Here is a 143,252-nt window from a genome sequence, read left to right on the forward strand (position 1 = left end):
CAGCAACAAAGTAAGGAGAATTAAGGACAAAATTGGAATATTGCAAATTTTACTTAATAAAGTTAGGACCAAAGTGGAATTATCTAGATTTCTCTTTATTTTTCTGCATTCTCATCAGCAAAAACACCATATAAGGGTTTCCTTAAGCTGGTTCTTCCAATTTTTACTGCATGTAAGTTCAATTCTTGATTATTTCTTGAAATTTTGGTGTTTTTGTGACTTTTACAACTAGGCCCACTTGTTGAATTCATTAGTTTTTGATTCTATGAAAGAAGTTGAAAGTTGCTATGAATATGTGCTGGAAGTATTTGATGATTTAGATTGGAATTAGAGCTTTAAATTGTTCATATACTGATTTTATTGAAAGAATTGAATAGAAACTGAATGTTTGGGACCTAATAGTAAAAGAGTTTGAAGATAGAGTTATATGTGAAAATTCTGAATTTCAATAGTTGTGAAACAACTTATAATGTCTAGGTAAAGTATTAATTGAGAAAATTAGATTAATTGAGGGGTTAATTGAGAAAGGACCGAATTGTATAAACTGTGAAATTTGGGGCAAAATGGAAATCAACATTTTGCACTAAAGCAGTTTTGGACAGCAGCAGTAGTATAACTTTGAAAAATCACCAAAAATTGTGGGAATTTAATTATAGGGTGAATAAAATATGAAATTAAATATTATTGAGTCTAGTTTCTCATGGAAGAAACGGTGTAAGCAATGGAATTGTAAATCATGAGATATAATAAATTTTGTGAGACAATGTCAGAATGATTTGGGGTTCCCCTGTTCTGACTTTGGAAAATCATCAAAAATTGAATAAAAATAATTATGAGTTATAATTTATATGATTAGAATCCTTAATGAGTCTATTTTCAAAGGAAATAAATGGAAACATCATCCAAATTCTGTACAATTAGATAATTCATTTTTAGTGAAGAGTGGTCGGAACTATCAGACAACGAAACAGGGGAAAATTTAAAGAATAAACTGTACTATTTGGCTTAACCAAAAATTATGAAAATTTTATGGTAAGAAGGTATGTGAGTCTAGTTTCAGGGAAAATTAACGGATCTTAATTTTGAGCTCTGTAGCTCCGGATAAAAATAATTTAGTGACTCTGACTTGGATAAACAGCTTTGAATATACATGTGAGTGAATAGTGAAATTATAGCTAATGTTGTTTAAGTGTGTTATACACATTAAGGATGTGGAATGGAGAGGAGGAGGAGGGAAATTTGGAAATATATAAATGATTTGTGTATAATTGGTCGTATGCTTGATTATAATTGATAAACGATGAAACAGAAATGATGCTTATATTTGTGCATTATTGGTCATGGTTTAAGCTCATGTGTGAAAATAAAGTTTCATAGTATGTGTGTATGGTATATTCGGTATATGATTTGACATGAAATAATGTCATGAATGGTTTATGAATTAACACATGTTGGTAAGCCTGATACATGAATAAATGTTGTGCTCATCCATGCTTATAATGCTTATGCTATATGTGTATTTGACTAACATATTTGGTGTATATGCTTAGGCTTTGGCCAAGTAGTGGCTAGATTATGTCACGTTAAATTTATAAGTTATACATTGAAATGGTTTATCGTGTGGTTAGTTCCAAAAAGAGTTATGTTTAAATACACTAGCTTGCAACTATGGTTGAATGATATGCTTATATCTTGTGTGATGTGCATAGAAGCAAGTGTGGAAAGATAATGAAATAGTAAGTTCATATGGCTGAAATTTAATGGTTAAATGTTAATTTCATGAATTATATAATGTATGATGAAATGTATTTAGTGTTGAAATGAGAGTAAAATAAAAATGCGAAAATCGAACAAATGATCAAATTAAGCGGAACGCCGGATTTGAGTACTTCTGATCAAGAGATAAAGTGATAAGTGGTAGCTTTAGCTACACTTATCTGATCAAGTGACAAAGTGATAAGTGCTACACTTATCTGATCAAGAGACAAAGTGATAAGTGGTAGCTTTAGCTACACTTATCTGATCAAGTGACAAAGTGATAAGTACTACACTTATCTGATCAAGAGACAAAGTGATAAGTGGTAGCTTTAGCTACACTTATCTGATCAAGTGACAAAGTGATAAGTACTACACTTATCTGATCAAGAGACAAAGTGATAAGTGGTAGCTTTAGCTACACTTATCTGATCAAGTGACAAAGTGATAAGTGTTAGCTTTAGCTACACTTATCAAGTGACAAAGTGATAAGTGTTAACTTTAGCTACACTTATCTGATCAAGTGACAAAGTGATAACTGGTAGCCTTAGCTACACTTATCTGATCAAGTGACAAAGTGATAAGTGGTAGCCTTAGTTACACTTATCTGATCAAGTGACAAAGTGATAAGTGGCAGCCTTAGCTACACTTATCTGATCAGGGACAAGTGATAAGTGATCATACGTAAGACCATAGTTATACTATGGCAAAGTCAAAGTGAAGTACTCAATTTTCCGTAACCGTTCCCTAATTTGATTAAGGATGGTAAGTGACAAATGGGCCTAAAAGAATTAAAGTAAATGGATAAGTGGTAGTGTATTTATACCAGGATGATGTTACTTTAAAGTGATGTTTTCATTGCAAAATTGAGAATTTCATAAATGTGTTAATGAATGGTATAATCAATAAATGTTGATTTAAATGGTAAATACATATTAGTGTTAAACTTAGTGACATTGAATTGTACTTGAATTAAATGGGCATTGGTAGTGATATGATTTAAATTGTGAGCATGAGAAATTGCGAATTGAATGAAATGGAAATGAAACATTGAATTGCATGAGTATGTATCGGATCTCGTAGGCCCTAATTATTATGATTATAATATTTTGAGGATATATTGTGAAAAGTTATAGAAGCATGTTAATTATTTTGAAAGTTTTAATTTAGATGAAATTTTATAACTCGGTTAAATACGTTTACAAGTGTATGTATTTTAGTAATGCCTCGTACCCTATTCCGGTGTTGGATACGGGTAAGGGGTGTTACAGTGGATATTGCAATACCACTGAAGGGTGGTCTCTAATCTTGAGTCTGTTGGAGGTATCGTGATTCCAAGGTTTGGATATCGCAATGCCCTCTCCTTTAGTGCTGTTCTCGCTCGTTTTCAGCCTCCAACACGTCCCTACATCCCTCAACCATATGTTAGGACCTCTAAATGACACTATTGGCCAATTTGGGTCTCAAAATGAGTAAAAGCGGAGCATTTACACTTATTAACTGAAAATTTAAAAATTACAAAAAACTACAGAAAAGATGTTACTTTACTTGAGAATAAGCTCCTTAACTATACCGAGAAAGCCTAATTTGCCATATCAAACTACGACAAATCACTGATATTTGTCCCACATTCGAGGTTTGCTTACCCTCAACCCTATTGAATAGACAAGCTTCTCACAAATGGTCATACCGACCATAACTATAGTAGATCATCAGAAGAGATTTGTATTTAACCCGTTGAATAAAATTTTCCACATTCACTTTCGAAACCAACAATTGGCTGAGATCAACCACCACTGTTAATATAGCAAAACAACCCCTAGATGCAAACATAGTATTCATATCAATCTTAATTAGCTTACCTACCAAAAAACCAATCATTGTTAAGAGGCTCATCAGGTAATAGATACTTGGCAGCCCAGGTAAACAGATCCATGCCGTCATATGTTGGGATAACACTCATCTGTTGAAAATCTCGTATTCCAAGGCTACACAACTAGATAATGGCAAAAAAACAACCAATGGACCTTTCGTTAACACATTCTAGAAGTCATCGCTCAACTTAAACCTCACAATAAAGTAGTAATTATCCAAGTCCATAAGTTGAAACAGCTAAATCAATCTCCAAATTTCTAACCCCTTGTTAAACAGAATGTTAAACCCAATCTTCCTTCCCAAGAACTTGACAACGACTATGTTCTTCATACTATCCTCCAACAGTTTGTGCACTTGCTTAAAAAATTTGATTGATGGCATACTATAATTGGCTCCCATCTGCACATCTTCAGCCTCTAACAAGACATCCTCCGCTACAAAATCATCACCATTTATACCACCTTTCTCACCAGACACGACCACCTTATCTAAAAAAGACACCCCTGACCAGGAAATGCCCTCGTCGTCGGGCGTCACTTGAAAACCAGGCGTAGCCTCCTCCAGAAAACATACCTTCTTACTTGCACAATTGACAACCTCACCACTATTCAGCCTCGCCCCCTTTGAAGCCCCATCCATCTCCACATCTAAGAAGTTTAATATTTACTTTTTTTTATTAACCATATGTTTAGTTTTTTTAATTTAAGTTATTTTTTTTGTTTTATTTAGTTTTTCTCATAATGTTATATTATTCACGTGGACTTAATGGTTTAGAAAAGAAAAATTCTACGTGTCAAATTTTTATTGGCTGATTTAGCAATTTACTAATGGTGTTAACACCAATTACCATAATAAAACACATATTAATAGTTTAGGTATCAAATTGAGCATTTCCAAAGTACAAGTACCACATTCAACATATTATGAAAATATATGTATTTAAGAGTGAGCAAAACTCGATTCGATTTGAAAAAATAGAAAAAAAATTGAATTTTGAGTTAATCGAATCAAGTTATTTGAGTTATTCAAATTATTCGAGTCAACTCGAATAAGTAATTCGAGTTTCGAGTTGAATTTTATAATTCAAGGAACTCAAATAATTCAAATAACAGATTGGTGTAAATACCATTTTGGTCCTTATCAAGTTTGAAAACGAGCAAATTGGTCACTCTCTCAACAAAAAATTACAAAAAAAATTCAAAAATTCAAAAAAAAATTAAATTCAGAATATTTATAAAAATTTTAAAATTTATATATATAAAAAATTCTAAATATTCCAAAAAAATTCTAAAAAATATAAAGAAAGTTAAAAATTAAAATTTTATAGAATAATAATTTTGGGACCTAAATAAGTTAATTAATTATTCAAGTTTGTCATACTAAAATAAATTTTTATTGTTTTGCTTTGAAAAAGTTTTCAAATATATATATGGTTTCAAATTTATGTGCTCCAACATGGGATTATTTATACTGTAACAAGATTTTAATTTGACACTTTTAATTTTTTAATTTAACTCAAACGTTTCGCTTGATTCGACTCGAATCAAATTTTATTTAACTCGACTCGATTCGAAAAAAATTTCAAATCGAGTTAGGATGATAAAGTAGGACTCGTCAACTCAAAATTTTTTCACTCGATTAAATTGAACGCTCACCCTTACAGGTGCTATAATAAAATACATATTAATAGTTAAAATATCACATTAGACATTTTCAAAATATAAATATGATATTAAACATTTTATGAAATTACAAGTATAAAATGTGATATTATCCCAACTTTCAATTAACAATCTCATCATCCTCTATGGTAGGTTCAGAGGTGGAAAATGGACTTTGGGCTTTTTCCCAAAACCCAAGGAGATTACCCATGAATTTGCAGTAATGGGTCTCGCAAGTTCCAGATGCCACAAGATTTTGAGTCTTGCTGGATGACTGTATTTTTCCTTATAATTTTTATCATATTTAATTATTTTATAGCATTAGGACTAAAATTAAAAAAAAATTAAACTCACGGATGCAACTAATTTAACTAAAGCAACTCAAAATTGGAAAATAAAAATGAAAAATAAATTAGTTGTGTAATTAACACAAATTCTGTAAAGGTGAATGTCCAATTCCTACGACTAGACAAAGATTTCAATATTGGGTTCCAATATTGTAAATGGAAATTCTTCTAATGGCTGAGGGTGGGGCACGTATATTTTAGTGAGAAGCAGTAAAGCAAGTTGAGAAAGCCAAAAAAAAAAAAGGAAAAAAAGAAAGAAAGAAAGAAACTTTTTGTTATTGAAATTGGATTAAGTATGGTTTTTATTGGAAAATCCCTTATTTGCTGGAGAAAAGAAAAAAGAAAGAAAAGAAGAAGCAAGAAAACAAAACCCAAAAGATGGTGGAAATTGAAATATCAAGATCTGAGTGTGTTGATGTGAAAATTAACTAGATCAACGATGGTGAAAATAAATATTTTGAATTTACTTTTGTTATACCTATTTAGAAGGGACATGTGACACCATGAGATGGCACTTGAGAGACTTCTGTAATGGCTATTTGCTTACCTCTCGGCATACAACACTTGGCATATTCTTCACCTAAGCATTTTGATAGTCTCCTACTCCTTGGTCACTAGATGACCAGTCACCCGGAGATCTTATCCTCCAAGCCATTCGCTTTTAGCGGGTGCACATCTACCTTCAAAGAGGGGACTACTAAGCATAACAACTTCGTACTACCTCAGCCAATGGAATGTCATAATAATACCGTGCATGAGGACCACTCACGTACAACGATCTTGCAACCTAGCCGACTGTATGATCACCATATCCTAGATTTGCCGATGACATGACCTCATTGAACACGAGCCCTCCTTCCTTATAAATATCTTGTGGGATGATAAATAAGGGAACAAACCTCTCCAACCTTTCAGAAACCTTAAGCACTACTCAACAATCTGTCTCCTCTACTACCTCCTCCTCCTCCTTACTTACCTCCTTTCTCTAGCTTGCTGCTTGCTTATGTGAACTAGCCTTCCTTGCACCACCACATCCACCTTCTTATCTCCTCTCTTGTTGACATTTGTATCAACAATTTTTATTAATTTGAAAATGAATTTTTAATGTTTTTCATTCAATGAAAATTAGAACTAGGTGAGTGGATAAATTTTTATAACTGTTTTATTTTTATATTAATTTTATATGTATATTTTGAAAAGAGAAGAATCCACTTATAGTGGTATAAAATTGCATTAGTTTTACATTATTTTGTATTTTTTGTACTATCAATATTTAAATGATCCAATCATCGTATTTCATATTTCATTTACGTAAACCATGCATGTTAAATTTGAAGTAAATTAAAAAATTTAACTATTTATTATATGTAAAAGAACTTTTAACTATTTGATAAATATTATATACATAGTATTTTGGAACGATGTGATAGAGATATCAAATTGATTTAGAAATTTACATGCATGAAAAATATAATTATATCTATAAATTTAACGGTTAAATTGTTAAAATGTTAATAGTACAAAATGTGTTTAGATTTTTAATATATATATATATATATTATTTTATAAAAATTCAAGTGATGATATAACACGATCTTATAATATCTATAAATTTAACGGTTAAATTGTTAAAATGTTAATAGTACAAAATGTGTTTAGATGAACAAACACGTTTAATGAAACACAAATTTAAAGAACAATTTAAATAAAAGAATTTAGATATCAAATTGAAAAAAAAAAATCAAATTCAATTTAAATGCACCCCAATGAGTTAAAATCTAAAATCCTTTCTTTTTCTACTGAAACACAATGGTAAGTGTAGGTGTTTGGCAAGACATCAGTCCAGCGGTATAATCTCACTAGATATTAAAAATGAAACTGGGTCAATCCAGTGGTATAATCGGTGAAGTTAAAAATAATGATGGTTGTAAGATTAATTATTGTAGTAATGAGATTAGATACTATAATAATAAAATTAAAACTAATGATGAGATGTGTGTTTGGATTTAAACGCAATTGTAACGATGAGATAAAAATAATCACATTAAATCAAATTGTGTATGTGTAAAATAAATGATAAAAATATTAAAATTCTATTTATGGTAATAAAATAATATATAAACCAAATTATATTTATGTAAATAATAATTTATTGATCCATGATGTCAATGGAAATGGAGAATTAGAGGGGGTGGCCACTTCACCCATTCTAGGGATAAGAGTTGAAAAAGTAGAAGGATTTAGGTAGAAGTAATTGAGAGCTTAGTATATTAGGGTTTTTGAGTGGGGAGGAGTCTCTTTTCTATGTGATATCTTAAAATATTTATAAAAAATAAAAAATGTTAATTAAAAATTATATAATATATAATGCCAAAAAGAATTATAATTTTTTATGATTTTTAAAATTTTTAATTAACAACGTTTTTACCATTTTTTAAGAATTTTTACAAATTTAAATTTCCAATAGGACTTTGAATAATTGGTAGAAAATTGTATTTTTCATTAAAAATTTGAGTACATAATTAATGTTTTTAGTAATTATTAGAAATTTACGGAAATAACCAGTCATCTTTCATGAAAAGGGCAATGAGGTTATCAGCCACAAGTGAGTTGAGTGGTAGAACATATTCTTCAAGATTCCATCTTACCATATAATGCTAAAATAGGATCCAAGGGAGCACTCTATTATTATTATTATTATTATTACTATTATATTTTTAATAATTTATTATGTATTAATATATTCATTTTAAGGTCTTTTAATAATATTCATTTGAATTTAAATATAACTAATTTTAATTTCACTACTACATAGGAGAGTAATCGATTTAATTGGTCAGTCTTTTTTAAACTAACTTAATTGATTTTAATATGAAAAAATTAATCTGGTCAACTTTAATTGAAAAAAAAACAGATCAAACTGAACCGACATTAATTCGATCAATTTAGCCGATTTTTGGTTAGCCGGTGTAAATTTTTTGAGTTGAGTTTATATAATAATATATTTATTATATATTATAAAAAATAAATATATTTTAAATAATTAAAAATAATATAAAAATCAAAAACTAATTGATTAAACCGAGGTTAAGACCGAACAACACATCTCACCCAACTAAAAAGAAACCAAAATAATTAATTGTACCAATTTTTTTCGATTAAAACAGAATATTACTCTCCCCTCAATCTCACCACACTAATAATTAATCTCATCATCATTCTTAAACTCGAAGGAGTGATACAAAACAAAGATCCTACAGCTTATGATTGCATTAACAATGCCTCCCCAACTGAGTCTTTTTAACCCTTTATTTTGTTTGTTTAATACGAATTGACGGTTGGCTTGCATGTAGTTGTCCGTTACAAAAACAAAGGATTATACGTTTGTGGTTGGTTTGAACTTTGAAAGAAAAATGAGTCTTTTTGGGGGAGTGGATACAAGGTTTACACATTGCTTTCCCTTTCCCACTGTTCATCATCCATGAACTTAAAAGGGTAGATAAATCGGTGTGGACCCTTTGAACCCTGTTTGGTACCTAGCTAATGCCAAATTGGCCATCTCAGCATTGTCACCTGGAAAATCTTCCAGGGAAGGCTGACAACATAGAATAACCAAAGAAAAACAAAAAACGATAGCTCTCAGACATCCCAGATGGGCTTTTCAATAGTTGAATCCCCATGCGAGTACTGTTGCTGGAAAGGGTTCATCATTGGCAGTCTTTGTTGGCTTATTGCTTCCAATTCCAACCTTTGTTGCAGATGCTGCTGTTCGTGCAAATTGGTCGGCCTTAACCCTCCGATTCCCATGAAATCAAGGGTCGTCATGTTACCTCCTCCACTGCTGGTTCCATATATTGATGGCCCCGTTGGCTTCCTTCCTTGGAACAAGTTATAAGAACTACCACTACCTTCATGTTCCATGTTCTTCATCAAGCCTTGGTTTCGGTCAACTCCATTGAGGAGCATGTTAGTCAACATTCCCATCTCGTTCATTGCTGAGCTTCCTTGAAAAAGTTGGGCGAATTCATTGGGGCTTTTTTGCATGAGTTGGTTGGAGAATCCCTCGCTGATTCCAACCATGCTTGACTGGTCAGTTTGTGATGGGAATTGATCATAAGATGTGTTTTGCTGCTGAATACCGCCAAAAGTTGGCGGTCTAATGGCCTGGTCAGGACCTGCCATGCTACTAGCAAAGCTTGTTTGCATGATGGGTGAGTTTATACTATTACTTGCAGTTGCACCCATTTGGGCTGCTTTCTGCAGCAAGGCTGTTGCAGACATGTGGGGCGACCCGGCAATTTGGCAACCTTTTTTGGTATCCTGCAAATAATTGAAGCCAGATGAACCGTTTGAACTGAGTTGTAGACTAGACGAAGCTGAAGAAATGCTTCTCGTGGTGCCAAATAGAGTGCCCGAGCTGCTTGAAAACGTGCCTCCTCCTATGTTCATGGACTTAAATGGCATTGGCACTAGCTCTTGGGGAAGGGATTTGAGTGGGGTACTTTTTGAGTCAAAGTTGTTGAAATCAGATATTCCCATAGATGTGTTGCCATTGCACATTGGCATTGATGACATGAGAAGATCTGGCATTTGGTTTTGTAAGTTTGATCCCGCGTTATTCATTAGCCCTTGGTTCACCTTGATGTTTTCTTCAGCGCCTATTGCATCGCAGAATGCTCTATGGGTGATGAAGCTGTCTCTCCTGCAGCAGTGGGGTCAAATTAGGGCTATTATTAGATTCAAATCTTGCTCAAAGAAAGAAACAGTACTTTTAAAAAAGAGAGAGCTATTTAGACGCATGATTTACTGCAAAAAGGCGTCAAAAAGAGCCTATCAATTGTCGGCCATTGTCTAAGTGATAACTAACGCATATGTATATTATAATCTAAATCATCATATGCAGGACAACAAACATCCAACATGGTAACTGCACTGCACCCGATTGTACCTTTTTAAAGGAAAACATATCTTTTGACTTCTCCATGCAAAATCATTTATATAAAGTATGTAGAGATAGATAAAAAAAAAACCTTGAAAAAATGGTTCCACAATCACATTTGTATTCCTTAGTACCACAGGTCTTCTGATGAGCTTTCCAATCCGATTGCACAGCGTATTTTTTGGAGCACTTGTCGCATTTCCATTTCTTTTCGCCATGCTTACGGCTGAAATGCTTCTTTATTCCAGTGAGATCCCCCAGTGCACGAGCAGGGTTGTGGTGGACACAAGTGGGCTCGGGGCATATGTAGACTCGTTTCTTGACTTCAGTGGTGGTCCTTTGCCTTAGCTTCCACGGAAGGTTGTGGCCTCTCCGGTGCAATTGTAGGTTCTGGTCCCTTTGAAATCCTTTGTTGCATATCTCGCATACGAACCGATTTGTCGCCATAAGCGTCGTCGGTGATAGAGCTATAACTTCAGCATTTGGATCTGGTTTCATAGAAAGTACAACAATTATATACTTAATATAAAAAAACAGTCGGAAACAAAAAGAGAAGTGAAAAGTGCAATCAAGCAAACAGTTGTTGGCAATTATTGTAATCTCATATACATATATATAGCAATAATTGAACCCGTTATATAACAGCTTAATCTTTTCTTAAAAATAACTGTAGCAAATGGTTCAAATCTACATATAAATTTAGCATAGAAATAGAAAGCAAAATCGAGAATGATGGTGGGTAAATGGAATTGCCTGGAGTTCCTGGTAAATTTCTCTTCCTCTTGACCGGTGGCTGTGGCTGTGGCTGTGGGTGTTGAGAGGAAGAACTATTGGTGTTGGAAACTAAGGCCGGTGGGGAGTTATTTTTGAGGAGCAGCTGGTGGACTTCCTCTCCAGTGTTACCAGAAGAGAGGCTTCCATCATCGCCTGAGATTTTTGACATTTGAAACTGAGAGGAAACCAAGAAATATAGTGATAATGTGGAAAGCTTGTCTGTTTCTTTAATTTTCATCCATGGCTCCAAATTCAAGTGTTAGTTTCTTGTTTTCGGTGCGGTAACGAAAGGTGGGGGCTTGTTTTTTTCGGTAAACATAAAATCAGGAACCTGCTATCTGTAAAGGAAGACAAAAACCAGGGAATTCTCCTTCATTTCTGGTGAAACGAGAGGGCTCTATCTGCCACAGTAGTACCATTGGAACCTGTTCTTCTTTGGCTTTATATAAATATGATATTTATGTTACAGTGTCAAAGCTTGATGAGGACAACGGCATGGGAATTGGCCCCTTAATTTCCTGATTATTAATTAATTGCCATTCCCTTCCTTCTATTTAAAAATATATATAAATTAATCTTGTTGATTTTCCAAGATGCTTTTCTTGTATAGAACTAATAATGTGATCATGATGATGATAATTAAAAAATATTGTTACCTAGTTTCCAACAGGTATATAGAGAAGTGGATGCATAAGTGGCAAGCTCTCGCTACTTGGAATAATAACATACATTATATTTTTAAAAAAGAAATAAGTTTAAACATTGAGAGGGACAATTACAAACCCCGAACATAAATCGCAAAATAGATATAAAGAATAAAAAATAAAAAAAATTCTTTTAAAAATTAATAATTTCATTTAGAATTTTTTCAAAAATTTAGAGTTTAATATTGGGAGAAAATATATATAATTACGAGGAATAATATATAGTAAGAATAAATGGTAACAGATTGAAAGAAGCTTATCAAACAAGCTAATGTACATAGAAAACGGTTGCTTGTTGGCTGCTACTAGAGGTGTCCATGGGAGGGTTCGGGTAAAAATATAGGCTCGAAATATGGGTTTGGGTAAAAAAATGAGGCCTGTTTTTGGGTAAAAAAATGAGGCCCGTTTAGAAAACGGGCCGGGCCTCGGGCACCACTTTTTTGACCCCGAGCCCAGCCCAGCCCGAATTTAATAAAAATATTTTTTTATTTTTTATTTTTAAAATACTTTTATTTTTATTTTTTTATTTTTAAAATTATTTTTTAGTGTTTATTAAAAATGGGCCGGGCAAGGCCGGGCTCGGACTTAGAATTTTATTCCCGGGCTGGGCCTGGATAAAATTTTAGGCCCATATTTCGGGCCGGGCTGAGCCCGAGCCTAGGAGGCGGGCCAAAAAAAATTTTTGGGCCTGACCTGAACCCAGCCCGACCCGTGGACACCTCTAGCTGCTACCTTGTTTTCTAGGTACATTATATAATTATATTATTTTTAGAGTAACAACGACAAGTAAATCTACTTACTAAAATAATAATTTATAATTTTCTTTGCCTTGTTTCAATACATTTTTGGTCAGAAAAAATAAAAATATTTCTCATATAACATTGTATAAGCCTATAAATTCCCATGATTCTTGATAAATGCCTTTTTGAAATTATCCCAATGGTTTTTTTTGTGTGTCTTTTATTGCTCCAAATTGAGGGTAAAAGACAAAGATAAATAATAAAAAGTGCATTAATTTTTTGGTAAATTACCTAGCTGGTCGCCTCTTAGGGTGTTATCATTTGGTCACTAAAAAAATTATTTTTTAATATTATCGGGATAAAAAAAATATTAATGATTAAGTAAAAATGCGATAAAAACTGAAATAATATTTAAAATTATTTGCTGAAAAATTTGGTAACCAAGTAATTTATTATAATTTTTTTTGGGGGGGGGGGGGGGGTTAGTAATAAAAAGTGCGTTAGCTCTTTACCTAACTGACAAGATGATAATCCTGAATTAATGGAAGAACAAAACAAAGTCTCCTTCATTTGCTCAATACTAGAAGTTAAATAGAAATGTACACTGTCCGAATTTTCAGTTGACAATATCATTAGTGAAATACTATTGCATATAAAAATACCATTATATCACTTAACTCCTACTTTTTATTCATTCTGGAGGCTCAAATTTGCTCTGTAAGTTCATATTTTTTGTACTTCAATGACCTGTAGAAGAAATTTCATGTAAAAAACACCAATCAAGAAATATTTTTTGTACTTCATGTTAATTATTAGCAGGGATTTCAGGGTAACAAGCATTACTTAAGTAAATATGAAAAATTCAGTATAATGGTGAATACAAATAGAAGTGCTTAGTTATGATCGAAGGAAGGGGGATCGGTATGATTTAGGAAGAAGCAAACATCAAACACCAACAGTGTGAAGACAAAGCAATGTTCCAACTTTACACTTAGAAATATATTATGGCAAAGATGGAATATACAGGAGGACCCCAAGCAGAGCATTTCAAGATGATGAATAATTTAGACGGAACTAGGTTGCTAATTGACATAGGCTAATTAACCCCATGGAAAAAAACAACGGAAAAGACGGCCACGGCCCTTATATTCTTTCCCTTCTCTCTCTCTCTCTCTATGTTTTTTCTTGGTAATGAAAATGATGTTTGATCGAGGTAAAAAAAATAACACTAATGAATATTCTATTGGTGAGAAAAGAAAAGAAAAAACTGTTTTTTTAACATTATTGTAAAGCGATAGATTTGAAAGATTTAATAAGTTGAAATTTTATTTTCTATTCAAACCCATTTTCTTCGAAATACTAGTCCTAATCTGACCTGGGAGCTAAGTAGGTAAGGGTGGACTGAGCTTAGAATGTGTAAGGCATCAATTGCAACCATTCAACATCATATGAAACTGGGGTAGATGTCAATCAATTTCAATGAATTTTTTAGGTGCCACTTTCCAATCCTAGCCTAGAATGCACATGCTTTTCATAGGGATTTAAGAGGAAAGTAAGTTCCCAAGGATGCTTGCTTTTCCTTTTTTTTTCACCTCTTTCTTCCTTTTTTTCTCTGTTGGGTAACATGCAAGCTAAGATAATTTTGACATTGTATTATGCTTTGATTAAACCTTTGCTTTCTGTGTTTTTTACTGGATGCAATTCAATTGCTCATTTTTCTTTTGCCTGTCATATAACTCTGATCTTTCAACTACTTGTATCCAGAAAAAAAGAACTCATATATCCTGCAATGGCAATGCCATCTTGTTCCCCATTTTGACCAGCACACATCAGTTAAGCTTCAATTTCGCTTTCAGAATAGCACATCTGCAACTAAAAATTAACACTGCTAATAGTAGGACAACTTTGTTAAATTGTAAATTGACCCTTTTATGAGGACATGTTTACATAGAGATAAATTAACAGTCACCTTCATTGGGATCAGATTTTTCAGCATTCAAACCATTTGCAAGCCAATAATATAGAAGACAGCAACAACCACCTGTGTCAATTGTTCCTATACTGAAAAGTCTCCAGTAAAGCTTTCGTTTCCAAGCCTCTCCTTTCTGAGATTATTACTCTGTACAAGACTGGCTTCATCTAACTTTGATTTTTCACTGGAGTCTCAAATCTGCAGCTGGTTTGGTCAACGGGGTCTTGGTATTTTACTAGTACAAAAAAAGGGAAATATTTGGCTTCCAATTATTGACCAGAAAAATCGAAGCCACCCAGAACACAACTGTTGTGTAGGACATCAGGGGGAAATGTGGTTTTTTCATGAGCAGCTTTGTAATAGTCCACACCTGTGTATCAGATGATTCAGATTCAGATTTGAGACTAACTGGGTATCTTTTTTGGCACTGTGCAAACTATCCTAACTCTCCTCCATGTTGGGGTTATTAGCACCATTTCTAAAAAGGGAACTAACAACAGGCCTCCCACGAACTCTTCGCAAGTTATTCTGTGGAGCCCCTGCAGCCTTTCTCTTCCTCACAGGACTGAAGAACCCACATTCAAGAGCTTCTAATGCTTTTGTGGTTAACGGTCGGTTCCTAGTGCTCTGCCTCCGATTGTGCATTGTAGTATGCTGATTGATCTCCGCAACTTTATCAGGACGCCTCAACAGCTCAGGCTGCACCATTATTTCAGATTGAAAGAACAATACATGTGGACACGAATTGTCACTATTTTGCACTGTCTCTGTAATTAATGGTCCATCAGATTCAAAACCTATTGAAACTTGAGGAACGTTTAAATCTATCAATGTATGTGACTGAGTTTTTGTTGAATATTCATCTCTATGCAGGCAGCTTTCAGTGACAATGCCTTCCTTTCCTTCATCGGCATCGCCTTTAGACAAAGAAGTCGCAGGTAACAAGTTCACGGATCCTGTTTGAAAAACCACATCTTGACAAGCATCAGGCTGGTTGAACCTACAGTGTGAATATTCTTCATTTGACATCCTATAAGAAGAAATGTTTCCAACACCACAGCTTGATTGTCCATCAGTTGAACTCTGCTGTCTAGTAAGAGGAGTCGTATATTTTGAACTGCTAGATGGCACCTTTTGTCTGGAATTATACTTCATAACATTTTCTTCATCATCAACAAGCAGACCTGTGTCATGGCTTCCATGGTTTTCCAGTGATATAATGCTGTCAGAGGCGCGGGGAATGCCAATATTTGAATTACTATTTACACAATCTGAGAAGTCCACACATTCTCCACCATCAACTATGGCCTCCGCAACATTTGAAGTACTAGTTTCTTCTGCTTCATCTTCTGAGTCATCAGATGTGTCCTCTTCTGAACCACTGGATGTATCAGTGGGGTGGGACAAGCTAGTAGCTTCAAGAGGTAAGCTTCTCAGCTCTCGAACCTTGGATTGTTCATCCCTTTGGACCAAACTAGTATCTACAATCATAAATTTCATTACATCCCGATTGCAACCAGAATTTCGTGGCTTGAGGTAACGATTGTGTTTATTTACCACAAAATCAGGAGCTTGATTAATTACTGGCTCCCACTTATTCTCTTTGTTCTCTCTGCTGGCTTCAGGCACTTTGATTTCAAGCTCAAGAAGCCCCGGTTCTGAAGCAACTTTATTAAGAACGTCAGTAACAGAATCAAAATAATGGTTCCCTTTCACTAGTCTCCTCCTTGAAAACTTCTTTACACCGGGTATAAGGAACACAAGAGAGTTCTTCAAACCAGCAAAAACCTGATCCTTTGGCTGTTCAGAGTGCCAACCTCTGGCTAACAGGCGAGGCCAAACAGCTTCCCAGAAAAGATCGCTGGATCTAGCTTTGCTCAACCTAAAATTTCCTGTTAAAAACTTGATAATATCTGCTGAGGTAAGAGCAGAACATGCTTTGCCAATTGGTATTTCGGGACGCAAGGAAACTACATGATTGGCTTTTACTGGCTCCATGGTAGTCAGGTCTCTCTTTCCTTTGCCAATACCTATAGCTTCTATGAGCATACCAAGGCCAACTGCATTCTTTATAATAAACACGTATTCCTCGAAGGAAACTTTTCCCTCACCAAATGTCTTAGAAACCTGCAATAACCAGAACTCGTAAACCATCATGATGAAATATTTTTGTCAAATCATAGACCAAAATTGCTGCAAAATTAGGTTCAATGGTTCAGTGTAACAAGAAACTTCAACATTCTTCAATAATCTGTTTCAACTTTTCTCCATCTCAAACCCTAAATAGCATCTATACTATTTTTTGGTTTACAACTTTATACTCCACGAAATCATCACTAATTACCAGTCTCTAGTATGCTTCTTTCCAAAGTGATCTGACTTCAATCACCCTGAAAAGTTGCACAATCATCGAAATACGCATACATGCAGTTGAAACTAAATTTGCAATTCTGCATGATGCAAATTTACACAAGCAACACTGAAATAAAATTCAGAAGATGACAAACCATGCTAATTAACAAAACTAAGGTCCCCATGAACATAATGTAGTGTTCCATATCATGTTTAAAGGAAACAAGGGAGAACCAAATAGACTAGGAAGCATATATGTGTGCACTTTACAGCACTCAAATTATATATAAGGACTAACTAACGAATTAAATATATGCCTAATTATTTAGAAAGATCAAATGAGTTGGGTTAGAAAAATACCTCAGACAACATGTCTTGACATTCTTTTGAAAGATAAGAAAATAATCTCGATAACAACTCCTGCTGCCGCCATCCTGTGAACAACTTTTGTCCATGAATGCACCTTTTGCTTCTTAACTTTCGGCATTCTGACCATCTACGGTATCCATCAGACCCGTAAAATTTTCCATAGTAGAAAGACAATATCTCTCCCATCTCTTTACTCCCAACAAAATCTTTCACAAGGATAAGATTTTTTCCAAAGATGTATAACCCAAGAAGAAAACTGTCACATTCGATATCCTTCCATACTTCATTTGAACTGTCCGGAAGAGGACAGAAACCTCTATCCAGCCGTTTCAACTTAGAATTTGGTTCCTGCAGAAAGAGTAAATCAACGTCCATCCTCGATCTGGTTGTAGGATGAAGTTCCATATACCCTTCCTTGTCTTTCTGATCACCTAGTGCAGAATACAGACTTTCAACTTTGTATTCTGCACATCCATGGCATGATGTAAAGCATCTCTCTTTGCTGTTTTCAAATTCGAATGCACCGTTTAATCTTTCAACCTCGGTCTTTGTCCAGAAAATAGGGATAGGCAATCCCATTGGAATAGGGTTTGGCACATTCACTATGTCTTTTGAATCAAGTGATTCCTTTACAACCTGTAAACCACGCCAATCTTCAACTAATGGTGGAACTTGTGCTTGGTATTGATATCCAACACGAGGAACCACCTCTGGATCTCCAAAAATTTCGTTTAAAAACGAACATGACGCAGGTAATTGTTCAGCAGACCCCTCTTCATTGCCCTCCATGTCTTTATCCAAAAGAGTGGTATCCATCTGCTCAAGAATTGAGTAAAAAGAACTAAACTCACCAAAAGAAAAGAGAAAAACACTGCATAAAAACAGCTCTGGAGTTGAAATTTACTTCAGAGGGTCCTGAATGCAAACATAGGGATTTTATATGGATGGAAAAATTATCATGGCAATTTTTCAACATTTTGAGATCGAAAAGAAAGAAAGCTTGTTCAGTCTAAGTTCATCAGCCAAAAATCATAAATTCTATAATCTTGAAATGCAAATACAACCAAAAGCTCCACAAATATTAAACCAAGCATAGTGAATAAATTTACTAACATACATCTCCAAGCAGAAAAAAGAAACGGGAGCCCTTAACTCAAGTATGAAGCTCAAGTCATTACTGACATTTATATTTTCTAGTAATCATGTGGATGCCGACATTCGAATTCCAGGCACAAATTGTTGACAAGCCCATTGAGCAGACAAAGAACAACATTAAACCAAAATCCAAAACTAATCCCAATTACATATAGCCGTCAATACATCAACATCAATCAATCTCATTGAAACTGTAGTATCCATTAAAATGAAATCAATCAAGAAAACATGTCACTCCATTTCATTAAAGTTATTACAAACTAAAAAAAGAGCTAGAAAACAGTGAGAAAAAACTACATTAACTAAGAAACTGTTGATAAGAAACGCATATAAAAATGCAAAAGAACAGATTTTAAAAAAGAAAAAGAAAAACACATGTCTAACCTTCATAGAAGAACTCGAACGTTAAAACCCACGTGCCAAAACCAACCTGGAAAAATGGATTTTCATTGTTATAAATCTTTGAACTTTGATTGTCAACTTTTTTTTCCAATATTTCTTTTTTCCTCTTCGCTCTTTTCTTGTTGCAAATAAATACAGGCAGAGCAAGAAAAAAAAACTGTGAAAAAAATAAAATTAAAAAAGAACAAATAAGACAAAGTAAAGAAAACTTTAGTTACCTTGAAAGAGAGAACTTAGCTTTCATGGATACGAAAAAGTTGAACTCTCGAGTACTTAACAGAGAGAGTTAACAATAAGAGAAAAGTTTTTTTTTTTTTTTTTGGTATTAAGAAGAAAAAAATGGAAAACCCAGAGAGAGAAGATGAAGGTTTGTGTTCGGTTTGATTTATGAGAGTTGAGACCACACGCGTTCGTAGGTGGGTTTTGATGCATGGGTCATTAAATGACCAAAAACACATGTCTATCTTCCTTTTACGTTGGCTTTCCACAGTCCTATTTTCGGTATTTCAGGGCTTCTTTTCTGGATTTCGTTTTTCAACGATTACATATATTTTTTATTGAAGAAATTTTCAATTTTATAATGAAAATTATTTAAATAACACATCATACATCATATTAACAGTATTTATAATTTCATTATAAATACTCAATTATAAGGTGAAAATAATTATTCTACTAAATATAGAGAAAATATTTAATACATTGTCAACAATTTTAAGCTCCATAAATAGAGTTAGAGGTTAACAAAGATTCTATAAAAATATAATAAAATATTTAAAAAAGCATGTGGCAATTTTTAATATTGCTTGTAGAATAAAAAATACAATATTAGTGACCAAATACTAACTTATAAATATAATTATTAAAATTTATATGAAAAATCATATAAAATTTTAGTTAATATAATAAAACTAAAATCTTAAAATTTATTATATGTTATGTTTAAATATTTTTAAATGATTTTTATACAAATATAAAAGAAAAAATCTAATAATATCATCTAATTTTATATAAAATAATTTTTATATCCGTTTAATAGTCTATGTTTGAGATTTTTGGTTGTCCTACCAATAATATCATCTTCAATATTCAATTTAGATTCTCCTTAAAAATGCAATGTGCATTACCATTACATTCAACTACTTATTACTAATATTTTATTAATCTTTTAATTAAATTTAATGTCAACTTCCTTACCACATCAACTAATAAATAGTTACAAAATCTAAAATAAGAAGTAAGAAATAATTACAATAGATTATGTAAAAGGGTTATTAAGCGAAGTAGAAGGTTATGTAAATTAGCTTAGAAAATGTACGTGATTGGAAAAGGAAATTATATGGGAAAAAATTAACAGAGTATTCGTCATTATTTGTTTATAATTTAAAATAATTATCGATTAAATTTTAATTTGATTGACTTGAGTATTACCGTAAATATATAGGAGAATGTGAACGTATTATCCTCTTATTTATAAGTTGAGAAAGAAGTATGAATAATTTTAAATATTGTATAAAAATAACAATATAATAAAATTGTTAAAAATAACATTTCATTGGTTACGTTAAATTGAATGGGTGTAGATATGATTTTCATATCATGAAAATGTTTAATATAAAGAAAATATTATCTCTCTCTCAAGTGTGAGATTTGATGTCCCACATTTACCAACTTTTACCATTTGAGTTTCCTTTTATTGAATAAAATAATATTTTTACACACACTAACCCATAGTTCTTTTCTTTTTCTTTTTTGGCAACCAATGGATTTTTAAAATAAGCGAAAAAGAAAAAGTTATATTATTCCGCCTTGGCTTGGCTTGGCTTGGCTTATGGTCTTTCTTTGCTACAAGTTTAAAATAAATAACGACTTTTGTACCAAAAAAAAAATATGACTTAAGATTCCACATAAATCTCATTTAACTAAATTTTGAGTCCCTACTTTACATCTTTACCTTGTTTTTACCCTTAAAAAAATGTTTTGACCTGTTTTACCATTTACTGACTGTTTTGATATTTTTATTTTTATAACTAAATTTAAAACCCATATTTTATTATTAAATAATCATTTAACTTCAACCGAATATATACATTTAAAATGAATATTTTAAGAAAATAAAATTTTATTAATAAAAACCATAACGGCCATTTTGTTTTGTTAAGAAAAATATTTCCTCTTATTATACTAATCATAAACAACAATAATACATAGTATAGATGATAAATAAAAACACTATCAATTGTATTGTTAAAACTATAGTTTGCAAAAAAAAAAACTTAAAATGTCTATAATTGCATCTTAGCTCTATTATTATCAACTCAACTCAACTCAACAACAAACTCTGGTCAACCAATTATCCACTACAATAAATCTTATCTTAGTGATGTACAAAAAATCAAGTCTCAAATGACTTATCTTCCTTATCATCTTTAATCCAATCTTACCATCATAATGCTTTATTCTGACAAAGTCCTTCGATAACGAATTCAAATAAATCTAAGGATGTCTTTGCCTTGGTAAATCACATATATACGTTAAAATACAATTAGAAACTAAAAAAAAAAAACTAAAATTAAAAGAAGAGAAAATTAGAACCATCATAACCATCAATTTTTCAAAAGATTTATCAGACTTTGGAGTGAATGATTTGATTAATTAATGACTATTCTATTCGATTCTTTCTTCAACTTGGAATCAATCTGACACAGCAACACAATTTCAAATAGTATATCGACATGAAGTGCTAGATAATTTCTTTCTTCTTCTTGCTTGTTGATGTATAACCAGGTATCATGCAATAGAAAATTCCTCAAATTCTTGGAGGTATTGGCTTGGGCCAAGAAACGGAAGATCGGGTAACTCATGAATCCAACGAGTTGGTTTATAATAATTCATGAAGGAAATTATCATATTTCCGCAAGTCAATTAGATGCAAAATATTAAAAATTGACTTTTTTTTGTAGTTGCACAAGAGGTTTTGTTTTATGTTGGAAGCCCTCTTTTTTTATTTTAAGGAATTGCTTAGTTATCTAGTAACAAGTATTATTTATTAGGAAGCTTTCGGTGCCCAATAAATATAAGGGCCCTTTGGATGGGCAGTGTGTTCACCTGTAATTAGTGTAAAAACAATGATGATAGTGAGATTATATATTGTAATGATACTGTAACATGAGATAGAAAAAAGAATTAAACGCATTGCACTAGAGATAAACACCCATCCAAAAAGGCACTAAATCGCCAGGAAAAGCACCACAAAAATGATCAAAAACTAGACTTGTGAAGAAACCAAAGAAAAGAATTAAAGATGCATATCTTTGATTAACGGTTAATAATAACATCTTAGCTTGTTATTGTCAAACTACTTAAATGACAAACATAGATAAATTAATTAGCCACTAGCAAGAGGTCTTAAGAAATCCCATCATGTTGGTGATGCACAAAAATTAAGTCTCAAATGATTTATTGTTCTTCTCATCATATCTAAGTCCAATATAGCGTTTATTATCACTTTGCTCTATCTTAACAAAATTCTCTATAATAGTTACTACCAAATATCAATAATGCATTTATCTTAATAAATATTGTACATGAACCAAAAACACAATTAAAAATAAAATTAAACCAAAACCCTAATTAAAAAAATAGGTTGAAACAAAAATTAAACTAAAAGAACTATAAACTAATTTCTACTGAATTCAACTCTTAACCTATAAAATACACTCAAATAACCTCTTTAACCATTATTGTATCCATTGATCTCTTTTGTTTTTATCACTTTTGTAATGTGTCACGCCACGGTGATTACCACGACATTTCTTCAAAATTTTTAAGATTTTATTTATTTATTTTAATTATTGAAGTTTATTATAAAAAGAATTCTAAAAATAAAAATAATTATTTAAAAAACTATAAAAATGTTCCCTCACATCAATATCAACGATTCAGTCCCTCCCTTTTCTCTCTCAATCGATACAACACTTTCTTTCACCTTAGGTTCCCTCGTATCATGTTCGTTTTTTCTTCTTCAAATTTTCATTTCCAGCTCTTAGCTAAACTTATTTTGGCATTTGATCTTCATTTTGTTATATTTTTTTCATTGTTTTAAGCTAACAAATTATCAATTCAAACACCAGTACACTACTAATTTCGGTTTCTTTTTTTGCTTAGGAAATGGGCGATGTCGGACGATTCTTGCTTCTCCGTCGAAATTGTATCCAGTAACATCATGAAGCACTTCGCTTTTTGTTGTTTCTTAGAAATGTTTGTGTTTTGTATTTTTTTTAAATAAATTTAAAATCTATATTACAATTATTTTATTTTATTTTTAAAAATTATTAATTTTACATATATTTTCAAAAAATTATTGAAACATGTGCCGTATTATTGGTTATCAATGTCACCTAATCAAATTCTAATAGCATTACTCAAGAGATATCTAACTGCAACAAAATCCAAATTTAGGTATGAATTAAAGTGAGCAAGTTAAGGTAAACCGAAAAACATAGTAGGATTATCATTTTCTCAAGCGTAGTTTATTCAATACGAGCTTCTAATATTTAAGACGTGGGCTCCATCTTAAGTTGACGACCCTGATCGACTATTAATATATATATATATATATATATAAAATATTAATTTAAAATTAATGATAATAAATTTTCTTTTAGTATTTTCTTTTAAATAAGTATGCGTAACAAACCATTAATAATATCATAAAAATATAATAAAAATTAAAATTTGTTCTACTTTGATAAAAATATAAAATTAAAACTATAACGCATCGTTTAAAATATAACTTTCATTTTCAAGTAAGGTTTAGGATGAATAAATTAATATTTAATTCAAAGTTGGGTGAAGGTTAAATTAATTTAAATAGTATATAGAATTTAGAGTTTGTTTGGATAAATTTTTTTAAATTTTGAGATTTTGAAAATACTAACATTTTAGAATTTATCAACTCAAAGTGCTTAGATTCGAAGTTGTTTTGTTAAGATAAATAATTTATTTTAAAAAATAGGTTCATGAAATTTTACAAATTAAAAATAATTATATTAAAATAAACAATATAAAAATATTTAATATGGATATCATTATATTTGTAAAATTTATAAATATTTTAATAAAATAAAATTTAAAATATATATTATAATTAACTAAAAATATTTTTTTAAGTTTAAGTTTAAGTTTAAGTTTAAGTTTCTTTATCTTATAGTGAGATCATGTGTATTAAATCAAATAAAATTACGTGAAAAAACACCTATTTAGGTGGAATTTGGAAAAAAAATTTAAGCCATTAAAATTCTCTTTAATTACTCACAATTTTGAAACTCTCAAATATATTTACCCAAGCAAGTAAATTCATTCTTAGAATTTTTAAACCCTTGATATTAATGATCTCTCTCTTACAAATTCCTCACTCAAACACACCATTAGAAGCAAATACTCAATGACTCCAAGATTTTGGTGAAGCTCAACAATGTGATCTTATGAGAAAAACATCTTATCTAAACATCATGTCATAGCAGGTAGATCCACACAATTTTTAGAAAAGATATGAGAAAGAATTCTTGACCGTACTTGTCAATCTATCAAGTCCTCAACCTAATGAACGCTTTGCCTAGTCTCTTCAACTCGACTCCAACAAAATTCTTGATTGGCATCCATCACTCTGCCATATGTACTAAAACCATTATACCACCTACACTTGAAAGGTAATGAACTCCTTGTCTAATCTCTTCAACTCGACTCCAACAAAATTCTTGATTGACATCCATCACTCTATCACATGTACTGCGACTTACACTTAAAAGGTAGAAAACTCAATAGCTGAGACCCTTATCAATCTAGCCTCCGTTTATAAATACTCCATTCCAACATCAAGGCACGCATATAGAAAACACACTCAACCTACCATACGATGTAAATCACTTTCCCTATATTAACTCTCCAAAATTTCTACAATATGAATTGTCATCATCATATCATTTTATATTTCGTACAACAATTTTTTAATAAGATTTATTTCACCTATAATATAATTGCAGCAGATACAAATTTAAATAGTTGGATTTACAAAGTCATAATCTATCTATTCAAGGATCAATGCTCGCTTATGTGTGTGTTTTTTTCTTTGAATCATCAATCCACAAGAGAAGTGAGGAATAAGAGTAAAATCATAGTAAAAAAGAGCCCAATAAAAACAGCATGGGCTCTTCATGTAAGCTAACACCCAATATATTTGGACCAACAAGAATTGCTGGATTCGCTATTGTAGTTATTAGATTCCCCCCCCCCCCCAACGTTACTATACGCCATTATGGTAGTGCTACTCCCATATATTTGGCGGAGGAAGAAAGAAAGTTTTAAATTAAGGGCATAATGATTATTTGGCCCTCCAACTTTCCATAAAAATTCATTTTAGTCCTTATTTAATTTTTCACTTCTTTTAACTCTTGAACTTACATTTTTGTCAAATCACCCTCAAATGAATGGAAAAGTTAACATTTGTCAATTTTGCTAATGTGGCATATACGTGGATTGCCACATGGATGGCATGCCAACATTTAATTAATTTTTAACATTTTAAAAGTATTAAAAATATTTTTTAATATTTTTAAAATAATTTTAATGATTTTTAAAAATATTTTTATATTTTTCTGAATTTTTAAAATTTCTTTTAAAAATAATTAAATGTTGACGTATCATCCACGTGTATGCCACGTTAGCAATGTGAAAAAAATGCTCATCTTTTCATACATTTTGGATGATTTGATAAAAACGAATTTAAGAGCTAAAAAACAAAAAAATTAAATAAATGGCTAAAATTATTTTTTTAAAGTTGAAAAGTTAAATAAATCATTATGTCTAAATTAAAACTAGATATAAAATTTATATTTGTAAAAGTTAATAGTTTACCCAAATAAAATTTTGATTGAAAATGCAGCGTTGAGGTTTCTTTTTTCAAAAAAAATTCTATTTATTCAAATTCAATCTTATATATGTTTTATGATTTATTAATTTTAAAAAAGTTTGTCATGTTAGTTGCCACATTATTATTTTTTCACGTTTGTTTTTAATGGCCTGTCAAAGGCTTTGACAAAAAAAATTAAAGGGTTCAATTAGGTACAAATCATAATTCAAATGGTTCAATTTTAATTGATTTGACAAAGAAAATTGACTTAATCGAAGGAGTCGGTTAAGTCAATTTTAATGAACTTAAGGCTCAGTGCATTTACCTGTGATTAATATAAAAGCAGTGGTGGCGGTGAGATTAGATACTATAGTGATAATGTAACGTGAGACAAAAAGAAAATTAAAACGCCCATCCAAAGGGGCCTTAGTCTCTTTCCCCTAATCACACTTACTCATGGGTGAGAAAATATTTTGAGAGAATAAATTAAAACTGAAATTTTTTTGTTGAAGTTACAAAAATATAAATGGAGTCAAACTAATTTACAAAGTATATGATTCGAACTTTAAAAATGAGAACCTCAACCTTGCTGACTCTTCTAGGGCCCTGTTGACTGAAATTTTAAATGTGTTGAGTACGTTTAATTAAATTTTTTAATTATAATTTTGGTAACCATTATATATATATAACAAAGAATCCTGGTCCTCCTACCACTGAGAAAAGTGTAACCTCTATTCATATACCAACACCTTGCCCAACTGTTGGCTGATCCCTTTGCATCTTCATAAACATTACTACAGGGCACAGGCTCTCCACACCACTACCGTGTAAAGCAGTCATTATCTCCACTACCAATTTACTCTCTCGTTAGCTTTTCTACTCTATTATTTGAATTTTCTGAATTTGCTTGCATACTGTCTTAACTAATTAATTATCTGTATTTTATTGTATCATAATATAATATTTTTTTTATTTTCTAGAATATAATAAAGCTCAAGCATCCCGTAAAGCTTTTATTTATTTATTTATTTAAAAAAGCAGTTCCTGCCAGTGCGGCACTGAAAGAATACAGACAACAATAAAATCAAGAGACGTAGAGTTGAAACTGAAATTTAAACAAAATCTATTACAAAAGCTTCATACTCAAATCTGCGGCTAAGATGCCCACTAGACTAGACAACAAATCCTAGAAAAATGCACAATGGTTATTAAGCATCCTCAAAAATCATGAAACACCATGGTTGCTGTGGCTGTCTTCGCTCTCTAATCCCGATTTCTCTTTTCATCTTCTCTCAATATTTTTAAATCGGATCAGTGATTGACACTATTAATTCGATTGATTTAATTAAAATATTATTAAAACTTTTTAAAATATATAAAAAATTAAAAATTCTAATTTAACCGTTGACTCAATCAATTTGATCCAATTTAAATAACATTCTTTTCTCCGCCTTTCACACCAACAGCTGCTAAGGTGACTTTGCAATTAGGGTTCCGTCAGGGGTTGGGTCTGGGCTCTTTTCTTTCCTAATACATTTTCATGGATGCTTTCACTAAATTTAATAAAATAATATCAAACACTTAATTTTGGGTATATTTCATTTTATTTTAAGCAATTTTTGGGTATATTTTAGTTTCTATGTTTTAGAGGTTGATTCAATATCACGGTTAAAATATGTTTTGCTCTTTACAAATTTGAAATTTAGTCTCTATTTTTAGATTTTAAAATTCAAGCTTAATTATTAGTATTATTTTTTGTTAGCGTAACATTTTGAAGTAAAAAATACTTATCTAATTGCCATGCAGTGTTAACTGTTAAAATTTAAAATTTAAAAATCTAAATTTCAAATTTGTGAACATATTTTAAACAAATAGCAGCCATCAGTTAATATAAAATGAGAATATAAATGGAAACAATTATAAGTAAAGTAGTGTTTTAAAATTAAAAGTGAGTCTAAGATGACCAAATAAAGTATGTTGTTTTTACTTTTGATTTCCTTTCCCCCTGCTTTTGTTCAACTTTGTAAGCATCCGAGTACTTTTCTTTTTTTTAATTACTACTAAATAATCATGGACCACCAAAATCATGTTCTCTTAACAGTAGTTTCAGGTTGGGAAGTACAGTTTGATGCAGAAGATTGGCTATGGGTAACCAGCAAATTCCATTTAAATATATATGAAATTGGGGAAAGGATATATTCTTTGACAACACATACACCTATTTGCTCTGAATATAGATAAAGTTGTGCCACAATATACATTTATTCAACCTCTTGCTTCACATTCTTCGCCACTATTCATTTTCAAACTTCTAATCTCGAAAATCTTTAATATATAAATTAATTATAATATTAATTCTTCAGTTAACACTAATCTCTTTTCTTTATTATTAAAAAACCTAATCAAAATTAAATTGATAATTCAAAGCATCTCTAATAATTGTCTTAATTTAATTAAGCAAATTTCGTTCGTCAATCGTTGAATTAGAACTTAGGCTCAATTTATTTTATTGAAAATGGTTTTCGGAAAATATTTTCTGCATTTTCCTATATTTGTTTCATGGAAAACAACTTAATCAACGGAAAATGACTTACGGGTCAATGGAAAATAAACCATTTTTCTTATAAAATGACCTACCTTCTTGAAGAGCGCAAGTCATCTTCCAAAAAAATTCTTTTATGGGTGATTTTATTTTTATATAAAAATTAATTAAGTCAAGTTTAACATTATTATATTATTAATAATTTTTATTTTAAAATATATAAAATTAATAAAATATTAATATAAAATATTCAACATTATTAAACATAAATATTTAATTATCTATAATTATTTTAATAAATTATTTAATATTTAATTTTATTTTAATATAAATTTTAAAAATAATTTTAAATAATCTTATTCATATATTAGTGAAAATATTTAATATCAATATTTGAATAACAAATATTTGTACAATTATAAATATATTAATAATAATGTTTTGTAGTATCTGATTAAAATATGCCATGAGTCTATGTACTCTTCACAAATTGAAATTTAGCCTTTGTACTTTTATTTTCAAGAATTTAGTCTTTGTATTTTCAAATTTAAAATTAAGTCTAATTGTTAACATTCTTAAATTCTTTTGTCAATTTCGTTGTTGTCACATTTTAAATAAAAATACTCGATATTATTGTAATTAAAAATGATGTTATAATGAACATGAATTTAACAAAATATTTTTAATAGCGCTAACAATTTGAACACGAATTTTGATATCTAAAAAGTTGGACTAACCCAAAAATAAAAATACATTGACTAAATTTCAAATTTATGAAGAGCACTAGGACTTATGACATATTTTAACCTAGTATAAAATATGAATGTTTTAATTATATAAGTATGAGTATTTGATTAAATAATGCTTAGCTTCATTTGTCCCTTACAACTTTAATGTGTCAATATGTACTCTCGATATGTAATATATGTAATTTAAATTAAGTTTTAATTATTAAGTTTATATATGGCATTATTATCAAATAAAAGTACATTGACTAAAAGGAAATTGCACTATAATATTCTATAACAAATATATTTATGTCATGTTTGTTTTACAAAGAACAATGTAAAGTATAAATTTATAGATATAACATAAACTCAATTAAATAATGAAAAGATAAAAAATCTCAAATGTATGTTTGTTTCATTGAAAACAATTGTTATGAAATATTTGAAGGAAATTAGTCAAATAATAAAAATATTTTACATAGATTCATTCGAATACAAAAAATAAATCATTTTTCAAAATTATTTTTCACGCTTATTACAGCAAGTTGCTTGAGTTAATAACTAAACTATAGAGTTGAGTTCTTGGTGTTGGGTTGGTGATATGGTTTAATAAAGCGTGATAAATAATGATGATTAACAGATAATGACTTCTTAATTATCAACTTAACATCAAATCATAATTTCTCCTGATTGTCTCTTGATCAAACCTTCCATCAGCTGCCACATGCAAACCCTATATTTTAAACCTTTAAGTGATCCTAGTGGGTTACGTGGCATTATGTACTAAATCCAGAATCTTAAGAGTACCCCCCACAAAATGATCTCACTAGAAAATATAATTATAAAAATATGTAAAACATATGATTTCTGTTGTCTTGTTGAGAACCAAATATAGTAATCTTATCATGCAAGTTAAAACCTAACTGGTAGGTAATCCAACTTTAATGTTATTGTTTATAATTAAATTGGGTCTCACTCTAGGCCATAGAGAGAGGTTGGTTTGCATCATCTTCAAGAAGCGTACAAGTGCATGTATTTAGTCCATAATTTTCAAATTCGCATAATTTTTTAAGGTTTCTCAATTGGAATTTGGAACTCTTTTGAGAGCACTAAAAGTAGCGAAGACCAAAGTGGGGGACCAATGTCTATAATTGACAATTCCGAAAGGCTTAAAAGGAAAATTATTTAAGGTTGACTGATTTATAATTTTATAGTTTGTCATGTTAAGTCGAATAAATTTTATTTTTATTGTTTATATACATTATATATAAATATTTATCTATATAATCGTGAGTTAGTAATCAGAAACGACGTGTCTGAACTTAAAAGGATATTTAATTTTCTGAAATGACGGATAAAATAGGGATTGATTCATATAGAGAAGGGCACAAGTACGACTTTGGTGGTGGTGGGGGTGGCTCAGGCGAGGATGGGTTCATTAAGGAACAAGATAGGTTGCTACCGATAGCCAACGTTGGACGAATCATGAAGCAGATACTACCTCCTAATGCAAAGGTGTCCAAAGAAGCTAAAGAAACCTTGCAAGAATGTGTGTCGGAGTTCATTAGCTTCGTCACGGGTGAAGCATCGGATAAGTGTCACAGGGAAAAGCGCAAGACTGTTAACGGGGATGACATTTGTTGGGCACTTGCAACGCTGGGGTTTGATAACTATGCTGAGCAATTAAAGAGGTATTTGCAAAGGTATAGGGAACAGGAAGGAGAAAGAGCTAACCAGCATAGCGCAGGGAACGTCCCTGAAGGAAAGGAAGAAACGTCAACTTACAGAGGCGAACTGCATAGCTCGCTCTCTCTAGGGCGTTTTGAAAGATGTAAAAGCATATGGTGATTATATTTCCCGACTTGAATTTACATTAACTATGTAGGATCATAAAGTAGCAGGGCTTGGGTTTGGGGCCTAAGCTAAAGCCTAAATGTGGTAGATGTTTTTTCAAAATTTCTGCTTCTGTGAGCTTAAAATCTGTGTGTTTGTTTTCTGATTGACTAATGTAAGCTTTAAGGATTATGAGAAGTGAAGCTAGCTCCCGTATGTTTCTTCCTTGAATTATTGAGTTTCTATTGCAGGTATTTTATTAGATCTCCAACAGCAGCCTAATTGGGAATTTTATATATGAAAATTTAAATGGTTTTGATTGCTAGTGGTACCCGTAGTAAACACTATTTCCAGTTGTAGTTAAAAAGATGAAATTGAAATTGAAATAATGAACACATAAATTATATCGAATAATTCATTACAATTCTTGTTATAGGCTTTTTCTCCCTTGCAAGCTTAGTTAGAAACAGTAAAACATAATTAGCGCTCTCTAAAACTTGTAGATAAAATAGTAAACAAGTATTGGATACTTGTGAATCCCAACTAGTATGATAGCCATAAACCGCTGACATTTTGCCACAGTTCGACTTCTTCATTTAAAGTGAATCGCATTAGAAGTCTTCAAAAATCTTTGGAATATTTTCACCAATTATGATAACGTAAATTACAATCCAATATCCTTAAAAAAATTGTAAAAACAGTTAAAGTGATGATATTAAAATATGGAAATAAGATATTTTAAGCATAATATGCAAAATTTTCAAGATGAAACTATGAAAACGAATCAACAAACCATGGACAAAATAAAGTTATCACAACATCGAAGTACAACCACCATATTAAGAACATATATGGTAAAGAAAATAGTTTGCATCGTCACAGCAAGAAGAACCAAGCCAAAGCAATCAACGCTCACCTCCCCCTCCACAACTAAACTTTATCAAAATTCAAAAGGTTTCACAGTACACAAGCAAGAATATCTGGAAATTTATAGCAGACTGCACAACTCTTTTGCCTCGTAAGAAGCTTAATATGCTTCTTCAAATAGTCAGGTTGCTTGCCAATGCATGCAATTTTAGCATTTATGTGTTCTACCAATTTAGCATGTGGGGGAGCCAAAAAGATGGGGTGCTGGAATTTCATCATTTTAATAGTCTATATATTTATAATTTATAAAGGATTAAATCAAATTTTTATCATTTTGAAAGAGTCAAAATACAATCTTATCATTACTAATTTAAAATTTTATAAATTATAAAGTGCTTAAATTAAAATATTACCACTAGCCACTGAATTTAGCCTATCAAATTGATTCGAATACATATCCTGGATATTTTTATCAATCATGATAAGTTAAATACCAGTTTAATATCCTTAAAATACATAAAAATAAGGAAATAGTAAATCCTGCCACATCTAATGAATAACATATATATTCCAATTTTTTCGTTAAAAGAAAAGTAAAGAACAAAAATATGAAGAGCATAGGGAGCGGAAGCAAAATTAGACTATTTAGATATTAAGGAAGCTATTAGCATATAATATATGCTGATGATATAGTTTCACACATCTTACGCTGTTTCAATCCCATAATACAATAATTATTGTTCTACATAGATGTTTTAAAGCTGGTAAGTCATGCCGACTTTAAGCATGCGCTTGTGAGGAATATCAAACACTGCCTCACTTTGTCTCAGGTTTCTCCTCAATAAATTATAAGCATAATCAACCAAAATCCTCTTCATCACATTGGATTCTTTGCTTGCAATTACCTCGTTCTGTCCAATTAAATGAACAATACCAACTTCTTCCCATGCTTTCTCTACTTGTTCTATTTCTTGTTCCATTATCTCTCGAAGCTTCTCTTCTTTTGCTTGCTTCGCTTTCGAAATCTCGTTGTGTTCGATTTCCCGATCTGATTCTCTACCGGATTCAGTCATTTTTCCACCGATGGATAATGTTTGAATTTGCATCCAAGTTTCTTCTTGGATGAACTCTTTCAACCTTGTAATTAATGTCTCCTCAAAGGCCACCTCCCGCACATCGTTGTACCCGTATCGAACGGCACACTGAAAGGCAAATAGCGTTCTCGGTTCAACTCTTCGAAAAAAGTATCTTTCTTCTGCTGGAACTTTATTAACGTGGAGCGATTTCATGGAAACAAAGACAATGATGGAATGCAACGCTGGTACATTCGAAACGTAGTGCTCGAATATGGGTGGTATACCTTGAACCAACTCCGAATAGAACATTGCAAGCCCAGGAATCCTAGACATGTTTTTGTTCGTAAATATCTCGGTTAATCTTGCTGGAGAAATCATGTGGTCTAGCTCATAATGGTACTTCCTCCGATATACATTGTTCCAAACATACATTACAGTCATTAGGAAGGCCGAGAATGCCAGCGGCAAATACCCTCCCAAAGTAAATTTATAGAGAGCTGAACTCAAATACATAAGCTCCACAAACCCAATAGTAACAACATACAAGATTATCAAGAATATGTTAGTTTTCCATATCATGATCATGATGAGAACCAGTAAGGCTGATGTGAGTGTCATTACAAACACCACCGCAATCCCTGTAACAAATGGGAAATTAAATTAATATTGAAGAGATTTAAAGCATTGAAAATGAAAGAAGTAAATTTGGTACCATATGCATTGCCAATCTTTACAGTGGTCTTGAAACCAGAGGTGACACCAACACAAGCCAACATCAAAAAGTAATTGATCTCTGGGATGTAAACTTGTCCTTCATGATTTGCAGATGTGTGGACAACTTTGACACGTGGGAAACAACCTAGGGAGAGTGATTGATGAACTACTGAGAAAGTTCCTGAAATCATTGCTTGACTTGCTATGACTGAAGCCAAAATGGACACTACAAACATTGGCCAATACATAGGACCTGCATATATGCACACATATAATAATCGTAAGAGGCTACTTTAGTATATAAGAAGAAAAAAGACAAGACAATTTAATGTCCATGTCCATGGACCTGGAACTGATTTAAAGAATGCATCAGAAGCCGAATCTGGATGTTGACGAAGGTAAGCGGATTGTCCGGTGTAAGCCAAAATCAAAGCCGGGTACACCATGGAGCACATGCTAACTTGAATGGATCGAACCGAGAAATGGCCAACATCAGCAAATAGTGCTTCGCCTCCTGAATGAAAGCATTGAGAAAAGCTATAAAAACTTGTATGACAAAACTAACAATGGAGGAAGTATGGGGATGAAAGCGAACCGGTGGTGCAAAGAACAACTCCACCAAGGGAAACCCAAGCATCTTTTTTGTTCCTGATGAAGTATTCAACAATGTAGATTGGGTTGATGGCTTTAAGCACTGTGGTATCATGTTTTATGATGTTGTAGAAACCGATTCCACCGATTAAAATAAACCAGAGGCTAAGAATAGGAGCGAAGGTGTAACCCACTTTAGAAGTTCCAAATCTTTGAATCATGAAGAGGAACACCAATATCACTATTGATATCCCAGCTATCATATCTGTTTTATTACACACCAAATTTAGTCTAGACTTCATACATAGTCGACATAAGACAAAAATAATGAAATATATATACCTTGTGTCAAGGCAGATGTTGCTTCCTTGACACCCCCCACGGCAGATAAAACTACAACATGAAATATTAATTAATAACAATGTAAAGAAATAAAAGAGAAAGTATAATTAATAAAGGGATTAGTGAATTACCGGAGATGGAAGGAGTGAGGATACTGTCGCCAATGACCATGGAAGTACCGAGCATGGTGATGAGCAATAAGAAAAGTTTGGCAAATTTGCTCTTCTCTAAGCTAGATTTGAGAACTGATGCTAGTTTCAGCCGCTTGCTTGGCAGTTCCAGTGTGTAATTCGATACTTGGCGGTCTTCAGCTTGTTGATTGGGGATCAAACTCACTTTCGCGTAACGACAAATTAACGAATAAAGTGCGAACGTTCCTCCTAATTTTAGATTACACGTCCATAAAATTTATCAAAACCATATATAACTCTTCGTTTTGGCATTTTGATTTCTTTTATCATAGTGATTTTGTTATATTAATTATCATAAAATAAAATGATTGATTTTTCTTCATTTTGTTAATGCAATTGGACCCCCGCTCCCTCGATTAACTTGCTTGCGCCATTGTCTCTAGTATTTCATGGTTTTCCATTTCATCTAAAACTACAAGTAACTAAATCTATTTCTTCCATAAAACCTTAACCCTCTGTAAAATTCTTTTATTCAATTTTTTTTATATTTACTATAACATATAGTATTTATAATATTTTAGATTTAATAGTATAGTTTATTCCGATATTTCGTATTTATATTCCAAGTCTTTTTAAAAGATAGTTTAATTTTTCAAAACTTAATTTCCTTTTATCATTTTACTATTTATGTTCAAAACCATGTGTGTCTCTTCCAACAATATCGTTTTCAAGAAACTTATAAAACAACACTTGGATTATTGTCTAGCTTTTCTAATAAATATATGAGTTTTGATTTGATATAACAAGAACAAATATCCTATTGTTTTTTGCTTTATGAATATGTCATAATTCAAGTATATTATAAATATATAATATTAATACTACTCAAAACATAAATGCTGTGAATTAATTGCAACAAATTTTGGTAGAAGAGCTTTACTGGAAACTCAAAAAAAAGAAATTAACGTATAGGTTGGACGTACCTTCGCCATTATCGGTAGCTCGTAAGACAATAAAAACGTACTTAATCATAGGAAGGAGGGTAAGAGTATAAAAGACTAAAGAAAGGACTCCCAATACGTCATCTTTGTGTTTTATTCCATTACTGAAGGTGCTAGAGTAAACATAGAGTGGTGACGTTCCAATATCTCCGTAAACGATGCCTATGCTTTGAAATGCTAGATTCAACACCACCCACCACTTCGTATCCTTCAATCCAATATATATTACATTTATGTGTACGTAGTATGTAAGTGGAAATTGTAAAGAGTAGGAAAAACAAGGGGTGGAGCGAATTACCTTAGAGTGTCTGCCATGGTGAGGTGGGGTTTTGGTGGAGATGAGGTCCATTGAACCATATGGTTTACGCAATGGAATTGAAGGGGTGTTGGCTTTGAGCTGGTCATCAGACATTGGAATGTCGAGCCGTGTTTGGACAACGACACTGGCCATTACTTCAAAAACAATCAAATAATTAAATACTTCCTTTTGAAAACCAAGACCTTAAGACCATATGCACCACAGAATTTTATATATGGTGAGTCTGTTTTTTTTTCAAATATTGGGTTATCATTATCATATATTCTCCTAATTTTCTTATGCTAAAATCAAACAAATTTATCTCAGTTTATTTTTAAAATGAAAATTATCTGAATTTTAAAAATTACTTTTAAAAGCAAAAGTTATCCCAAATTATTGTATAAATTATTGTTAAAATGAAAATTATCACAATTTATTTTAAAATTACTTTTAAAAATTATCCAAATTTTTAAAATAATTTTAGAACATAAAATAAGAAATTTTATTATTAAAAATATATGTTTTTATATGATCATTTATCTTTTATTTTTAAATATGAAAATCAAAACAGAAATGTTTAAAAATAGATAGAATACAGTTTATCTTATTTTTAAATTATTGGTTTATTTTATTTTAAAATTATTTGTAAAATCATATATATTTTTAAATGGGATAAGTTACAAATCTGTACATAAACTATAGTTTAATGTGCAATTGTATACACAAAATTTTGATTTTATCCAATATTGAAAATTATTAACATAATTATTGATATAACATCATTTTATGTTTATATATTGCATACATGAATAATTATAATCATTCAATATAAAATAATTTGATGAATTTATTCCTTTAAATATGTACGATTAAATCAAAATTAAAGTTTCAAGTATAGATTTGAACCGCAATTAGAGTTTCACGTGTATAATTACACCAAATTAAATTTCATGTATACAATTGCACATTAAATCAAAATTCATGTATAATTCTGAGATTTATCCCTTTTAAATTTATGGTTTATCTTATTTTATTAAAAATAATAAATTAATTTTGTTAATATAAAATAATAAAGAAGAAAATGTTATGTGTCATTAAATAAGGGATATCACGTGTCCACATTTACTAGGATAAACTTAATCTCAATTCTCAAAATAATTTTTATTTTTGAAAGTTAACAAAATTATTATTTTACCTTTATTTAAACTCATAATATATGTTGAAAATATTATGATACTAAACTACACTTTTATTATAATTTAAAGAGAAATGATTCATTTAAACCGTGTAAAACTTGGTTTTATAATCTTCCATCATTTTTATAGTATTAATATTTTAACAATGATTTGAGGACTCTTTTATTATACTCTTCTATAACTTTTATAACTTAAAAGGCTGTAAAAATTATAGAGAAACTTAATTTAATTGGTGGGATAAAATTTGAACATTTTTTGCATATTTATGGATTATCATTTGTTTGAAGTTACCCAAAAAAACATAACTACAACTCATATCCTTATCATATATTCTCCTAGTTTTTTATGGTGAAATCAAATAAGTTATCTTAATTTGTTTTAAATTAAAATTATAAAAAAATTAATTACTTTTAAAAAATATCCCATTTTATTTTTAAATTAGTTTTTAAAACAAAATTATCCAAATCCTTAAAAATTTTGAAAAGAAATTATTAAAATGATTTGTTTTTATATGATCATTTATCTTTTATTTTTAAAATTTTCTACCATCCTATATTTTAAATAAATATTTAAAACTATTTTAAATATGAAAATCAAAACATAAATTTTCGTTTAAAAGAATAGCTTAGAATACAGTTTATCTTATTTTTAAATTATTGATTTATCTTAGTGTCCATTTTACGGTTCATATTCGGGATTCGTGACTACTCTCTTAACGACACATTGCATCCAACTACTTATTAATTATTTTAAAATTAATTTTAACATCATATATATTTTAAATTTATGGTGTCTTACTTTATAACAAATTTTAACAATAATAATTTAATTCAGTTAATATAAAAAAAATAAGGAAGAAAATATCATGCGCCATTAAATAGGGATGTCATTTGTTGTTAAAAGAGACTGCTCGCATTAGCTAAGGTCTTAGACCTTATACTATATAATATATGATATGATTAAAATGTAATAAATGATAAAATAATCTCAATTCTCAAAATATTTTTTTGGAAGTTAGTCTTTAATCATATATTCTCATTAGAATTTAATACAATGATAAAAATAAGGTCACGTATGTTAAAACATAATTTCAATTATCAAAATATTTTTATTTTTATTTTTGGAAGTTAACTTAAGGTATTTACATAAATTTTAGACAAATTTATTCTTTTATCTATATTTATACTCATAATATATATTGAAATATTATGATCTTAAATTAGACTTTCATTATAATTTAAAAGGGAGGATACATTTAAAGTTAAACTGGTGTAAAATTTAAGTGGTTTTATGCTTTTGGTAACTTTGTATACTATTAATATTTTAAGATATTTGTACTTTTCAATTTTCATACATTTAAATTTTTTAATCAATTTGATATCTCTATCATACCAATCTAGAATATTGTCTACATTAATATGTATTTAATGGCTAAGAGTTTTGTTTTACATAAAAGAATTAGATGAAAATTTTAATTTATGTTAAACTTAGCATACATGATCTATGTGAATAGAGAATAAATTATAATGATTAGTTTGTTAAAATATTACTCTTATAAAAAGTTACGAAATTATATGAAATCACTTAAATTTTACACTAATATAAATAGATCTCTACCAAACTAATATTAATTCTATTGATGGACAACATAAAAAGGCGTACACAAAAATATAATATAAAAAATAAGTTACTATAAAAACACATGAATAATTTATTTTATAACTAAAAATATTATGATTTAATAGATTGATAATATAACTAATTAATTTACATCAATTTTGCCAAAAATATTAAATTATTGAATAGTACAAATCTAGCATAGTTTGTTCTTAAAACATTTTCTTTTATACTAAAACTTAAAATTTTTCATAACTCTTCTTAACCTTTAAATAAAATAAATAAATGCAAACACACCCAAACTCAAATTATTTTTCAAATATTATAAAATATACTTCTTAATTATGATTTAAAATTAATTTATTTTTAAATCGAATAGTTTAATTATTTTAATAATAATTACTTAAATCAACTATATAAAATAAAATCATTTTATTAAATAATAATAAAATTATAACCACATGTTCACATGCACCATACTTAACATTACAAACTAGCCTATTTCCAAATACATACAATATATAGAATGCAAGCATAGAAAACGATTTTTTTTTTTAAAAATTTTCAGAACATCATTCCACCATTAATAAGTGAAAAATTAAAAATGATAGTTTCAATTTTCTTCAAAATCAATACGCGCCAGCCGATATCATTATGTTACCTAGCTTCCATGCCAAACAGCCCAGGCCAAGTGGTACAAGAAAGCAAACTGTATGAAAACAGTACTAAGACTAATTTGAGCAAGTTTGATCCAAAAAAATCAAAGGAATCATGCCACTTATAGCACCTGCCTTGAACAGTTGACTTTACAAAATTTGCACCATTACTAGGACAAACTTAATTCGGTGCACATAGGTAGAGCAGGAGCTCACTTTAGTCAAAATGGTACTGCAAATCTTGACCACCTGGTCGCTTTCACCAAACTTTACAAAATGCGCACCAGTAAATTTGGTGCATAAGTTAAGCCACTTTCACAAAGTGCCCACAATTCGAAGCAGGATCCAGCTGATTGCAAGGTCTCACTACTACCACTCAACAGCCTTTCAAGCTAGCTACATCGACTCATATAATAAATATGCTCAGGCTTTTGTATTTTTCGAAGCCTTGTCAAAAATTGGATTTTCAACTAATTCCTTTGCGGAAGGACGCCGTACTGGATCATGATCCACCATGACCTGATAACAATTATAAGACCCATCAGATGAAAAAATCAACATGGACCAGCCGAGGATGAACCAAAGAGAAACTTGCTCATATATATGGTATGGAATCTGTATGTTTCATATGTGATAGAGTTACACATTTGGGATTTATATATACCAATCTGACAAATTAAGATGCATTACATGTAATAATCCTGTCAGACTCTATATTGTAGTATAGAGCTTCTCTGTTTGACAAGCTCTTCCTCACAACACCAGATCAGTTTTGCCTTGCATTTTTTTAATTTATAACCACTGACATATTAGACAGGAAAATCAGGACTAAGTATCTCCAATGATGCTTTATAGGCAGTTAGGAAACAACATAATTAGCTAATTATATCTAAAACTGAAGAACTTTGAGCAGAAAATAGGATACCTTGAGTAAATTTTGAAATTGTAGGGAATACCCAGCAAGCAGTGGCAGCTTTCCTTCTCTAAGAAACTGAGGTCCTGATTCTGGCAAAGGTGATCCCCTAATAAGCTCATAAATAGTAACTCCTAAAGAGAAGATATCAACCTTGTCAAGATGATCATAGTTCTCATTTAGGATTTCTTGAGGCATATAACGTGCATCACCCTCTTCAACTGGCAGATTCTTATTTAGGAGAGTTGCACATCCAAAATCACCAAGCTTATAAACACCATTCTTCACATATACATTATCAGGTTTTACATCCAAATGAACTATTCCTTTTTCATGTATAAACTGCAGTGCCTTTGCCATCTGCAAACCTTTTCACATCAGAGTGGAAGATAGAAAATAGGGAGGAATTAAACATAAACATAAAAACATAAACAAAGAAACCTATTGACTTAAACAATGTGACAAGAAAATGCATTAAAAAGTACTGTGTACTAAGTAGAAGGGAAAACCATGGAGGATTGTGAGCAGGAAACTATTGTTTTGATCCTAAATTCCAAATACAACCATGTAAGCATAAGTTTAAAGGTTGAAAGGTATTATTCTCATTCTTTGTAGAAAATGAAGATCAGGTATAGTCCCTTAATAACCATGAAAGGTGAAAAGGGAAGATATCTTTGGCAATAATTATGTGATGTTAAGTCATAAGAAGGTGATTCGAACCAAGCAAGCTAATAAATGGGAACGAGACCATTTCATTTTTCAAAACATTATCTATACTTATATTTCTGCCCTTTTTTCTCAGATAAGGGTAATTAAATCCCCAGCCATTTTTGTTTGTAGGGATGCTGTATTTCCTCTCATGCTAACCTGATGCATGGCTCTCAGGAATTCTCCTTCTGTGAACAGTTGAGTAGACGATTTTCTAGACAAGCTGTAATCACATAGCTCCATTTGAATATAAAGTTGCTCGTTTTCAAACCAAGAAGAGTAATATCCAACAGTGTTTTCATGAGATCCTGCAAAAGATTGCTTTACTATCAATGCCTGAGACTACAATTCAAATTTTTTTCTTAAATTGAACAACATGAAAAAACTAAGAAATAGAAAAAGAGAGTAAATACAGATTTATACCTAATGCTGCTAAAGCTTGAACTTCCATCAAGGCTTTTCTCCTGCAAAACATTAACGTTATTTTATAATAAAATTTTCTTAATAATTAGTAGCAGAGAAACCTGTGCAAAAGAAATTGAAAAAAAAAACTGAAAGCTACCTCTCAGTTTCTTGATGCAATGGCCGTGTACTATGTTTCACAGCATACAAGCAACCATCAATTCTCTTTAAAACTTTGAAAACTCGACTGAAATGCCCAGTACCAATTTGCTGGAAAACAAGGCAAAAAGAAAGAGAATATAATAGCCTGGAGGTTAGACATTAATACATATATTGAAACATATGATTCCAAATAAATTCGAAAACCTATGGAATATAAAATAGGGATGGACACCTCAATCTCATGAAAATCTGTGTGATAGCGCGAAAGCCCATCTCCACCAATGATTGCAGGGAAGAAACCTGTATATTGTATTGATATATTATTAAAATCTTTTGGATAAAGAATTTTAGGAAGCGAAGAGTTTCTTCAAATGGGTATCTTCTTTCTCAAATCTTTGATCTTTACAAACTAGAATTGTACCTGCACACTTTGATCTTTGATTTCCAAAAGGATCAGTGTCAACTTCTGAAGCATCCTTTAGATATGGGTTTTTAATACAAGGAGGTGGCATAACCCGACATCGTAGAGCAACAGCAGATTGAGAAACATAATTTTTAGTCTTCTGTACTCCAGGTATGATTGCTTTTTCTAGGTTGCCTTCATCTGCATCAAAGTTGTCACTGGCAAGTTCCACTATCTGTTGAGAGCCAGATAATGTAGGGCTGAGGGGATTTACCAGGATACCATCTGAGAGAAGAATGGATATCCAGTTGAAATTTGTTCACAAAAACCACTTGTGTTCTTAAATTTTTGTACATAAATATAAAGAAACGACAAAAAGAAAGTTCTTATGCCTAAACTTTTGACAGGAATATGTGCTAACAGATCAGATATTAAATCCAGTCAGAAACACAAAATTTTAGGAAGAAAAAGAAAACTGAAAATACGAAAACTAAAACTATGATCTCAACTATTCCGTTAATAATGTACTCCACATGAAAATGATGAATAATATGACTAGTTTCTATTACCACTATCCTGAATCATTTCTAGACCAGTAACAAAGTTCCCCATCAGTTAAACTTCATGTTATAGGCTGGGCCACATTTTTCTACTCTTTCACCATGTTATATCATCATATAAAGATTATGGTTTTGGTCATTAAACATGTTCAATGACCTTAAGCAGGAGGGTCCCTATTTTAAATCCTATGATCTTTACCCAGCCACCAAATTTCACAATGAATATGCAAAATATCGTGTGATGACTAAAGTTACTAACTTGCCCTCTGATAAACAGCAGGGGACTGCCACAGCTTATCTTTACTGGTCACTTTAACTTATGAAAGTCGGATCAAATATCTCTTTCAAATGGAGCTCCATGTTGTCATATGTTGCAAGTAGATGTGGAAAAGCGAACTTGTTTTCATCGTTTCGCAATGACGAAGCTCCAAGTTGTGTATATGTATAAGGTAAAGCATCAAAATAAAAGATCAGGACTTTTCAACAACTACAAATCCACAATCCATCCTTCTAAATATTCTAGCTTTCATCAATTACTTGCATATTACCTTGTCGAGGTCTCTTGCTTTTGAGAGTATTCAGCTTCTCCGGCGACTTAGGGCAAGGAATATTTTCCTGTGAAATTGATAAGTAAAACAAAAACAATTTCAAAACTCAAAACAGAAAAAATAACCAGATATTCCTCGACAAGTTATGAATGATAGTAATACCTTGTTGCAATCAAAGCCGTTCATCAGGTTCTGATTATCAGGGGTGATATAATCAGGAGTGCTGCATCCATCATCAAAAAAAAATATTTGAAGAAGCAAAATAAGAAATTTAGAATAATACCTATTCAAAGTGTAAGAAGATATACCAGAAGAAGTCTTGACTGAGAATGAAATCTTTGTCATCGGCGGCGTCGAGGTCGGGAACGGAAGTGGAAGGGTCATCCTGAGATCCGAAATCTAGAAGGTTCCGGGTGAAGATGGAGGATGAGGTGGCGGAAGATGATTGGTGGTGGTGGAACTGAACTTGAAAGTGCTTCCCCAATGTCCCTTTCATCTTATTACTTGGCCGCTTCGCTCCTCTTCTCTTCATCAACCAATCTCTCTTTCTCTCCTTGGCACGCTCGTGCGGGATATTATATAAAATGCATTTTTCACAGTATTTTTTTACTTCTACTTTTTTGGTGGGTGGGAGGAGGGAGAAAATGAATTTGAAATTGCGCGGGAAATTGTCATTATTTGTTGGCAGAGTAATCGAGGGTAGTGGGGACTACAGTAGGATCATCAAATCGTTTAATCTTAACCGTACATACGAGACCTGCCAGACCTGAGATGTCGATTCATTAGAATGTCACAAGTTATGTTACAAAGGCCAAGCAAAACTACTTTATTTAACATTTTTTTACATTCACAAATCACAAGATTCAATCGTTAAACTTAAATACAAATATAATGTTGATGCAACCAAATCAATAATTGAATGTATTATTTCATTGTTTACGAAAATGAGGTCCATTGAACCATTTGGTTTACACAGTGGAACTGAAGGAATGTTGGCTTCGAGTTGGCCATCGGACATTGGAATCTCGAGCCATGTTTGGACAGTGGCATTGGTCATTGCTTCAATAATAATCTAATAATCAAACACCTTTTTTCCAAAAACCAAAAGCTTGATCGTATGCAGCACAAGACTATGAGGATTGTAAAAATATTTAAATTAGTTGGTTGGGTGAGATTCAAGGACTTTTTTGTAAATTTGTTTATTTCCATTTGTTTGATTTATTGACTCTTTTGCAGGTATGTGGATTCCAAACATTACCCAAAAATACTTGCTTACTTTTATATATAGCAAGTCCAGCTCATGCCTGTGTAACAAGCCCAAGTCAAGTACTAAGCCTAATTTATGCATGTTTAATCCAAAAATATCAAAGGAACCATGCCACTTGTAGATTCTTCCACAATTTTAGTTTAATTGATTGGATGAGATGAGAATCCTTTCACAAATTTGTAGATTCTCATTGTTTGGAGTTAAAAAGACAACATATTTACTTTTTTATATAATAACTACAGCTCATATTTGTATTTGCTTATTAAATTATACCTATCTTAGTGTTATTTAAGTATACATCATTTTTAAAATTTATTTGTAATTTGTTAAAAAATATTTGTTTTGATATTTTTAGTATTTTTGATGTATTATATATATTTAAAAATTATATAAAAATTAATACGGGTGGGCCAGGCCCGAGTTTTAGTATTTTTATCCGGGTCAGGCTTGAGCTCTAAAGACCCGCCCGAAAAGTGGGAGGATTTGGGTAAAAACATAAGCCCGAAAAATGGGCCTAGGAAAAAAATAAGGCTCGTTTTAAAAATAAATTGGGCATCGGGTAAGACATTTTTGCCCGAACCCAACCCGGCCCGACCCGAATTCACTAAATGCCAAAAAAAAATCTACTATTTTTTTGTTATTTTAATTTTTTTTTGTTGTTTTCTCCCTATTTTACTACCATTTCACTATTATATTGCTACTATTTTGTTATTATTGTTTGGATATTGTATAACAGTTGTTTTATTGTTAATTTTGTTATTATTTTAGAGTCATTTTCTTGTTAAGTTGCATCTATCTTATTATTATATAAGTATACATATTTTTTAAAATTTATTTTCAATTTGTTCGGAAATATTTATTTTAATATTTTTAGTATTTTTGATGTATTATTATATTTAAAAATTATGTAAAAAATAATATAATATAAAAAATTTAATATGGGCGGGCTGAGTCAAGCCCGAGTTTTAACATTTTTATCCAAGTTGGACTTAGGCACATTTTTTGAATCGGGCCAGACTTGAGCCTAACAAATGGACTTTAATTTTTGCTTGGGCCCAACCCGACCCGACCCATGATCACCCCTGCTTGTATCACCTACCTTGAACAATGGGCATGTTTGGTTCGCTGTATTGGATTAGAGGTGTATTGGATTAGAGGTGTAATGGAATAGAGGTGTAATAGCAAATCAACTGTTTGGTTGAATGTAATGGAATAGAGGCGTAATAGTAATCTTGTGTTTGGTTAAATGGAATAGAGGTGTAATAGCATAATGGAAAAAAACTAAAATGACTAGAATACCCTTAGCATAAATTTGTTTAGGTAAATAATTATTGTTATTAAATTTTAATAAGATTATTAATATCAATAATAAATAATTTAATCATATTTTAACATAATTATTATTAAATATATTATAATTAAAATATATAATTTAATAAAATTCTTAATAATCAATATTCTTATATGAATTTATACACTCATTTCCTTTTATATATTAATATACCACATTAACCGGTTTATATTTATATCAATGGCAAAAAAAATTTGGGAGAAGATTTTTGAGGACTGCTTTTGTTTGCAAATAACATCATTCATTCTGTGGGGAAAAAATTATGAATGAGCCTGCTTATTAATTACCTTTTTTGTTTTGTACTGAAGTAGTTGTCACTGGTTCAAAAGTCGATATATATGTAATATTATTAAAATAATATTTTTATTTTAATTATTTAAAAATATTTTTAATTAATGCGGTATATGAATATACACATTTAATTAGTTTTATTTTTAATAAAATTTTCTAATTTATTCATTCAATTTTAATCACCTTACAATTTATTCATTGTATTATATCTACGATCCAATTTTAATATATTGAATATTTGTTTTTAATCAAGTTCTTTACTTGATTATATCTAATGTTCCAATTTTAAAAATTGAATATGTATGTGCATGCACATTTATACCGAATACATATTGAAAGAGAGAATGTGTGAAGGGCAAATGGCTTGATACATAATAGAAGGTCAAACCGAAGATAATTAAAATTTATTACACATCATACTCAATCAAATGCTTTTAAGAAAAAATTGATTTATAACACACATGGACATGCATAAATAAATAAGCAAGGAAAGAAAAGGGAATTACTTTCTATCACTCAAAAGGTCAAAGAGTTTTCCACCATATATCTCAAAATAGCTAAGCCACAATTTAAATCTCATTGTGATAAACTGGTGATGCAAGAATCTAATGAGGTCTTGTGCACTCGAGAGGTAATGGTCGCATTGTGAACGTCTTGCCACTACGAAATAAAAATATATTTCGTGAACTGAAATTAGCAACAATACCACGAACCATGAACTGCAAAAACAAGGAGATGTGAAACAAAAGACTATAAACCAAGGAAAATAAGAAAATGACTATCATGTCTTAGGCTAATGTGATTTCTTTAGTTTACAATGAGCTTTCTTCTCTTTTACGAAACTAGTTCTTTTAGCACTAATTCTCTCATCGGTCTCAAATTACAAACCCAATCATATGCATCAATCTACTAATAATTCTAAATCTTCCAAATAGTTTCCTCCATTCATTTAAAATATCATGTACATCAATTTACAAAAAATTATAGTTCCAACTAGAATCTAATTTCTTCATGACTCTTTAAATTTGGGGTCTGGCAATGTTTCTAAACCAAAGCAACCATTCCTGGTAAGGCATAAGGGCACAAGAGTAAATGTAAATTGATGGAATATAAAATAAGATTGACGCTAAAAGGAAGTTTACACATTTAACAGCCAAAACTAATTCACTATGAAGTTCTGAGGATTTACAATGATTCAAAAACTACCACTTTAATATTCACGAAAAAGCTATATTTAGAAGAAACTGAAAGGAATAGATGGCTATACACCATCCAAGATGCATGTAAGCTTTGAGATTCAAAAATAGTAGAACTGCATGATGTAAACAATATAAACTTTAAGCAATCAACCAATGTGGAATTCTCTGGCTAAGTTATGTTCAGTGCACAATATAACCATACCTCGAAAAGAAGCTCAGATCATCAATAGCATGAAGATCCAAAAGGCCACTCAAAATCCCCTTGAACTCGGAGAATGGAACCCATCGATGTAGCCCGCCTCCGAACTTTGGGCGGTTGGTGTGTATGGCTCCAAACCAAATTCACCATTAAATTTGAGGTTCCTCATTAATTTGAATAGTCATTGCTTCTCTTGAGCAGATTCGCCTCATACCCCTACATGTATGTAATAGTAACTTCCTCATTACCTTGTCAATACTAAAATGATTTTTCCCACCAACTTCATGCAAAAAGGGAAGAAATTATGCATTCCATAAACTCGAATTGAATATAAATCGCGAAAAGGAATAGAACATTTCCCTTGATTAAAAGGTGATGGCAACAATTAAAAGTACATTAACCTAAATCAAATTGCATAGAATTATAGAAACAATAGAAACATAAACAAATAAAATACATGTGGTAAATTAAAAGCGGAACAACAAGACTGCATGAGTAGATTAGGAAGGAGGCGTTGGTCGATGCACAGAGAAGTCAAGGAGAGGCGGATCTTGCAATCCAATGATTGCAAACACCGTGCCATAACAAAGATCACCAACATCTCACCGGCGGGACCAGCATTGTTGAAGGACCCGCCGCCTCCAACGTGATCGTGAAAGCTGTCAGCAGAACATTGCATTCTCATGATCGGCCACCGTGTGGTACTGCGATCGCTTTTATGAGCCAATTTTTAAAATTTGTTTATCAACGCTACCATAAGAAAAGAGATCAAATTTCGAAATAATAATAACAACAACATCAATACAAAGAAAATAAGAACATAACTAAAAATTACTTACGAGGTGGAGAAAATCCAAAATTCAAGAAGATGTAAATGTATTTCTTGAAAATGCAATTTCAATAATTCGTGAAAATTTCTTAAACCTATCCAAGAAAAAATTACTCAAATTCACGCATTAAAATTATATAAAAAATAGTAGAAAAACAAATAAAATTACCAGATAATGTTGAAAAAAAGACAAAAGGAAGACGACGATTGAAGATCTACGAACGATCGAGAGAGAAATCAAATTATAAAAGCGAAAATAGTGTTTGATTTTATTTAATTTATTTGCTTTTCTCGAGAAATTAAAAAAAATCGATGAGAACTGAAATCAAATAGAGGGAAAAATTAAGATTCTTTGTATATAAATACCAGTGCCATGCCATGCCCACCACACGTGAAAAAAACCTATATAAAAAAGAGAGGTAAAAAAGAGAAGGAGAAGAGGCGATGAGAGTGGAGAAGAAAGCTAGAAGGAAGAAACATGAGACGTTGATTTTGAGTAAAACAGAAGCAGGAATGGGGAGGGTAAAACAGGGACCAAAACTGAAGCAGCGCCTAAACTGAGCTCAAAAGAGGGATTAGAAATTGGTGGATTTCACCGATTAGATCAGTAATGGTTTAGCCCCGTAATAGCAATACATTAAACCAAACAACGGATTAGAGGCGTAATAAGTGGGGCCCACTGATTAGGGGTGTATTGGTAGCCAATACACCCAACCAAACATGGCATTAGATTTTAGAAAATTTGCACCATTACTGATATAAGTAGAGTAGGAGTTCACTTTATTCATAATAGTACTGCAAATCTTGACCGCATAATTGGTTTCACCAAACTTTACAAAATGCATATCGGTAAATTTGGTGCATAAGTTAAGCCACTTTCAACAAATGCCCACAATTCGAAACAGGATCAGCTGATTGCAAGGTCTCACCACTTCCACTCAACAGCCTTTCTAGCTTGCTGCATCGACACATATAATAAATATGCTCAGGCTTTTATATTTTTCGAAACCTTCCCAAAAATTAGATTTTCAACTAATTCTTTGCGGAAGGCCGCCGTATTGGATCATGATCCACCATGACCTGATAACAATTATTAGACCCATCAGATGAAAAAATCAACATGGACCAGCCAAGGATGAACCAAAGAGAAACTTGCTCCTATATATGGTATGGAATCTGTATGTTTCATACGTCATAGGGTTACACATTTGGGATTTATTTATACTAATCTCACGAATTAAGATTCATTACATGTAATAATCCGATCAGATTCTATATTGTAGTATAGAGCTTCTCTGTTTGACAAGCTCTTCCTCACAACACCAGATCGGTTTTGCCTTGCATTTTTTTAATTTATGACCACTTACATAATAGTAACCGCTAAAGAGAAGATATCAACCTTGTCAAGATGATCATAGTTCTCGTTAGGATTTCTTGAGGCATGTAATGTGCATCACCCTCTTCAACTGGCAGCTCTTATTTAGGAGAGTTGCACATCCAAAATCACCAAGCTTATAAACACCATTCTTCACATATGCATTATCAGGTTTTACATCCAAATGAACCATTCTTCTTACATGTACAAACTGTAGTGCCTTTGCCATCTGCAAACCTTTTCACATCAGAGTGGAAGATAGAAAATAGGGAGGAATAAAACATAAACATAAAAACCTATTGGCTTAAAAAGTGTGACAAGAAAATGCATTAAAAAGTACTGTGTACTAAGTAGAAGGGAAAACCATGGAGGACTGTGAGCAGGAAACTATTGTTTTGATCCTAAACTCCAAATACAACCATGTAAGCATAAGTTTAGAGGTTGAAAGATATTATTCTCATTCTTTGCAGAAAATGAAGGTCAGGTATAGTCCTTTAATAACCATGAAAGGTGCAAAGAGAAGATATATTTGGCAAAGATTATGTGATGTTAAGTCATAAGAAGGTGATTCGAACCAACCTTTTCATTTTCAAAACATTATCTATACTTATATTCTGCCTTTTTTTCTCAGATAAGGGTAATTGAAATCCCCAACCATTATTTTCAATTAAAATTGATAATTGATAATGAGGCGTAAAGTGACATGCAATAATTGTCACATGCCATTTAACTACTAGACCGACACCAAATCATTGACGATGCTAAAAGGCAAATCCCAATTTTAATAAACGAAATGAAATTTTAAATATAAAAAATAATATTCTGAAAGTTTAGGTACCACAATAAAAAAAAATTGCTAAAATACAAGAGTTATAAATGGTATTATACCATTATCCTAGCTTCCATGTGTAACGGCCCAGGTCTTAGTGGTACAAAGATCAAATTATATGAAGACAGTACTGAGACTAATTTGAGCAAGTTTGATCCAAAAATATCAAACCTTGCCACTTGTAGCACCTGCCTTGAAAAGTTGAATTTTACTAAATTTGCAACGTTACAAATATAAGTAGAGCAGGAGCTCACTTTAGTCAAAATAGTACTGCAAATCCTCACCGCCAGGTTGCTTTCACCAAACTTTATAAAATACGCACTAACAAATTGGGTGCATCAATGCAAACACACTCAAATTCACATTGTTTTTCAAATATTATATAATTTAAAACTATTTTATTTTTAAATATAATGGTTGAATTATGTTTACTGTATGGAGTAAATATGTTGGGTTGGCTTATTTTGTTTTGCTTTAATGAGTTTTGTTTTTCCAAAAGAAATATTTTTGAAATAATTTTCATTTTATTTGTTTATAATCTAATTTGTCTTTTCGTGATTGAGATAGACACATATACCAAGAATTTAATAAAGCAGACTATTAATACATTCAAAATAATATTAAAACAAAATGTCATTTGATATCTATATTAAAAAATTTAATTTTACACTTATTTTATAATACACATTTAAAGTGTTTCAATCCACTTTTGTTTTCTTTTTCTATTTATATATGATTATCTGAATTTGTAAAATGGTTAGAGAAAACAATGCATGTAATGTTTTGATTTTAAGGATTATTGTTGTTTACTTTTTGTTATGAATATTAAAATTTAAAGCCACAGAATTATCAATCCACTCTTTTGTCTCAATTATCAAATTTCTTTTAAAATACTAAATTATTAATTATAATTTTAAATTTATATTGTAGGTAAATCCTTTTATGTGTAAAAAATTTGGATAAATTAAATATATAAAAAAAGAAGTATAATGACATTACGAAGCTAATCAATGTTGAATGTAGAATTGATGGAATAAATCTTGGTTTTCATTAAGGAAGAAATGAGAATATTGGGATGGAAGCTGGCGTAGGGACAAAGCGAAACTCGGCCGCTTTTGTCGATTCGCCTTCTCTAAACTAACGAATGCTTCATTCAAAACCCAACCCAACCCAACCCAACATATATGTATTTGTATGTCTAAACTGTTTTCTTTTTTAACTGTTGCCCCCCAAATAAACCATAACCACCAATCCAAAACAAACAACTGTCCTCCTCCTCCGATTTCCAGCACGACACCATCGTGATTTGCTCTCCCCTTTCTCTCTCTACCCATCTGTTTCCGTCCTCTTCCTCTTAATCATCCATATTTCGTTACTAAATCCTTCCATGGCTACCCTTTCAGCTAGCCCTAGCCCTAACCCTAACCCTAACTTCCGTTCCCCAACAGACCAAACCGACCACGACCCGGAATCTCTACCTCACATGGAGCTTCACCCTTCTTCTGACCAGGACCCCACCCCCAACTCTAACCCTAATTTCCACGCCGTTCTTCCGACTCCACCCGAGGCGATTGCTCCTGCAGCGGCGGCAGCGCCCTCTCTTCTCCACATCTCCTTCAACCAGGACCACGGTTGCTTCGCCGCCGGGATTGATCATGGCTTCCGGATTTACAATTGCGATCCATTCCGCGAGATATTTCGCCGGGATTTCGATCGCGGGGGCGGTATTGGAGTCGTTGAGATGCTTTTCCGGTGCAATATTTTGGCTCTTGTTGGCGGTGGACCTGACCCGCAATACCCACCCAATAAGGTTATGATATGGGACGACCATCAGAGCCGATGCATCGGCGAACTTTCGTTCCGTTCCGAAGTAAGATCGGTTCGGCTTCGGAGGGATCGAATCGTAGTTGTTTTGGAACAAAAGATTTTCGTCTACAATTTCGCGGATTTGAAGCTGTTGCACCAGATTGAGACTATCGTAAATCCTAAGGGACTCTGCGCGGTTTCTCAGGGGGTTGGGTCCTTGGTTTTGGTTTGCCCTGGATTGCAAAAGGGGCAAGTTAGGGTGGAGCATTACGCCTCGAAGAGGACCAAGTTTATCATGGCTCATGATTCAAGAATTGTGTGCTTCGCGCTTTCGCAGGACGGGCAGTTGCTTGCTACCGCTAGCTCGAAAGGGACGCTGGTTCGAATTTTTAATACTGTTGATGGTAGCTTGCTGCAAGAGGTATACCGTTAAATACTATTTTGTTACTTCTTTCTCATTTATTTTGGAACTGAATTAGGCAGATTGGGTGGGTTTAAATTTCTGATAATGCGATGAATTGTTTCAAAATTCTTTTAGTTGACTCGTGATACGGTAATCTTTTAGTCAAATTAATACGAAGACACATAATTTGTAAGAGATTTCATTAGAATGTTCGCCCAATGATGCTCAAACTAGAATTTTGTATGTTTTGCTGCATCTGCTCTATTTCCATCTTATTATGTCAGCTTGAAAAAGGTTAATATATTTTTCCGAGTTACTTGCAAATGCTAGCAAGTTGAGTTATATGTGAGAAACTGGGACCAAGATTAGGGCATTCTAATCGAACAGATGGGGGATACTAACTAGTTCATAGTTAAGTATGTGTCTAAGTAATCCAGTTTTTTCATGGTTTTCTACTAAACTATCATGTCATGTGTTACGAGTGTTAGATATTGTTCTTTTGAATTTTCTAGATGCAGTGAGTGCAGCATATTCACAAAATCATTTTAGTGGCTTTAGTGATTCTTACGGTTCTGGGCTACATTGAGATTCCATAATAATTATCTTACTTACTATGATTCAAAACATTTGCTGACATTCTGGAAGTTTTCATGTGTATAAATATAGGTAAGAAGGGGGGCAGATAGAGCTGAAATTTATAGTTTGGCGTTCTCTTCAAATGCCCAGTGGTTAGCAGTTTCAAGTGACAAAGGCACAGTCCATGTTTTCAGCCTTAAGATTAATGGTGGATCTCCAGGTATTGACAGGTCACAAAGTGCTTCCGACCCTGTTACATCACCGCATTCCTCTCTTTCTTTTATCAAAGGTACGGTGCTCTCTTTAGCCCACTACTTTTTCTATTGCCATCTATTCGAACTTGTAATCTTGTCTTAAAGCAATTAATTTATTCGAACAGTTCTCTTATCGATAAGTTTTTGTGCAACAAAATAGAATCTATTATAGGAAAAAATTCAATGCCAATTGCCCCTTAAAACTTCCTATTCGTGATTTTCTGAGATTATTGTCACCTTTGCATGAGAAACAAAATTACAAGTGTTAGTTGGATGCTGCTGGGGAATCAGCATTCTAATAATGATGAGCTCCTAGTCAATTGGTGTTTAAAATAGGGTTAAATCACTATTTGGGACCTGAACTTGGCAACAAGTTGGGGCCCGAACTAGGTAATTTTTTCCATATTGGGGCTTAAACTTTTTGTTGTTCAAGTTAGTCCCTGAACTTGATAATTGTTCCCATGTTGGGGCTTGGACTTGGCAATTGTTCCCATATTGGGTCCCGAACTTTAGGGTTCTTAAGGAAATATCAGTGATTAACTTGGACGCAAAAAGTTCAGGCCCTAATTTGGAAACACTTGCGAAGTTTTGGGGCTAACTTGGACAAAAAATGTTCAGGCCCCAATGTTAGAACAACTGCCTAGTTCAAGACCTAACTTGAACTAAAAAGACGTTTAGGCCCCAAAAAGTGATTCAACCCATTAAATAATGTCTTCAAATTTTGTGAGTGATATGATGAGCATCTAAAATGGGCTTTCTGTTTATAGGAGAGTTGTCCAAGTACTTCATCTAGCAGAGAAAGTAACCCACTTGAATAGAATGTGACATCGAACAAGATTGTGTCAAATATATTTACTTGGAATTATGCATTTGATTTTCTTCTGTTTGGTTTTTTGGGGGCAGTAAACCAAGAAAAGCATCTAAAATCCTAAATTGATTTTCCATTTGCAGGTGTGTTACCCAAGTACTTCAGTTCAGAGTGGTCAGTGGCTCAATTCCGCCTGGTTGAAGGTTCTCAGTACATTGTTGCTTTTGGTCATCAAAAGAATACAGTGGTAATTCTTGGCATTGATGGAAGGTAAGAAAAATCAAATACTAGTAGATGTTATTTAAAATTGCTTAGAGCATCTATCCATGAGAATAAAGTTTTCCATTATTTCTGTTAAATTGAGTTTATAATGCTCTGGTAAATCAACAATCTAATATATAGGGCGGCTATAGTTAGGTATTTTGTGGTTAATCAGTAACCTTGGCATAGGAGTGGTTGATCCGCCACTTTCCTAGAGTTAAATGTTTTTAGAAGCACAATCTTTATGAAATTTCATTAGTACATACATAGGAAGTTTCGTCGAAGCATCTGTATGTTTTCAAGGTGGTTTCTCTTGATGGCCAAAGACCTTTGTCTTCTCCTGTGTGTGTGTGTGTGTGTGTGTGTTAGATTTGTTGTTTGCTGCTGCTACATGTTCCTTTTGTTTTAGTTTCTTATTACAAAGGCCACTGACTAAAGTGTAATGGGGTTTTATGGATGAAGCTTCTACCGATGCCAATTTGACCCGGTGAATGGTGGGGAAATGACCCAGCTGGAATATCACAACTTTCTGAAGCCTGAGGCAGCTTTCTAATGTGCTGCATTTATTTATAATATTTTTCTATTTATCGGGCATATAAATATATTGTATATTTTAAGGTTCTACCACCTTTTCCCCTAATTTGCCTGATGTATTCTTAATTTGTAAATATACAAAGCTATATAGATTTGTATAGTTTGGAACGGCGTACCCAAAAGATATTATATATATAAAAACCTGTTCATTTCATTGTTTAATTTCCTTTTCTTTTAAGGGTAGGTACGTAGAGGCGGCATAGCAAATTTACAATGCTAAATCCTACACTTTAATAATAGATAAATTTTTTGGATCCAGCGCGTAATTATCTTTGAAATCTGGTTGTTGCAAAATCAGAAATTGAAAAACTCGACCTAATGTTGAAATGGTTTTTGCTTAAATTTCAAGGATGTTTTTTAGATAGTAAAAAACTGTTTGTATGTTATAAGTTATGCACAAATCAATTCACAAAGGTGAATTTATTTTCCAATAAAAAACTTAATATGGTAAGGTTCCTTTGGAAATAATTGTTATTTAAAATAAAAGAAAGAGCTTACCTTATTTCAACACAATAAAACAAAGTATAAAATAAATTTAGACCAGTGTAGAAGTCATAACCGAAAGCTGTTGATTCTCCTCGTATGAATAAATGTCCGAATAACATAATCTAAAGAACAAATCTCAAGATGATGCTTTGGTTTGTTATTTGACCATTTTTTATGCAGGGCACTGAAAACTGTGGTTTGACCAGACTCTGTCATTATATATTGCCAATAAATTATATAAATCATCCACTTAACATTTATTATGTATAATCAACGCTAATACTTCATTTATGTTCTTAATACATGATTATTACTAAGAAACTTCATGAGAAAAAGTAGGAGAGTAGGTTCTTATTTTTTAACTTTCTTACAAATACTAAATTACACATATATAATATATTATTACTCTTTAGTAAATGTGACTTCTCATTGATAGAAGTTTGATACGAGTGAAAAATATATTTGTTAAAATATTTATATAAAAATTTTGATTATAAAATATTAAAAAATTATAATAATATAAATTATGAATTTTTGTTGTACCAATTGTTGACTCAAATATTGAAATAATACATGGTTTAAAGAGACATTTTAACACTTTGTTTCCCTTGTAATTTGAAAGAGAATGATAAGTAATAAGATAGTATTATGTTGTGTGTTCATGCTCAACCAAGTTTTGTTAGAATTTTTTGTCCAACCAAAAACTATTGGTGAATAAATAAGACAATAAATATTGGTCCCTACATATATAGCATGTGGTTCATTAGTTATGTCTAAACACACCAATGGGAAGGTTCACCATAACTTGTCCACTGAGACTTCACATGCTAACACTGTCCATGAAACTTACCTCTCAAAGGAAAGATATACTTGTAGAAGGGAGAGTTTTTAAAGCAACTAACATCTTGGAAGGATACCTTCAATTTTTATAAGACATTATCAATTAAAGAAATGATATTTGAGTCTTTGATTAAGTTTAGGAATTCTAATAACGATTACAAAACTCATAAAGTTAAAAAAAAAAAAATCATCTTTTTATGGGTAGAATACATATCATCAAATCAATTTTAAATTTGATTGAATTACACATTTTATTAAATATTTGTTATATTGATCCCACTCAATAATAATGTATTACCAATTTGGGTTTAGGTTCAATTTTTTATTTTTCAAAATAAGGGTAATCAAAAAGCTTTTCAAGGCACTATCCATACAGTAGTCATCTATTTCACATTTGCAGACCTAGTATTATATAAAGACAGTTGAAGCTCCCTTCCTTTCACTTGCGCTCTTTATCTCTTTCAGCTTCATTGCTTACTTCTTCTCCTTTATTTACTTTCACACTCAAATCTCAATAATAATAAAATGGCCCTCAAGTTGTACGGGGCAGCCATGTCCCCCTGCACCTCTCGTGTGATGACCTGTTTGCATGAAAAAGAAGCTGATTTCGAGCTCATTCCAATCGACCTTTTTGCCGGTGAACACAAGCAGCTTCCTTTCCTAGCCAAGAACGTAAACCCGCAGTTATTCTTTTATTTTAGTCACTATATATTACGAGCATTTGATAGTTGCTTAGAGTTTTCATGGCTTCTTTTTAATTTTGTGAAATATATTTTGCAGCCCTTTGGTCAGATTCCAGCGTTAGAAGATGGCGATCTCAGTCTTTTTGGTAGGCTGCTGTTATCACTTTGTGGTCCAAATATTTGATAGAAAAAAAAAATAAACACTTGTTTTGATCATTGTTTTTTGTAATGTTTATGTACATCAGAATCTAGAGCCATCTCAGCATACGTGGCTGAAAAGTATAAGGAAGCAGGCCATGATCTAATCAGGTGCCAAAGCCTAAAAGAAGCGGCTGAGGTGAAAGTGTGGATGGAGGTGGAATCCCAGCAATACCATCCCGCAATTTCCCCAATCATATTCCAGTTCTTTGCGGCACCTCTGCAGGGAAAAGTCCCCGATCAAGCAATCATCGATGAAAACTTGGAGAAGCTAGGCAAAGTGCTGGACGTATACGAGGAGAAACTGAGCCGCACCAAGTACCTTGCGGGTGATTTCTACAGCTTGGCCGATTTGTTCCACTTGTCTTTCACTTACTATTTCATGAAAACCCCTTGTGCTAACCTGATAAATGAGCGTCCACATGTTAAGGCTTGGTGGGAAGATATTTCCTCCAGGCCTGCTTTCCAGAAGGTGGCTTCAGCCATGACATTCGGCGAGAAGGGGAACTAAACTGATCATCAAAGGGTTAACTTTTTTTAATTATTATGAAATTTTAAACAAGTTTTGGCATTGTTGGGACTTAGGGGTTGGTTGTTTTCACTTGATTGTTATGAAAATTTATAATAATTTCAAAATGTGATGCTTGTGCGTTTCTCTCTGGCCCTGATTACTATACTACTATCAATGTGACAATATATGCAGAAGATTCTGAGCTCATTGACTGTATATTAAACTGCTAATTATAGAGAACTTTGTTTGATATATTATGGGAGATTGTGATGCAATTATATCGAGGTGATCTGGCGTAACCCATGATGTTATTCATACGCTTCAGGAATTTAAAAATGAAAAATCTATGTACATATCATAATGCATACACTTGTGAAAGTGAAACCACGTGTCTTGATTGTTCATCTGAATTTCTGCTATATGTAATCCATAAAATCTACTTTCACGTTCAACATGTTTATATATAGAGTTCCCATTGCAAATCTGCTGTTTTGTCTCCCATTCAGAAAGGTGTGGAGTTAATCCACTTTTCAATTATACATTACAGTTTGAACATAAGAAAATCTTTGCTTGAGGCTCTTCGGTGCTAGAAAATGGTGATCATGTGGGATTTTCTTTTGAGTTTTGACAACTTTGTACTCTTTCCTACCTTTTTTTAAAAAATTTCGTCGTCCAAATCGGCTGCTGTAAAAAGTTTTCTATGGGCACTAATAAATTTGAAGATGCAAAGCTCAGTTATTTTCATCCACAAAATTCAAAATTAACAACTTTTGTCTAATTATACATGCGTTTGTCATCATTCATATTTTCATTACATCAACATTTTTTTCTACCTTTTACTTAACTCGCTTTAATGGATATCCTGAAAAATATATATTTTTATTAGAGATAGTAAAGCAATGAATCAAAATGAGACAAGAAGTGTTATAAAAAATCATTTTGATGATTACATATCCCAAAAGTCACTAGTGTTGAGGTTCAACTTTAAGTTTTAAGAGGTAATTTATCCACAATATAATTTTTAAGTCACTTAAATATATCTTTCGGAAAGAAAATAAATGTGTTGATACACCAGTTCGACTTGGGAACAACTTTCACTTTAATTTGTCTACATCTTAATTTACTTTGGTTGTGTAAGACTCCCCTAGTAGCTTAATTTCTGTATTTGCTAATGATAAGCAGGATAATGCCTTGTATCGGACAATATTTTAATTTGATTTAATGGTAACCGATTAAAAAAAACCGAAGGAAAACAATGGGACTTTCGATCTCTTTATATAATATATGCACCAAAATCTAAAAGAAGCTTGCATTGTTAGGTCAAAGACAAAGACTCAAATGTGGATGGAGATTGAACCCAACAGCTTAACTCTGCAACCTTCACCTAAGTTTTTATTAAGTGGTGGTTGTCTTTTGAAATTAGTCGAGTGGACCACGTTCATAATGTCGAAAACTCAACCTGAAATGTGGTAAAATTGCTGTCACAATGCATGGGGTGGAGTTCAATGGCTGAGGCAGAGCTGGCTGATCATAAAATATTGAGTTTGAGCTAGTTCCCATTATTTGTCTAAGGCTGGAAAGCAGAAAAACGAAAGCATTATTGATTAGTTTCTAGGAAAATGAGCATTAATTTCATGACTGCTCTCACTTTCTCAGCATCATCCCATTTCCCCATCTCTGCATACAAATTGAACAACACAATAAAGTAAGCGTTGATAGCTGGCTCCAACCCCGCAAGTTTCTTAGCACCAATCTCACTGCATTCCAAATTCCCATATGCTCTACGAGCAGCAAGCAGCATTGTTGTAAGAATAGGATAGAATTTTCAGTTTAACTGATTTAATCGTTATAAAATAAAAAAAATTATATTAAAAAAGAAACTAGGAGAAAACAAGAATAAATAATAATAACATAAACATTCAATTTGTAAATTATAATAAATAAAATTAAATATTTAAAATAACTTAAATTGGGTTCAAAAGATTTTATAATAGTTTTTTTATCCGATTTGACCAATTTTTTATCGATTCAATTTTCTTTTGATTTTAAAATATCAAGTAAATCGATTGGACAGATTATCAATTTTTAATTCAACTGAAGCATTAATATTGATCTCGGATAGACCTCTATGCTCTAACAGGCATACCCGGATAAATCTAAACCACCCAACGTGCCAAGAGATCAATGTATTATGCATAATGTTTTTTAGACCAGGCAAGAATCCAAACTTCCCTTGAACTAAACAAGCATAAAGCAGCCCAGCTAAAGTTACATCATCATTCTTAAAGCCTTTTTCTTCCGTTCTATTAATCAAACCACCAGACCAAAACCGTTCCACTTATATTGAAGGTTCAGCACATTAGTGTGAATTTATTGGAAGAAACCACAGAAGTGGGTCAAGCAAAAAAGGGTAGGCTTTCAAAGGTAAAGGAAATAAGTTCTAACATCTTATGTTATTTAACAGTGGTTGTTGGGCTGAGAGCAAAAATTGAAAATTAAAGTGAAGAAAATTGCGCATCCGGGGAATCGAACCCCGGTCAGTACCGTGGGAGGGTACTATGATACCACTACACTAGATGCGCTGGACCATCCAATGTTACCATACTTATTTATATAACTATAAAACTTAGTCGTTCTTTAATAGAGAAGGTAACCAAACCTGCGTAGGAAACAAGAGGTTCATTCAAAGGTTGAAGAAGAAAGGAAAACTGTAGAGGGAAAATGATAATAGTAGGGTTAACCGGAGGGTCGCATTGGTGAAGTCTACAGTTTCTTCCCTATTATTTTATCCATAGTAATTAGTTTTGGTTTTGCAGGATGCGTTGAAGAGGGGCACAGGCGGGTACAAAAACGTGGTGGCTGAATTTGTGCCGGACATTTAACTAGGTGATAGTCAAGTTGATGGTTTGAAGTTGGGCCAAATTGTCTTCTCTGATGACTCCGAACGTCAACTCCTTAGTCGATAAATGTTCTGTAATTTTCTCGTTTTGACGAGCTGGCCAGCTTAACATTGGGAATAGCCTTTCCAAGCAATGCTTATCTACTATTATACTACTATTGTAGTCTACTAGTCTTGGAGGTGGAACGTTTACCATCAAAATGTTTAATCGACCTTTTAGTGTAAAGTTTGTTCTTATTTAGTTTACTTAAATACTTGGCATACTTAAGTCATCCCATATGACCATTATCACTTACCTTGTCATGAAACTGTGGATTCTTTTGATTTGGAAATGTGGGTAAAGTTTGTTCTGACATCGTTTTAGAAATTCTGAAGCTTTGGATAGAAGGGTATAAGGTAATCGTTCTTGATATTCCACTGTTGTTTGAGGCGAAGATGGATAAGTGGACGAAACCCATTGTTATTTTATGGGTTGATCCTACCGTGTTGAAAAATGGCCAACCATGCTGCTGTTATGTTTTTGTTAAAGTACATGCTACTATGATGATTTTGTTGAGTGCATACAGTTTGTATGCATGCTGCAGCAATTGTGCATGTTGCAGCAACATATTTTCTGTTTTAGTTGCAATGTAATTTAGTTTGGTTGAAAATGAACTTTGATGTTGATGTTTTGATGGGATGATTGAGGTGATAAGTCAGCTTATCCATGTGTACAGGCAATGTTTTAATAGTCCTAATGCTGACTAGTGGGGTTAGTTGAATATTTGGTGATGTATTTTGACTATAAATGTATTGTTTTTATATTGAATGAGCAAGCATATCAATTGTGTAAAGCGGATTGTTTCCTTGCTGCATGTTTGTGAATAAGGCTTAGTTTGGATGGGCGGTGTGTTTACCTCCGGTGAGGTTAAAAACAGCGGTGACGGTGAGATTAGTTACTGTAGCGGTGAGATTGGATACTGTAGCAGTGAGATTAGAAACAATGGTGGAGTGTGTGTTTGGATTCAAACGCAATTGTATGTGATGAGGTAAGAATAAAAATGACTATTAAGGACACAGATTAGAATTGATATTTAATAGAAGTTTTTAAATTATTTTTCTTTTATAAAATTATTAAAATATGTGAATTTATAAATTAATTTAATAAAATATTAAAATGTATCTTCCGATATTTTATTATAAATATTTTAATAAATTATATAATCAATTTAAATTATTTAATAGATAAAATGATAATTATTTTTAATTTTTTATAGTTAAATATTCTTTTATAACAATGATAAATATTATTTTCACAAATAGTAACATTATACTTGGATCAAATTTTGAAGTATCTAAACGGATGGTTTTTAATAAAAAAAAATAGTAACATAAGACATAACAAGTTTCAAGGATAAAATGGTAAAATAATAAATAAAAGTATGGGTATTTTTGTCAATTAAAAATACTAACTGCCCTAGTGAATTTTAATTGCTGCAGAAATCTCCAGCTGATTTTCAGCATATCAGTGTGGTGAAAATGCATTTTCACTGAACTGTCATGCTGAACCAAACAACATAGCAGTGAGGTCGGTAGCAGTTATTTACCCCAACTGCACCTCATTGGCATTAAAAGCGAAACCAAATGAGGCTTAAGTAAATTGTTCTTTGTTTCTTCCTCCTTTGCCTAAGTAAATTATTCTTTGTTTCTTCCTCCTTTGTTCTCTGTATTGTTCTTTTCTTTTGCTGCTGTCACAAACCCAACATACCACTTCGAAGACTCGTGGGAAGAGATAATTCAACAGAGGAGGATGCCAGGAATAGGATCAATGCTCAGATGTCTCTAGATTCAAAGAGGACACTAGCAGACATGGTGATAGATAACACTAAATCACTTCACGACTTGCAGGAAAGGTTTGCCCTTGACTTGGACTGAGTTGTGGCTTTCGAGGGACGGAGCTTTGTCAGCATCAAGATATTATTCATCAATCCATATGTACTACGATCACAACCAACTTGAGGATTAAAACTGTTTATATCCGTTGACTATTCTTGATGGCGGGAAGTGATATTTTCGAGGTTTTATACGAGTGAAGAGAAGATAGACGAGACTTATGCCTGTCCAATTTTGTAAATAAGAATTCCATACTGTACCTCTTACTTGAGGTTATAGAACTTTATTGGTTTTCTTTTGATTGTTGCTTATAAACAACGAAGTATCTATTTGTTTAACAAAATCTTACTAACAAATAGTCATGTGTGTGTGTTTGCGTCTATTTGTCTCTATCATTTTAAGACAAAATTTTGGCAGTTGCCTTATGTCCAGCAGCAGAGAGATAGAATCCTTTGTAAATTACTAGGTTCTATACACAAATCAGCTCAGGCCTGTAATGACCTAAGGCATCAAAGGGAGAAGGTAAAATGGCATAGAATTGTATGGTGCCATTTTAATATTCCTAGACATTCTATTATTTACTTGGCAGAAAACTCTAAATCGGTTTCCTACAAAAGATAGAATGAGATCAACAGGGTTTGACATGCCATGTTACATGTCATGAGGAAGTGGAGAGTATGACCACATTTTGTTCAATTGTATGTATTCTGGGCAACTGCGGCAAGAATTATTAATGCTTGTGGCATAAGTAAAGCTGTAGGGAGTTGACATAACCAACTCACTACATAGCCAAATTTGTGTTATTAAGTGATGACAATAGTTGTACTTGGTGGCTAATTCCACTTAACTGTATTGGTCGCTTGTTTTGTATGGATAATCATGATTGACTTATTTATTTTTTAAATTTTGGATAATCATGATTTATGTATGGCCATTACAGGTATATTCTTTTCATTCTTTATTGGAATGATAGTTTTTTCAATGAGGTACTTTGTTTTTCTTTTTTTGAAATAAATACTATAAAATTCATTAATTGCAAAGAGAAGTACAATCAAGACTAGCAATATTGTTGGAACAGTGGTAGCAGCAGCAAGCAAAAACATTAACAGCAAAGCAAGCAAAAACAGAATGAAAAACAAATGCCAAAATGTAACTAAAGGAAATCACACATTTTCATTCAAAATTTGAAAATATATTGTGCTTACAAAGTTAATTGAACAGTTACCTAAACACTTAACTGCTCCCACTACTTTGTCTAATAGCTAACTTATGAAATACATAAAAACAAAGTTGATAATGTCAGCTATTACATCCATCAGATTCAAATCCAAAAATCTACTAACTTTAGATATCAAGTTACAAGCCAAATTGATCAAGTTACAAAAGAACTAAAAGAAACAAAATGACTAGGCTGCTTTTGGTTCAGTCTCGATGCTGGCATACTAGCTGAGCTGCTACTGCTGGTCACTTGTTGCATTGCAGGCCAATGTTTAACACTCCTCCTTGGACTGTATGAAGCAAACATCAATTGAATCTTTTAAGACTTCAAATCTTGTTGTACCAAGAGGCTTTGTCAAAATATCAGCCAATTGATTTTGTGAACTGTAATGAATGAGACTAACTTCTTTGGACTATTCAGCCTCTCGAACAAAATAAACCTTAATCTTAAAATGTTTGGTCTTGCCATGAAAAACTAGATTCTTGGCTATGGCAACTGTTGATTGGTTGTCTACCATGATCTTAGTATATTTGTGTTGCTCTTCATTTAGATCACATAACAACTTTCTAAGCCAAATGGCTTGACTGACTGCTGCTGCAGCTGTTATATATTATGCTTCAGCTGTTGACTGAGCAACTGTTTGCTACTTCTTAGAACTCCAACAGAAAACTCCCGAGCCAAGTGTAAAGAAATAGCCTGAGGTACTCTTCATGTCATCAATAGACCCAGCCCAGTCACTATCTGAGTAACCAATCAGCTTAAGCTCACTTCGTTTATTGAACATGACCCCAAACTTTAAAGTTCTTTTAACATACTTGAGTATCCTCTTAGCTGCCTTAAAATGTGTTGTGTTACAACAATGCATGAACCTTGACAATATGCTAACAACATGCATGAGGTCAAGTCTAGTTGCTGTTAAGTAAAGTAAACAACCAACTAAGCTTCTGTACTCCTTTTCATCAACCCTTTCTTGATTTCTAAAACTTGCCAGCTTCTCCTTTTGAGCCAATGGTATGCTCACTGATTTGTAATTTGTCATGCAAAATTTATTGCGAATTTTCAAAGCAAAGGCATGTTGATTGATAAAAATACCTTGATCAGACTGGTTCACTTCCATACCAAGGAAGTATGTCATGATTCCTAAGTCAGTCATGTCAAACACCTTTTGCATTTGTGTTTTGAATTCTTGGATCAAATCTTCCTTGCTTCCAGTCACCAACAAATCATCCACATAGATTGAAACAATCAGCAATGTCTCATCTTTAGACTTCTTCACATAGAGTGTTGGCTCACTCAGGCTTTTCTCAAATTCGAGCCTAGACAGGTAAGCATCAATCCTGTCATACCAAGCTCGAGGTGCCTGCTTCAGGCCATAAAGAGCTTTCTTCAGCCTATAGACTTTGTCCTCTTCTCCTTGGACTTTGAATCCATCTGGCTGCTTGATATATATCTCTTCTTTGAGAAAACCATTTAATAAAGCTGACTTAACATCAAGTTGATGGATTTTCCATTGCTTCTGTGCAGCCAAGGAAAACAGAAGCTTGATGGTGTCTAGTCTTGCCATTAGAGCAAATGTCTCCATAAAGTCAATGACATGCTGCTAGCCATACCCTTTCACCACAAGCATTGCCTTGTGTTTGTTCAATGATCCATCAACATTAAATTTGGCTTTAAAAACACACTTGACACCTATGAATTTCTTTTGATCAAGTCTATCTACCAGATCCCAAGTGTCATTTTTGTAGATCATATCAATCTCAGCTTCTATTGCCTCTTTCCAGTGCTTGTTTCTCACAGCCTCTTCAAAGCTTGAAGGCTCAACTATAGCCACATTACATCTTTGATAGATGTCAGCAATAGACCTGGTCCCTCTCACAAGAAGATCATCCACATTTGCATTGCTGAGCTCATTTTCTGTTGGTTCCAAGTTACTGTCAATTTGTTTTTCTTCAAACTGACTTGTATATGAACCATCCAAGTTCCAAAACTTTTCTTCATCAAATTTGACATCACTACTCACCAAAATTTTTTTGGTTGAGGGATCAAATACCCTGTAGCCCTTCTTGATGCTACTGTAGCCAACAAATATGCCAGGAACTGACCTTTTCTCAAGCTTAGTTCTTTTTTCTGCAGGTACAAGGACATAACACATACATCCAAATACTTTCAAATGAGAAACAGATGGCTTGAGTCCATGCCATGCTTCAAAAGGAGTCTTGCCCTTCACAGCATATGTTGGCAGCTTGTTGAGCAGATACACTGAGGTATTGACACCCTCAGCCCAAAATGTACTTGGAAAATTACTTTGAAATAGCAAACACCTAGCCATGTTCATCATTGTCCTGTTCTTCCTCTCACATACCCTATTTTGTTGAGGAGTATATACTGTGGTTAACTGATAATGGATCCCAGCCTGCTCACACAACTTTTAAAATATTTCAGACAAGTATTCAATGCTATTATATGTCCTCAAAGCCTTAATCCTGTAGTCTGCTTGATTCTTAACTAAAGCTTTAAATTTTCCAAAAGCTTTAAACACCTCAGACTTCTGTTTCAAGAAGTAAACCCAACAAAATCTGGTCAAATCATCTATAAATAGAACAAAGTACTTACTGCCATTTAGTGAAGAGGTCTTCATTGGTTTACAAACATCAGAATGTACTAATTCAAGCCTTTCACGAGCCCTCCATGCCTTGTTGACTGGAAAAAGTAGCCTGGCCTGTTTACCAAGCTGACATACTTTACAAACAGTCTCTCTTGCCTCAACCTTGGTCATGTCCTCTGCCAAATTTAGCTTGTGCAACAAATCAAGTGACTTGAAATTAGCATGGCCTAGTCTCCTATACCATAAGCCAGCATTGTCAGTTAAGCTTGTATAAGCCTTCTTCTCAAGCTGACTTACATCAAGCATAAAGCACTTATCTGTCATAGGTACTGAGACTATTTCCTGACCATGAAAATCTTTAATAACACAAGAACCATCCTTGAAGACTAGTGAATAGCCTTTTTTAACCAACTGACCTATACTAAGTAAGTTCCGATCTATATCAGGTACATAAAGCACATCTGAAATAACTTGTTACCTGAACTAGTGTTGATCACATCATCACCTCTACCTTTAGCTTCAATCAAGTTCCCATTGCCTATCTTGATATTTGAGGTAAAGCTTTTATCAAGGTCCTTGAACAAGCTTTCATCAGCTGCAATATGGTGTGAGCAACCACTATCCACAAGCCAACTGCATTTGACTTTGCTTGTGGTTGCAAAGCATAAGGCAGTAAAGACATGCTCCTCATGAGCTTGTAGGTCATTAGCAGTCTTAGCTTATATTTGCTACAGAGCTTGTGGCATCTCCTTGTTCTTGCACACCTTCTTATGATGACCATACTGTTTATAACTTTTACACTGAACATCTGGTCTGTTCCAGCAGTACTTCTCTAAATGATTAGTTTTCTTGTAGTGAATGTATTGTGGGAACCTCCTTCTCCCTGCATCTCTTCTTGATTTCTCCCTTCTATCAAACCAAGGCTTCTTTGCTTTCTGACTTGAGCCTGAGCCTTCTCTGGCTTTTGCTTGGAAGGCTCTCTCAGGGTGCTCTTCCTGCCTATTTGCCCTCCTTTGCTCAAGTGCATAAAGAGAGTTCACCAACTCAGATAAAGAAATGGTTGTGAGATCCCTCGAGTCCTCAAATGAGGAGATCTTTGACTCAAACCTCTCAGGGAGAGTGGTGATAACCTTCTCAACATCCCTTCTGTCACTGAAGTCTTCTCCTAGGAGTCTAATATTGTTAACAGTAGCTATGATCCTATTAGAGTATTGCTTGATAGTCTCTAACTCTTTCATTTTCAAATTTTCAAATTCCATTCTAAGGTTGATTACTTGTTGCTGCCTTGTCTTATCTGATCCCATTAACTCCTCCTTTAGCCTTTCCCATGCTTGCTTAGGTGAGTTACAAGCTATAATTTGAGTGGAGATTACATCAGTCACTCTATTCTGCAGGCAGGCCATGGTTTTGTGCTTCTCGGCTCGCTCCTCACTATGTTGCCTAATCTGTGCAATGGTGAGATTTGCCCTCAATGGAGGTGGTTCAACATCATTCTCAACTACACTCCACAAATCATGGCTTAGAGGTAAGTTTTCATCTTAACTACCCAAATGTGGTAGTTCTCTCCAGCAAACACAGGTGGTAGAGGTGGTGTGAAACTCATATTGTTGAAAACAAATTTGATAGCCTCGATATTTAAATTTGTTTTGACAGATAAGACTCAACAAACAATAGAGGCCCTCAAAGACAACAGGCTCTAATTACCATTTGTTGGAACAATGGCAGCAGCAGCAAGCAAAAATATTAACAACAAGCGAGTAAAAACAGAATGAAAAATAAAGGCCAAAATGTAACTGAAGGAAATCACACTTTTTCATTCAAAATTTGAAAATATATTGTGGTTACAAAGTTAATTGAACAGTTACCTAAACACTTAACTGCTTCCACTACTTTATCTAATAGCTAACTTATGAAATACATAAAAAAAAAGCTGATAATGTCAGCTATTACATCCATCAGATTCAAATCCAAAAATCTACTAAATTTAGATATCAAGTTACAAGCCAACTTGGTCAAGTTACAAAAGAACTAAAAGAAACAAAATAACTAGGCTGCTTCTGGTCAGTCTCGATGCTGGCATGCTAGCTGAGCTGCTACTGCTAGTCACTTGTTGCATTGCAGGCCAATGCTTAACAAATATGCAGAACTACCCTGGGCACCTCATCTACCCAATACAACAGATCACTAAGATCATGGCCACATTTTGCAAGATAGTGTGAGCCACTTGGTTACCATCATTAGGAGAGTATTCATAAATACAAGAGACAAAACGTTTCTCCTTCAATTTACAATTTCTAAGTGCTATGCCCATTTCTGAAGGGTCCCTAAGACCCTTGCTTCAGACGTTCAATTATCACGGCCTCGTCTTCTTCAACCATTATCTGCCTAAAGCCAAGATCGCCTGTAATGGCCCAAATTTGAGGTTATCGGAACAGTGGTTTCGGGACCACAAATCCGATGAGAAAAATTTTATTTTTCTTATATTTTTATGGTCTACAATTTCACAAAATGATTTCGTGAAAATTTCGTTCGAAAATTTCGACGTTTGGGCACTCAATTTAGTCAAAAGGACTAAATTGTAAAAAGTGCAAAAGTTGAGTTCTACATGTTAGAGGTGTCCAATTGTTATGAAACTTTAAATTGGAGGTCCTTATATGGTAATTATACCATTGGTAACTTGGTAGACAAAATGGACATGAGATAAGTGAAATAGAAAATTTTTAAGTTAGGGGCAATTTGGTAATCTAGTAATTAAAATGAATTAAAAGGAAAAAGATGGCAAAATCATCATCTTCTTCATTAGGACGAAATCAGCAAGGGGAAGCCATAGTTAGGGTTTTCAAGCTTCCAAGCTCCATAGTAAGTGATCCCAAGTCCCGTTTTAATGTTTTTACGTTTTTGAGTCCCGGTAGCTTAATTTAGCTTATTCTAGCAATAATTTAACCTAGGGTTTATATTTGGAAAAATACCCATAGGTGAAAAGTGTTTATTTTGATGTTTTATGATAGAATATGAAGCTAGAAATTATGTTAAACAACTTTTGCTAAGCGATTTTAAGTGAAAACGAGTAAAACGACATAATCGGTAAAAATACCTAATGTTCATAAGTACATGTTAGAGTGGGAATTTGATGTTTCCATAGAAGGTAAAAATGTTCAGAATGTTATAAAACATAAGAATAAGAGATGAAGTTTAATTTCCGTGCCTTGGGGCAAAAATGTAATTATGTAAAAGTTTAGGGGCAAAATTGTAATTTTAAAAAAGTTAGAGTCGAGGGCTGTTTTGATGAATGTGATTATTAAATAAGTTAAATTTACTATTTTAGATGAAGAAGTACGAAACTCGAGGTTAGACAAAGGGAAGAATAAAGTTGAAGACTAAGTTGGTGAATTTGGCTATAATTGGTACCGAGGTAAGTTTACGGTAAATAAATGCAATATTTCAATATTTATTATCAATGCTGTTATTTTCCAGCAACTATGAATTTATTTTATGAATTTATTTGATGATGATCTAAGCATGAAATGATAGAGAATTAAAATTAAAAGTCCAGTTGATACATAAGGATGGTCTTGGATACGAATGTCATGACATTTGGGTAAAGAGGTCCCATGTAAGACCTTATGCAGGACATGGCATTGGCACCGAGATGAGAGGTCCCATGTAAGACCATGTCTGGATATGGCATTGGCACCGAGATGAGAGGTCCCATGTAAGACCATGTCGGGATATGGCATTGGCACGAGATGAGAGGTCCCATGTAAGACCATGTCAGGACATGGCGTTGGCACCGAGATGAGAGGTCCCAGTAAGACCATGTCTGGGACATGGCATGGGCACCGATATGAGAACATCCCATGTAAGACCATGTCAGGACATGGCTTTGGCATGTTATTATCAGAAGAGACCCGAGTATCCTTATTATTCCAATGTAGCTCAACGGGCTTGTAAACGAATCATGTTCATGAAAGTTCAGTTTAAAGCATAAATGGCAAGCTCAGGTAAGTTATAAGAGTTAAGAACTTATTATACTATCAATTGATGTTCAACGATGCAGCAAGAGTTGAGTAAGTTATGTACACAAGTATTCTAAGTAAACAAGCAAGAGAACTAGTATGAGATTAACTAAAGAGTAAACTAGAGATATAGACATTTGAGTTTAATTATTTAAGTTAAATATTGTTATTTATTTGCTAGTAAACTTACTAAGCTTTATGCTTACTTCTTTTATTTCTTTCTCTTATAGTATTGCAAAGCTACTTCAAGGATCCTAAAGAAGTCGGAGATCGTCCACACTATCAACCACAACTGCTCGGTATTTTATATCGAAACACGTTTGAGTTATGGCATGTATAGGGATTTAGTTATTTTGTATGTTTGTGATTATGATTTTGCTAAAGAATGGTATGTAAGTATTTGATGATGTATGGTTATTAAAATGGTTAAGTATGAAGGTATTTGTTGTTATAAGAGTCTAGGTGATAAATTATGTATGGAAATCATGAAAGGATGAAATTTTGCAAAGAAACAAAATTCAGGCAGCAACAGTGACGTGACTTTGAAAAATCACCCAAGATAGTATAAAATGAATTAGAGGGTAAATAATATATGGAATTAAATCTTGTTGAGTCTATTTTCATGGAAAAATAACGGTGTAGCGAAAGGAATTTTATATTTTAAGATATGTGAATTTTCGTGAGACAGGGTCAGAACAGTTTTTGGTGTCCCCTATTTTGAGTTCAGAAAATAATTAAAAATTGTACAAAAATGGTTATGAGTTATAGTTTATATGTATAGATTTCTCATTGAGTCTATTTTCTGTAGAAACAAGTAAGAACTTCATATGAAAATCCTACAGTGAGAAAACTTATTTTTAGTGACTAGAGGTCAGGGCAGTCAGGTGGTGAAACAGGGGAGACTTTAACTAATAAACTGTACTAATTGGCTGAACCAAAAATTCTAAAAATTTTATGGTGAGTAGATATATGAGTCTAGTTTCAGGGAAAATTTACAGAATTAAATTTCGAGTTCTGTAGCTTGAGTTATAATTAATTTAGTAACTGCTGCGCGATTGGACAGATTTGCTGTAAATAGTGAAATGAATTTTCAAACCTAGTTTGTATGCTCCGAATTGGTAAGATAAGCTAAGTAATGCCTCGTGCTCGATACCGGCAACGGTCTCGGGTAAGGGGTGTTACATCGCCAGTGAACTGCAAAGCATGAAAGCATGCGCAAGCCTCAAACCATTTCTAGAGGGGACATATAAGGGAAAGGAACCATACCAGAATCCAACACCTCTCTATTAAAGTTTCGCACCACAAATCTAGCTGCTCCTCGTCTCACAGCAATACACAGAGTGATGGGTGCTGAATCCATCGTTAATAAAGCTTAAACCTAAACATAATATAAAATTTGCAAATATAGGGTTGAGTTCGAATTTCTCAAAATTAAGACACTTGTGGACAGTTTCATGCCCACTCGTCTTGCAGTCCTGCCTAAAATTAAAAGTGATTAAAGTATCATAAAATTAAATAAATAAAAATCGAAAAAAATAGTGAAGTAGTAAATAAAAAGTGATTTTAAAATTAAAAAGAATGAATCAAACTAATAAAAGTTCCAATTTTAGAAGCGACATCAGCCTTGATTTCAGAATTAATCACAGATTATATCCCTTTTCACTTATTAATAAGTCAGTTATAATGATCAAGAAACAATTTCAAGCCACCAATCTTTACTTAATCGTGGAAACAACTTTATGATTAACCTTTATCAAGTGAATAAATTTAAAATAGCTTTCATGATTTAATTTAAAATCTACCATTGATTTTAAAACAACTTATTTAATTGTCTTTTAATTTTCATAATTGCTTATTTAATTTTTCAATACAATATAGAACTATCCCATAAATATATGTTTCTAGGTTGCTTATTTAATTTTTCAATACAATATACATTTAAAATTTTTATTTATTCATTAATTTTATAATATTTGAACTTATATGTTGAATTTCTATTATGATTCAAGTAATGGTTTTTTGTTGTTGTGGTACATATTTACATTTTAAGAGAAATAATTGATTACATTCAAAATTAAAATTTTAATTATGTTTTTAATATATCTTAAGTTTTCCATAAAACATATTTTAGAATAATATAAAAAATTTAATAATAATAGTGTGCAACCCAATTTATAAGTAATTTTTAAAAAGCTTTTAGAAGGATAAATATCAAAACTATACATAAACTTTAATTCAATGTGCAATCTCATACATGAATTTTGATTTTGTGTGATTTTATACATGAAATTTTGATTTGATTCAGTTTTAAAAATCACTAACAACATTGCTGAATTAGCATCAATTTAAAACGGAAATTATATAAAAATAATTATATTAATTCAATAAATAAATAAATATATGATTTCATTTCTTTATTAAATCGATGCTTAAATTTTTAATAAAATAAAATATTTTAATTAAATAGTTTTAAATTTATATTAGAAATAGTATTTTAAATACAAATTATGAAAAGTATTTTATTTTAAAAATATTTTAATAAAAAATTTAGGAATTTTTTTATTACTAAATATTAGAAAGCATTTTTTGCATTAAAATTTATTAATTATAGGTTTTTAAAAAGAATATGAAAGTAGCGATGAATTTTGGTAACGAGTCAGCCTTTAAAGTTGAAATAAGTGCGATGTTGGAAGGATTATTCTTAGCTTGGGATAAAGGATTTCGGAAAGTTGAAGTTAAGTGTGATAATGCTTTGTTGGTTGAATTACTTTTGTTTGGTGGAGGAGCTAGTAGTAGTTTAGTGGAACTACGGATGTTACATCAAGTTTTGCATCGGAATGAGAGATTCGTATCTGACATATCCCGAGAACTCTTAATGGTGTTGCTGATTACATGACTAAATGTGCTAATATAGGTAGTTCTTTGATACGTTCATTTAGATCCCCATCAGCTTTGGTCATGAACTTGTTGGAAAGAGATCGCAGCATACCTATTTTTTGTTGATTAAGATTTTATCTAATGTAATCGCTTAATGCTGTCATTTTCTAAAAATAAAAAATAAAAATGAAAGTATATTGTTAAAAAATGTCTTTTTAATTTTTTTTTAAAAAGCAGATTTTCAACTGTTTTAAAATTTTATTTTACATTAAAAGTTTGTTATCAATATTTAATAATTAGTCCTTTTACTATTTTAAATTATTTAAAATTTAGTCTCACTACAAATTTATATTAGATTATTTTTTTATAAATTTATTCAGAGAATTAATTAAATATAATATAGTAAGGGCAATTTACCAAAAAAAGCTGTTTTTTTCAAAATTTACCGAAATGGGCTGATTTTTTGATTATTTACCGGTAAATTTTGAATGTAGATTGCCCAATTGGATGTAGATTGCCATCCACTAGAACTTGATGTTGTTCCCCAGTACGTATTTTCAGCATCAAACGTCGAGCCACCGACGTACATGTCTCATCCACCGACAGAGTGTTTTGCGGGGGATGTGCATTCGACACCGCTTCTAGAACATGGGTCATTCAGTATTTTGTAACCCGCTAACCGAGTGTCGGCCGAGGTCGTGTATACATCTCGAACACCGACGAAGTACATCAGTTGGCGACGTAAATTGTACATATAACTCAATATAAGTTGCTCCGCTAGCAATATGAGTCTGCACCATTGCCTCCAAGCTACGAGCACCTTTTATGTCGAACGAGTCATATGTCACCGGATCAACACAAGAACAAAATCGATACATGATTGACAGAACTTTCATTGGCGTCGTTCCGAAGATTTTACGCCTAATTCTTTTACGAAGTTCTATCAAATTTATGTTCTGGTTAAATGACAGTCGCACCGTATTCTTCGACAAAAAAACAACACCATTCTCGGTGTGGCAAACCTCACCATCGTAGTAAATAACAGCACTAATACGTTCACTCATTCTGAAACTCTAACTTTATTAGCCTCTCTAAATTGTTTCTGCTATGACTTATGCATTCTAAGAACATTTTCTGCCTCATTTATAGCCTCATTAAACTTGTTATCAGTAGCAAAATCGCGTCCACGAGGCGATTTCACAATTCTTCTCAAATAGCATCCCGGTAGAAGCGATTTTATACTATTTGCTCAAAAACGTTAAAAAAAATTATTTCTTACATGACCTACTGTAGCAAAATCACGTCCACGAGGGCGCGATTTCACAATTTCTTCTCAAATAGCATCCTGGTAGAGGCGATTTTATACTATTTGCTCAGAAACATCAAAAAAATATTTCTTACATGACCTACTGTAGCAAAATCGCATCCACGAGGGCGCGATTTCACAATTTCTTCTCAAATAGCATCCTGGTAGAAGCGATTTTATACTATTTGACCAGAAACGTCAACTCGAAATAATTTATTCCGGGACCTAAAAACCCTAAAAAGCCTGAACCCTAAACCCTAAAAGCCAAAAAAACCAAACGTGAAAAAAAAACGTCAAAATCGCGTCCCCAGGAACGCGCTATGTGGCAAGACATCGCGTCCACGTCAGAGCGACCTGCTGACGTGGAAGGAAATCGCGACGTGGATGCGATGTCCTGACACATACCCTGACATCGCGCTGACGTGGACGCGATTTCCCGGAAAATGGCCCATTCCGGTAAATAATCACAAAATCGGCCCATTTCGGTAAATTTTGAAAAAAGACGGCTTTTTTTGGTAATTTGCCCATATAGTAATTGATTTTAACAGTAAAAGTCTAATAATTATTTTTTAATTAAAGTCAAATTAATTATATTTTTAATTATATTTATTAATTATCTGGATGCATGTCCTTTAAAATTTGACGTTTTCTAAATTTTTAAGAAAAATTTTTACTTTTAAATATTGTTGCAATTTTAATTATATACATTTAAAATTTTAACAAAAAAATTATATATTTAAAGGCTAATATTAGTTTGCCCCCTAAACTTGTTCAAAAGTGCCTAGTTGATACTTGAACTTTTTTTTTATCTAGTTGGTATCTAAACTTGTATTCCATCACCCAGTTTGATACCTCCGCATTAACATTGTTAGTTTGTGCTGACGTGACACTAATGGCCAATTCTATAATGACGTGGCAACCTCTCAATATGACATGCGGTAGATATAAATTAAAAAAATTAAAAATATTTTAAAAGTATAAATTAAAGTAAAAAAGTATAATTTTTTGGACAAATTCAAGTACTAACTAGATATTTTTAGACAATTTCAGGGGCAAACTACGTGTTAATCCTTTAATATGAATCACAAAATATAAGTTAAGGTTATAAAATTGAAGTACCAAGTACATACTAGTGACACCAAAAGTTAGGCATCCTAGGTTTTAAAATTTTAATTCTAATAAGTAGAAATAACTGAAGATAATTACTTCATATGATTGAAATCATGTATTTTGTTAAAAATTATTATACTCTTTTGAAACTTATATTTTAATTTGAGATATTGAATTATTTTATTTTTTAGAAAATTTATTTTATATTTACAATTTCGAAACAGTTTATACTTTTTAAAATGTTTTTAAAATATAAATTTTGAATTTTACATAATTTTATTTATTTTTAAAGAAAAGGGCCTGATCCAAAAAATATAAATATGTTAAAAGCTAAAAATATTGTTTTTTCTTTTATAATTGCAAAATTAGACGAAGAATCAAATTTTTAAAATTAAAAAAAACATAGATTTAATATCTCATATCTAAACCTTTTATCCACTACACTTTTTTTTGTCAATATGTCGTATACTTTAAAAGGATATTCTATGTATTTTAATCCATAAGATTTTTTTCAGTTATCTTTCCGAAAGTTAAATCCAAATAATAGAAAAAAGCCTACAAAAGATTGCCCCTATTAAGTTTGGTACATTTGTAATTATGCTTCATTCAAGAATGCTTTGGACTTTGGAGCTTTTGGTATCCAACTAGAAGTCTAGAACAGGCTTTGCGTCATTTGGGATTTGGATGCTTGTAGTGTGATCGTAAGATCTTACGAAGCTTAGACCTCTTCTTCTATTCGGGCGACGTCATGGCGGTTCACAGGGTTCGGATTCAAAAATAAAACTGATTTTTTATCTTTATAAAATTTTAATGTTTAATTTTTAAAAATAACAAAATTTTAATTTAATTTTTTAAAAAAATATAAATATATAAAAAACTTTCTTTGAAAACATACCATTTAATTTCAATCTAAATATTTTTCTACCCCATATATCTCACATTAATTCCCTTCCAGCTCCAACCATTTTTCTTACACTTTTTTTTCTATAAAAGGCAACGGTGTGTTCGGTCATGCATGTTCACCCCATTCCTCCATCGATGGCTATTCGCACTCGCTTCTCTGCCTTCCTGCTTCTGCTTCTCCCATTGGAATTCATTGCTGTTATGGGGGTTACACCTCCTCTTCCTCTTCCTGAGTGCAGACCCATTCTGGCTGTCGATAGAGACCTAGTCCAATTCGCTTTAAACTTGGAATTCTTGGAAGCAGAATTTTTTCTGCACGGTGCACTTGGTATGGGGCTTGATGTCTTGGCACCTTCTTTGGCCCAAGGCGGTCCTCCTCCAGTTGGTGGAAGGAAGGCCAATCTGGATCCCATCATCCGTAGAATTATAGAGGAATTTGCTTATCAGGAAATTGGACATCTCAGGTTCCCCTTCACCTATACATCCCATATTTGCATGAGACTAACAAATGGAATTAATTATTCAAACATTAATTAATCAATGACGAAATCTTGTTACTTGTATATGTGTATGAAGTAGTGCTGTAAAACATTTAACTTGCAGGGCGATCACAGAGTCTGTAGGAGGAGTGCCGAGGCCTCGACTCAATATAAGTGCCGAGGCTTTTGCCGCATTTTTTAATCGAGCAATGAATACCACATTATCTCCTCCATTCAATCCGTACGCCAATTCCCTCAACTATCTCTTGGCGTCCTACGTTATACCTTATGTAGGACTCGTAGGTTACGTTGGCACTATCCCTAACCTTGTCGGACGCACCAACTGAGAAGTAAGAACATTAACTTCTTTGTCCAAAAGCTATGTATATTCTTCCTTAATTTCTGTATTTATGGTATATTACTTTGTGGTTTAGCTGGCTGCTTCACTGCTGGGGGTGGAGTCTGGACAAGACGCAGTGATACGGACATTACTGTACCTGAGGGCAAATGAGAAAGTGAAGCCATATGGAGTAACCGTGGCAGGTTTTACCGATCGTATCTCGGAAATAAGGAACAGGCTTGGCAGATGTGGGATGAAAGATGAAGGCTTGAAGGTACCAAAGCAACTTGGTGCAGAGAACCGAACTACCAGTAACATCCTATCGGCGGATGCTGATTCCCTTTCGTATTCACGGACGCAGCCAGAAATTTTGGGGATAGTATATGGAACTGGCGACGAGAGTAGGCCTGGTGGATTTCTGCCTGATGGTGGAGCTGGGAGAATCGCCATGCGATTCCTCGCTACTTGAAACTAAGCGATCGCGTATATATAAAATAGGGGTCATATATAATAACCACTTGTTAGTCACGTGAAACTCCCATGATGTTGTTAATTTATACTGAAGCTTTACAAAAATTAATGGGCTACATCTTATAATTTTATTTTTCACTTACATTTGTAACAATTTACTATTAATATAATAATACTAAATCTTAAATCCAATCCCTAATATTAACCTTAACTCGTCAATTTAAACTTTTTAAAAACTTTTCAACTTTAAAACATTATTCTTAAATCATGGGCGAAGGCAAAATAATTTTTAGGGATCGAAATTAAATTTTAATTTTATTATAGTAAAATGTAATTTCATCATTTGAATAGTCTATATCTTTATAATTTTTAAAAGATTAAATCAAATTTTTATCATTTTTAAGGGAGACAAAGTGTAATTTTACTTTTACTAATTTAGAATTTAAAAAAAATAAAAGGCCTAAATGAAAAAAAAATTATTTTAGAGGAGCCGGGGGCCCTGCTAGCCCTCCTGACTATACCCCTTTCTTAAATCTTTTGAAAATTAAACCTATCGTGATTTCAAAATCTCACGGATTTTATTATTCTATTCTTTTCTAAATTATATCATTGACAAAGAGTATTTGTTAGTCTCTTTTTATGTTAAAAAAATTAGAATATTTCGAAAGTGACTAGATTAAATTAGCCTCTATATTATTAAATAAATTAATTTAGCCTTTATATTATTAAAAATTAAATAAATTTAAATTGTAATAGAGTTAACTTTGATTGTATAAAATTTTATTGAAAATTATTTTTCCAATTGCGATTAAATTTCAAATAAAAGATTTAATTTACATAATAATAAAAACTTTTAAAATATTAAATTTATTAAACAATAAACAATATCTTTTAAATAGTAAATGTTAACAAAGATGATGCATGTAATAGTTTGATTTTATTCATAGTTAAACAAATGTATTAATTGTAATTGAGTCTAATTGTAATTATGCAGATTACTTATGATTGTGAATTGCACTTGTAACTTAAAAGAATACAATGTGAAGTCTCTTGAAATGTTATAATAAAAATTACCATTAAAAGCTTGCAAAAAATTATCATTAAAAAAATCGCGACCAATGTTCATTCCCTTAATGGACCTACAAAATGTAGAGGATTAATCATTGAGCTCTTTTCGGTGGATATTTGGGAAACCAAAAAATTTACCATTAAATTTAGAAATTTTAATTGAGGTTAAAAAATGGGATTTAGATTTTGGCTTGAATAAAAATTGGCCCCTAAGCTATGAAGCTTTTCCCATTTAGGTACCTAATCTTTTTTTTTTCTTCCAAAAGTGGTACCTAAAGATTGATTCCGTTATCACTTTAATATCCAATTGTTAGCTTCCATTAAAAAAAATCTCTTATCCAGTCATATTATGACATGTGTTATTTTAATTAAATAAAAAATTAATTTAATATTAAATCAAATGAATTAAATTATCATTTAATGAATAAAAGAGATAGAGGAGAAATATCATATTAAATGATAATTTAATTTAATTTTTATTTAATATTAAATTTATTTTTTTATTTAATTAAAAATTCTACATGTCATAATATGATTGGGTAAGAATTATTTTTAACGGAAGCTAACGGTTGGGTCAAAGTGAAACATAGTCAAACTTTAGGTACCACTTTTGACCTAAAAAGGTTTAGGTAGCTAAATGGGAATAATGTTATAGTTTAGGGGCCAATTTTTTTATTTAAGTCTTAGATTTTTAACTGTATACGAGTTAATTCCACTGTGCATCCCCAAACTATAACTTTCATTCTAAATTGGTCTTCAAACTTTAAAACATTCTAATTACATCCCAAACTATCGAAATTATATCAATAAGGTCCTTTTGCTAAAATTGTTAATTTAATTGTCATATGAGACGTTAGATCTTATATGACACGTTTTAAAATGAACATTTTAAATAAAAATTAATATTGTGAAAATGGATATTTTGTAAATTTTTGAGATTTTCAAATATTTTTAAAAAGTTTTATCGTTCATTCTCTCTTTTTCAATTTTATTTTAATTTTTAGTTTTTACTTTTCAAAGTTATGTGGTGTTTTACTTATCCCACATAATATTTGACATGTCATTTAATTATTAAATTAATGGTTTTAATGATAAAAGACTTGTTTGATATAACATCAATAGTTTAAGGATGTAATTAAAATATTTAAAAATTTTAAAAATTAATTTAAAATAAGAATCATAATTTAGGGATGTTTGGTGCAATTTCTATATATATATATATATATATTGTTTGGATATCTATTTGAATTTGAGTTAAAAAAAAATTGGATTTAGATTGAAATGATAATGTGAAAATTTTGGAGGTTTGTTGCCTTTTATTAAACTAGTAGGTTTTAGCGGTATTGGACCTAGTGTTATGAGACTAGAACTTTAGTCTCGTAATCCATGCGGTTTTAGGCGATTCATTCGCTTCAAAAATGCTTAAGTTAGCCTAACTCCCAACAATTGTGGATTCACATAGAATTCTTCTAAGGCACCAACGCAAAGCAAAACGAAAGCAACTTAAAAGATGAACGAACTCGAAAGAAAAGAAAATCCACAAAAAAAAACCTCCAAAATTAATGTTATGGCTAATAGTCGATAAACATGACTATTACATGGCTTTTCTTTATATGATTGTATTACCTTCATGTTTTATGTTTTAATGTTAAGTTAAGCAGTGATATTTGGTATATATGATTGTCGATGGGTTGCTTTGAACAAGATGATTACTAGAAATTCAGTCGAAATATTACCAGAAGTTCTCCTATCAGAAGTGTCATTGTAGCAAAAATAAAGAAAACAAATAAGTTGTTTCATTATTTTTAACCTCGTATTAAATGTAACAACCTCATTTTTTCAACTAAGATCTAAATCTCTCTCCACTAACCAAGTAACTCGCTTTCTTACAAAATACATTGACAATCATAATGAATTCTTAAAGAATAGATTAAGTGTTCAGCTCTCTTCTATTCAAACTACACAAACCTCTAATATATGGATAAAAATTAATTACAACCAAAATTTTACTAAAATAACCTCTAGGGTTCAAGAAGGATAGGGAATGACTTCATTCGATTTGCAATTTTTCAATGGTTTCCATGCTAGATTTTGTAGAAAAATTTCCCCACACAGTTTTTCAATGTTTTCCCAATAGCATTGAGCCATGGTAGGCATTCCAAAATGATGAATAGTTGACGGTAATCTCAAGTATCACTAACTCTTCTTTTTAATTATTTTCTCTGGCCCAAAAATAAAAAAGAGAGGAGTGAGAAACCTCTAAATTAACCTTCCTCCATAATTCTCTCCTCTACTTATTCTGTCTCATGCTCTTTGTTTTGCTACCTACTCTTGTGCCTTTATAAAAAACAATTTCTTTTACAAATAGGGTTATATATGCAAAAATCTTATCTTCATTTCTTTAAAATTTTTAATATTATATAAAATTATACATTCATTACTCAAACATACAATTTTCACTTTAAAATGGTGAGAAATATCTTAAAAATTTATAATTCTATTTAAACCATTGAAAATATATATATAACTTTCTCCCTTACAGTGTTGACAACGTGATCGCTTTATTTTTAGCAATTTGGCCTTTTTATTTAATATAAAGACATCTTTTAGGGTAATCTAAGACATCACCTTAAAATAACGTCGTTTTTATTTTGGTCATTTTAACTTTTTTTGTCTATTCAGTTATTGTCATTAGAAATATTGACCAAAATAATAACTCAACCATTAAACCCTTAATGAATTGCTAATTGGACCTGCAAAAAAAGAAAAAATTATTCTTTTAGTCCTTTTAAAAATTACAAAATTTCAATTAACACCATTGCTATATCCGTGAAGTTTTAATTTTTTATGTTTAGACAAAGAAAAAGACAACGATTTACTGTAGCTCTACCCTCTATGACGTCGTCACCATCTCTGCTCCATTATCTTTCATCCGAACAAAAAAAACTTTGTTATGATTTCCATTTTAAAGAAAAGTAGAAGTAAAGCAAATGAGGAAAATATATTGTAACACCGTAACATGTCTCAGTTACCAGATTAGGATTACGAAGTATTACGACACACATTCAATCAAATGATATCACGAAATCATTCAAATATTAATTTAAATATCTACATTCACTCCACACATTAAGCATAGCATACATACACTTATAGGCCTTCAATCGAGCTTACGATACCTTAAAAATAGTTTAGAAACAATCCGTGACTAATTTGAACAAAACAGAATAACATAGAAAATTTTGAAAAAATTTAGAAATAAGGGTCACACGGCCGTGTGATAAAGCCTAGACCATGTGGTTCAGAAACATGGCCGTGTGGCCAAACAGTGTACAATTCAAAATTTGGGTCACATGACCGTGTCGCAAATCGTGTGCCCACCAGTGTGCAAATCAAAATAAGACATAGGGTCGTGTGAGGTGGTCGTGTATGGCACATGGCCACGTGATAGCCTGTGTCCCAAGTCGTGTGCACCTAAAATGACTTCCAAAACAAACTAAATCATTACCCATTTCTTAGGTGTTAAACCAAACCAAAAACAAACATTCATATACCTTTAAAACACATTTAAACAAGCTTAAAACATACCCAAACATACAACCTAAGTGCCTAACCAATATGCCCTCAATGGCACCACATTTCATACACTAACCAATTTACATTCAAAGTTCACAAGTACCTACTTTAAGCACATACCAAACTTACAATTCATCTACTCCATTCATATCTAAGTCTACCATAACCTATTCATTCACGAGTAACCTAAAAAAAAAAAGAGCAAAACCTATACATATGAACCTTTACAAGCCAAAAGCCAAAGACAAATACAAGTGAGCCAAAATCAAGTTTAAACAACATTATCCATGTATAAGATGTATCACAAGTAAAAGTATCCAAAATATATACAAGACACACTTATTACATGCCAAATAACCCAAAAGTAAACATGTCAAAATATACCAAAAGATATCTAGATTGATGTGATCTAAAGATTGATCCAATCGTCCAATTCCACAAAACGTTATCTACAAAGAAACGGGAAAATGACACAAGTAAGCTTCAATAGAGCTTAGTAAGTTCAACGGTTGAAACGATAAAACTTACCGAATAAACGTAGCAATTATACATTAACATGACTAATAAACAATAATCATGTCAACCACAATCATTTAACAGGTGGGTTTATGTATATATGAGTTGCATAATCTATGCAATCACACAAGATCATTTGATATCAAGTCACGATAATATCAGACAATCATGCAAACATTTATATAATTCAATAACAAGTCATCTACCACTAGAAATTTGCCTGATGAATGATATAACATATACAGATACGCGGTTATCCACCCGAAACACGCCAGAAAGCTCAAACGAGATAAACCAACCGAGAAACACCTTGGCACCAAGTGCCTAGCACGTAGGCTAACATTCCTTATAAAACACACCTAGGCACCAAGTGTCAAGCCCGAAGGCTTTATATCCGCCCTCGATAACACGCTAGAATCACTGTAAATATAACACGGTAGTTTACAACAAATGTTGAACTCCGATATATTCAGTGGGTAATAACAAGTCAGGAATCATTATCTCATCACAAGTCAATCTCGTACAACATGCAATATAACCTATTGGCATGCCAATTGTATCCTATCCTATGTTCATCCGGGCTTGATTTACATAACCGTATAACAGTTTACATTTCAATCATTTTCTCACCAATTCAATCATAACATTTCAATTTATAACCAATGTCATCGAATTACATAATTTTAATAATAACATTACTAGAATACACAAAATAATATCGTATGAACTTACCAAGGTTAAAGTGCAGAAATAGCAAAATTCAGGTACTAATCAACAACTTTCTCTTTCCCCCGATTATCTACTGGTTCTTGATCTATAAAATAATTTATTTCAATTTATTAGCTTCAATTTCATGTAGTATTCAATTTAATACATATTTTTCCTATTTACAATTTTTCACAATTACCCCAAACTTTTACACCTTAATTAATTTGGTCCCTAAGACCAAAACAAGATTATTTTCTCAATTAATCCTTATACTCAAGTGCCAAATTCATTTACATCCAAATATAGTCCACACATGTTGGAAATTTTTCAAGAAAATTATGCCTATTTTAACTTATTTTCAATTAAATCCTAAACATAAAAACTAATGAAAAATTACTTTACAACTAGATCAAAACCATCATCAAGCTTCAAGCTCAAGAATAAACACCAAGAAAATTTCAAGAACATCAATGGCAAACTTTATAAACTTTGACAGTATTTTAAAATAATTTTGAGATAACTAAATTAAGTTATAACCATATCAAAAACATAAAATTTATAAAAATCGACAAAAATAACACTTATATGCATAAACTTTTGCTTGACCGAAACTTAAGCTTCTCTAATGGAGTTTCTTCCTTCTATTTTCGGAGAAGAAATAAGGTAAAGATGATGCTTACCCATTTTAACTTTTTTATTATTTTAATCATCATATTTTAATTAAATTATAACATATATCTAATAGATTAAGTTTGGTGACAACCGGCCATTAACAAATATATGGCTAAATTGCCATATATAAAACCATTATACTATGTTTTGTACTCTAACTATCCTTTAGCAAATGATTTTTTTACAAATTTTACGATTTAGTCATTTTTCTTTAATTAGCCAACAAAATGTTAAAATTTTTAAACTAAATTTTAATATGATACTAATGACCTCATAAATATTAAATAAGTAATTACGGACTCACATGTCAAAATTGTGGTCCTGAAACTACTATTTCCAACACCACTGAAAAATAAACTGTTACAAAATATGAGTTGGGTGGCTTGTCATGATGTTGAACTCAATTATAGTATACTATGATTTATGTCTGCCATTTTTTTGAGGTTTTTATTCAAGAACACACACCCTTGAAAGGAGGCAAGGCACGAATTTCCTGAAGAGGACAAAAAGCATGAGATACGGTCGTGGTAGAAAATTCCCTTTATTTTTAGAAAGTGACCTCCGTTTATTTTTTCTTCCTTTAATTTTGAAAATTCTCCAGAAAAAGAAAAAGTAAGAAACAAAGTGACAACATGATAATAAAACTACAACTAAGCATTCATTAGCACTCTGAAAATCATTAGAGTTTGAATTTCACTAATTATTATACTTTTTGATGGGTACTTTTAGAAGTAGAAGAAGAACCCCGACTACGGTCATGCTACTGAAATCCAAACCAAAGTCAACAGCGGCAACAATGGAGGAAGAAGAAGGTATTGAACCAATGATGATGTTTTCTAGGGTAGAAACCATGATAAAGTTTTCTGGTTCAGATGAAAGACGAGGGAGCGAAGATACTGACAACGTCATAAAGGGTGGCGCTACGACAAATCGTTGTCTTTCCTTTGGCCTAAGCATAAAAAATTAAAACTTCACAAGTATAAGAATTGTGTTAATTAAAAATTTTTAACCTTTAAAGGGACTAAAAGAACAATATTTTCCTTTTTTTTGCAGGTCCAATGGTACCATTTTGACTGTGATTAAATTGACAACAAGAAGTTAAAATGACCAAAATAAAAAGGGCAGGATGGATTCCGATGTAATTTAATTTTTTTAGTATGAAGTTAGTGTAGAAGGTGAATTTAATAAATTATAAGTAAAAGGAGTAGAATATATTAGTTAATTGTTAATTGAATCGAAACTAAAAGCAGTTATGTAGGGAAGGCGAATCAATTTTTATGTTTAGACTCGGACCATTCTTTTTGTTCTTTTCTTTTTCTATTGTTAAAATGGGAATATCAAGTCATTCAGTTAATATTCTTAATCTGCTCCCAAACATCCTTATCCACAATCAACATTCTCCTCCTCACTTTTTCAATTTTTACGATATTTAATTATAAAGAAAACTATAAATTAATCACCCGTTAATATTGTGATGGAAACATGACTTGACAGTATTAAAATTAATATAATAATTGTGTCAATTTTATCATAATTTTTAAAAATTATTTTCGATATTTACATATTATCTCAATCTTTAGCACATGAAAATATTTAAAAAATTCTAAAAAGTAAAAATTTTAAAAAATGAAATCTTTCAATATTTTTATTTTTATTTTTCTTTGCGCTTCAAAAGATTGGAGCTTACAAGAATATTTTTCCTTTAGAAAGAAAAAAAAATCTCATTTCAACGTTGATTGAATTAGGAGAAACTCAAGAGGTTTTAAAATTTTTGTTTTTGTTGTTCCTTTGGCTTTGTCTAATGGGATTAGAATTTTAGGTTGGTAACTTGTGCCACCTTGAATTTAACTTTAAATTTGCTTAGGTTAGTTTTACTCTCGAAAAGTGAGAATTTACAAACGAAATTTTTTAAAGTATCGAACTTAGCAGAAGCAAACTCAAAAGCAAATAAGCAACAACCGAATAGAAAAACCACAAAAAAGCAAATAACACGCTAAATATTTGAGTAAATGCTCTCAAATATATTATATTACACAATGATGAAATGATTACAAATGAAGAGCAAGAACTCTATTTATAGTTGGTTCAAAGGTATAATTTAAAATACGACTGAAATTAAAAATAATCTACAAGTTGAAATTCCTAAAAATTTTAGATACTTTACAAGATCCTTTTAAGATTTATAATATTTACATTGGTAAAATAAAATTATTAGAATGTATATATATTCACCAAACTAAATAAATGAGTATTGAATCTCTTCATCAATTCTGGCGGGCCAAATAACTTCAAGTGAACAAGATAAACTATCAAAATATGTTTGCATGCACATAGTGATGACAGAGACTAGTAGAGGAATTCTTGAATAATTAGCCTGCATATTTGACGAGGTTTTATAATGTTTTAGTTGCATCTTTTTTGAGGATTTGTAATTTTAAATTCGTTTAATCTATTGATGCAAGAGATTCGACTTTTTCTGTTCTTCCTAACAAAAAGTTAATCTAATGATTCAATTTTCTTAAAGTTGAGCCCAACTTAAAATTAAAATGAAGAAAATACCCCAAGTACTATAATAGTAACAAAATACCCCCAAGTTTAGCTAAAAGTGGAGAATCAGATGAGGTTTTGGTTCATTTTGTATATGCTCTTGCTGCGGTTTGGTAATAAATTACTTTGTTTAATTTGTTTGATAAAAGTTTACTGGGTCCGCTCTGTATTGTTATATGTTATTAAATATTTTTAATTTTAAATTTTCTATAACATTTTTAATAAGTTTTATTTATGCTTTTTAAAATGGCTTAATTGATTTTTTAAATTTGTTATTGTGTTTTATATATAAATATTAAATTTTAATAGAGATCCTATTTCACTCATTCATCTAATATATAAAAACTAATTTACTTTTTAATAGTAATTTTACCTAAACTTTTATATAAAGAGCAATAAGAAGGATTCTGAGTTTATTGGGTATGACTTGTATGGGTTTTTGGGTTTCCAAATTTATTGGTTTGTAAGTTTTAAACAATGGATTCAATATCGAGATAATATGCAATATAAATGTTGAAGTTTAAATTTGTTATTGTTTTAATTTTTGAATTGTCACATTATTTCTCTATCACAAAATTAATGAAAGAGTGTGTTTGAATATTTCATTTTTTAAGTGCAAAACTCTAACAGCAACACTACTCGAACCTAATGAACACCCTAACCATCAGGCTAACACACAAGGTCCATTATTTATTTCAATTTTTTAATAAAATAAAATATTAGTATTTTCTACATTAAATGATAAGCAGCATTTTTTTTGTTGAAAATTTTATATCAAGCAAAAAATTAAAATGACTATTTTATAATTTTCTATAATTGGATGACAAAAAACCTAAATATAAAATAATTGAGTGTCTTGCAATGTAATTTATCATTTTCTATATTAAGAGAAACAGCATTTTCTTTTTTGATCGGTGTCGATTTTCCAATTACTGATCGAATCTGAAATAGATCATATATCTTTTGTCTTTGCCTTCTTAGTACCCTCTTGTATTTTGTTTGGACACTACGCATGAACTGTTTTGTTCTTCTTTTGAAAATATCTCCCATTTCGACCACAGACCCAGTGTGCAAAGATCCTTTAAATAATCGTCCCAATGAATCCCCTCAGTCATTCGATGAATTTAAGACAATTATCCCTTGCTAATTAAATCATACCCACCTTAAACAAATCATTAATCTTTCATTATTCCCTTTTTTTTCTTTTTTCCTTTTACAACATGTGGATCAAACGCCACATGAAACTGTTGGATTTGACATCATTATTGCTGAAAGATGCTACTGCTATTCATATTATATATATTCCGTACTTTTAAAAGCAGTTTACGAGTCCTTTTCTCCTTTTTTCTCCCTTGTACCCCATGGATTTCTTTTGGCAGTGGAAAGTACAGTCATGACACTTCATGTGGTGAGGGGAGCGAGACGGACTGGGACAATATTTACTTTTCATAAAAGAAACTATATGCGTGTGTGTATATATATATATATGTATCTGGAACATTAATTAGGGTTTAGTGCAGGTAGTTCATACACTATATATAACAAATCCCTTTCGTTTTAGAGAAATTACCTTGTATACATATCACACTTGATTTGTGTGTGCCACAGTTTGAAGAATAAAGTGTGATTAAAATTTGTTTTGCGAGTTCATTCATGCAAGACCAATATGTGAAACACGACAGATTCCAGGCAAATCTGTCGAAAAAGCAAAGATTTGAAGGTCATATCTGGTAGCCATATTAGGCACCTCTTCTCCAATCCATCATTTCAAGCTGAAAGCGATGTAAAAGAAGAGGGGATGCATGCGCATAACATATCATAGGGCACGCACGCTAGCTGGAGGTAGAAATGTTGGGAGTAAATGGCTGAAGTTATGATTATGTGCAAAGAAGCACAGTGTTGCATGCAGGGATTTCAAACCGGCAGTGTGGGGCACATGTTTGAAGAAAGGCTATCCAGTACTGGAAAAGTAAGGGGGGGGGGAATGCTACAGCCAAATATATATAATTAGTTGAATTGCACAGTTGGATTTGATTGATCAATGGATAGGAATATATACGATTGTGATTGAAAGAAAGCTAAGTGCCAAATTATCCGGAAATCTTCGTCAAGAATAAATCATTGTGAGACCTTGGTGACACATGCTTCTCCCAAAATATCGCAATAAAGCTCATAGATCATGATGGACCATACGCTATGGCTGTATACATGCACATACACATACACATACACATGCATGCACTCAATAGTTAAAGGTTGTCACTCTGCCAAATGCTCTTAGCGGAGGAATCCTATAGAACGATGGATGCATGTTAAAACTTTGGTTATTATATTCTCTCTCCATATCATCTATATATATGTACCTAATTAAGGACTACAGTAAATCCGAAACTTTTGCGTAACCCATTAATGCTAATCCAATATCTTACTTCTCTCGGTTCTGATGTGCACGATCTCTTTTTGGTTGAAATGTTGTTGGAATCAAAATCAAACTGTTAGTGCCTAAGCGCCAATGAAACAAAGGGAAAATGGCCATTATCAGAGTGTTTTTCTTTTTGATGTCTTGTCAAATTAATGTTTCGTTGAAGAATAACTGTACAAAGCAGCTTTCCTATTCCTAGTTACCAGTACCATACGTACTGTAGAAAGCAGCTTTCCTATTCCTAGTTATCCAGTACCATACGTACTCCTTGGCAAAGACGTCTGGAAAGAAACTTAATCGCTTTATACTACTATACAACTACAAAGCACTTGGTGTTCAAAACACTTTTTCCAAATTATATATATAATAAAATTTTGAAGTTTAGTGCTCATTCACCTCTCATCCACTGTCTTTTGAGAAAATTACATAATCAAGCATTTTAATCAAAGAATGGTATGGAAAACTAAAGTTAATTATAATATTAATCTTTTCATGAATACACAAATAATATATGTGAGGTATTGGAGAGTAAGGTAGAAAACAGAAATAGTCAATTGCACATAAGATGAAGATTACATTCATAGCTATAGTCTGATAAACTGGGTCACCAGATTGCTTGTGATACAACCCACTAGAAACTATAGCAATAATTTAGCTAGCTAGACTGAGTGGACAAACTAAACCAAAGAAAACAAAGTTAAGATTCGTTTATTAGCCATTCAAGGGAACCCATTTGGGATCCCTAGGACTAGAGAATGATGCCAAGGCATGAGAATTAAGCAACTTAAGAGCAGTACTAGACTTGATGCACCTTGGTGTTTTGTACTGATTAATTGAGCCCCCTTGGCTGATGAACAAATCCATCAATGCCTCGAATGTCCCAGGCTCAACAACCCGTATCTCAAGTGGTCCTATGGTCTTTTCCTGGCTACGGCATTGCCTGTAGACATAATCGAGCTCTTCTTCCACAGTAACACAACATTCTTGTAGCAGCTTAGCATCAATGGAGGTGGCTGAGTCTACCATTTGAATTTCCCAGAAGAGTACGTAATGTCCAGGGACAGAGGATGTATCGGCATAGCTGGTGTACTCCACAAGCAAGGCGTTGTAGGGTTCTAACAATTTCTTTGCTGTGGTGATGCTTCTGTGAAGATCTTCCTCGTTGGTTTTGTCATTGTCAACGCTAAGCACAACATTCCTCCTGCATATGAATCGGAATTGTGGGGCTTGGTTGTGAAATCCAGTCACCTGGAGCACATCTCCGATTCGATATCTATAGAGACCTGAATCATTAACCAAGCATCAACTAGTTCAGATGGTGACAACAACGATAGCAACATGCAGAGACATATTTGTTTTCTAGAAGACTTGTTTAATTGTGATAAAATATTTTATCAGTAGCAAACTAAAGGAAACATGAGTTTTCGCGTAGAATTCATGTGAATTTGAAAGCTGACGGACAAAGAATTAATGAAATACCATTTTTGGGCTATTTAATTGTCTTAACAAGGTACTGCTCTTACCAGAGAAAGTAGTAACCACCAATTCATAATAGCTGCCAAATTTAACATTCACCAAATCAACAAGCCTGTCATTTGGCACTGCCTCCTCTTCATCTATGTCCATGGCAAGTGCTCCATTTTCTCCCAAAGGTAAAAATTCAAAGTAACCCATGTTAGGCAAGAGTGTAAATGCTACTTCTGCAGGGTCACATATTGGTTTCAAGTTGACACCAAAGTAACACTCGGATGAAGCATACATAGTACAAACCAAAGGCAACTTTCCTGCACTGTAATACTCGAGAGGTGGTATATACTGTGCCATGGAGCCAGTAACTACAGCCTCGATGTATTTGGCCCTGGGCCATAGGTGACACAGGATTCCTTTCCAAGATGGACGGCTACAGATGCTCTCAATCTCATCAGCCAGATCGGGGTTAGGTGATGATAGTATAGACATCATTGCTGACCGGCATGCAGGGTCTATTATCGACAGGTCAAGATGGCCGGTGCGGATATCATTGCATAGTTGAGCCCACTTACGCTCAAGAAAAGATGTGGCTCGGAGGAGAGCCGATGCAAATACAGCCCCTAATCTCATAACCTGGTGACGATGTACTAGACCAGCAAGCAACTGGCAGTACATGCTTTGGTTGCTATCATTGCACAAGATAGCCTGATCTGGGCTTGTAAAGTCATTAAATGGGTCTCGTGTTCGGCACTTGAAGTGCTTACTCTTGTAGTAGCTGGTGAGCACAGTGCGAAATGGCAGACCACAAGGTGTAGATAATTCAGCCTTGACAAAGTATAGATACATGGCCTTGCCGTCATCAAGACCGGGAATGTACCTGAAAATCAAAATGTCAATACAGGCATCATTGTAACCAAAACATCTACATTTAATTGGAGAAGACTTAGTGTGTGCTTACTGAGAAATTCATTATTCAGTTCTGAATATCTTTTACGATCATTATACTTGAGACACTATAATAGTGCTTTCATTAACCTCAATGCTACTATGCAAAAAGTCTGAATGCGGATGAGAGCAAAGTTCTTTTTCATGCATTACACGCCAACTTGCACTAATAACATCATCTAAATTCTAAAGACTGAGCAACTTGTGAGTGGATAAAAAGTTCTTTTACACACGCACACGCTCTCTTTCTCTCTAAATCAACAAAGGAGACAGTAAATTGAATTTCACATGCAAGTACTAAACCCTACACTTTTTTTTCTGTCAAAATAGAGAAAGAGGCTATGAGATCAGGGACTAAAACAAAATATTATCATACTATTCTGGCCCACCACGAGTCAGATGTTATACTAACAATGCTTTCGGTCTTTGGAGGGTTTTCTCGTGCACTAACCCCCGCATGGTTCACCAATATTCATTTTAAACTAAAAGTTTTGGTGGCTCAACTCAAGTAGGGATTGTTCCCACAAGTACTGAGGTCGTAGCAAATTCTTCTTTCAGTCTTGTTAAAGGATAGTAGTGCGTACAGTTTACCCTTCAAACACTATACGTTATGGCTTTTTCTATGCATCAAATCATATTCGTCCTTAAACATTGCTCAGAATGGAGAATCCAAAAACTTGTGGTGGATGGCACAGATGCAATAAAAATTTTTAAACAAAAATATGGAATAACATCTTCTCAAGAGCAAAGTGATAGAAACCACTTCAAGAAAGAATAAAGGATTAAAAAAAATACCAAGATAGTATTAAGCTGCTACCAAGTCCTAGAAACGACCAAACATGCATGCACAAATGCATACACACACAGTTATAATTGGCATGATGGAATCAACGGAAAACAATATAGAGAAAAGAATAAAGGAAGAAGGATATTGTAAGATAACTGGTTCATAATTGGCATGATGAGATTATAAAGAAAGGTCCGACGGTCAAGATCTTCTGCTATTGATGGCGTTAATTTAGGCTCTCCAGCAGATGTCCCCGAGCTGCAATTTGAGAAACATGTTTCAATTAACTTACAACATAGAACATAAAATATGTCCAAAAATAAAAACAAAGAACAAGCCATAATGGTATAAAGAGTTGAGATAATAAGAGAGAGGAAACCTGCACAGAATTTCAGTTATGGGTTGACCAGTGATGAGGGAAGAGTCTTCACCATTAGCAATTCTCTGGATATAAGGATAGATATTCTTGTAGGTAATAACCGGGACACAACTTTTAAACTGAGAAACATCTATAGATCCATTCATATACTTATTCAAATACTCAGTTTCTGCATTTCGCTTTAATATTTCTTTCAAGATGCCATACTGAACATCACCAGCTGTCGTCGTTAACTTTTCAATCTCCTTCAAGGCATCTTCACCCTTGTATTCCAGTTTCTTCCCATCCATGTTATGATTTAAAGGAACAAGTAGAGAGTTCACAAAAGAAATAACAAAAGCAATACTTCTTTGATCACAACTGACAAACTAGAGGTTCTATATATAACAAGTTTGGTTTGTCATGTGCCTGCTGAATAATAGACGTATTTTCCCCACATTTACAAGCCGATCATTAGAAGCATATGGTGCTGGTTTGGTTTTTTCTGTTCAGATAAATCAATATTCCGCTGATATGATCTGTACTGTAATGTGGACCCTCACTTGTTTTTCTTGATTAGAAAACAATGACCTCATCCAACAATATAGTGGAAATGGTCTTTCATGAATTATACAATAATTCAACTAATAGTCCATCATTTAATGTAATGATTTAAGACAGAAGATTCTAGTTTCTGTAGCAGCCATTTGAGCAAAAATGTTGAAGGATAAGTGTAAGGAACTAAGACGAGTAAAACAGCCTTTCATCAAATATGAAACTATGAGTTTGCATACCTTGAAAAGTTGTACTAAATGGTCATGATATTTTCATGTGCACTGCACAACAGTATATCATACTGATTCTTCAATTTGACTGCAACATGTGACATATTTCATAATCATACATGGATCGTATATTCTGGTCAGTGGCAAGGTTGTTGGTATCTGGTTCTAGTTCTAACATCAGTTATTGTCCATAAGATGGAACTTTTTCATATTTCTTTTCCCCATAAAGGGATGCAAAAGGCCAAGAAAATCAAACTCCTTCCGTTTAGTATCTGTTCTCTTTCTCCTTTTATTTATTTTCCCCATAAGTGACATGTATAGCAACAAAACTGGAAACCATTCTCCCTCTCAATAGCCACGTCTAATGGTTAACAAGCTGCAACGGAAGGTAATTCAGAACAAGTCAAGTTGCAGGTATAAAAGGGTCAATCACAACTCCCATTAACAAAAAGTTATTCATCAGTACCATATAAATGACATGGAAATGAAATGTAAGAAATTCCATCCTTGTCCTCAATGATAGAATTTGAACAAAAGCTCCTAAAGAAAATAAGAAACAATCTGTACCATTCAATCAAATTTGAGATGCTGAAGGGGATTTGCCATTATTAGGATCCTTATACGAGCGAGCCTGTATGCATTAATCAATACCTTTAGAACATATGCCATTCAGTAATATTGTGTCTGCATCATCTGTTTTATAGAATGGTGAGAGACACGTATGCTGAAGAAGTGCCAACAGATTCAATGTCTCTCCCACATGACAAATTTGAAACATACAGTGCGGCTGCAATAAAATTTTTATTTTTCCATATCTAGGAAGCTTGTGATAGTGCAGAAGAAAGTAAGTCTACTATGCATTGTTTTCCAATGACTATCTAATTGGAGCATAAGGCATAGCATCACTAAAAGCATGATCTCCTACAATATCCACTTGAAATTGAGTCTGTGCAATTTTAATTTCAGCAGACTCATCATAGTAACTCATAGAGTGCATCACCATCTTTTCTTCTGATTCTGAAACGATTTCTTTTCACAATCCTACGATAGTTTGGATATTTAGTGCTTTGAATACAAGCATATAGTTTATTTTATGGTCCACCACCTTTACTTCAAGAAAGTGCACGAAATAAAAAAAAAGATGTTGAAAGGAACCTTAAACTAAATACTTATAAGTAATTAAGGAAAAAAATAGTGGTATTACAATTTATATGAATTATAATAATTGGAGAACCAAAATAAATAGTGCACATTTCTTCTTGTTCAAAAGGAAGTAACATTTGCCAGAGATATAAATAATTTACCAAAGGAAATCATATCATTTCTTTAAACAGACAAGGTTTTAAATGGTTCCACTTCATTCTGAAGTCCTATCAAATCTACTCAAAGACAAAATGCAGTCATGGAGGATGCATGCATGAATGATCACTGTTACTGCAACCAACATTATTGAGCAAGACTTTGGACAGAAAGAAATATAAAAGAATATGCCAAATAAGATGTACAGCCAGCTTTGGAGGAAAGGTAGGTTTTTTTCTTTTTTTCTTTTTTGAGAAATATGTGAGAATGAAAAATGTCCCTCCATAAACCTTAGCTCATTGATCAAGGTGATTCATTTAACTTTTCTGTAATATGGTGAGACAGACACTGTTGGTTTCCAACTTAAATGGCCTTTAACTCTTTCGTTTCTCGGCGTTAATCGAATTCTCTACAAGCATAATAAGGGTCATCTCATCTCATGTGGAACTCAGTGGAAGAAATATCATGAAGCACAAATCCAAATTGATAGAGAGGTTCTTCTTTGACTAAGTTGTAAGGCAATTACAAAACCAGTATTCTGGTTGTCTGAGGTCACCACTCACTTCAAAGACCCATATTTTGAGAAAACGTCTAGATTTGAATCATAGAAGCTTCAATAAATGAATTTTTTGAAAATACCTTGTCTCACCATCAGACACGACGGTGCAAGTCTTTTAAGTCTCAAACACTGAGTTTTGTCCTTGAAAATGAATTTTAACTACCTATTTTAATTTTTTTACAAATCTTATTTATATTAGTAAATCTCATATACACAGTCTGGATCGGTTCAATTCTTTAATTAACCAAAGTAAGAATAAAATATCACCAAAAGTTTGAATGCTGCTTTTCTGGGCACTTTTTCCTCTTCTACCAGGGACAAAGGACTTGTCAGCATCTGATGCAATATTATTCTTGATGGTCAGTATCACAAACTTTCATTTTACTAAGACCGCTAATTTTTATCACTCCAATTATTAATTATTTCATATAGATATTTTCTTTCTTTTCTTTACGTTTCTTCTTGGTCTTAGGCAGCATCATAACTCTTCTGTAGCTCCAAAACATCATCATGAACCATTCTGGGAGGTATTGAGAATGTCTACGAGGGAGCTAAAATAATTCAGTATCATTCCTAATCAATGAATTGCTTTGGAGTGTGTTAATGTAATTTAAGAAACAGGTAATATTGAGTTAGTTTACCAATAGAGAACATGAGATATCTCAATAAAAGACGCATACATGATCAAAATTTGAGAATACAAAAAAGTAACCTACTAAGTTGAGAGAGGGTTCTCAAATTTCTAAAGCAGATACTTCGAAAGAAATTACAAGTAGTTGCTTTAAAAGTTTGAGGAGATATCAGAACAAAAACATTTTTATGCAAAGCAGAATTTAAAGATGAGCATAACCTGATCAAGCTTTTTACAGAAGAGTTGGACAGGTCAGACATAACTAATTGTGCACTGCATACATAATTGTTGTTCAGAACTGTATATCCTGGATTTATTTCTATGTAGTGCATGCCTCCTTTTGCCTATTTCATTTATTAAAATAGAAATTCTATATGCACTTCATTACGACCATTGCTCCAAGTACCACTGGTCCACACCTATCTTTTGTGTGTGACCTAACCAATGTTTCTTGTGTAATATCTGAATAGCTACAAGAGAATAGCCATACTGATGTGAGCATAAATTAGAGGTAACTTCTAATTATGAAAACTTCAACAATCCAAGAAAACCCATTGAACCGGAGTTGGACGTTTCCAAAAGAGAACAATGAAGTTACCGCAGCACATTCCCTTTCCATCCAAATGCTCACAGTTAGTTCAAGAGTGTGGCCTCTGGTAACAAGCTTGCCTGTTCCTGTTGCTGAATTTACGCAACAGGAATTCAAAAGATAATATTAACTTAGCTATGAAAGGTTTAAACCCCCAAATATTATTTCCCAATGGATGCTAGCCTCTTCATACATCGTTAAGAACAGTGAAATTTAGTATCAGGAATTTCAAATTTAGACACAAAAAATTTGTGACATCTATGACAAAAGGAAAATAGTACCAATTGGTCTTTTCACTCTCCACTACATCCACATTCCACAACACCCCTGTTTGGACTGATCATCAAGCAAGAAGATATCTCGGTGATCAAAATTTATCTGCTAATTCTAATTACACAGGTACCTTCTGGCAGAAGTAAAATTAGTAAAAGGAAAAGCATTAATTCATAGTTGGGTAACTTTTCACCTTGAGAATGGCAAACTTGCTGTTTTTTTAAGAGTTCCACTGTGAGAAAATCCGAATATAGCCAATAGGAATGAATCAGTACAACTCTTCCATCACATCAGTAATCTTACTTCCTAATCCACCAAACAGTCGACTGTCAATTGGCCAGAGTCATCAAAAGGCAACCCTATTTAATATACTTTTGAGCAATCTCTAAGACTCAAAAGCAGCGACGTCCCAATCATTAACCCCATCGCAACTTAAAAAAAAACATCACCTCAATTCCACTAACATGACCACCAAAGCATTATACAGAACATCATGTACGCGTCTTATATGAATGAGAGTAGGTGATACAAAAGAACTTCTATGTTGTTTCACATAGAATTAACAAATAATTTCTCATAGAATAGGTAATATAAATGTGGCAAATGCTTAAATATGAATGTTAGGGTGACAAAAATTCATTGAAAAAAAATAAAAGAGATAACAAAACAAAAACAGACATAAAATATCATCTATGAACACTCTAGCAAAAGGAGAAAAAGAAAGTTACAGCTTAAAAGCACCTACAGTTCTTCTGCAGGCCCCGTTTGCTAGGCCCGGACTTGATTCGACTTGAAAAATGAGTCTAAAAATTTGTTCAAGCTTGACCTAGATAAAAATATTAAAACATGGACCCGACCTGGTCCACCTATTTTAAAATTTTTATATTATATTATTTTTTACATAACTTTTAAATATATATAATACATCAAAAATATTAAAATAAATAATTTCACCTAAATAATACTAAATAAAATTAAAATAAATATTTTCACCTAAATAATACTAAGATAAATGCAACTTAACAAGAAAATATCTCTAAAATAATAACAAAATTAACAATAAAAAAAGTGTTATACAATATCCAAACAATAACAATAGTAAAAATAACAAAAAAAATAATTTCTTTTTTTTTGTAATTTAGTGAATTCAAGCCGAGCTCAGACAAAAAATATCTTATCTAATGCTTGGCTCATTTTTAAAACCGACCTTATTTTTTCACCAAACTCATTTTACATACCTATATATTTTTGTTCAAATCTCTCACTTTTCGGTCAGCTAGGCTGTTCTGATTTGAAACTTCCCCCACATTTTCAAGTCTTCAACAATTATATGTAAAACGACAACGTCTCAAGCATCAGTCAGCAGCGCCTAGAGTATGTGTGGAGTACTTAAAAAAGACTTTAATAAAATACAGTTGAGATAAAACTGTTTAGTTTGGTCGCGAAATCTGAATGGCTGTGGCTGCTCTGGCACTGAACCAGCAACTCCTTTGCTTTTCATACCCAAAGATAAGAGCAAAATCAAGGCCATGGTTCCCGCAAAAAACAACCCTTTTGAATTCTCAAAAGAAGCCTCATATCTTTATAGTTTCTTGCTCTTCCTCTCCAACTTCCCAGTCCCCAGAGGCCAATGTCCAGACTGCTGAGTCTTGTGTCAACCTGGGTCTGTCCCTCTTCTCCAAAGGACGCGTACGCATTGATCTCTTCTTGTTTTTGCAGTATTTTTAGGGTTCTATGGTGTTGATGTCTTCAATCTTGGTGATTTTTTCATAGAATTAGAGCCAAAAGTTTTTCTTTTCTTCTAGCAAATGGGTTTTCTTTTCCGTTGTTTCTTAAATGGTTCCCTTGGATAGTACAGGACAGTGATTTAGTTTGAATGTGTCTCTCATGGTCTGATATGTAGGACAGGTTTCTACTTGAACAAGATTGCATGATATCTTGTTTAAAGGTTGCTCCATTTCTTTTCATTCTTTTTTTCTTTTGGCTGCTTGGTATGTTAAAGAGCTTAATTTTATTGTCTAAGTATTAAATTGCTGAGCATTTTGCTATTCCTACAGTAGCTTGACTCACATTATAGTGCATAATTTAAAGAGCGAAATCATGCTGGTTTGATGACACGCAAATTCGTCCTAGCTCAATGAACAGCAAACTGTATCTAGGAAAATTTAGATTGAGTTCTGGATTGATTGGTTTCCATAGAACGATCCTCTAAAATACTCTTTTGAATTCATGAATTTATTGATCACTTTCTTCAGAAGTTCAGATTCTTAGATAGTTCATTGTTCTGCATTGCTTTAGATACTTGTCTCTACAAACCATACTTTTATTTGGAAATTCAAATAATATTTTTTGTAAAAAGTGCTTCATATGTCAAATGGATATTTCAGGTTAAAGATGCTTTAGTCCAGTTTGAAACGGCACTTAGTTTAGACCCAAACCCTGTGGAAGCCCAAGCTGCTCTCTATAACAAAGCCTGCTGTCATGCCTACCAGTAAGGATTTCTGATCCTTTTTCCTTTTTCTTTTAGTAGTTATTATTTCAAATTACCATGCATGATTCCAGAAATTCTCGTTTACTTTAGGGAAGAGGTGAGTTCTGAAATATAACTCCCTTCAGATGCATCTGTAAAGTATATAGCTTATGTATAGTATTCATAATCACACCTCCATCTGTCTGCCTAAGTCCCTGGATTCCTGTTATATGAAATCCGAAAGTTCTGAGAATCAGGCCTCATCTATGTTTTTGTTATAATACTCTTCTGCATCAATTTCAAGTAATGATTTAGTACTAAATGGGGCTGTTCTTAGTAAGAATCCTTTTTTTCTTTTTATTTGTTTTGTTTTTATTGAGGAAGAGGGGAAGCAAAGAAAGCTGCTGAGTGTCTCCGTACTGCTTTGAGAGACTACAACCTTAAGTTCGGTACAATTCTCAATGATCCTGATCTGGCCTCCCTTAGAGCATCACCTGAGTTCAAGGAATTGCAAGAAGAGGTATGTTGCTTAAGTTTTCTTCCAGACACTCCTCTTTCCCAATCCCCACCAAGATATCCAAGTGCTATGATTATGGAATCAAATGAAATTATTCATTCACATGAAGCTCAAATTACTAAGAGTTGGTATTGCTCATAAGTATTTGTTATCTTTCCAGGCCAGGCTGGGTGGAGAAGATATAGGCTACAGTTTCCGAAGAGATCTCAAACTTATCAGTGAAGTCCAGGCCCCATTTCGTGGAGTTAGGAGATTTTTTTATGTGGCATTCTCTGCAGCTGCTGGAATCTCGCTGTTATTCACTGTACCCAGGCTATTTCGTGCTATTAAAGGAGGTGATGGTGCTCCTGATATTTGGGAAACTGTTGGCAATGCTGGCATAAATATTGGAGGTAAATTGTGAGATGTGTTATATATATATATATATGTCATTTCATGTAATCTCGTTTACTTTCTTGGTGTGACCATCAAGCTAATAGTTTGTAACTGGCTTTTTAAAATGACTAAGTTCTTGAATCAGCTATCTACAGGTATCATTGTTCTTGTGGCGTTATATTTCTGGGACAACAAGAAGGAGGAAGAGCAACTCGCACAAATATCCCGAAATGAAACACTCTCTAGGTTGCCTTTACGCCTTTCCACCAATCGGATTGTGGAACTTGTGCAGCTACGAGACACTGTTAGACCAGTTAGTATTTTTTTTTTTCTTTTGGTTGAATATTTTTCCAAGTTCTTGCTGCTTCATGTTTGCAAATTTAGGTAGATAGTTATGCCTGTGTTGTCACTGTAAAAGTATATTCTTCAAAAATAATGTTGCTAATAAGCAATTTTTTTTCACCGTGACCATAAGCAAATTAAGAATTAAAAACCTTCATCTCATTTCATCGTGAGATAGAATTAGATTTCTTGCGCTGGATTTGGTAAACATACTTGACATGTTTCCAAAGTAACCAAAGTATTAAAATTTAAGCTTATAATAATTAATAAATAAAATGTTACAGCTCTATGAGAACAACCATAACAATAATCAGTTTTGTTTTGTTACCTCATTATTTAGTGAATGCTACTGCTCGGAGTGGTGATCGAGACAAAGAAGACGAGTTGGAAGGCAAAACTGAGACCTAGACCATTGGATCAGAAGTCTTTTACACTTACTATAGAAGACTATATTAGTATTGACTACTTTAGTCGAGTATGGCTACGTCTTAGTGCACTGTCTTTCCTATTTGGTCAACAAAATACATGCCACGCGCAACTTTTACTTGTATATTGCTAACTTGCATGTTGATGCATTATTTTATGCCTTCTCCTATCTATTTGGTTTTTATCATTACATTCTAATTGAAGGTTGGATTCAGGTTATTTTAGCAGGGAAAAAAGAATCTGTTTCTTCAGCTTTACAGAAGGCTGAGAGATTTCGAACCGAGCTCCTTAGACGAGGTGTTCTTCTAGTTCCTGTCATTTGGGGTGAAGGTAGAACACCGCAAGTGGAGAAGAAAGGTTTTGGTGTTTCTAAAAAGGCAGCTACTGCTCTTCCTTCTATTGGGGTAAACTACAAGTTTCTGACCTATTGTAGATTATTAGCCATATAAGGATAAGTCTTGTCCACTGATCATATTTTCATTGTTCCTATAGTTATTAGGACTTCTTATAAGTTTACTTTGTGGCTTATATGTGATGTACTATGCATGTGACTGTCTTTATGCTCTGGTGTACTTGTGCTGATATGCTGAATATACATTTGGTTGCTGTCTTATATTAATCAACTTTACATGGAATTTCAGCTCTGGAAATATTACTGCATGCACTAGGTGTGTTTTTTTAATTAAATTCCTTTCTCCAAACATTTTATCTATCACTGTCATGGCAGGAAGACTTTGAGAAACGAGCTCAGTCTATAACTGCAAAATCAAAGTTGAAAGCTGAAATTCGATTTAAGGCTGAGGTTATTTCACTGGAAGAATGGGAGAGGTCACCTGCTACTCAATAATTATTATTGTTTGTTCTTATTTTTCATTTAGATAACGAAGGTCTTTATTCTTGTATCTCTTCAGGTTACAAAAGTTTGACTGTTTCCAAACATTGATTATATTTCCAGTTACCAGTCATATGCTCAAATCTTCGTTCAACGTCTTTCCTTCTGTTAGCTTTACTATATATTTTTTTTTTACTGAAGATTCTTACTTACTCAGGTGGATCAGGGATCAACAAGAATCTGAAGGAGTTACCCCTGGTGAGGATGTCTACATAATTTTGCGCCTAGATGGTCGAGTCCGAAGATCGGGAAAGGTAAGAAAATTGTTGGAAACTTTTGCTGCCTCTTTTTGGCCTGAGATAATTGCAAATATCAATTATCAGAGGATGTCACAAGTTAGTATAGGAAGGGTTATGACTGATTGCTGTTTTCTTTTCTTTTCTTTTTTCTTCAAAAATTTGGATCAATTAGCGTTCCTTCAGCTGGTGGTTTCTTTTTTCATGGCTGCTAAATAAATCAATCTTATAATTCTCTATCTAAGATTTCAAATATCAGTAATGCAATATTGGAAATTTTTTTCCTTTGTTGTCATGGTAAATTTTTTCTTGTTTGCAGGGAATGCCTGATTGGTCACAAATAGTGCAGGAGCTGCCTCCAATGGAAGCATTGCTAAGCAAACTTGAAAGATAGAATTTATGTTACCAACCCTTATTTTAGTGCGCTACAAACTTGAAAGCTGATGGGAATCTTCTTTGTTTATCTATTCTTTAAGCATTGTATATTTATTACTTTGTACATCACAGCATGCAAGATTTTGAACACGATAAAGAACTTAATTTCGATAGCCTTTATTTCACTATTATTGAGCTTTTAACAATGTTTAATCAGTACCCCCTTTTCCTCTCTTTTTCTTTTATTTTCTTTTCAGAGGTTGGCTTTATGGTGTACTTTATTGGCTTACTATATAGTTATACCAATCACGCTGTTTCACTTTTCCATCCTTTGTTATGATTTGGTTGCACCAGCTGTTTATAACTCTCACCGCTTACCAACAGCTCTGAACTGGTAAAAAGAAAGAACCCTCTTCTTCTGGGATTTTCACATTACTATTTCTGTCATTTAGCTTGTATTAGGTATGGAAGAGGTCATATATTTACAGCTTAAACAAAGATTTCGAGGAAGTTTCTAAATAGCTATCCAGGCGAGTTTGACCTTTGTACAAGAGCCATTGAACATATCAGCTACCCGTATCACTGAATACATATTTTTGTCTTCCATTGTTGGGTTAGGTTCTGCTTTTTATTATTATTCTAATTGTTCTTGTATTAGTCAAGGGATTAGGACAGCCAAACTATTGAAGGTTGTTGGACAAACTAGCCTCTTTTTCTTTTCTTTTCTTCTTCTTTTTTTTTTTTTTTTGAAGTTTTAACCAAATTAATTATATCATATAAGCCTCTACCCATGACCCATGGGTTAACCATTTGCCGCCTCGGTGTGCTTGGACGTTAAACCATCATTATCTCTACATGTGCAAATTTACAATGTAGTTCAATGTAATCTGTCTAAATATTTTACTTTTAATTAATTCTTTGAACCATATTATTATCTATCCTATCAATTTAATCTTTTAAAACAATGAAAACAACAAACATAAATTCTTCGGTTTCAGCTTGTTACATTATCATATTCAGTATTACAAAGTTATTAAGTAACCATATTTTGAAGCTTTCTTTAGATGTTGCTCTTTGGCCTTTTCTTTTTTTCGTTTTTATATTTATTTTTTGGTTTAGTGGGGGTACTGGTTTGTTCTTTGTCTGTAAATATAAAAAGAACCTAACCACGGGGCCAATGTCATTAGTCAACGACTCAATGTCGATCTTCCAACTCTCTTATTTAGTAGCTTTAAAAACAAGTTGCCGCACCCTCTCTCTTCTTGTCCCAACTTAAGCAATTGCTTAATAGAAATACAAACGACAGCCAAAACAAAACGTCAACAACATGGCTAATCCCTCTTGTTTTCTCCTGCCTGTTTCATTGATCTTTGTGGCTCTGATCATGGCCTTGTCGACCGTCGACACAAGTGCTGAGCACCATTTGAGCTGGAGTCCAAACAAGTCTGGCTGCCAGGGCTCAATGGCCGAATGCATGGCTGAGGATGAGTTTGACATGGACTCCGAGATCAACAGGCGCATATTGCAGACCACACAGTACATTAGCTATGGAGCTCTGCAGAGGAACACCGTGCCATGCTCACAAAGGGGTGCATCATACTATAATTGTCAACCGGGAGCACAAGCTAACCCTTACAATCGAGGCTGCAGTGCCATTACTCGCTGCCGGAGTTAAGGTTTCCTGCTCTCCTCTTTTTCTTTCGGTGTCATTCATTTCTCTGTTTATGTTGTTGAAGAAGTTCCCATGTAATTCTTTTGACCTTTAATTTGCTGTTTTGGAATTTGACCTTCAACTTTAAATAAAAAGAAGGAACATGAAGTTGTATTCTTCTAACAAGTACAGATCATAACCAACTTTGAAATGCTATTTACCATCCAATAATAATCCAAGTTAAGTTGAAGCACCATCCATTGAATTCAAATTTTAATATGACAACATATGATTACGTCTGGTTCCGAAGCATTTTCCAGATGAAGTGTGAACTAGGATAAATGTCTTCATAAAGACAACTTTAGTCATAATCTCATTAAGTTCATAAAGCATTTCAAGCTCTGAAATTTGGGATGTTAACATAGATTGAGTATTGAGGTTAATAGCAGCATATTGTCTCTTTAAGTTTAATGAACAATCTTAAACTGTATTTTTGCTATTGCACAGTGATAAGAGATGAAATGTGAACAAGCCACTCATATCATTAATTCCCTCTACTGGTGTTAAAAGCAGATAATTATTTATCCCACTACAGAGAAGAAATACTTGATACAAATAAAAAAGGGGGAAAAAAAAAGGGACACTCAGTAATGTCCCTGGTCTCTGGCCAAAAGTAATCTCAAATAAAACAACATATCACCAAATTACAATCATAATTCATAGCCAACTGTTAAAAACACCCTTGAGGCCAAGCTTCATGCTGAGCCTTCCTCTTGCTTTGCTTCATCCAACTTTTGGTTCGATGGGGCTAATGGGGAAGGAGAGCCCTCCACTCCCATCTCTGCTTTTAGGTCATTAATGCTCTGCTCCAGCTCATTTACACGGTTTCCCATTTCATCAAGTGCTTTGGAGTTAAGTAAAAAATAGATGTCCCACAATTCACAATAATACTAAAGTAAAAAACTATTTGCATACTAATTGGTAATTAACTATCTATTTCCATTTAAAGTATTATTGCTATAATAGAGCAAAAACATAACAAAGTTCCAAACTTCTTAAAATCTGGCCAGCAAAACAGTTATTAGATACAGCTTCACATCAGTCTCGCGAAGCTTAACCTTTTAGCCCAGATTTCCCAATAGTCCAATAAGTAGACAAAAGAAACTAAAGCGCACATTGCTTTAGGTTCAATAAAGAAGAGAAAAGGATAAAATTTTCATGAACCTATCTTTCACTAATACTTCATCCATGAAGCAACTATGCGACATTTTATACATTTCATAAAGCTGCTATCTTAGGATTTAAAAAGAAAACACTTCAATGAACTTTAAGAACACGAGAAAAGGATATTCTTTGTGATAATGGAATCAGACATTGTTTGAAACCTAGATTGCTGCAACAAAATCTTTGTCAATAACAGAACAACATTCCAATAAGAGAATCCAGTTATAACTCACCATTTGTTGAAGAAGACTTTGCACCTGCAAAAATTAGACAAAGAAAACATTACTCCAGACTTATAAGAAAGGCACGTCAAAGACCACAATAAACAATTGCTGAATTACATCCAGTACAGACTATGATCTGGCTTGGCAATCTAAAAGTTTGGAATTAATGAAATGATACTAGCAGAACAGCAAACATTAAAAGCAGTAATGGTTCATGTTATGAAGAAGGGTTGATGAACTCACAAAAACAGTCATATCAGCAGTGCTTTGCTTTGAATCTTCAGAGCTATGCCCGTCCTGCAAAATGTATACCAGTCGGTACAAAGAACTAATCCCTAATACAGATTGTTTAACTCAAAACTGCAGTTTGATCAAATTGTCAAACATCTGGAAATTATAACCCTCTTCTAACTTAAAACAAATCAGTAAAAATTTGGGTTGGCTGGGGTCTCAAAACAACTAAAACTCTAACAGCAGCATTGCAAGCACGAACAATTTGAATCCAATGAAGCTAACAATTTCTTTTATAAAGTTAAAAATCAAACGAGAGATGAGACAGAAATGCATATTGTTGAGAAACCGTGAAGATTCACAAGTCAGAGAAAAACGGGTCTAAAACAAGTCGAAAACAACAATCTTTTTTTATCAAAACTTCATGAACCATGACTTGACTTTTGGATCGTAAAATTTATGGGAAATTAAAAGAAATAGAACAAATGATAGCGACGAAGATGAACAGCTCCAGAGTTTGGAGAATGAAGAAAATAAAAATAAAAGTAAAATTGACCATGCTAGGCAGTGGATCTTGGGTAGTTGATGACGCCGCACCTCAGTTGCTAACCGTAGCTTCGATTCGAAAACTTGGATGCGTCGAGGGAAAACAGAAGTGATCGCTGCGTGCTCATTTTAAAGACATGGGTCACGTTCAACGCCTTTAATTTACAAATATGCCACTCCCACTTCAAACTCTTTTTTTATTATTATTACATAAGATTCAACTTCCAATCTAGCTTTTTTATATGCTCTATTACAAATTTTTTGTGAATATTAATGAAGTTTGGATGATGGCATTTTTGTCATTGAGAATATTAATGCAAAGCCCAATAGGAGCGGCAAAGTACATTCAAAATTCAAATATTTGGGCTCAGTTACAACCTTGTGTGAGGCTTTCCTGCTTTTCATGACCGGACCGGACCAGACCAGCGAAAATAATCAAGAAAGTGTAAGCTTCAATTTTCTTTTCAGAAATAAAAATGGTCAATTTAAGAATAATTATTTGATTCGAATGAACTTAAAAAAAAGTTAAATAACTAATTAAGCACACCTGACAGTTTACTAAATATAATAATTCTTAACTTATGAACAGTAATCTAGTGGATCCATAAAGAGAAAATTATTCCCATGTTGTGTTTCCATTATTATAAAAAATAATGATTATATTTCGTAATAAGATTGCGTAAATATAAAATACTCTAAGCTTAAAAAAGTTTTAAGATTATGCTTGTTATCTAAGATACCTTAATGAATAAACCGTAATAAGATTACACTCTATGTTAGGGCATTTTAACACTATTTAAGAGTCTGATATTATAAGGTGACCAAAATATTGACAATCCAAACATTCCATAATATAAAATTACAAACCGTAATGTAAGACTCAGCCAACCAATAACAGACTTGTGAGCAGTATGATACGCTTTAAGATTCTCAAAGATGAAGTGAGAAAACAGAGAAAATGATGGTGATGAGTCGGAAGATGGTCGTCAACCCCCAACATATATGATCTTTTAATTGTCAATACTTCCGGACCATCCTCGTATGCACGTATCATATTTGCTAATAATATAAGTTATGCGGTCCACGAGTATCAGCCATTGAAAAGAATAAAGAAAGCAAGGAACTGCAGCACCCCTAATCTTATTCCTTTAAGACTCATCACCATCTTCCTTCTGTTCTTTCATCATTCTTATCCTAATTACTCTAAAAACAATGAAAGAGGAGATACAGAGAGAGACTAATGATATTGGTTCAACTTCCATACATCATCCCATCAATGTTACTCGCTTTCTTTCAAACTTAAAACCAGATTACATTTTTTCTTAATAGATGTCTGATTGATTTAAATGCTCTTTCTTTCTTTCCTTCTATCAGTAAGTAATTGTATCAGCTACTTACAACAATAAATGTCACTGCTTCATGATGCAGAGCAAGATATATACATGCATCGGTCTCTGATTGAATTACAATATAGCAATTTTCCTCTGGAAAGCATTTACAACTTTTAGTACCCAACATGGATAAGAAACAAAAGTATACTATTTCTCCTAACCTAAAACATAAAGTTCCCACTGCATACACAACATTTGAACATCATAAGATCACATATACAACCTAAGAAGAGGATACCTTAACCGCTTTAAAAGCTGGATGAAGCGATCTAAGTACATCTTTCACCTCAATGGGATTCCTGCTCCCGTTTCGAACTTTCTTCACCCTTCTACTAGCCAAAGATTTCTGAGTAAACCCATAAATCTGAAGAATCTGATTATCCCCAAAGTTGAATGCTCTATCCATCTGCTTCAAGCACCTCTCAACAGGGTAATTCCCCAACTTCCCACAAGGCTTACACCCCACAAAGTGAGTCACCAATGGCCAACGATGATCACCTAAACCTGGGTGATAAGTTTCAATCATTACCTCGTACCTATCAACCAAAAGCCCCCAATAACCATGCAAATAATAAGCATGCTCAAGGTAAACCTTATCACCCCACTGCTCCCTTTGAGTGGCCAACAAATAAACCATTGCAGACTGATCATCAGCTTCGAAAACAGGACGGTTCTTAAGTTCCCTGGTCAATACCTTCCCTGCTTCATCCCTAATCTTCCCTTTAGGACCCATTGGAGCCCAAGCGTCAAGAAGATCAAGTGCCCATTGCCCATTCCTCAACAAAAAACTCCCAGTATTTAACCCAATCCAATTCTTTTGATCATAAACCCTCTCATTCCAGCCATGCATAACCAAGTTCGAGTCTTTATACCTTTCCCAAGGAATCTCAAAAGCCATGTCGGTAAACATCGCGTCACTGTCCATCCACCACAGGAATTCCACATCCGGATGCGAAAGCAAAACCGTTCGAATCAACGGTAATTTGGCCCAAAACCCTGCCATTTCTGCATCTAACAGCGCCATATTGTAAAATATTTCTATCCCGTGTAACCTACAGTAATCTATCTTGTTCTTCGTTGATTTTAACAAGTAATGATCACCAACCGGGTTCTCACACGGCTTGGGAGATGAACCAGTGACTAAAAGAACCCTCGGTTTGTTTGGACCGATGAAATTTGGATAATCAGGATTTTCTTTCAGCCATTCAGATCGCTGCTTGTCCCAATCGGAGATTTTCGGCCCAAGAGAATATGGCTTGTCGGGATCGAGTTTCGAGTCATCGGATTCCTCGTCAACTAATACCTTATTTAACTCGAAATCATTGTAATTATTGGTTTCGGCGTTGGTGTCGCTGGCGACCTCGTTATCGGACGAGGTCGTTTGAACTTCTTCGAGTACGCGGTGCGTCCCAGCGCGTCTCCGGAAATAGAAATGGTCGCGAATCTCGACGAAGTCCTGCTCCGGAGTCCCGAATTTCCCGGCACCAATAGTGCCACGTAGAACGACTACGGTGAGGACGAAGCAAAAGACCGTTACCTTGCAGCGACGAAGAGTTCTGTGGATCTTTCTACACCTTTGAGCTCCCAAACACTTGCCTATCATCTTTCCGGTTGCTTGCCCCACCCGCTCTTGGTTCAACCCAAACAATGCCGGATTGGAGAATTGAGAACCCTATGATTTGGGAGATTCTGAGAATGATTATGGAAATTTTCTTAAGGACGCAAAAAAAGTTAAAAGAAAGATGTTTCTCTTTGAATCCAAAACGTCTTATTTGTTATCCCGACACAAATTTGAGAACAGCTGTTGGGTGATGCCGGGACCCACCGCGACGTAGTTGGAACGAAAATAATAATAATAAAAATAAAAACCCTTAATTTAGGATTTATAAGTCTGCGTTTGTAATAAACACTTAAATAGATAAACATTGTGAGCCGCTTGATCTATTTTTAGGTGGTATTTTACGAGTACGATAATTAGAAGTGGAATTTCTTTTTTTTTTTATGAAAACTAACATAAAGAGTTATTTAGTTAGTTTAACTTTTTTTAAAACAGCTAAATGTGGTTTGTTTTTGTTTTAAGAGATAAAGATTGCGTTTTCTGTTTTTTGTTTTTGTTTTTGTTTTAAGAGACAAATTTTTTATTAATTATACAACATATAAAATTATTTTTTCTTCATGAATGGATTAAAATATATTATATTATATTATATTCTTAAAAATTAATATAAAATTTGTAACATTTCATAAATAATATGATAATTTAAATTATAATCAATATGATCAAATTTTTAATATTTAAAATAAGCTTAAATGGATTGATATTACTCTCAATAATGATTTTAGTTTTACTCTTTAAGAAAAGTTAGAGTATAATTTAAAAATTAAAAGAAAAAAACTATGTAAATTAATTATTAAACAGAAAATATACAATCCGTAACTAATTTAATAAATTAATTATTATTTCTATAATATCTATAATATCTTTCTCATTTATCTATAAAAAATTATATATATTATATATGAAATTCAATTTTCAATAATTAAAAAAGAGTGCATGAATGGATGTGTAAATTTTAAATTTTACGGCCTTGAAGCACATATTTATATTTTCCAGTATTGGATATTAAAACCACATATAAAGACTTAATATTAAGAAAAAACATTAAAACGGGACTAAGTGTGTATGTATTTATATTTTTTTATAATTTATGACTAAATTAATTATACCAAAGATTATTGACATATATGATCTTTATCATATAAATAATGGGTATTCAATTTTGATATATTTTTATAAGAAAATTGGGTTGAAATAATATTCATTTTAAACTTTAGTCAATAAAAGCACGTGGCAAATAATTAGCACGCTAAATGGATATTTAAATGTATCACATTGAAATAGTTTCCTTAATTGCAACTTTAAACTACTATTGTCATTGAACTATTAGTAAGTTATGTTTTGGTCACTCAACTTTAAAAGATTATAAAATAGCCACTGAACTATTCGAAAGTTTTCACTTAAGTTATTGAACTATTCGAAAGTTTTTATTTAAGTCATTGGGTTTTTTTTTAAGTTCAATTAGTGAGCTCCTGCAATGATTTTATGATTAGTACGATGGATTCGTACCCATTGATGAGTAGAACATACTTTAGATCTAAGTCGATTTGACGGTAAGTGTCGCAATCAAAGGAGAAAGCTGCTAGGATTTTGGTTTGTAGATTTGAGTCGTTTAAAATTGTTTCATGAAAAAATTTTGAATTGTAGAAGAGAATTAGGAGAAGGGCTTCTGATTGGTATAGGCAATGTGAATGGGGAAGGCCATACAATAGCGATTTTAGTAGTCCAGTGACTTAAATGAAAACTTTCAAATAATTCAATGATTAATTTGTAACTTTTTAAAGTTGAGTAACCACAACGTAAATTTACTTTTTGAATGCTAAAATCGTTGATCATTTGGTATCGATTCTTTTGGTCTGTCCTCTTAGAAGGATTTTCCCCTTCACATGCATTGAATAAGCCAAGAAAAAGTGTTCAAATTATTCATATTAAATATATTAGAAAGGTAATTATTGGGTATACCAAAAGTGAACATTTTTATTTCACAAATGGGTTTGAGATTTTGTCACATCTTATTTTTAAAAAATTTTAAATACAACATAGTGACGCATGTCAAAATCTCAACTTTGTTTGTAAATTTAAAATTAAATTTAACTACACAAATGGAGTTCATCTGATAAAATTAAAGATATATTTTTTACCAATATCTCAGTCTCCATTATTTGTGTACTAAATGTGGTAACAAGAAATTATGTAAAAGGATTACTGTAAAAAAATATGCTCTCGTCTCCTTCGGTTTCTAATGTGGATAATAATGGAGAAGGTGATTCTCTTTCTGAGGATTCCAACACAGAGAAGGTCCGATTTAAGGAATCAGACGTGATTCTTGAAGATGTGATGGTTGTGGAGTCATCACCAACGCCTTTTCTTTCATCGAAAGATATGCTAGTGGGAAAGGATACTTTTGTGCAGAACAATACAAATGGTGGCCAATTCCTCGTTGATAAATTATCCCTCATAGAGTAGGATGTCAAGAAATCGTTTGTTGGTAGTGTTCCTTCAATCGATTTCTCGGAGAGAGTATATCAGCTCTTGGAAAAGGAAATGTAAACCTATGTGGTACTCAAGATGCTTGGTTGGAACCTTGGAATCACGACTTTGCATAATAGACTATATGGGATTTGGAGACCATCTAAACCTTTTCAATTAATGGATATAGAGAATGGTTATTTTCTCGCTAAATTTAAAAGCACTGATGATTATGATAAGATCCTCTTCTAGGGTCCGTGGGTTATTTTCGGTCATTACCTAACCGTTCAACCATGGACGATCGATTTTAATCCTAGTTTACCTTACCCTAATATGGTCCTCACATGGATACGATTTCCCTGTCTTCCTAGTCACTTATATCAAAAACAAATTCTAATGGAGATTAGGGGAATGGTAGGTAAAGTTACTAAATTAGATTTCAACACGGATAGTAGAGCACAAGGTCGTTATGCTCGCATGGAAGATTATGTCAATTTAGGGAGACTTTTAGTTTCTAGGATTCTCATTAATGGTAGCCCTCAAAAGATTGAGTATGAAAACCTACTTGTGGTATGCTTTAAGTGTGGTTGTTATGGACACATCAAGGAGAACTGTCGATCGTTCACATATTGTTCAGAGGAAAAAGAGAATGGAGAGACGTTGGAACAAACCTCTTCAACTTCTATGGTGACCGAAGATGGGGATTATGGTCCCTAGATGCTGGTGGAGCGGAAGAGCAGACGCAACACATTAGATGGGATAAAAAAGGAAACAATTCTAAAGGGGAGAAAATTATGGGATCATGATTTCAATCGTTAGCAGGTCTGGAGGCGAGTTCAACGGAGAAGGAATTGATTAAGGAAAATCAGAGAGATTTGAAGAAAAAAGGGAAAGCTACGTTAAATGATCCCCAAGAGAAATTTTTAACGGGTAAAAAATCTACTATTAATGATTCTAAAAGAGTGAATTTGGGTCTATCGGTGGGGAAGCTTTTTAATGGTCAGGCCCATGACCCTAAGACCAATACTCTCTCAAAGGATTATATCAAGGTTGGGTCTAAGACGGGATTGATCCCACAGGCTTATTTAGCTGCTAACCAGCAGGCTCATTTGGATATTAATCAGCAGACTTCTAGTAGTTATGGTTTTGGGCAGCAGCAACAGACCCAAGCTTCGAAGGAGGCTAGAACAGATCTTTCAAAGCTTCCTAGTGTCACACACGTTTCATTACCTAGTGCTGGAGAAAATAATCAGTCCCTAAATTCAAGTATTCCTGACTCCTTTTGTCCTTTAGTTTCAAATTCACATAATGTTTTTTTATGTAGACCAAGTGAAGATGGATCCTACTAATTTATTCTAAAAGCAAGTGAAACATGTAGTGCACTTTAATCCTGCATTTGAGGAGAGTTCGTTTGTTAATGTGGCGGTGAAGGAATGAGTGTTAGAGGCCAAAAACCATTCGGCAGTTGTGTTCAAAAAGAGCAGCATTCTGAAGCCTGTTAGCGAGGAGATAGGGGGTAGTGGTTGTCCGTCTGAAATTAAATTGCCTAGAGAGGTGCTTAAGGGACAGAATGCAAATGCTAAAGTAACTGGTTCTAAAGGAGGTTAGAAACTTAATAAAACCTTAAAGGGACCGTGTAACCATTTCAAGAACTCTGAAAATATTCGGGTTCACTTTCCTGATTCTATGAAGAGGGCAACAGGGCTTTTTGCGTTTGAAATTGATGAAAATTCTGCTAAGGATTTATCGTGGAAAAAAGGGGAACGATAGGAGTTTTCTTCTACCAGTCACCATTGAGATAAACTCATTTCTTTCTTTTTATTTTTTTAATTATGAATTTGTCTATTTTATTTTAAAATGTGCAGAGGTGTACGTCTGATAAATTTTTGTGAGCTTTTCGTGAGTATAACAATCAGCACAAGCCTGATATAATTAGCCTTGTTAAGATAAGAATCAGTGGGGTTAAAGCTGACACAATTATTGCTGAGTTAGGTTGGGATAAGTATTATCGAGTAGAAGCAGTAGGATTTTCTAGTGGTATCTGAATAGGCTGGAAAAACTCGATTGACTTGGAGGTGGTTGGTAATCATCCTCAATTCATCTAGGCTCGTATTTGCTCCAAATTGCATTCTCATTAGATCTTTGTTGCTTTTGTTTATAGGAGCCCTAACAAACAGAAAAGAAAAATTTTGTGAAACGATTTAAGTCGTTCAGTCCCACATGAGTATGATCCTTGGATGGCCATTAGAAATTTTAACGCCATCCTCTCTTCAGAAGATAAAAAAGGTGGTCATGTCAAAGGTCGTAGACGTCAATCCTTTGATGAATTTATGGATAAAGCTCATTTACATGACCTGGGTTTTCAGGGTCCTCCATTCACGTGACATCGTGGTAATCTTTCTGAAAGGCTAGATAGCTTTGTGGGAAATCACGCTTGGATGGAATCCTTTCCCAATTGTTTGATTACCCATCTCCCCACAATTAAATCTAATCATCGCCAACTTCTCTTAAATTTTTGCTATGATGTTAGTTGTGCTCCTAATCGTCCCTTCCGATTTTTAGCTGGCTGGTTGCATCACCAGAATTTCTCTGGTTTTGTTAAGAATAATTAGAGCTTCAATGGTAAAATGACAAGTGCAGTTGCTGAATTTACGGATAAGCTCAAAAGGTAGAACAAATGTGTTTATGGTCATATAAATTAACGGAAGAGTCAGTTAATGCATAAGCTTTCTAAGATTCAACATGCTTTGGATATCTCGGGATCTACTTCTCTTTTTCAGTAGGAAATGGTCGTTTGTGATGAGCTTGAAAATATTCTTCACATTGAGGAGATGCTTTAGAAGCAAAAATCAAGGTGTGAGTGGCTAAAATTAGGAGATCGTAACACTAGCTACTTTCACAGGCGCACGGTTCAAATAAGGAACTTCAATAAAATCATTGCATTGTGTAATGCTGATGGGGATTAGATTTTCGATCCTGGGGTTCTTAAGACGGAAGTAGTTAACTTTTTCCAGAATCTCTATTGGGGGAATCCAGGTCTGTTAAGGTCTCTACCTTCTAATGCTTTTCCAAATATTAGTCCCGAAGATGTTGATTTTCTTGGGAGAGGTGTTACGAATGAGGAAATCAGGATTGCCCTTTTTGTTATGATTCCCTTGAAAACCCTAGGTAGCAATGGTTTTTAAGCTGCTTTCTTTCAAAACCAATGGGATAATATAGGGGGAGCTATTTGTGAGTGGGTTAAGAAGATTTTCGAGTGAGAAACCATTGAATCAGAGTTCAATAAGACACTTATTATGTTAATCCCTAAAGTTTCGAACCCGAGAAACCTCTCACAGTTTCGACCTATTAGTTTCTACTATGTGTTGTATAAGCTGGTCATAAAGGTTATTGCGAATAGATTTAAGAGTACATTTCCGAAGATCATAGGTCAAAAACAAGCAAGCTTCATTGCAGAGAGAAGCATTATTGATAATGTTATTATTACCCAAGAAGTGTTACATTCAATGAAATCCAAGAAGAAGCTTCAGTGGATGGCAATCAAGATCGATTTGGAGAAGGCTTGCGATATAGCTAGATGGAACTTCGTAAAAGCTTCTCTTAATGCAGCAGGTATTCCTTCTCACTTGGTTAAAGTTATTATGAATGTTATTTCTTCATCCTCTATGCAAGTTTTATGGAATGGCGTACCAACACAAAAGTTTAGATCGGTTAGAGGTATTAGACAAGGATGTCCCTTGCCACCATACCTCTTTGTTCTTTGTATGGAATAGTTGGGCAATAGATTCCGTGCAGGTATCTCTTCAAGGGAGTGGAGCCCCATTCGACTATCATGCACATGACTGAATCTCTCATATTTATTCTTTGTAGATGATTTGGTGATTTTCAGTCGAGCTAACTTGACTCATAGTGGCCTCTTCAAGAATTTTTTGAGTAAATTTTGTGACTTATCAGGTCACAAGGTCAATGTCAAGAAAACAAATATTTTTTCTCCACGGGTGTTAACGAATCCTTAAGGAGTGAGATCAATGACATACTAGGCTTTTAAGAAGTTAATGATTTAGGTCACTATCTCGGGGTTCCACTCTTTCACCAAAGGGTTACTAATAGCATTCTTAATTTTTTAGTGGAAAGAGTTAGCAGTCGGCTATTTAGTTGTGATGCTAAGGGATTCTTTTTTGTTGGAAGGGTTACCTTAGCACAATCAGTTCTGTTGACTATTCCGAGTTATCTAACGCTGTCAACTCTAGTACCTAAGGGGATTTGCAATTCTATTGAAGAATTAGCAAGACAGTTCATTTGAGGGGCTGCGGAAAGGAAAATAAAATTGGCTTTGGTGGGGTGGAATAATATTTGTCAACCTAAGTTACATGGAGGTCTTGGATTTCGGCATTTGGGGGATCAAAACAAAGCTTTCCATTATGAAAATTGGTTATAGCCTTATTACTAAGACTAAAGCTTTATGGGTTTAAGGCCTTAGAACTAAGTATGGCTTCCATGAGAGTTTGTCGAATTCTATTATGTGGAATAGGTGCTCCTATATGTGGAAAGCAGTTGCCAAAGCTTGGCCTTTGTTGTGCAGCAATATGATTTGGTATATTGGTAATGAGAGGTCTATTCGTTGTTGGGAGGATAATTGGGTTCCCAATATGGGACCCCTTAATCAGTACGTGTCGGGTCAAGGCAATATTGTTCTTCAGGGTAAAGTTAATGAGATGGTTTTAGACAATGATGATTGGAACCTTGATCTCTTCAGATTGTGGCTGCCAGAAGAAGTGGTCAATCGAATCATTAGCATTCCTCCTCTTTTAGACTTAGCAGAGCTTGATATTCTTTCTTAGTCCAGAACGACGACTGGTGTCTTTTCTGTGAAGAGTGATTACTATATACTTAAGGAGGAGTCTTGGAATCTAAAAGATGTGAATTGGAGTATTGTTTGGAAAATTCCAAGGCCTCAATGCGTTAAACAATTTATCTGGTTAGTTCTTAAGCAGCGACTTTTAACCAATTCTAAAAGGGTTAGAAGAGGTATTGTGCAAGACACTTCGTGTAATCTTTGTGGCCATTTAACGGAGGATATTCTTCATACTCTTAGGGATTGTTCTTTTATGAAGGAAATTTGGAAACAAGTCATCCCATATGATCATTTTTGAAGCTTCTTCACTGGTAATATTTCGGAGTGGTTGTTCTTGAATCTACAATCTTATTCTACCATTATTACAAGTAACTTCACCTGAACCTGCCTTTTTGGGATACTTCTTTGGCGCATTTGGAAGAACCGAAATTTGATCACTTTCAAGGGAATTATATGAGTCCTAAGGACATTATCAACGCCTTTTATAGTTGGGTAAATCATTTTTTCTCTATCCATAATATAGCATTGGATTGTTACCCAAAACAGACATTCGTTCATCAGAATTCAAGTATGAGTTTTTATCTTAATACTGATGGTGCTGTTCACTTTGTGTCTGGTTTCTCTGCTGCGGGTGGAGTAATACACAATGGCAAAGGAAAGTGGATCTTAGGATATAATCGCTCTTTGGGGAAATGTTCAGTAGCGGTTGCTGAGTTGTGAGGAATATTGGATGGCCTACTTCTCATTCTGAAACAAGGTTATGCTGAGGTCATTATTCAGTCTAATAACCTTGAAAATGTTAGCTCTATCTACAAAAGCAAGCTTGATGGCCCAAAAAGCTCTCTAATAATGAGGATTCAACAAATTCTAACATTTGAAGAGAAGTGGTCCTTGAATTATGTTCCAAGAGAGTCTAATCGGGTAGCAGATGCTTTGGCAAAAATGGCTTTGATGAGGGATGAAGCTTTGCACATGTTTGAGGAACCCCCTTCGGAGATTAAAGAGATATTGAAGGAAGATTGCACTTTTGATAATTTGTCTATGATCTACCCTATGTAATTTATTGTTCTATTTACCAAAAAAAAAATTATGTAAAAGTAATGAGATTTTGGTTGATTTGATAAAATTAAAGCTTTGAAGACTTTGATGTATTGAGTTAAAACATTTAAATTATTTTTTTATAAATTTTATATAAAAATATAAAAAGACCAAAAAAAACACTTATAATAACATTTGTTATGTACCATACGTACTGATGGACGTAGGGGTGTGCATAATTCGGGTAAAACCGAAAAAATTCGGTTAACCGACCGAATTCGTTAATCGGTCGGTTAACGAATTTTTCGATCGGGGTCGGTTAATTTTTATGATTTTTCGTTAACGGTTAATTCGGTTCAAACCGATCGGTTAACCAAAAAATTAATAAATAAAATTATCCAACCCAGCCCAAACTCAATTACCCAACCCAATTACCCAACCCAATAAAACTAAAACTAAAGTTTACCCAATTACCCAATCCAATAAAACTAAAACTAAAACTAAAACTAAAAGACAACCCAATTTACTAAAGTCTAAAACCCAATTTACTTTAATAATTTATAAATTTTTAAATTTTAAAAATAAAAATAAAAAATTCGGGTAATTCGGGTATTTTTCGGTAATTCGGTTAATTCGGTTAATTCGATTAATTTGGGTAATTCGGGTAATTTTTAACCAAAAATAAAAAATACATAATTTTCGGTTAATTCGGTTAACCGACCTTATTAACCGAAAAATTTCGGTTCGGTTAATTTTTTTTAAAAAAAATCGGTTCGGTTAACGGTTAAAATTTTTGGAAGGTCGATTAATTCGGTTATAGTAATTTCGGGTCGGTTAACCGAATGAACACCCCTAGATGGACGTACCGTTCTTCTACTGAAAAGCACCAATATCGGTTTATTTTAGTGTACCATTATGGATTTATCGTTGTTTTTGTAAAACATTTTATATATCTATTTAAAATGTATTTAAAAATATCAAATAATGACATTATTTAAATCTCAAATACTCATCAAAAATAAAACTTTGGTTCAAATAATAAAGAAAAGATTTTAAAATCTTGGTGGTGCAGATTCAAATCTCACCCTATGTAAAATTTAAGATACCAAAAAATAAAATAAAATACTCATCAATTATATAAAATATTCTTTAATAAGCTTCACAAATACAATACATCATTAAACAAATTCAAAATAATAAGCAAAAAAATATTTTATAAATAAGATTATCACATTCTATGCATATAACAATTCACAATACAACAAATCCAAATTAAATAATAAAAATTTAAATTTAAATTTAATATATAATTTTTAGATTATTTTTTTGGTACTAGCTGGGACACCATGTTTTGACTGATACGGGGGAAATCAATTGGTATAGTTTATATCAATCAAATTTGCACCGAAACGGAACCCAAAATTTATTGTTCTAGTTTACTATTAGAGCGAAACATTCCAACCAATACGTCGATACCACCTAAACAACTACCATACTTTAAAATATTTATCTAATTGAATTGATATTTGATTATTCAACTTAGATGTGAAATGTTTTAATATTATAATAAGTAATAGGATTAGCAAAGTTTTTATATCAATAATCCAATGGGCTAAAAACACTTGTTTCACGGAGAGACTCAAACCTTTACAATAAATTTCTAGTAGCGAATAAAGGTGTCATCTAGAAAGTTGAGGTAGCTTTCTGCTCCAAGCACTCACGTCAAAACCAATATTGACATGGTGCAAACTGTAAATCAACAAAAATGACCATTGAACAACCATATCAATCGTGTCGAAGCAAAACAAGAGAAACAATTAATCCCCTCTTACCTATGGAAATGAGAGCCATAAGGCAGGCGGCAGCCTCCAATACCATGCATATATAAAAACTAGGTTCCACCTTTTTTCTTTATCATCTATACTATTGTTATTGTTACTTTACATAATTACACCTTGTTAGTTCTTTTATTACACCGCCCCCTTTGTTGGTTTAAACATCGAAGAATATTTTGTAGTATAAGGTTTGATGTTATTTATTTAATCATCATTTTGTAAAGGTTGATTTTTTTTAAAATTTGATACTTGAAGTGTCAACTTCTTTTCTAATTTGGTACTTACCTTTTTTCATTTTGGTACCTCAATTTGTCAAATATTATACAAATTATTCCAATATACTAACAATGTTATTTTTATGAGATAATAAAATAATCAATGTATAATCTTCATGTGATAAATGACATGGTATTTGTCTTTTATATTTTAAATATTCAATTACTTTTTGTTTAATTTAATTTAATTTATTTTATTAATTTAAAATAATAAATTTATTTTATTTTGGATTTTAAAACTCTTATTTTATTATACAATATTAATTCATTAAGTATAATTCAATGCATAGTTTTTTTAACACAAATTTCCTTTAATACTAACAATATTTTTGTAGAATAACACGAATTTTTAACATTGTTAGTGTTTTGGGGTAATTTGTATAATATTCAACAAGTTTGGGTACCAAATTGAACCTAAAAAACTTAGGTACCAAATTATGAAAAGTGTTAAGTTTAGATACCAAATTAGACGAAAAAAAAACCTTAGATGTCAAATTAGGAAAATTGTCAATTTTAAGTACTAATTTGGGCAAAAAAATTTAAATACCAAATTAGAAAGAAGTGTTAAGTTTAAGTACCAAATGTTATATTAAACCTTTTGTAAAAATTCAATAATTTCAATTCAGCTCACAAGGCTAAACACTCAACCTCCATTCTAACTCGCTACAAAACGTAGTGTGGTCAATATTTTTATAAAGGAGAGTGGGTTGTACAGATTCAAATCTGAGATCTAATATCAACCAAAACTTCAAATCAACAGAAGTCTTTTGCCATGAAACTTGAATAGTGTAAATAGATATTAAGACCTAAAACTATACACTCTTCTTAGATTTGGATTTTAGTCTCATTACTTTTTTTTAAATTAAAAATACAAGTCCAATTGTTAATATCGTTAAAATTGTTCTGTTAAATTCAAGTTCATTACATCCCTTTTTTTTGTTGCATTACTACTAAGCGATTTTTTATTACAAAATGTCACACTAACAAATTTAACAAAAAATGACAGCATTGACAATTGGACCCAAACTTTGAAATATAAAAATATAGGAACTAAATTCCTAGAAATAACAATAGTTAGACTAAATTTAAAGTACATGAAAAATACAAAGACTTAGAACATATTTTAAATTTTTTTTAAAATAGTGTTTTAAATATCTTTAGTGGATGTTAATACACTCAATCCTCACTTTTTTTTAGCCAAAAGAGATTGATTAAAGGAGAACCGAGAAATATAAGTGATAACTCAGTGAACATGACAATTTATTCCCACCATCGCTAAAGAAGTACCTAGAAAGTAACAAAAGATAACCTACATTATCATGTGAGTTGTGTAGGTCAAAGTTAAACAAGAGGGGTAGGTAAGCCATCTTTATCCAAGATGAAAACCAGAGAATATGAGGATCAATCAACCTAACCTATCAAGCACATCTCCTTCAAAGAGTGTTTAGCCACCCAATTTGCTACACAGCTAGTAGTTCTCTTCACCAGATTAAACTTAACATCAGGTAAACTTCTCAGCATTTCATCAATTCTTTTCAGAACAAGGCCAAGCTTCCACCTTGAGCATTTTCCTTTCTTATGTATTGCATCAATCACTATTTTAAAATCTAACTCAAACATGACTTTCTCATACCTAATTTTAACTGGCAGCTTTACTCCCAACTTAAGTGCCAGAGCTTTCGCTACCTCTACCCTATTAGTTGTAGATTTCTTCCCAGCGCCGTCAATAATGAGATCTATCTTTGTTTCACACCATCATCCCTATTTGATCTGTCATAATTTGATATGTCAAATTAGGCTTCCCATTACGCTTAAAGACCTTGTTTCCAAGCAATTTATATTTTTTTGTTGTGTTTTTACTTAGTTTTCATTCTTTGCATTAATAAGTGAAATAGTGTGTTTTATGCCACTTTTGAGACCCGAAATGGTCAAATGCGTCATAGGGGACCTAATGGTTGATTGAGTATTGTAGGGAGTCATCAGAGGCCCAAACGTGAGCGAAAATATCACCTAGTAGGGGATATTACGATATTGAAGCCTGAAAGTTGTGATACCCTAAATAGTGTTGAATTGAATAGGATCAAGGCCAGCTATAGTGGTATCACGATACCCAACTCCCAGGGATTCTCCCAAGTCAAGACCGACATGGGTATCGTAATATCAAACCATGGGTATCGCGATACCCCTAACATGAAGAGACAAAAAATGACTGTAAGGGCAAACATTGTCCAACTTCAACACCAATATAAAACATACGCTAAGGGGCATTTGAGGCATAAATGTTGGGTCAGAAAAAATCCTAAAAGAGGCCGAAATTGGCTGAAAGAGGGACACAATTCACATTATCTAGTTTTACATTTTTCTCTTTATTTTTTAAGGTTTAGTTATTCTTCTCCATAACTTAAGGTTTATTTCTTGTTCATTTTTTGGTTTTTCTTAGTTCTATAACTGGTAGTTAAGTTAGTTATTACTATAGTTAGGATTTATTTACTTGTTAAGCCCTTCAAAATTTCTTGTATTTGTAATTTAATCCATTAGTTTATACCAATAAGCTTTGTCATATTTCCTCTATTAAAAATATTGTATTAGGTGTTCTTATTTATATTCTTGTTGTCATTGTTGTGTTTCTCAAGCTTTTGCAAGAAAGCTTGAGTCTGTATCGTTTTCTTTTAAGTTAAGTTAATGGAGTTTCTATTTGATTTCTTGTTGTTAATGGGTTCAAATATGAGTATGAGTAGCTAAATCTTAGGTAGTTGGTTGATGGAAGTGATGGGTTATTGACTTTTGGGTTTGTAGACTAAATCACAAAAATCAAATTAAATTGAATAGACTTTAAAACTTAGGATTGATGATCCTAAGAGAAAATTAATATAAGTAAGACCGAAAGGAGATCTTATCGAGCATCAATTTGATAGTCTCAGGTTAGTTTGGTGAGGTCGAGAGATAAACCAGACTAATTTTTTGAAATTGGTAAAGTTGAAGTCGAGAGGTAAAATTGAACCAATTTAGAAGTAATAGCGATTTAGATATCTAATTCTAAGGTTAACTAACCTCATGGAAATCAACCAACCACTGTCTGTTATCATATTTGTCTAAATTTGTTAGTTTCATATTTTGTTTTATTTACCAACTGCTGTCTGTTAATGTTGATCCAGCCCTTTAACAGTTTCATTTCATAGCTCTCATGGTTGCCTGGTGGCTAATTGTGGGTAGCCACGAAACCTTTACACCTTCCACTATCATTTGTCATTTCCATTAAATTACCAAGAACCTCCACTAAATCTCCAATTAAGCATAAACATGTATCATTCCTAACCTGCCTTCAATGTTTTTTGAATATTGAGATCTTGTTTTTCTTCACTCCCTTATTCATATTAATTATCTCATTTCACTCTTTCTTCTCCTCTTGCTCTAACCCATATCCACTCATATCCATTTGCTTCTTTTTTTCCACACCATATCTCCCTCTCACTCATTTTCCAGATCCATGTTCAGATTTAACCTCTTAACTCACCAAGCAAAACCATATTCCCAATAACCTCAATCCCCTTTTTCAGTTTTTGAGACTCCCTCTCTTCTTCATCCTCTAGTATTTCAACAATATAAGGACAATATAACCTTACCTTCTCACTTTCAACAGTATTTGTCTTATTGGCTACTGAAATGCTCAATTCCCCCTGTTTCTGTAAATTTGGGTTTTGGTTTTCTTTGCATGGTATAAACAAGGCCAAGAAGGTATCATACTCAAGCGAGGGTAAATTATCCACTTCTGTATCAATCATAATATTGGGATGACTAGACAATTTAATAGGAGGTTGAACAGTATCCATATAGTTGAGGATAGTTAGAAGTTCTTTATGATTAAATTAATTTTTGTTATTGTAAGTGGTAGAAACAAATTGTTTTTGAGGAACTTGTATGTCACAACATAGGGTACTCAAAAGTTTTCGAATAATGTTTCAAGTTGGAAGAATGACTATTGGTAAGGAACTGAGCACTAGTATCAAGATTATGAATTAAAACTCTCTCCTCCCTCTCTCTCGTTTCCCCTCACCTTCTCTTCCTCCTCCTCCCTCCCTCATTCCTCCTACATCTCTTTTTTCCCATTCCCAACCTGAATGCATTCCCCACCTCCGGTCCCTCTTTCTTCAAACTCATTCCCACACTAAATTTACTACCTCTAACTCCAGATGTTTTAAGATGCGGACGATATTTCAAAACCAAATCCCTAGAACCATCATATCTAAGAGGCATAATGCAATTTTTAACCGTGTGTCATAAACAACCATAGTTATAGCAAAAATCATTGAGTTTCTCATACCTTTTTATGCCTAAATTCATTCCATGTTTGGCATTGGTACCTAAAATCCCTCCACTAGTGGTTGACAAATTAGAAGCTCAATTCGAATCCTAAGGAAGTTCTATCCAATTCTCTCCTTACTTACCAAGTCATCAATTTGTATCACATTCCCCAATCTCCCCCTATAATCTTTGCATTCTTATCAGTCATGAAAACCAAAGGAAGATCATGAATCTGTGCCTAAAATTGAGCACAAGAAAAATCCAACTCAGAAATTATCAAATCTCCCTGCCATTTATGAAATTGTATTGGGCATACCATGACTGCCTAGGGACCTCCATCGATAGCTCTTCTCATCCGATTCTCTGATCAAAATTGAGATTGCATACATATTATACCCAACTTTACGAATATACAAGCAAGCATCTACAACTCAAATTCTTTTTAAAACACATAGCACTCGCTTTCAATTTAATACTCAATCTGAAATTATCTGTCCAATAACCATAAACTTTGTTAGTTGCTTTGATTGACTATACCCATCCTCCAATTAGATCTCCATATCTCCAAACCCAAGACATACCACAAATGAACAGATTTTCAACTTGGTGATTGATAATGGCTATAGAGTATCTTCAATTTATTTATTTAGAATGAAAAAAGAAAAAGAAAAGTACAAATATATTTACCTTACCATTAAATCCAACATTTGTTGGCAAAAATATAGATAAGATAAAAAAGAGACTCTTCAAGTTCTAACTATAATTAAACATTTTATCACGTGTTGTAAGGCAAAGTGATATTAAAGAGTCCACAGACAACCCCTCGTGGGCTTGAGGGATTTCTTTTTTAAGTAATATATTATTTGCATAATTTGAAATTCATTTCAATTAACATTTACAATTTTTTTAAATAAGGCTCATTTCGAAAAAAAATTGAGCTATTTTTGTTTTCATTTTTGTGGAAAATGAAAACATTAAAGAAATCTTGTTTGGTTGTAAATATTGAATATGATTTTTAAAAGTGAAAAAAAATATGTGAAAATTAAAAATAGAAAAAGCATTTTCATTGTTTTCATTAAATTTATTTTGTAAAATTAAAAGAATTACAAATAAGAGTTTTAACTTTAATTAATTGAGACAGATTCAAATCCACACAAATGAAAAATTGTAATAGCTCGATTTTTAGTGATGTCGGAAATAGTGGTTCGAGACTACCAAATTCATTAAATGAGCTCATAAATTTTCTTAGTTAATATTTATGAGCCAAATGAGGTTTTTAAAATATTTTTGAATTAGTAAGTTTGTGGTTATAAGGATTTATTAGATTAATTGATTTAGAAAAAGAGGTATCGAGACTTCAGTGTTATAAAACAAGCCGTAAATATTTTTATAAATATTTACGGAGTGTCAATAAAGTAGTATTAAAGTTTCGTTAAGAAATTTTAACGTTTTGGTAGTCAATTAATTAAAAATGACTAAATTAAAAAAGGTGCAAAACTTGCTAAAGTGATTAAATAGTCTAAATAGTAAATAGAAGAGCACTAAAAGGGAAAATAGACCCATATGAATGGCTGAGGCGGCATAGCATGAAAAAAATCAAGGATTTTATGTGAAATAAGGGCAAAATTGTAAATTTTGTCAAATTAAAGAGAAATAAATGGAAAATTAAAAATTCTAGACAAATTCATCATCATTTTCAGCTCAAAAACAACCATTGAAGAGGGTTTAAGCTGGTTTTTCATATTTTAGCTTCATGTAAGTTTAATTCTTGCTTTTCCTTGAAATTTTTATGTTTTGGACTTTTACAACTAGGTCCAACTTACTATTTCATTAGTTTTTGATTTTTTTGAAAGTTTTGGAAGATACCATTACTAAGTTCATATGATTTTAGTTATTAGATGATGAAATTGAGATGTTGATGGGTATTTAAAGCTATTTTATTAAGAAATTTTGGATGAAATCATGTTTTAGGGATTAATTTGTAAAGTTGTTGAATTTATATGAAATTCTATAATTTTATGGAATTTATGCGCTACTATTGATATATGTGAAAGTATTTAGGCTTGGAATAAGGAATAAATTACATGAATTTTATTTTCCGAGCCTAGGGATGAAGTCGTCATTTAGTAAAAGTATTAGGCAAAATAGTAATTTTGCCTAAGATGTGACTTGGATAGAATCAAATGTAAATTGTATTAAATTTATGTTAAATTTACTCATGCACATCCGGATAGATCAAATACGGAGCTAGATCGAGGTAAAGAAAAAGTGACGGATTAGTAGACATTAATTCACAAACACTTGTCGAGATAAGTTCGTGTAACTAAATTGTGTGTATTTTTATGCTTAAATTTTAATGTTGAATATAAATTTCATGTATGTGTATATAATTTACCTCATATCTGATAATTTTTGATAAATGAATAAGTCCCGATAAAATGAATGAAACTCGATTGGATACAGGGTTCTGTTTCCCGAAATGGTAATGTTATTGCATATGTTGCGGACGTACCGTAGCTCGAAAGAGCATCTCGTTACAAGCCCTCTCAAGCTTCCCGTTATAGTGTTATTGCGAGCTTCCCGTTAAATGCTCTTCTGAGCATCCCGACTGGTTGTGTTCTGCATATGTTGTAGACACACCCACGCTCTTTATGGGTGTTCTGTTTATAGGTTCCTTGTGAACCTCCTGTTAAAGTGCTCTACGGAGCTTCCTGTTAGTGCTCGCTTGAACTTCCTATTATATGGTTATCCGGTACTTCCCGTTAATTGCTCTTCGGAGCTACCCGATATAGGTTCTTTGTGAGCTTCCCGTTATTAAGCCCAGATAAGCTTCCCGTTACATGGCTCAATGAGCTTCTCGTTATAGCACTTGAGAGAGAGCTTTCTATTTAAGTGCTCTAATGAGTACTCCCGGACATGAATTGGTAGATTTTTTATTTGTACACTTTATGTGTACTACCCCCGTATCCATCGAGATTTCAAATGATTCAACAGGTGAAATTCTGACATGAAGACAAGTGAAAATCAAAATGAAATCAATATCTGAAGAAAAAAAACATGAAATGTATGGAACTTGGTATTTGATGAGCTCATATTTGGTATTGATATTTACATGAAATGATTAACTAACATATTTGATGAGATTACGTGCTTAGGCTATGGCCAAGTTGTTTGGAATGCATGAGTAATTTTACTTAGTGTACAAATGAATGGTAAGTTTACTTTCTGTTATACGAACTTACTAAGCACTAATTGCTTACTCTGTTTCATTTTCTCTGTTTTATAGTACTCAGAAGCTCGTTGTAACAACCCGGTTTTGACCCTAATCGGAACAGTGGTTTCGAGACCACAAATCCGAATTAGAAAAATATTATTATTATTATTATTATTATGTGTGTTTATTTTGTGTGTATGTGATTGTGTGAAATTTTCGTGTTTTAATTTCGTCGTTTAAGTGTCCGATTTAATAAAAGGGCTTAAACGCATAAAATGAAAATTTAAGGGTTAATTTAAAAGCACCAATTTGTTGATGTCTTTTTAATTGGGAGGCTTAAAGGTGAAATTAAACCACTATATAGATAGTGGTGGTTAAGGACAAATTTAACCTTAATAAAAATATATTATATAATTAGTAAATAAGGTTAAATAAGTAAATAGTTATATATTATAATATATGTTAAGTAAAAGCATGAAAATTAGGATTATTTTCATCTCCCTTAGCCGAAAGTTTGAAAGAAAAGAAGCCATTAAAGCTTGGAAAGGTTCGGCCATGTTCATACCAAATTAAAGGTTCGTTTTTGTTTGGTTTTTGAAAATTTTTACGTTTTTGAGATCGTTGCTTCGAATACTTCAAAACCCATGTCTTAATTTTGTGAATTGATGAATATTTTGAGTTATGCCATTGATGACTATTTGTGTTTTGTAATGTTTGATGATGAATAATAGAAGATATGTCTTAGATTAACATGTTGTGTATTGGTATTTTTGATGAATTTGAGTATTTAGGGCTAAATGGTGAAAATAAATTTTTGAGGGACTAAAATGTGAAATAAATGCAATGTGTGGACTTGTATGAGGACCATGAATATTCGGCCCTTGTGTGGTGTGGGAAAATTTTGTGTATTTTGTGTTTTATGCAAAAAAAAAGGACTAAATTGCAAAAAGTGCAAAATGTTAGGGGCAAAATGGTAATTTTTCCATTTATGTAATGTTGCACTAAATTGAATGTTTTGATGAATAAAAAGGTTAAATTTGATTATGTTTAGATCAAGGAACGAAGAAAACAAATTTGGATCGGGGAAAGTCGAAAGTAATCGAATAGTCGATCGTGTTTGCTGATATCCGAGGTAAGTCTATTAGCAACTAAAAGTTATTAAGTTAATAATTATACATGCATATTTATTTTATCTTATGTTGAGCTATAATTTAAAGTATATTAGTTGAATAAATTTTGAATTGTAGATAATGTATATAACATGTTCGAATATACAAGTAAGATCTTGTATAAATTATTGGATTTATTAAAGATAAGTATAAGATATATATATATATATATATATATATATATATATATATAAGGTTCGAATGATTATATAAGTATATATATATGTATAAACTCTTGAATTTGATTTGTGATAGGTATGTTATAATTGTATATATATATATATATATTCTAATAAGCATGCAATTATACATGTATGTGTTGTGTATTGAATTTAGATATATCATTATATAAGTATATGATGATCGATTATGTATTTATATATGTATAAATTCTTGTTTTGAAATTGAGTATGAATTTATATTTTTATATGGTAGATTTGAATGTGTAAATGTACATGGATAATTTCTTGAATTGAAATTAGGTATGGAATTATAAATGTATGTGAAAGTTTCGATTTTGTATGTATATTCACGTAAAAGTTTTTGAAAGGAAGTGAAGATATGAAATGATTATTTTGGATCATTATTAAAGTGATTGAAATAATTGGACTTTACGTCTAGCGTGCTTGATGCTTGGTGAAATAATTCGAGACTTTACGTCTAGCAGGCTTCATGCCGGTGATACATATCGGACTATATGTCTAGCAGGCTAAGTGCCGGTGTATTGAATCAGGCTTTAAGCCTAGCAGGCTAAATACCGGTGAATCTATTTTTAAGTATGTGATTAAGTGTTCAACTCTATGATTTAGGATATATTTAATTGATAAGTATATTCATATATCAATTCGACTAAGTGTGTTGGATGATTAAATATACACTCGGCTTATGCATTGGTAATATATATAAATATAGGCTTTGAGAGAATGCATTTGTTCATATGTATTAGATTTGAATGGATTTAAAGTTTACCATGAGCATACATACACATTCGGTTATGATATGTGTATAATATATATATGTTCGATTGTATACATTCGGTTGTGATGTTGTTGTGTATAAATATATATATATTCAATTGTTTGCATTCGATGTATACATATCGACTATAAATAAAATGGTCTGAGTACAATAATGTATGAATGTTAGTTAGTCGTGTTAGTTGAAATTTCAGTGAAATAGATTAATAGGTTATATTATTTATATATTTGTATACATTTAGTTATGATGTAGACTTACTAAGCTATAAAAGCTTACTTCGTTTATTTTCGTTCATTTGTTTTTTTTTATAGATTTTGGAGACGCGTTACGAGCTCGGGGATCATCAGCATAGTTCATCACACTATCGACTCCTTTTGGTATTTTGTTAAATATTTGAACTCAATCTTATGGCATGTATAGGTTTGAGTACGATGTCAATTACATTTTGATTGTAAATTATAATAACTATGCGAAAGTAATTAAATTTTCATGTTGTGATCATTTTGGTTATTTTTAAAAAAAAATGGTTGTGTTTGTTCGGTAATGCCTCGTAACCCTAATTCGGCGACGGAGACGGGTTAGGGGTGTTACACTCGTTGGGTTGGAAGCTTGCAGAGATCACTCATACTATCCATCGGCTCACTTCGGTATATTTATGACATTATTTTTTGATATAATGGCATGTATAGGTTTGGTTAGCCAAAGTTGGCATACAAATATTTTGGTTGAAAATAGCCATTTGAATGGCTTGTGATGAATGTGTTTTGGCATATTAACATATGAGTTAATTTCATGTTTGGGATAAATGCTTAATTTGGTTTATGAATATTAGTATGATATTAAGTAAATGTGGTCAAATAGATAAATTCACAAACATGGATTATGAAGAGATATGGTAAGTATGAGACTTGAGTTTTGCATGTTTTTAAATGTTTTGGATTGACTTTTGGATGTGTTAAAATGTTTGTGTAGGTGAATGATCAAATGGTTGAGAAATAAGGCTTGGAAATGACCTTATTTTGTCCACACGGGCAGAGACACGGGCGTGTTTCTCAGTCGTATGTGACACATGGTCTAGCACATGGGCATGTGTTCTAGCCATGTGTCCCCTGCATCTTAAAATTTTAAAACAGAATACTTGAAATTGATCACACGACCTAGCACACGGGCGTGTGACTTGGCCGTATGACTCCTGCACTTAATTAAGTTGCAAGTAAAAAAGTTACACGAGTTAGGGACACGGGCGTATACTACCTCATATGCCACACGGCCTGACCACACGGGCGTGTGACCCTTGAACCTAGGAAAAATTTTGAAATTTTGTGAAAAATTCTTTGAGTTCCCGGTTCAATCCCGACTCATTTCTAATGTATGATTTGGGCCTCGATGGCTGATAGAAGGGACGATATGATTAAATTATAATTAATTTTCGATGGAATTGTAAAATAACATGAAATATCTATATATATGATCTGTAAATTCTAGTAATGCTCCTAAACCCTGTTCTGGCGACGGATACGGGTTAGGGGTGTTGCAAAAGTATTCATTTTCTATTAGTAAATTTTAAATATCAAATTTTTGGTATTGTTTCGAATTCAGATAAATTTAAATTTTTTTATTTATTTTAGTTATCATTATTCTTTTATGAAAAAAATTATCAAATATAATTTTATTTCTATTTATTAAACATATTTTTAAAATTTTTTAAATAAAAAAATTATTTTCTAAAAATGAAAATAGAATTAGACAAAAACTAGACGAAGTCTTATAATCACTTTTGGACTGCAAAAGCGTTGCATTTGGGATTCATAAGCACTTTGGAGAAGTGCTTTTAGAGTCAAACGGAAAAGCACTTGATAGGTGCTGTGGCTTTTGGGGTTTGGAATGTGAAAATACCATTTAACCATTATTAATTTCATTATTATCAGTCTAATAGTAATTGTTGTAATATTATTAGAGTTTCTCATGGGCCGGTTCCAACCAAAATTTTAGACTCATTTGTTAGATTCAAGTCTGGCTTAGATAAAAATATTAAAACTAGAGCCTGGCCAAACCCGGCTCGTATCATTTTTTATATAATTTAAAAAAAATGTAATACATCAAAAATATTAAAAATATTAAAATAAATATTTTTCAATAAATTGAAAATAAATTTAAATATTTATATACATTTAAATAACACTAATATAGGTGCAACTTAACAAGCAAATGCTTCTAAAATAGTAACAAAACTAACAATAAAATAAGAGTTATACAATAACAACAAAATAGTAGCAATATAACAGTGAAATAGTAGCAAAATAGTGAAAAAATAAAAAATAGCAAAAAAGTAAAAAAAAAATTGCAGTTCTTTTTGCATATTCGGGCCAAGCTAGGTTCGAGCAAAAAAGTCTTACCCGGGGCCCAGCTCATTTTCTAAATGGGCATTATTTTTTTTGCCAAAAACCATTTATTTGACATATATTTTAACTCAAACCCTCCTACTTTTCATGCACGCCTTCGAGCCAGGCCATGAACAAGTCTAAATATACTAATATCTATTATATGGCTTATCAGTACTAGGTATATTAAGAGGTTGGTTGAGTTGATGCCACCTATTAATTGGGTCTGAACTAGGGAAATTATCAAATACCCTCTCATTTTATAAAATAACAAATATTATTTTTAGTATTTATGTCCTTTTATATTTTGATAAATTAAAAAAAATACATACATATAAATAAGAATCACAAGATTTAAACCAAATACCATATTAATTCCAACTATCTCAATTTTACCATTTTAATAAAAATCGCATTTCTTTATATTTACTTTTTTTAAAATAATTTGTTCATATATTTGTTTTCGCACACAAGTGTATTATAATTTACTATACTTAAATTAAATTACATAAATATCATTTAAAATAAGTAATTTAGAGTAATTGTTATCATTGGACTAATAACACTTGTTCTTATATGGAATTTTGGCTTTTGGATATAAAATTTATTCCTTCCTCACCAATTACAAATTTAATTGATTATTACATAATATTTACTTTACAACTAAATGAATCTATAGCAATCAAATGTATATTTTTCAGTTTTAACTTAGCACTTAGCAATTGCCTTCCGTATTAGTTAAAAATCTTAACTTTATCTATTTAATATAGTTTATATGGTAAAATTAAATTTTACAAATAATTCGTATGAATAGCTTAAAAGGTATTTATATTTTATATTTTATATTTCTTGTATTAGTATATTAAATTATTTAAATATTATTTAAGTTAATATATTTTTACTTTCTACATCACTTTCTGAAAACAATGATTTTCATAGCTCTTCTTTGAAGCGTTATAGAAACATTTTTCAATCATAACAATAATAGAGATTCCAGACACAGATTTTTAAAACCATGTTTATTTCGCAGCAACGTTGCCATTTTAACCCTAAATGGTAAATGTGTATTTTTTCTTATTTCTTTCTTATAAGACTTTCACTCTATTTTTCTTTCATAGATTCTTTAAATGATGGGATCAAGCATGCTAGACTATGGTTTTAAGCAATGTTTTAAAAATCGAATCAATAGTTAAATTAGTCGGATAATTAATTATCGATTCGACTGATTCAATTAATTTATTTATTTCAATTAAATAAACTATTAAAAAATAAAAAAACAGAAGAAAAAAAACAAAATTAATTCAGTTGGTTTGTTATGAATCGCAAATTAACCATTTCGACTACTTATTTGAACTAATACTCTAACTAATTTCCAATCCAGCTGATGGATTCATTCCGATTTTAAAAATAATGGCTTCAGGCAAGGTTCGAGCCGTGACTTCGGAGATCCACCAAGCCGGCGTTGTAGATGCTAACGAGGACCTTTAGCACCAAGTATGAACCGACCACTAGTTGCACTGCATGCAGGAACTGGTAGCGAAGCAATACGATGTCCTCAACTTGGAGTCGCTTAATTGCATGTCTATTTTGCCTCAAGTGGCTCGGATCGTGGCCCCCATTGCTTCTTACCGGTCGGTGAACGGTTATGCCGTGGCGTCGTACCTGCCGTTGATTTCGAGTGATGGGTTTCGAGGAGGATGGGCGCCCGCCATTTTGACCAATGGGATCCGTCCATCAGTTCCTAAATTGGGGTTAATTACTTGTGGGTGAGTTAAGTAATGCGTACATATCAGATGCCAACCAATCAAATTTTGCATTTATTTTCGAGCCTCCTCATATGAATCTAAAAAGTGGTCAAATCATAATTATCCGCATGTGACGACTGACAAGTTGGATGGGTAATCTTTTGTTACAGAATCCAACTACTGTCTGAACTCGACATTCCCACGTCCGTTTACCCAGCATCAAAATTCTTAATTTGTTCAAACTTATTGGTCTAATTTTTGTTTTAGTCCATCCTTTATGTTGAAATTTAGAACTTAAACTAATTGTTATTTTAAATTGATATATTTTTCCCTATTTTGATAGTGTTAGTAGTAGGTTGGAATTGATATCACCATTACATGAAATTGTTAATGTGATGACCAGTGACGAAATTAGGGAGCTAATAGGGGCTCGACCCACTCTAAAATGAATTTTTTTATTTAGGCCCCTTTATAATTTATAAAATTTAAATTAACAATGGTAAAAGTGAACTTTAACCCTCAAAATGATAAAAATTAATATCACTTAAATATTATAAAGATATAGGCTACTATAGCAGTAACATTACATTTTTACTATCGTAACAATATAAAATTTAATTTCAATCCTCAAAAAAAAATTCAGACTTCGGCCCTAATGATGACATGGTTTTCTTCTCAAACACTTTTAAACATTCTATTGAAATGTAAATTTATCATTGCTTAAACATAGTTGACTAAAATTTTCACATCACGTACTGCTTGCGATGTTGAACAATAAAAAGAAAATTAATGTTATGAATTGTAGTGAAAGTAATTAAATATGTTATCAATTTATACATACTAATAATATTATAAAAATAGAGAAATTAAATTGTTTTAATCTCAATTTAGAACGAAATGGATAGACCAAAACCATAATTAGACAAAAATATTTGCTTAAGTAATCATTGACCAACTGTGGAAAAAGCAAGTTAACCACACATACACAATGCTCTTCAAATTGAATGTTACTGAAAGCTAAAACAAAAACCTTTTAGCCATTGCTAACAGGGTTGACTTTTTTTTACTTAACTTATGTTTTAACAATTTTTTTAATTACAGATTCATATGTACGAACATGGCAATGATTAAAATGTAATCAGTCCATGCATTTATAAACATTGCCTGATTATCGTTTTCTTCACGTTCTATGGGCCATGTGATCGCCGTATTAGTAAAAAAAGAAAAGGGCTTAAATTACTTTATTCCCCAACCCATAATGTGCCTTCTCGGTTGGTAGGCGACTATTAGACTCAAATCCATTTATAATCACTAAGTTAAATGACAAATATTAATGTTAAATAATCAATGTCGAGTTCATATTATAATAATCAAGATATAAAGCTGAACTTGGGGTACTTGGCTTTACTGCGAAGCATCTAATGAATAATGGCGGCCAGAACAAAATACACACACCATCAACTCATCATGACCTTCCAAGAACTTGCGCCATTTCTATAAATTATTATTTATATACATGTGCATATTTTTCATATATGGAGCAAAATATAATATTATAATTTTGTATGTCGTGATTTAGTCGTAGGTAAGCAAATAATGTCGAGAGACATATAATATATATATATATATATATATATATAAAACACCTGAAAATTGACCTTTCTTTTTTTATTTTTTTTAGATATAGTTTGGGATAATCATGAAAATGGGAATTATTGCTGGGAACTTGTATTTTTTGGAGACTGGCCACCTAATCCGAAGCCTTGCCGCCCTCTATACTACCACCATCTTTAAAATCAACTTATTATTATTATTATTATTTAACGATGAAATCATAGCTGGATACTCCTGTACCCCAAAAAGTTTGGCTGCCAAACAGCCTCTTACTACTATCGCTTTAGTTACATTAGATCAAACTACAACACTCTCTTTTTATCTGCTTTATGATTTGAGTATTTGAATTTGGTCTAAATTCCTTACTTCTTTCAATTATTTAAAGTTTAATAAATATTAAAAGGATTATCACCCTGTTCACTATCACCAAAGTAAAAAAATAAAATCTAAAAGCTAATTTAGGATGATGTCGCATTAAAGAAGACATTTGACAACGTTTTAGATCCATTTGGAGGTTTTTATTTTATTGACAATTGATATAATAACTATCTATATCAAAATATGCATTTTATATTAATATTTTTATAATAAAATTTAAAATTATTTTTTGAATTTGGATTACAAAGCAAAAAATTCTGAAGTAATAATTACCTAACAATTTCGGAAAGTAATAACCTTATAATAATAATAATAGATTAAGCCAGCATTAAACTCACATTTTATTATTTTACCAATTATTTTCCACATGTAAATTACAACAATCCACCTTAAGATCCTATCATTTTTATAAAAGATCAATTGGGTGTTATTATCAATGCGAGTTCAAGTGCGTTGAAGCACATTATCTCCTATTTATGAGTTGGGAGCTATAGATAATTCTAGACATTGTGTCAAAAAATATTAAAATTGTCAAAAAAAGTTGTGAAAAATGAAAAATGAGGTTATAAAATTAATAAACGCTACAATTTGTTATTTCTAAAATATTTTTATTGTAATTTTATTATTCATGTTAAATTAAATTACTCAGTCCAAGGTTGACGTCTTCATACTGGACTACAAACGAAAACGTGGCAGTTTTTTTTTCTTAACATTCGAAATTATAAATCAACGGAGGTGGTCAACCAAATAATTGAACTGAATCTTTTATTTTTCGGCTAAATGTCCTATCAAAACAGTCAGTTCATACACAGTTTTCCTAATTTCTGTATGCTTATTTTATTTTCTATAAATCACGTAAATTAAACATTGGAGTAAAATAAAATATTAAAATATTAAATAAAAATATATTATTTATACTGTTATAAAAACTTTGATAAAGTTTTGTGTTACGCGACTAGTAACATTACTTAATTAGGTAATACGAAAAAGCTATTTAGACTATATGCATCCATTCTGTAGTGAAAAGGTAGATTTAAGTAAAACCAACATATTTATTAATATTCAAGCCAAATTTTTTTATAAATTTTATATAAAAATATAAAAGATAATAACACTTTTATAATCATAAATTATTACCTTTCTAATAGAAGAGTATTTAAGTTTTTTTTCAAATTGAATTAATGCTTAGTTAATAATAATATAAATAAAGTTACCTTAAGTACGTTTTAATATATAAATATAATAATTTTACTGAAAACTGACCAATTGTAATATAGAAATCAATGCTGATAAAAAATTAGGGTAATTTAAAATCCATAAAACAAGTATTTATTTAGAATAACTTCATAAATTTTCATAATATATATTTAGAATTTTTTAACAGCGTAAAAGGTAAGTTTGATTATGTCGGGAGTAAAAACATAAGATTTTGTATTAAATGCGTATATTTTAAGACAGTAAATGATAACCAAATCCAAGCAAAACAGCAATTAATGTACAAAGGATACAACAAAACATGCTTTAACCTAATTGGGGTAATAGCCCTTTTTCTTAATTTTTTAATTTCGCCCAAAAGATTTACACTTTTCAACAATCAATACTCAAAAACCAGAGACAACCAATTTCCCCGTTTCCTCAAAAATAAAATAAAATTAAAAAAAGATAATCATTATAGGTGCCCAGCACGGAACGTTGATAACTGATCTCCCCGCAATCATTCACCTCTTTTCTCTTCCTTTTCCGATTCTTTCTTCCTCCCTTTTTAATTCCCCCGAAGACCCAAAGGTCGTTCCTTTTTTCGGATCAGAGAAAACCCAGAGTGAATAAACCCTCAAAAACTTCCTGTTTATATCTCTCTTTTTAACAAAGAAGATGGTTGAAACGCGACGGAGCTCTTCCTCTTCCAAACGCCCCCTTTCCACTCCTGCTACATCCCTTCCTACATCTAGTAAACGATCCAAGGTCCTACCTTTGTTTCCCCTTTCTAACAATCCCATATCTCTTTTTTTTTTCTTTAGGGTTTTTAATTTGCATGCGTGTCAATTTTTTTTTAAAATTCTTTCGATTTGAATCTGAGACTATTTTTTTAGGCATCTGAGCCGGCGTCGTCATCGACCAATGGAGCTGCGGCGTCTGGGCCGGTTAACGAAGCTCTGGGACCGCCTAAGGAATCCGGGTCGGGCTCGCGTGTAACAGAGCTCCGATCTTCTGATCTGCCGGTATCTGATGCGGCTAAGGCCGTTGATGCGTCTTTCCCTGATAAGTCTGCTGATGTTGATGTGGAGAACGGTGCTTTGGTGTCTCCGCGGTCCTTAGGTGCGATCCTCGATTAATTTCTCATTTGGGTTTATGGGGTTCTGATTTTTTCTTGGTAAGATTATGTGAGTGATTTTTAATGGGGGTTTTGATGTCTTTCTTTTTGGTTAAATAGGTGAAGCTGCTGTGGATGCGGAAAACGCGAAGGTGGTTAGTGCAGGGTTTACCGCTCGGGTTAAGAAGAGGCCAACGAAACCTGCTAAATCTGGTTCTAAAGTCCCATGGGGAAAGCTTCTTTCTCAGTACTCTCAGGTACGTTTTCTGAAAATTGCCTTATTATATAAGCAGGGCTTTTGGTTCATGATCTCTGTGTTTAATGGGGTAAGATTAGTAACACAGTAATTCTCGGTATTTCAATCAATAAGTGACAAGAAATAAAAATAAGGGTTTTGGTTCCAAGAACTGTTAATGGCTGAAATACTAACAAACTTCGTATTGGTGAATTTTAGATAATTTATGATTACATAATTTATGATTATTTGGTTCCAATCCCGGAGTGTAGTCTTGGAGTTCATAATAGTAGTGGTCAAACTGAAATCCTATTTTAAGTAAGAGACTTAAACTCACATGCGCTGGATTTTTTTCATTAGAGAAAAGATCTCAAATCATTTAGGTGAATGGGCATATCGTTCCTTCTTGTTGGTCTATCTGGCAAACGCCATGCTCTACCTTTAAGAATTTGTAGATGTTAACTTGTTGTCCTGAAAACTTTACCAAACAAGCTGTTGTTTTGGCAATTATGCTTGGGATCCAAAAATAGTGATCTAACCTTGCAGATCATTCTCTTTAGGTTCACTAGATCCATTGGAAACTTATAGTCTTGCTAGTTCAATTGGAGCTTTTCTTCAGAGAAAAATTGGGACTTTCGGAGAGCAAGTTCTGTTATTGTTAGGTTGAAAATTTTCTTTAGAGGAAATTTTTTTTATTTGTACAGATTCAGTTGTTGGAAGAATCCTTCTGTGTGAGATGTTATTGTTACACTTGGGAAATTGGCAGGAAAACTACTTTTAGGTTGTCTCAGTAAGTTGGCCTGCTTTCATAGTGAGCTCTAATTTGATTTGTCATTTTCTTCTCAACTATTGGAATGGATGAACTAGGCAATTTGTTTATTCTCTTTTCTAGCCGAAAATAGTGGAGTAAAATTTTCTTGTGCTTAGTAAACAATGGTTGGGTATATATGTATGTATGTTTTGCTTTTTGGGTATCTTCCAAGTGAATCTCATCAGCTAATTGTTTAATCAATTGGTTGTGTAGTCATGGGGAGGTAATTTTTACTCGTTCTGCTCCAAACCTAGATGCGAATTGAATAGTTGACGTGCAACCAAGTTGCAAGCTATTTTGCCTGTTTGTATCGGTTTTAATTCTTTACGGTTGTTTCATGCTAAAATACTATTCTTCTGATTATTATTAATGTTTCAATTCATCCCCAGAACCCTCATGTTGTCATGTGTGGCACTATCTTCACTATTGGCCAAAGTCGTCAGTGTAATTTATGCCTTAAAGACCCCAATATTAGCACTGTTTTGTGCAAAGTGAAGCACATAGAGGTATGGATCTTTGCAGACTATTTGCTCATAATTTTTCATCTGTTTGTGAGAGTGATGAAATTTTTTTTCCCAATGTAGAGTGATGGAAATTCAATTGCATTACTAGAAATTACAGGAGGAAAAGGCTCTGTCCAGGTTAACGGGAAGGTTTACCGTAAAAATGCTAGTTTAATTCTAAATGCAGGCGATGAGTTGATTTTCACTAGTACAGGGAATCATGCTTATGTATCCTTTTTATTTTTTACAAATATTGATATTCTTTGTTCCCAAATTAAATTCTATGTGGTACCATCTTCCAGCATGTTCCGTGATTTTATTTTGATGTTTGTTCCATCTTTGCAACTTTGTAATTCCTTAATGGGAACTTAGATTTTTCAGCAGCTCACCAATGATAACTTAGCTGCCCCGGGCATACCTTCTTCTTTAAGCGTTTTAGAAGCTCAGACTGCTCCTATAAAAGAGATTATTGAGGCCCGATCAGGTGATCCATCAGCTGTTGCTGGGGCGGCAACAATATTGGCCTCTTTGTCAACAAAAGAAAATTCAGAGATGTCTACTTTACCTTCGGGTTGTGAGGTGTCAGATGACCGTGTTCCAGAAGTGGATATGAAGGATAGTGCCAGTAATTCTGATCCAGCAACTGCTTCTTCAAGGGAGAAAACTGTTCCTCCTACACCTGATGCAGCCAATGAAAACTCTAATCTTGATAGACTTGGATTGGATGATAGTATGGATGCTGACAATACAAAGATTCCTGGTGCAGGTTACTCTTTAAGGCCATTATTGCGCATTCTTGCTGGAACATCTACTGATTTTGATTTTAGTGGCAGCATTGCCAAAATTCTTGATGAGCGAAGGGAAATTAGAGAGATGCTTAAGGAATTTGAACCTCCTTCAGCTTTGATATCAACTAAGCGGCAAGCATTTAAAGATAGTTTACAGGAAGGCATTCTCAATCCGGACAATATAGATGTCTCATTTGAAAAATTTCCATATTATTTGAGGTAAAATTTGTGCTTTCAGCTCCGAACTGGACACGTTTGTCATATTCAGAAGTTTATTATTATCATTCCTTTCTTCATGTCTATATCTCAGGAAACCTAATTTGTATCATTGCTTTTACTATTTTTCCTATCTAGTTTTTCACAATGTCTATATCTTGGGAAACCTAATTTGCATTATTGCTTGTACTTATTTTGCCTATCTAGTTTTTCACAATTTTGCAAGTCTGTACATTATGTATGCGGTGAATTTTGACCACCCAATATTGTATGTGGCCGAGAATGGAATTCTTTTGGTGTTACTCAGTGTTATCTGTGTCTCTGTTTTGTTTTACTTAATTCTGTGCCTATTTATCAGATTTGGAGCCTTGGGGAAATTTGATTAATTTAAATTGAACGTTTCACTTGTGACAGTGATACAACAAAGAAAGTTTTGATAGCCTCAACTTATGTTCATTTGAAGTGTAATAAATTTGCAAAGTACGCCTCAGATCTCCCTATCATGAGTCCTCGTATATTGTTATCTGGGCCTTCTGGTATGACTGCTGTTTTCTGTTAATTTGCACTATAAACTATTTTCTTCAATTCTTTTTGGCTCTTTATAAATGTTGATCTGAGTTTTTAATTGGTTTTGAATATGAATAGGTTCAGAAATATATCAGGAGACTTTGGCAAAGGCACTTGGAAAACATTTTGGTGCTAGATTGCTAATTGTTGATTCTCTTCTGTTGCCTGGAGTATGCTTCTTTCTCCCTTTAGTTCGTTTTGTTTCTTTGCCAATATGATGTTGTGAAAGCAAGATACTTGTTCAAGTATTGTTTACTTGTGATTGCACAGATTTCTGTATTGTTTAGATAATCTAAATGTCTGAACATTTTTGTGGCATCTATCATGAATTATTTTTCTCCAATATATCCAGGGGTCAACTTCAAGAGAAACTGATGCTGTAAAAGAACCTTCAAGGGCTGAAAGGGCATATGTATACGCCAAAAGAGCTGCGCAGGCTGCTGCTTTGCAGCAGAAGAAGCCAACTTCTAGTGTTGAAGCTGATATAACAGGTGGTTCTTCACTGAGCTCCCAAGCTTTGCCAAAGCAGGAAGTATCTACTGCAACATCTAAAAGTTTTACATTTAAGAAAGGTATGCCACTTCTTAGAGGCAGGAGAGTTGGCTTTGTTGTTTTGTAATGCCTTAGCTTTCAAAATAGTTAATTTGTTGTCCTAACAGAATTATTTTATTTAAAACTTTCAGGTGATAGGGTTAAGTTTGTAGGTACTACTTCACCTTCTGGATTTTCCTCTCTACAGCCTGCTTTGAGGTATTTTCCTATATTCCGCAGGCCATGTGGCTGTTTTGTCTTTAATAGAACGTACCTTTTTTCTGTAGTTGAGAATTTAGATTTAGAGTTTTATCTTATTTTGGTGCTGTCCTTATGAGCTTTATATTTGGGATCTAATTTGACTGCAGTGCTTGATACCATAGCTAGTCATCTGAGATGTTAAATATTTGTTTCTAAGAAGTTTGCTACTGGTATTGGCATGGTAGATAGAACATGTAATTTTTTCAAGGGGCAAACTTTATTAGTCTTATCGGTTATGTTCTGCAAAAACTTTATTATAATATGCGTTCTGTATAGGGGACCGGCAATTGGTTTTCGGGGAAAAGTTCTCCTTGCTTTTGAAGAAAATGGTTCATCAAAAATTGGGGTCAGATTTGACAGATCTATTCCACAGGGAAATGACCTTGGTGGGCTTTGTGAAGAAGATCACGGTTTCTTCTGTGCTGGTGACCACTTTGTCCATTTCTTGTATTGATTGTAAACATCTTTTATGATACATTGTGGACTTTTATCCAATCTTACGCATTTTTTTTTACTCTATAGCTAGCTCACTCCGTTTGGAAGCTTCTGGAGGTGATGATGTTGACAAGTTAGCTGTTAATGAACTTTTTGAGGTACATGTCATTGATTGATGCATGAAAGCTATTGCTTTATGGTGATCATAATTATAATAATTTTTAGCTCTTAATTGTCTCATTTTTATAGGTTGCAGTGAATGAAAGCAAGTGTAGTCCCTTAATATTGTTTGTGAAAGACATAGAGAAGTCTATGGCTGGAAATACAGATGTGTATAGTTCCCTGAAGAGTAAGGTTGAGAATTTGCCAGCTAACGTTGTCATAATTGGTTCTCACACCCAGATGGACAACCGTAAGGAGAAAGTAAGCAACATGTATTTTGTTCTGCTCCATCTTTCTTTGATGCTGTGTGAAGATTTTTAACTGTTTGATGTCTGCAATTTTGTGTTTCTGCAGTC

General features: G+C 32.6%; 15 protein-coding genes, 1 non-coding gene and 1 pseudogene across 20 annotated transcripts in view; 9 read left to right on the forward strand and 8 right to left on the reverse strand.

The window, feature by feature from the left end:
- Positions 1-8,681: 8,681 nt before the first annotated feature.
- LOC105803040 (zinc finger protein GAI-ASSOCIATED FACTOR 1) lies at positions 8,682-11,763 on the reverse strand. Its single transcript, XM_012634987.2, has 3 exons — positions 11,331-11,763; positions 10,669-11,065; positions 8,682-10,340 (listed from the first exon to the last, which is right to left on the reverse strand). The coding sequence occupies exons 1-3, from the start codon at positions 11,587-11,589 to the stop codon at positions 9,278-9,280; spliced, it is 1,719 nt and encodes a 572-aa protein (XP_012490441.1). The 5' UTR covers positions 11,590-11,763; the 3' UTR covers positions 8,682-9,277.
- A 2,865-nt stretch (positions 11,764-14,628) lies between these two features.
- Positions 14,629-19,426, reverse strand: LOC105803036 (hypothetical protein). Its single transcript, XM_052624309.1, has 4 exons — positions 19,264-19,426; positions 19,028-19,073; positions 17,480-18,304; positions 14,629-16,894 (listed from the first exon to the last, which is right to left on the reverse strand). Exons 2-4 carry the CDS (start codon positions 19,031-19,033, stop codon positions 15,209-15,211), a joined length of 2,517 nt encoding a protein of 838 aa, XP_052480269.1. The 5' UTR covers positions 19,034-19,073; positions 19,264-19,426; the 3' UTR covers positions 14,629-15,208.
- An 11,070-nt stretch (positions 19,427-30,496) lies between these two features.
- On the forward strand, positions 30,497-31,256 carry LOC105803035 (nuclear transcription factor Y subunit B-4). Its single transcript, XM_012634972.2, has one exon. The coding sequence runs from the start codon at positions 30,573-30,575 to the stop codon at positions 31,071-31,073; it is 501 nt and encodes a 166-aa protein (XP_012490426.1). The 5' UTR covers positions 30,497-30,572; the 3' UTR covers positions 31,074-31,256.
- Positions 31,257-32,680: 1,424 nt separating this feature from the next.
- Positions 32,681-36,231, reverse strand: LOC105803034 (potassium transporter 5). The gene is made up of 8 exons (XM_012634971.2): positions 36,079-36,231; positions 35,763-35,988; positions 34,780-35,028; positions 34,649-34,699; positions 34,311-34,571; positions 34,062-34,229; positions 33,714-33,968; positions 32,681-33,639 (listed from the first exon to the last, which is right to left on the reverse strand). The coding sequence occupies exons 1-8, from the start codon at positions 36,229-36,231 to the stop codon at positions 32,681-32,683; spliced, it is 2,322 nt and encodes a 773-aa protein (XP_012490425.1).
- A 3,405-nt stretch (positions 36,232-39,636) lies between these two features.
- Positions 39,637-43,808, reverse strand: LOC105803032 (wee1-like protein kinase). Its single transcript, XM_012634967.2, has 10 exons — positions 43,552-43,808; positions 43,406-43,466; positions 43,244-43,310; positions 42,154-42,420; positions 41,965-42,032; positions 41,731-41,840; positions 41,592-41,632; positions 41,328-41,476; positions 40,473-40,820; positions 39,637-40,066 (listed from the first exon to the last, which is right to left on the reverse strand). Exons 1-10 carry the CDS (start codon positions 43,773-43,775, stop codon positions 39,971-39,973), a joined length of 1,431 nt encoding a protein of 476 aa, XP_012490421.1. The 5' UTR covers positions 43,776-43,808; the 3' UTR covers positions 39,637-39,970.
- Positions 43,809-51,746: 7,938 nt separating this feature from the next.
- LOC105803033 (autophagy-related protein 18a) lies at positions 51,747-55,447 on the forward strand. Its single transcript, XM_012634969.2, has 4 exons — positions 51,747-52,810; positions 53,459-53,657; positions 54,574-54,700; positions 55,154-55,447. The coding sequence occupies exons 1-4, from the start codon at positions 51,971-51,973 to the stop codon at positions 55,242-55,244; spliced, it is 1,257 nt and encodes a 418-aa protein (XP_012490423.1). The 5' UTR covers positions 51,747-51,970; the 3' UTR covers positions 55,245-55,447.
- Positions 55,448-57,038: 1,591 nt separating this feature from the next.
- Positions 57,039-58,147, forward strand: LOC105803031 (glutathione S-transferase F13). Its single transcript, XM_012634966.2, has 3 exons — positions 57,039-57,283; positions 57,392-57,440; positions 57,540-58,147. The coding sequence occupies exons 1-3, from the start codon at positions 57,137-57,139 to the stop codon at positions 58,001-58,003; spliced, it is 660 nt and encodes a 219-aa protein (XP_012490420.1). The 5' UTR covers positions 57,039-57,136; the 3' UTR covers positions 58,004-58,147.
- A 2,367-nt stretch (positions 58,148-60,514) lies between these two features.
- TRNAG-CCC (transfer RNA glycine (anticodon CCC)) lies at positions 60,515-60,585 on the reverse strand. Its single transcript has one exon. It is a non-coding gene; the product is annotated as a tRNA-Gly (tRNA).
- A 139-nt stretch (positions 60,586-60,724) lies between these two features.
- Positions 60,725-62,907, forward strand: LOC105800951 (dephospho-CoA kinase-like; annotated as a pseudogene).
- Positions 62,908-76,824: 13,917 nt separating this feature from the next.
- On the forward strand, positions 76,825-78,292 carry LOC105803030 (ferritin-like catalase Nec2). Its single transcript, XM_052623457.1, has 3 exons — positions 76,825-77,274; positions 77,414-77,639; positions 77,724-78,292. The coding sequence occupies exons 1-2, from the start codon at positions 76,919-76,921 to the stop codon at positions 77,634-77,636; spliced, it is 579 nt and encodes a 192-aa protein (XP_052479417.1). The 5' UTR covers positions 76,825-76,918; the 3' UTR covers positions 77,637-77,639; positions 77,724-78,292.
- Positions 78,293-90,143: 11,851 nt separating this feature from the next.
- Positions 90,144-93,619, reverse strand: LOC105803024 (putative indole-3-acetic acid-amido synthetase GH3.9). Of its 2 annotated transcripts, XM_012634960.2 has the most exons (4): positions 93,191-93,619; positions 92,968-93,069; positions 91,133-91,956; positions 90,144-90,892 (listed from the first exon to the last, which is right to left on the reverse strand). In XM_012634960.2, the coding sequence occupies exons 1-4, from the start codon at positions 93,478-93,480 to the stop codon at positions 90,321-90,323; spliced, it is 1,788 nt and encodes a 595-aa protein (XP_012490414.1). In that variant the 5' UTR covers positions 93,481-93,619; the 3' UTR covers positions 90,144-90,320. The 2 variants fall into 2 exon arrangements, with proteins under 2 accessions (XP_012490414.1, XP_012490415.1); XM_012634961.2 differs by lacking the exons at positions 92,968-93,069; positions 93,191-93,619 and adding an exon at positions 92,038-92,604.
- A 5,095-nt stretch (positions 93,620-98,714) lies between these two features.
- LOC105803026 (protein LOW PSII ACCUMULATION 1, chloroplastic) lies at positions 98,715-103,126 on the forward strand. 3 transcript variants are annotated; one of them, XM_012634963.2, is made up of 9 exons: positions 98,716-98,994; positions 99,693-99,796; positions 100,160-100,295; positions 100,453-100,684; positions 100,823-100,980; positions 101,651-101,839; positions 102,163-102,263; positions 102,485-102,581; positions 102,883-103,126. In XM_012634963.2, exons 1-9 carry the CDS (start codon positions 98,758-98,760, stop codon positions 102,955-102,957), a joined length of 1,329 nt encoding a protein of 442 aa, XP_012490417.1. In that variant the 5' UTR covers positions 98,716-98,757; the 3' UTR covers positions 102,958-103,126. The 3 variants fall into 3 exon arrangements, 2 of the variants coding, with proteins under 2 accessions (XP_012490417.1, XP_052479919.1); XM_052623959.1 differs by lacking the exon at positions 98,716-98,994 and adding an exon at positions 99,032-99,253; XR_001136348.2 differs by lacking the exon at positions 102,163-102,263 and having other exon boundaries at positions 98,715-98,994.
- Positions 103,127-104,079: 953 nt separating this feature from the next.
- On the forward strand, positions 104,080-104,775 carry LOC105803027 (protein RALF-like 33). The gene has a single exon (XM_012634964.2). It carries the CDS (start codon positions 104,266-104,268, stop codon positions 104,611-104,613), a length of 348 nt encoding a protein of 115 aa, XP_012490418.1. The 5' UTR covers positions 104,080-104,265; the 3' UTR covers positions 104,614-104,775.
- A 338-nt stretch (positions 104,776-105,113) lies between these two features.
- LOC105803028 (heat shock factor-binding protein) lies at positions 105,114-106,984 on the reverse strand. Of its 2 annotated transcripts, none has more exons than XM_012634965.2 (5): positions 106,825-106,984; positions 106,281-106,334; positions 106,047-106,070; positions 105,940-105,982; positions 105,114-105,490 (listed from the first exon to the last, which is right to left on the reverse strand). In XM_012634965.2, exons 1-5 carry the CDS (start codon positions 106,825-106,827, stop codon positions 105,345-105,347), a joined length of 270 nt encoding a protein of 89 aa, XP_012490419.1. In that variant the 5' UTR covers positions 106,828-106,984; the 3' UTR covers positions 105,114-105,344. The 2 variants fall into 2 exon arrangements, with proteins under 2 accessions (XP_012490419.1, XP_052479920.1); XM_052623960.1 differs by having other exon boundaries at positions 106,866-106,953.
- Positions 106,985-108,195: 1,211 nt separating this feature from the next.
- Positions 108,196-109,976, reverse strand: LOC105803025 (xyloglucan 6-xylosyltransferase 2). The gene has a single exon (XM_012634962.2). The coding sequence runs from the start codon at positions 109,806-109,808 to the stop codon at positions 108,429-108,431; it is 1,380 nt and encodes a 459-aa protein (XP_012490416.1). The 5' UTR covers positions 109,809-109,976; the 3' UTR covers positions 108,196-108,428.
- Positions 109,977-117,717: 7,741 nt separating this feature from the next.
- On the forward strand, positions 117,718-118,206 carry LOC105800950 (uncharacterized). The gene is made up of 2 exons (XM_012632303.1): positions 117,718-117,863; positions 117,951-118,206. Exons 1-2 carry the CDS (start codon positions 117,718-117,720, stop codon positions 118,204-118,206), a joined length of 402 nt encoding a protein of 133 aa, XP_012487757.1.
- Positions 118,207-137,724: 19,518 nt separating this feature from the next.
- Positions 137,725-143,252, forward strand: part of LOC105803023 (hypothetical protein) — a 9,749-nt gene continuing 4,221 nt past the window's right edge. Inside the window, exons 1-14 of the mRNA XM_012634959.2 lie at positions 137,725-138,038; positions 138,167-138,392; positions 138,508-138,644; positions 139,823-139,939; positions 140,018-140,164; positions 140,309-140,943; positions 141,355-141,476; positions 141,586-141,677; positions 141,860-142,079; positions 142,191-142,257; positions 142,576-142,724; positions 142,822-142,892; positions 142,984-143,157; positions 143,251-143,252. The exon at positions 143,251-143,252 is cut by the window's right edge and continues 70 nt beyond it. Coding sequence (XP_012490413.1) covers positions 137,949-138,038; positions 138,167-138,392; positions 138,508-138,644; positions 139,823-139,939; positions 140,018-140,164; positions 140,309-140,943; positions 141,355-141,476; positions 141,586-141,677; positions 141,860-142,079; positions 142,191-142,257; positions 142,576-142,724; positions 142,822-142,892; positions 142,984-143,157; positions 143,251-143,252 — 2,249 coding nt within the window. The 5' untranslated portion in view covers positions 137,725-137,948. The remainder of the gene's footprint in view (positions 138,039-138,166; positions 138,393-138,507; positions 138,645-139,822; positions 139,940-140,017; positions 140,165-140,308; positions 140,944-141,354; positions 141,477-141,585; positions 141,678-141,859; positions 142,080-142,190; positions 142,258-142,575; positions 142,725-142,821; positions 142,893-142,983; positions 143,158-143,250) is intronic.

The sequence above is a fragment of the Gossypium raimondii genome, chromosome 11, assembly GCF_025698545.1.
Source record: "Gossypium raimondii isolate GPD5lz chromosome 11, ASM2569854v1, whole genome shotgun sequence".
Lineage (NCBI taxonomy): Eukaryota > Viridiplantae > Streptophyta > Magnoliopsida > Malvales > Malvaceae > Gossypium > Gossypium raimondii.

Coding starts and splice junctions, on each gene's coding strand:
- LOC105803034 (XM_012634971.2), bottom strand. CDS start 36,231: ATGGCCAGTGTCGTTGTCCAAACACGGCTCGACATTCCAATGTCTGAT. Junction 35,029..35,762: donor AGCTACCGATAATGGCGAAG/GTACGTCCAACC, acceptor ATCTAAAATTAG/GAGGAACGTTCGCACTTTAT. Junction 33,640..33,713: donor AAAGATTGGCAATGCATATG/GTACCAAATTTA, acceptor CATTTGTTACAG/GGATTGCGGTGGTGTTTGTA.
- LOC105803026 (XM_012634963.2), top strand. CDS start 98,758: ATGGCTGTGGCTGCTCTGGCACTGAACCAGCAACTCCTTTGCTTTTCA. Junction 100,296..100,452: donor TCAAGGAATTGCAAGAAGAG/GTATGTTGCTTA, acceptor TTATCTTTCCAG/GCCAGGCTGGGTGGAGAAGA. Junction 100,981..101,650: donor TACGAGACACTGTTAGACCA/GTTAGTATTTTT, acceptor GGTTGGATTCAG/GTTATTTTAGCAGGGAAAAA.
- LOC105803032 (XM_012634967.2), bottom strand. CDS start 43,775: ATGAAGAGAAGAGGAGCGAAGCGGCCAAGTAATAAGATGAAAGGGACA. Junction 41,477..41,591: donor TCAAGCTTTAGCAGCATTAG/GTATAAATCTGT, acceptor AATCTTTTGCAG/GATCTCATGAAAACACTGTT. Junction 40,821..41,327: donor TCCTGAGAGCCATGCATCAG/GTTAGCATGAGA, acceptor AAAGGTTTGCAG/ATGGCAAAGGCACTGCAGTT.
- LOC105803040 (XM_012634987.2), bottom strand. CDS start 11,589: ATGAAAATTAAAGAAACAGACAAGCTTTCCACATTATCACTATATTTC. Junction 11,066..11,330: donor AAATTTACCAGGAACTCCAG/GCAATTCCATTT, acceptor CTATGAAACCAG/ATCCAAATGCTGAAGTTATA. Junction 10,341..10,668: donor TGTGGAACCATTTTTTCAAG/GTTTTTTTTTTA, acceptor CCACTGCTGCAG/GAGAGACAGCTTCATCACCC.
- LOC105803030 (XM_052623457.1), top strand. CDS start 76,919: ATGCATGTTCACCCCATTCCTCCATCGATGGCTATTCGCACTCGCTTC. Junction 77,275..77,413: donor CAGGAAATTGGACATCTCAG/GTTCCCCTTCAC, acceptor TTTAACTTGCAG/GGCGATCACAGAGTCTGTAG.
- LOC105803031 (XM_012634966.2), top strand. CDS start 57,137: ATGGCCCTCAAGTTGTACGGGGCAGCCATGTCCCCCTGCACCTCTCGT. Junction 57,284..57,391: donor TTCCTTTCCTAGCCAAGAAC/GTAAACCCGCAG, acceptor TATATTTTGCAG/CCCTTTGGTCAGATTCCAGC. Junction 57,441..57,539: donor TGGCGATCTCAGTCTTTTTG/GTAGGCTGCTGT, acceptor TATGTACATCAG/AATCTAGAGCCATCTCAGCA.
- LOC105803027 (XM_012634964.2), top strand. CDS start 104,266: ATGGCTAATCCCTCTTGTTTTCTCCTGCCTGTTTCATTGATCTTTGTG.
- LOC105803025 (XM_012634962.2), bottom strand. CDS start 109,808: ATGATAGGCAAGTGTTTGGGAGCTCAAAGGTGTAGAAAGATCCACAGA.
- LOC105800950 (XM_012632303.1), top strand. CDS start 117,718: ATGAGTTTTTATCTTAATACTGATGGTGCTGTTCACTTTGTGTCTGGT. Junction 117,864..117,950: donor TCAGTAGCGGTTGCTGAGTT/GTGAGGAATATT, acceptor TGAAAATGTTAG/CTCTATCTACAAAAGCAAGC.
- LOC105803033 (XM_012634969.2), top strand. CDS start 51,971: ATGGCTACCCTTTCAGCTAGCCCTAGCCCTAACCCTAACCCTAACTTC. Junction 53,658..54,573: donor CTCTCTTTCTTTTATCAAAG/GTACGGTGCTCT, acceptor TTCCATTTGCAG/GTGTGTTACCCAAGTACTTC. Junction 54,701..55,153: donor ATTCTTGGCATTGATGGAAG/GTAAGAAAAATC, acceptor TTATGGATGAAG/CTTCTACCGATGCCAATTTG.
- LOC105803028 (XM_012634965.2), bottom strand. Junction 105,983..106,046: donor AAAGTCTTCTTCAACAAATG/GTGAGTTATAAC, acceptor ATTTTGTTGCAG/CAATCTAGGTTTCAAACAAT. Junction 105,491..105,939: donor TGATTCCATTATCACAAAGA/ATATCCTTTTCT, acceptor ACTCCAAAGCAC/TTGATGAAATGGGAAACCGT.
- LOC105803035 (XM_012634972.2), top strand. CDS start 30,573: ATGACGGATAAAATAGGGATTGATTCATATAGAGAAGGGCACAAGTAC.
- LOC105803036 (XM_052624309.1), bottom strand. Junction 16,895..17,479: donor GTCAAGACATGTTGTCTGAG/GTATTTTTCTAA, acceptor TGGTTATTGCAG/GTTTCTAAGACATTTGGTGA.
- LOC105803024 (XM_012634960.2), bottom strand. CDS start 93,480: ATGGATGGGAAGAAACTGGAATACAAGGGTGAAGATGCCTTGAAGGAG. Junction 93,070..93,190: donor ATAACTGAAATTCTGTGCAG/GTTTCCTCTCTC, acceptor CTCAAATTGCAG/CTCGGGGACATCTGCTGGAG. Junction 90,893..91,132: donor GGTGGTTACTACTTTCTCTG/GTAAGAGCAGTA, acceptor TTAATGATTCAG/GTCTCTATAGATATCGAATC.